Below are 141659 nucleotides of genomic sequence, written 5' to 3' on the forward strand. Positions count from 1 at the left end.
AGAAGCTCCACCAAAAAGATTAAGTTTGCCTGGTACTAGCACATGGACTTTTTCCAAGCCCCTATTGTTTTGAGCAGCAATCTAAGCTCTTATCATTGCTGTGAATTACCTCACATTTTTTTTCTTTTAATTTCTGTAATACTTTTTTCCCCACAGAACCAACCTCAGTGCTGAGCGTGCCATCCAGATGACAGAATGGCTGAAAAAACTTTTGGCCACAGACCAGGTTGTCCAATACATGCGGGAAACTGCAGTATATCGCGCAGGATGGATCCGCTCAAGTGGGACAATCCCAATGCAGCAGATTTTTGCAGAGTTCCCACGTTTGTTGGACACACCAGGAATGGTGAGGTTATACCTCATATTGAGATCAGTTAAATGTTAAACAATAAACTGCAATATCATGTGTAAATGTACAATTACAATCAAACTCAAAATGTCAAACTACCCAGAACATAAATTTGTAGCACCCATGAAAGGTTGAATGTAATAGTTCATTTCACTTTTACATTTGATTTGTATTTTTGTCTTTTCTGATTGTTAGATTTTGCAGGACTTTGCCGTTTTATATCCACAGTCTTGTGGAAAACTGACAGAGAACTGGAACACCTTGTTCTCATCAAAGGTCATTCGCATGGGGAAGAAGGAGGAGAGCGGTCTTCTGCCTGAGATTGAGTTGCTTCCACAAGGTATTGAAGCTCAAAAGGAACATTTTCTGAACTAATTTTTTCTCCTGTGGCTATTTTGATTGTGTAGCATTTTAATCTGAGTTTTTCGTTAACAGACAAACAAGGTGACGTGGCACTCCAGCTGCTGCCAAAACTCCTCCCTGCTGTTCCCTACAGAGTTGGGCGAAAGGTGGTCAGACCCAGCAACCTTGAAGTCCAGCAAGCCTTCATTGATGTCCAGCCAGTAAGTCTATCTTCATGTCAGAACGAATTCTTTGCTGTTTAAATGTAGTTGAAACCAGAAGTTTAAAACAAATATGCTTTTTTTCCCCTCACTGTTCTCCCTGTCATTAATCTTGAATTTACCATGTCCTAATTGACGTGAAATGAGAATTTTAATGTCATATAACACAAGACAGCGTTGACCAAAAATATGTCTTTTATATAGTATATATAAACTTCAAACGCAAGGGTCTTTTGATAATGTATCAAACAAAAATCATATAAGATTAGTCAAAAATTATTAGTTCCTCCTTACCTTTTAAATGACTAATGGCTTCCTTTCTGCTTTTTCCACACACCAGATTGGGACAAATATGGTGGAATATCTTGGAAGTACGGCAACAGAGCATCCACGTGTTCTCATGCTTGGGGACAGGTATTGTTGTTCCCAAGCATTTGTCGTCATAAATGGAACTCCTTTGGAATATCCATCTCTTTTGGGGGCTGTTGACGGCTGTTTCAAATCGTTCTTCGTTTTTGATATGAGTTATCCGAAGTCGTGTGTCCAGATTTGGGATTTTCTCCAAACTGTAATATATGAAATCCCAGGAAATGAGTCACCCCCGATAAAATTAATGAGGGCCCAGTTGGAGGCCATGGAAGAATAAAAGCAATTCTTCAATAACCCTTAAATAAGTTTTAAATGTTCTGATTGAAAACCTGCTGGATGTTTTGTTACTATGTTGCTATTTTTTTTTCACATTTCCTTCAAACTCTTTTGATGAAAATATTTCTTTGTGTACACCAATAAAGTTAAAAAAGGTTGCAGATTTAATCAATTGTTTATATGTAACTTTTACATGTCTGTATTAAAAATTTCATGTATGTTGGAATGTATAACATTTGCAAATAAAAGTTCTTTTGAGCTAATCTGAATGTTTTTAGTTCAATTTTTATAGTGAATTTTAAAATAGAAAAGGAAAAAAAAATTTAAAATAAAAATATGGTGGTAAAATGACCCTTTTAATGGGTAATAAATTTCAACCCAATATTGAGTCATTTTAACTTTGAGCAGTGGTCAATTTAACCCAAGCTTTAGGTTGCAGCTATGACCCAATGTGCTGGGTCAAACCCTCAACCCAACCCAGTTGAGTTAAAACAACCCAGCGTTGGGTCGGTCCATATATGACCCAGCGCTGGGTTACGTATTGGGTTATTTTTAACCCAGCAGTTTTTACTGTGTTTAAGAACAATTTTACAACAGGTGAAGAAGATCCGCATTAAATGGTTCTGATTTTCTTTCTACATGATTTCTTGTCATGTAATTGTTAATAATCTGCTATTTATTTATTATAATTGAAAACTAGCTTACTTTAGCTAGCTCAGGCTAACTTCAATTATGTTTATTATTGAGAGCTGTCCCTATAAATTACATTTGAAATATGAAACCGTTAGAACTGAATGAGTTCGTGTTCATAGTTCTTTAACGCAAAACAAAACAGTCCGAAGATCCAGACAACAATAATCTGAAGATAAAGATAAATAATCTGTTATTTCCACAACATTCAACAATCCGGACCTCAAGAACAGACCGGTCCAGATGGAGGTTCTGGTTCTGAGCCCAACCATAGCACACAGGACACAACCAGAACCAGAACCAGAACCAGTTCTCAAGCAGAAGCAATTGATGCTTTTACTCTGGGCCAGGCGAACTAAACGGACCAATCACAGCGAAGAACCCGGAACTCCGCCCATCATGCGGGATCCAGTCCAGCAGGGGGAGCCAGGGATCCGAACCTTAGAACCTGGCCGGTTCATGAAACCGTGATCCGGCGAGGAGCAGAACCGGAACCGAGGCGTTAGAGAGCCAGCAGGAGAGGAAGACCTTCATCAGCTTCATCTTCATCAGGATCAAAGATGCTCTCATGAACAGATGCATCACTCCTGGTGATGAAGAGGCGTGGCCTAAGCTTGACCTTTTCTGGGCTCTGATTGGTTCACCTCATCTAGAAACTGGAACTGACGTTTCTGCAGCAGCAGTTACCATGGTAACAAGCAGGAAGTGCATGGACCTCCGGCCGGATGTCGGTGAAATTCTCCAGACTGAGGCAGAACTTCATGAAAGGCTCAGACCCGGTTCAGCCCACAGCATGATGCAGCCGCTGCCATAGAGGGCGCCCTTCACAGCTCTGACCTTTAACCCTGGCTGCCTGGACCTGCAGCCTCTCTGGCTCTATAAGAGGAGACACCGGATCAGAACCGGATCAGGACCGGATCAGAACCGGATCAGAACCAGATCAGAACCGGATCAGAACCGGATCAGAACCGGATCAGAACCAGGACGAGAAAAAGGAACTAAAACCTCCTGAACGTTCTGACAGCAGAGGGAAAATCTAATCCGGCTTATCTTCCAGAAACTGGTGAGCAGAACCGATTGGACCTGTGAGCCGAGCGGCACCGAGAGGACCAATCAGAGTGAAGAAGAAACAGAAACACGTGAATGTGTGAATTATCTTCAGAAGGAGGAATAAACATTTGGCAGGCCGGCAGCGAGTCGGCGCCCCCTGCTGGGCGCCAGAGAACAGCCAGTCCGGCAGGGGGCGCTGTTGGGCCGGCCTGATCCAGAACCAAATGTTACACGAGGCTGGTTCTGATCGGGCAGAGGACTCGGAACCACATACAAAGCTTTGCTAGAGGGTTGTAAAAGAGCCAGAACCAGGTGGCACCGCCAGGTGGCGCCCTCCCCAAAGCCTGAGGCTCCATGAAGGGGAAGCTGCAGGATGGAGGCCAGGTGTTGACTTCCTGTGTTGATTCAGGTGTGGCTGATGGCGGTCAGGGGGGAAAGCGTTACCTGTGCGTGGTGCTCGACGCTGTAGGCATGTTTTATACTTTTGTTTCATTAAGATGAATTGCATGTTTTTATGTTTTGTTCTTATTTGAAGGGATCCACCGGATTCATGATGGTGATTTGTGCCATGCAGGTCGCCAGTGTTTTTAATGTGTTTAGATTAAAATGATTTAATAACCATTTAGTCATTTTGTGTTTTTAGTGGTCCTACTGACGCCTGCTGTCTTTTAGAGTTTGGTTTGGTTTTGTAGTTGTGAGGGCGGCCTAACAACTTTTCATTGTTTTTTGTTTAAGGCACTCCCATGACTTCCAACATTGCTGTGATCCCCACTGGGATCACAGCAAACCCTAACCCCTAACCCTAACCCCTAACCTCTAACCCCTAACCCCTAACCCTAAGGGACACAACCACAGGATAAAGCCAGTGGGGAATCCTGGCATGTGAATCAATAAATATTATTACTCATCATCATCCTGGTGAATGTTTATTGCCTTATAACACAGGTCAGAATTGGATCAGAACCTGGTCAAAATGTGGCCTGGAAAAACAGAACCTGGCATCCAGTTGGACCCCCACAAATCAGACATGGTGTGAAACGTTTGTGGAGCCAAATCTTCAGTTGGTGCTGCGTCGGCTTTGAAGATATTAATAAAAGTTTAATTGGGGCTGGCTGACCTTTTGACCTTACCTTTCATTAATGTCTCCAAAGTAAAGCAGCATAAGAAAAACTTTTTGCTGCACAAACGTTTGATACCAATTTTGTCTGATTTGAAGAAAGTGGGGAGCCAACTGCACTCAGCAAAGAACCTGTTCACAACCGAACGTTCATGAAAGCAGAGAAAGCTGATTGGACATTTAACTGGGTTTATTATAACGTTTTTCTGAACAATTAAAGCCACAAACTTTCACCAAAATGAGCCAAATTCCTTCCCAAACATCCTGGGGTGCTTCGTCTGATTGGGACGTTCTTGGCGATTTGTTCAGCTGAATTATTTGGGTCAATAAGTACTTTTGTCTTAACAGAACCATCATGTAAACTGGGTTTACTGTTTAGAACCTGTGAGACTGGGAAGCAGTTGGTGTTAGATCAGAAAATGAAATAAAACCCAGCAGATCTGATCCAGGCCTGCAGTTTGTTACTGAGAAACTAACAGCAACAATGTGGGTTATTTACCCTGTCAGAGCAAAAACACACAGTAAGTAACATTTCTATATTTATTAGTATCACAGTTATAAAGATACATATTTAATCTGACATAAATTTTGCTCCTAGCTAAATATTTAGCCAATATGCTAATTCACCTGCCAAAATAAACTTCTCTCCTAACCGATCCACGTTGCCTCTTCATGTCCAATAAAAGTTGAGTCGTTTAAAGGCAACAGCGACATTTCTATCTCACCAGTACTTTTATTTTGACAGTCCACTTCCGCCGATCGGCAAGGAAATTAGCATATTAGCTAAATATTCAGATCTGAACTAGAAGTTTGTAAACTAGATATTGAGCAGCGCTAAGCTAAAAAGACCAGATATTTACGCAGCTAACAATGCTAAATATTCAGAGCTAAATATAAAAATAGTAGATATTTAGCTCCAACTTCCATTTAGCTTGAAACAGTGACATCATAAATGAATGAATGATGATCAGAATGTTTATTTTTGTCTTGTCAGGCTAAATACCCAAATTATTGCTGTTAATTTCATGAATATTCAGAACATACCGTCTGATCATGTTTGATCAAACCGCTGCTGTTTCTGTTCTGTGACAACGAAACATCAAAAATAAAATGGAAATAATAAAACCTAGATGAGTAATATCCTCCAGTGACGCCAACTGTGAGCTGCAGGATCAGCCAATAATCCCTTCAGGCGGTGGCAGCATGATGCTGTGGGGCAGATTATACTGATGTGATGCGTCTGACAGCGTTTAAAGGAAAACACCACGACTCAATCGTTGTTCCGTCTTATTTTCAACAAGCATTCAGCTCTGTGCGCAACGGGAGGTCCGGCTGGAAGTTCTGGAGAAATGGAGTCATGAAGGAGATGGAAGGTTCTGGGTCCAACAGAGCGGTTCTGATGTATGGTTCCAGCAGGTCGGGTCCGGGTACCCGTCAGAATCAGACAGTATTTACAGAGCGTATGTACACGGCGCCGCGGACCGGGTCAGCCTCTCAGCCCTCCGTCCAGAGTCAGAGTCCCAAACCTGCAGCAGAAGCAGAACTCAAGTTAACCCGGCCCACACACGGACAGAAACGACCAGAACCTGAGCATAGGGTGGCATTTAGAGGTCAGGTCCTGAAACAGAAGCAGTAAGGCTGGTTCTGTTTGGGCCTGCTCCTGGAAGCGGACCTATCCAGGAAGTGGTTGTTCTCCGCCAGCTCCTTGATGACTCCCGCCATCTCCTCCTTCAGCTTCTTCATCCTGAGGAAGAGGAACGGCAGCAGGTTACCGGACCGCCCGGTTCTGGAGCGGCTCGGCGATCCCACTGGCTTACCCCAGCGTCATCTCCACCAGCGTGTTGGGGCTGAGGTACGGCTGGGCCTTCATCACGCTCGGAACCAGAACCTTCTGGGGAAGCTGTTCCTGCAGCTGCAAGCGACACAGGCTCAGCTTGTTACCATGGCAAACCAGAGGGGGAGGGGGAGGGGGGGTCTCGGCCTCCGGTTACCATGGCAACCAGAGGACGAGGGGGGGGGGGGCGGGGCGGTTCCGGGTCGGGCTTCACCTTGACGGCCCGGTCCAGCAGCACGGTCACCTCCTTCTCCACGCCGATCAGCTGACCGGACAAACTGAGCAGCTGCTTCCGAACATGGTGGACCTTCCTGCAGGCAGAGGCAGAACCGGGCCATCAGAACCGGGCCATCAGAACCGGGCCATCAGAACCGGGCCATCAGAACCGGGTCACCACCGGACCGGGACCAGGAGACGAGGACCGTACCTCATCCACTCCTCGCTCTTGGATATGAAGAGTCGGTACTTCATGGCGCATTCGTCGGTGAACAGAGAGCGAGCTTTGCCAGCATGGATCACCAACTTCTGCCTGTTGCAGCAACCGGGCCAGAACCAGAACCAGTCAGAACCAGAACCCGCTCATCAGATTAAATACAGCTCACATGAATATTTGATGCTCTGTCAGATTTCTCTGGTTGTTCTGTAGAACCGGGCCGATTGGGGCCCGGTCAGATCAGAACCAGAGACGTTTCCTGGTTCCTTCATGTTTCATTACTTACTTATCAAACTTGTGGATCTGCTCCTCATTGTATGGAAGACCTGAAAACACAGAGGAGGTGAGGGGTCAGCGGTGACCTCTGGGGTCAGCGGTGACCTCCAGGTCGTCCGTCCTGCTGTGCAGGGAAGCGGGTCTTACGTCGTTCTGCTTTGTCCTTCTTGAATTGCTGGTAGATGGCAGTGATGGCATCCAGCAGGACCTTGATCTTCTCTACGCTGCAGACAGAAACACGACGACGTCATTAAAGCCCCCTGCTGCCCCTCCTGCCCCTGCTGCCCCTCCTGCCCCTCCCGCCCGCCGGCCACGCCCCCTGCTGCCTTACTTCCTGTCCTCGGGGTGCGTCCCGACCTGCTGGGTCCAGCTGTCGGTCAGAACCCCACCAGGCAGGAACTTGCTCTTGATCTCCTGCGTCGTTCTCTCGATGGGATCCAGAGAACCCGAGATCTGCAGAGACATTCCCAATCAGAACCAGAACCAAAAACCCAGACAGCCTACGCAGAACCACCTGAATGGACCGGCAGCCGCAGCCCGACCAATCAGAACCCAGAACTACGTGTTCAGACAGACAGTTCAGAAAAAATGCCAAACTGTATTCTCTGAATTTCTGCATTTTTCCCCAATTGATTCACAACAGATGATGCATAAATATGAAATAAATGACTAGTTTACAAACCACTGTGACAGATTCTGACTTCAGTCCAGAACATTCAGAGCAAAACTAATTCACACATTAAAGGTCCAATGCATGGAAACGCGTCTCTTGCCTCACCAGGTTTCTTCCTGCATGTTTAGTTAAACAGTGAAATATGTAGTCTGGACTCACCCTGAGGGCCTTCTTGTGCATGTCTGCCATGTCTTCGTACTCCGAGGTCAGCACGTTGTTCTGCATCAGAGCCTCCAACCTGCAGCACAACATGCCTCCTGTTAGTCACACAGCTGCACCTGCCGGTTCTGGTTCTGGTTCCAGCGGGTCAGACTCACAGGAGCTCTGCCTTCTCCAGCTGCTGCGTGCAGATGCTGCACAGGTGGAAAACCTCAGACTTCTTGTGCAGAATTTCATTGTAGTCTTCCTTCATCAGCTCTCTGTGAGGATCAACATGTTACAGCACACTGAAGTTTGACAACAGGCTGCAGCGTGGGCCTTCCAGGCCGCCGTAGGAGTCGCACTCACATCAGCCCTCTGACACCTTTCCTCACCAGCTCCTGATAAACCAGCAGAGACTCGGAGGTTTTCCACAGGTGGCCCACATCTCCAGCAAAAGTCTGCAGGACAACAGCAGGAGTCAGAGAGGTCAAAGGTGAGTCAATGTGAGGGAACTATTTCCTTTTGGCTCACAGTGGCCATTTTGCTCCACATGAACATCTTCAATGTTCTCAAAGACCCAGTTGTCCAAGAATTTATTCTAGCTGTACGTTATTCTAGCGTACCTTAGCATAGCTAGCTGTACCTTAGCGTATCCAGCCGTACCTTAGCATAGCTAGCTTTACCTCAGTGTATCCAGCTGTACCTTAGCGTAGTTAGCTGTACCTTAGCATAGCTAGCTGTACCTTAGCGTATCCAGCCGTACCTCAGCGTAGTTAGCCGTACCTTAGCATAGCTAGCTGTACTTTACCGTAGCTAGCTGTACCTTAGCGTAGCTAGCTGTACCTCAGTGTATCCAGCCATACCTTAGCGTAGTTAGCTGTACCTTAGCATAGCTAGCTGTACCTTAGCGTATCCAGCCGTACCTCAGTGTAGTTAGCCGTACCTTAGCGTAGCTAGCTGTACCTTAGCGTAGCTAGCTGTACCTCAGTGTATCCAGCCATACCTTAGCGTAGTTAGCTGTACCTTAGCATAGCTAGCTGTACCTTAGCGTATCCAGCCGTACCTCAGCGTAGTTAGCCGTACCTTAGCGTAGCTAGCTGTACCTTAGCGTAGCTAGCTGTACCTCAGTGTATCCAGCCATACCTTAGCGTAGTTAGCTGTACCTTAGCATAGCTAGCTGTACCTTAGCGTATCCAGCCGTACCTTAGCATAGCTAGCTTTACCTCAGTGTATCCAGCTGTACCTTAGCGTAGTTAGCTGTACCTTAGCATAGCTAGCTGTACCTTAGCGTATCCAGCCGTACCTCAGCGTAGTTAGCCGTACCTTAGCGTATCCAGCCGTACCTTAGCATAGCTAGCTTTACCTCAGTGTATCCAGCTGTACCTTAGCGTAGTTAGCTGTACCTTAGCATAGCTAGCTGTACCTTAGCGTATCCAGCCGTACCTCAGCGTAGTTAGCCGTACCTTAGCATAGCTAGCTTTACCTCAGTGTATCCAGCCGTACCTTTGCGTAGCTGGCGTCCAGGTCCAGGTCGTAGCGCGGCTGGACCTTTGGGGGACTCGCTGTGTGGAGACAAAGTTGCTGATGAAACGTGAAGGTCAGCATGCAGGTCAGACAGAGGTCAGGAAAAGGTCTTACGGTCTTCGAAGATGAGGCCGACGGTGGCGACGACCTCACGGCTCACCACCATGATTGGGTTGTCCCTGGAGGTCTTGGGGAACGTCTTAGCCTGGCGGTTGGAATCCAGGATAAGGCGCCGGCCCTCGTACAGAAGCTCCTGGTTGTGCAGTGGGATGCTGGTCCTGCGGCACAGCAGGTCCTGGAACAGCGCCGCCCTGTGGAGGTGGGAGGAAGGGTCAGGGCCGCGGAGCGGGGGGTGGTATCCGGGTCCAGAACCGGAGCCGGACTCACGTGTTGTATTCGTGGATGTAGACGTGGTGCAGCGTGGCCTGCTGCAGGCTGAAGACGTAGACCACGGCGCGGTGCAGGATGTCGTTGGTCTCAGCGAAGAACTGGTCGAAACCCCAACACTTCTCCTGATCCGCCTCAAGGATGTTGGCCAGAACTGGGGTCAGCAGGCTCTGGAGGCCCCTGGAGGGAGACCAGGGTCAGCCTGACCTCTGGGGGGCAGCACCAACTAGCAGCTACATGTCATCCTAATCTTTACAACCTATGTCTGGATCAGCTGATCCTTGTTCTACAGACACAAAACTTTAACTAGACCACACAGACTTCTGCAGCTGTTCCAGCTGTGTTTGGTAATCTGATCCGGATTAATAATCTGATCTAGAGCAATAATCTCAGTGACCCATACTTAGACAGGCTGCAGGACACAGGCATCTCGGTGCTCCACTCAATCTTTCCGTTCTCGCTCTTCTGGTGGCCAGAGATGGTTCCTGACGGTTTCTCTGTGATGATCTTATACCTGAGAAGGAGAGGGCGGGATCAGCTGACCTGTGGGGAATGGTTGCTGTGGAAACCTGCTCTTACATCACTTCCTTGTTCCTGCGTGGTCCTTCGAACGGTCGGAACGGGAGGCTGCCGGTGGCAGCGTGGTAGAACGTCACGCCGATGCTCCACAGGTCCACCGTGGCGCCGTACTTCTTCTGGTGGTCCTTCCTCAGGACGGCGCGCTCGTACATGTCTGGGTGCTGCAGACACACAACCAATATGCAATACCATATCACTGGTCAATCTATCGACCAAATTGCTATAATTTCCTTTTGTGTTGTATTTATATTCTTTGTTTTGTATTTAATTTGTATTTTTTTGTATTTTGTGTATGCTTACTGTGTGCCACATTTTTGCCTGTGAGCTGCTGGTAACTATAATTTCCTGAGGGAGTCTTCCTAAGGGATCAATAAAGTCAAGTCTAAGTCTAAGTCTAAGGTTAGCTACAGATTAGCAACTCACTGCGACAGGTTAGGTACAGGTGAGATACATGCTGCGACACACAGTTCTCTCCCCAGGTGTGTGTCTCACCAGATACTCTTCGGTGCCGTACAGAGACTGGAACTGCTCGTCGTCTTCCAGCTCGCGGGCGGCACCGAAGTCCGTCAGCTTGTAAACGGAGCGCCCGTCCTCTCCGATCACCCTCATGATGTTTCCCGGCTTGATGTCGCGGTGAACGATGCCGTACTCCCTCAGGTGGTTCATGCCTGCCACTGGGGGACACAGCAGACCGGGTCAGGTGAGGTGGTACCCGGTGGTCCCGGTCCGGGGTCCTGGCCTTACCGACGTCATGGAGGACGATGAGGAACTCATCCTCGGGGAGGCCGTAGGCGTTGGTGGACTCCTCCAGGACGGTGTAGAGGCTGCCGCAGGGGCAGTACTCCATCACCAGGACCTTGTGCCGGGCGTTGGTCTGCCAGCAGAACCGGGTCAGAAACATTTCTACATCTGGACATCAGCCCTCATCAGAAACGGACCCACCTCTTCTTCCACGGCGAACAGCTTCACAATGTTCTTGTGGTTCAGCTTCTTCAGAACCTCAAACTCTCTCATCTGGACGTCGAGCGGCCGCAGGAAGCTCAGGTTGTTGAACACCTTGACGGCGTACAGGTCGCCTGTTTTCTGCACAGAGACTCAACTGTAACCGCCTGACTGGGTTCTGCTGCATCAGAACCGGCTCTGACCCGCGGCCCGCCGTACCTTGTGTCGTCCTCGGTAGACGTTGGCCGTGGCGCCCTGACCCAGGAGGTCGGAGATCAGCCACAGGTAGTTGGCGGTGCTCTGCATTCTGACGGCCGGTGGATCCTGGAGAGACGGATCAGAACAGGGCCGGTTTCGACCCAGATAGTCACACGCACAGAACCAGAAGAACTGGACACGTAAAACAAGACCGGACCGGGTCCACACCGCGGTATCAGTGCACACGTGGACTGAATGGGTCAGAACCGGTCAGAACCACTCACTGCTCTAGAGCCTGGTTCCGACCAGAACCAGTCCAGAAGTGGGTCAGAATATTATCCAGTTCTACCGGACAGTAATGAGCGCTCCATGAGGCGGTTCTGGTGGTGAGCCTGGTTCAGGGCCGGCCCAAGGCATAAGCAAACTAAGCACCAACGCTGCGGTGGAAGAAAGTTATCAAAACAACGTCGCAAGGAAGGACTTATCCTTCAGGGTCAGAGAAAGGAAACAGGAAGGACAGAAAAAAGACGAGATAAAGGTTTGATTTCTCTTGGTTACGTTTTTCAGTTTTGTGGAGCTGCTGATAGAAAATTAGCTTAATAGCGACTTTGAACAAAGCAGTTCAACTGCCAAACAGTTATTTATACGCAATAACTGATTATTTTTTTGACATTTACAAAAGATAGAGACAGGATGGACACTCACATCTGTGACCTGTATGTTTAACAGCTTACAAAAAAGAAATAATATATTGAAACTAAATTCAGGTTTGTGTAATAACCTTTAGCCCCATTAGCCCAAACGCTAAGACAACATAAGGATATTAAAGGGAACATAAATGTGCTTGTAATGCAGACGATATATTAATTTGCAGCCGACCGACTCTCTTCCAATCTTTCAATTATTCAAGCAATTTGGTCAATTATCAGGGTACAAAATTGATATTAACAGAACTCTGTGAACTCCACCACAGAAACACTGAGCAGCTCAAATATCTGGGCACCAAAACACTTCAAAACTATTTGAATGCAATTATGTTCCCAAACAAAACAAAATCAAAGAGGAAGGAATGTCACTAAGTTTTACCTCTAGAGGCGACTCAGTTAAAACCAACAAACTGCCGGCTTTGGAATCAACCCAAAGGTTTTCATGAATGGAACAAACTATTATCAAGAGATATTTGGCAGTGAAAGATTGGATAGCAGGATGTACAAGTGGAGGAGAAAACGGGAGGTTGGGGTTACCTTCCCTTAGAGAGGATTATTTAGCAGCAAGCGACCCAAAATTAATGCTCAATGGAAAAAACTGAGACAAAGGCGACACCTGATCCTATACAAGCAGCTCTGGCTGATGCAAATCCACAAAGTTTCTTAAATAACACAGATAACCGACAGACGAAAACAACACAGAGTGTGGAAAACCATTGTAAAAGAAAATATATTAGAAAACAACATTGGAGTCGCAAAATGGACCAGATGAGACTCAAAGTTCACTCCAAACACACTGGATGATCACTGATCTCTGCTCAGCAACAAACAGCTCAATCTGAAATGATTTTGAATCATTCAAGAGAAAATATTCCCTAGACCAACAGGACTTCTACCAATATTCACAAATAAGACATGTTAACTTAAAAATTAAGCCAATTGCTAACAAGAATATAAACCTAATGGAAATTTTTATCTATTTAAAACTTAAGAGGAAAGTTATTTCACTTACTTCTAAAAACCTAATAAATCTTAAAACAATTGGACCTTTAATGTTAAAGCAGGAGGAGGAGGAGGAGGAAAGGGCAACAACATGGAGGAACCTGGTAAAATTCACAGCTGCTCAGAAATGTCACTAAGTCGGAAATCCTGCAAGAAATCCTTGGAGAAAATGCAGAAATCAAAACGTCATCATGTTTTCTGAATTATAACAGATTACCGGAAAGAGATGAATAGTTCCTGACATTTCCAACAGGACATTCTTTAGAGATCAAACTCATGTATTCTGGCATAAGCCTAAGAAACAAATATCTGATGACTGTTTTATTAACAACATTACAGGAAAATGATTATCACAGGAGGAACCAACTGGATGGAAATAACATTTAACTCTCAGACAGTGGCAGTCGGGTGAAACTAAAAGATCTGATTTTATTTTCAAACAGCTGATTATTACTGAACAAGATGCTTCTGTTAGTTTGTTTTCTACATTTCGAACGATTCAGTTTTTCTTCTTTACGTTCTATTTTTACTCCCACGGTGAACATGTTCCTCAGGGAAGTGGAGCTGAATGATGCGGTCAACTTAATAAAGTTAAAAAAACTGATCCATAAAGGAAAAAAGATCAATAATAAAATGACTGCTTTTCTCCAGACCCCTTTATAGAGCCGGCGTCTAGTCAAATCACTGATGTTGCCTCCTCCTGTTAGACCTCAGCACCGGTCTGACCAGTCTGACAGATCTGAGATCAGGATGTATTCCGGGTGTCAAACAGGAAGTGACCTCTGTCTACTTCCTGTGTAGCCTTCCTCATGGCTCCTTCTTTAATCTGAACCAGAAGCCCAGACTGATCAATCAAATTCAGAAGTACTTTATTGATCCCAAAGGAAATGATCCGATTCCCTCACAGATTTAAATTCAGATTTTATGACCCTAACCTCTGATTTAGACTTTTGCCTCATTATGATCAGTTTAGTTCATCACATTCTGCACTAATTGTTTTGTTGTTGTATGAAAACCAGAGTCGACCTGTCACCTGCAGAAGAACCGGAACCACGAGCAGATGCTTTCAGAACCGGCGAGGATGTTCCATCTCAGGTTGAACCGAACCGAACCGAACCGGACCGGACCGGACCGGACCGGACTCCTCTAGGTCACAATAAGAACAGCGCTCAGCTTCAAGTCTCACAGCTGAAGCTCAATCAGCTCAACGTGAACCTGCAGCAGGTTACGTGATCTCCGCCTGTCGCCATGGTGACAAGGCAGGTTCAAAAGGTACCGGACAGCCCGGCGTGACGTCACGCTGCCTGGAAAGTCCCGTCCTGGGAGTTTAACGCAACGGGTCGTGACGTCATGACGGCTACGCGTGTTATTGTGATCAATCACTGATGGATTAAAGAACTGATTTGAGTTTAATTCTGGCTGACTGAGCCGGGAGCGCGCATGCGCCGGCCGCGACCTCGTCTATAGATGCGGGAACGCGCACTTCGGCCCTCGCGCAGAACCGAGCCGAGCAAAGCTCAGAAAACGGGTCAAAGCACTGGAACGGTTAGCTAACATCTTCCCACACGGAACCATATTCGGGTCAGAACCAGAATCGCCGGTTTTCCTGAAAATAAAGCGATATTTATTTTTGTTTACTTCCTTACCTCCTCTCTGCTGCTCTCGGCTCCTCTTCCGCTGCTCTTTTGTCAGCTGACCGCGACTGACCAATCAGCGAGCAGGCAGAGGCGGGGTGGGGCCAACAGGCTACCGTAATATAGAAAGGAGGGCGCCTTGTGTAATCTGAGTCCATCACATTACCTCGTGGATGAATTCATAGAAAATAAAGTTTAAAGAAAAAAAAAAAACGGGTCACAATCTACAAGCTTATACCTGGAGGATGTGAATTCAGAAGTAAAACACAGGGAGGACATCAACTGCAGAAGCGCACAGGGACTAGTTACTACGGTAAAGACAAAAACTAGAAACTAAAAGTGAAACTGATCAACCAGCCTAATAAAAATAAAAACATGGAGGGTCAACTAAGTAAAATATTCAAGTTAAACTGCAGCAGCTGCAGTTTCAAATAAAAAACATATATTTATATAAACACTTGTAGTAGAAGAAATAAAACCACTTGCAGAAAGAAACGGAGAGCGTTTACACATGAAGGAGTTTAGTTTAAACTAAACTAAAACTGATTTTGAAAAGGGTTAAATTAGTTGCTCTGATTGCTCACAGGCGACTCTTGCTGGTTAAAATAATTTAAATTGACAGAACTTTGTCCAGAAACCTCTGACAGCTTGATCTCCCACACTATGGGTTTCTGAGTCTTCTGAATAATAAAGTTCATTAATAAGAACAACATATATTCAGATCTCTGCTTAGTTAAAACAATTTCTAACAATTCAACTGAAAAACAAAACTGAAACGAGAAAAACTCTAAAAATCTTCAAAACCCAGTTAAATCAGTGTTGAAATCACAGAGATCCTGATTCGTCCTCATTTCTGTTCAGCTGTCCAAGTTATATTTTCATGACTTTTGCTCATTTTGGACCCTGAGCCTCAGAAACCTGGTGGAGGTTGCATCATGATCTGGGCTTAGTCTTTGTAAAGATTGATACTTTTATTATTACAGTGTTTATTGTGAAATAGTGTTAGTGCCAATACACAGTGGTGGTTGTTTTTTACAGTTGAATCGTACAGGATGAATATTTGGGAATTACGTGTTCTCTAATGTCAGAAAACATTTCTTCTTTGATTAATGTGTTAAACTCTAAATGTGAGGCTTTTTATTTCTTATCTGATTAAAACCTTGGATGTGAAAACAGCTTCATGATTCGTCTCTGACTGACAGAATAAATGCGATGCTTCGCTTACCTCAGGAGCCCTTCTGATTGGTTGATTGGGGCAGTGCGACGCCTCCTTCCCCAAAAGCATCAAGGCGTCACAGCCCGTTGAAATCCGAACCAACTGGGCCAAACCAGTTCTGTCCCTGCTGGTACCGGACCTCGGTTCTGAAAACAGAGACAACTCAGAAATGACTAAACTTATTCAAGTTTATTTATTTACCTCAGATTCTTTCCAAGATCTCCAGTTTCTGGTTTGTTTACCTGTAGTTTGCAGTTAGACATGTTGTGTTTAATTTCATCTTGTTTTGTGTTTTTATCCTTTTAAATAGTTATGCTGCCTCACGATGTGTAGCTGGTACAAAGCTAGACAGCTAGCTTACACTTAAAAGGTCTTTGAGTCGAAAATAATCCAGTCCTTGTTTTATTTTGCAACTCTGCTTTGTTTTATTTTTCCTTTCCTTTTTTCCTTTTTTCTTTTTTGTAAAACTGTAACAAAACACAAAAGTTCACATCAATCGCAGACAAGATACAGAAAACAACCAGACCACAACAAAAAAATGACTTCTAACAGCTCACAACACAGCGCCAACCACTAATGAAATATAACACAATATTATTATGACAAAAAATGAAATAAACTCACAGACAAATGGTGTCCAAGGGACAAACGTGTCTGAGCAGTCGGTAACACCGTGCGTATCACTGGACGAGCTCTGCTCAACTGACAAAACTAACTAAACAAACGATAGCCACTAGGTGTCAGTAATTACACTTACAATATAAAACTAAACAAAACATACTGATGGAGTCAGCACACTCCCCGCTTGGCAAAATAACATTTTGACAATATATTCACAGAAAACCGTCCATATTCAAATGCCTTCAGAAAGCAGAACAACAATTTCTGAAACGGGTCTGAGGAAAGTCTTGGCATGTCCCCCTTTCGTTGTCTTCACTTCTACCTTGCGTACAATCTTGTCGCTGCTCGGCAAGGTTTTCACAATGATTCCAATGGGCCAGTCGTTCCTGTGGACTTGACTGTCTTTAAGTAAAACAACATCTCCCACCTTTATGTTGTTTTTTTGCTGAGTCCATTTCCTGCGCACTTGTAGAGTGGACAAGTATTCCCGTTTCCATCTCTTCCAAAAGGTGTCTGCAAGACACTGGACATGTTTCCATTGTTTACCTTGGAGAACACCCATCTTGAATTCACCATGAAGAGCTGACACAGTGCTTGTCTTTTGGGTAAGCAGCATGGCTGGAGTGAGAATGGTTGGCATCTCAGGATCAGTAGATACAGGCACAAGAGGTCTGGCATTCATGATTGCCATGACTTCAGCCATGAGAGTGCTCAAAACCTCATGTGTGAGATGAGTATGTACTGTTTGGAGTAACATAGCATCTAGAATGCGTCTGGCTACACCAATGAGTTTCTCCCATGAACCACCCATGTGTGATGAATGTGGTGGGTTAAAAATCCATGTGCATCCTTTGCTTTGGAGATAAGATTCAACCACTGCCTCTTTGGAGTTGATGTTCAGTTCTCTGCATGCGCCCACAAAGTTGGTTCCCCTATCAGATCGGAGAAGCTTGGCAGGACCGCGGATAGCAAAAAATCTCCTCAGAGCGTTGATGAAGCTATCTGTTGACATAGATTCCACCAGCTCTATGTGCACAGCTCTGGTTGACATACAAGTGAAAAGGACTGCCCACCGCTTACTATTAGCACTTCCTCCTCTAGTGCGGCGTGTACTGATGGTCCATGGTCCAAAAACATCAAGACCCACATTCGTGAATGGAGGTTCCGGTGTAAGTCTATCTGCAGGTAGATCTGCCATTTTCTGATGTTGCAAACGTCCACGTAGCTTGCGGCAGATAACGCATTTATGGATTACAGAAGAGACTAGACGCTTGGATCCAATAATCCAATAGCCAGCAGCTCTTATAGCTCCTTCTGTTATGTGGCGACCTTGGTGAGCCACCTCTTTATGAAAAAATCTCACAAGTAATGTGGCAATGTGACATGTTCGGGGAATGATCAGTGGATGTTTCTCTTCATTTGACATCTCTGCAGATGAAATACGACCTCCAACTCTCAGCAAGTCCTTACTGTCTTTCACAGGGTTAAGTTTCTGAAGTGGGCTTTGTTTAGGAAGTGTCTCTCCTTTTTCAAGACACTTAAGTTCCTCTTTGAAAGCCTCTTGTTGGATGTCATGAATGATTAGAGTTTCAGCCTTTTTGAGCTCTTCCGTACTAAGTATTTTGGTAAAACGTTTCCCTGTTTTATGTTTTGCATTCTCGTGATTCTTCTTAAAAGAAACGACAACACTCATGAGTCTGGCAATAGTGCTACAGAGTCTTGTCCAGTCTGAGAAACGCTCAAATCGGTGTGAACCTAACTGACCTGATGAGGTGTGGGTAGTCAGAACTGTGACAATGGGTCGAATTTCAGCATCCGTTTCAGGTTCCACCAGACTGAAGTTGTTGGTTTCAGAGGGCTTTTCTGCAGAATCTGATGTCAAAAAACTGGGACCTGTAAACCAGCTGGTTTGTTGTAAGCACTCTGCTGCAGTAAACCGGGTGGCATGGTCTGCAGGATTCTGATTTGTGGAAACATAATGCCACTGGTTTGGACAAGAGGATTGCCTTATTCTTGCCACTCTATTGGACACGTACACATAAAATCTTCTAGAAGAATTATGGATGTAGCCCAGTACAATCTTGCTGTCTGTAAAAAATGTGACTGCATCCACACTGACATCCAATTCATCTTGGATCACTTCATACAACTGTACAGCCAACACAGCAGCACAAAGTTCAAGTCGTGGAATTGTGTGTGCAGGCTTAGGAGCCAGCTTGGACTTTCCCATAACAAAGCCAAGGTGGTATGTTCCATCAACATCAACTGCTCTGATGTAGGCTACAGCTCCTATTGCAAGCGTAGATGCATCTGAAAAAATGCATAACTCTTTCTTTTGCAGTAATGTGGGTGACATGGGAAAATAACTCCTCCTGATGTGTAGATCTGCCAGGGCTTTCAGAGAGTTTTTCCATGCGTTCCATTCTGCTTCTTTCTCAGAAGTTAGAGGAGAATCCCACTCATCTTGTTGTGATGAAAGTTCACGCATAAGAGCTTTTCCTTGCATTATTATTGGGGCCACAAATCCCAAGGGGTCAAACAGACTATTTACTGTTGACAGAACGCCTCTCTTAGTGAATGGCTTTGGTTCGCTTGAAACCTGGAATGTGAAACTATCAGTTTCTAAATTCCAAGAAAGTCCAAGGCTGCGCTGGAGAGGAAGGGGATCTGCACCAAGCTCCAACTCCTTTAAATCACTTGCTCGGTCTTCTTTAGATAAGGCTTCCATTACTTGGTTGCTGTTTGATGCCACCTTGTGCAGTCTTATATTGGATTCTGCAAGCATCTGTTTTGTTCTTTTCAGAAGGTCCACTGCTTCATCAGGTGTGGTCACCGAAATTAGTCCGTCGTCAACATAAAACTGTCTCTCTACAAACTGTCTTGCATCGGAACCATGTTCATTCTCACCCTTTTCAGCAGCTCGTCTCATGCAGTATATAGCAACTGCAGGTGATGGTGTGTTTCCAAACACATGGACCTTCATTCTGTACTCTACAATGTTCTTGTCAAGGTTATTATCTTCATACCAGAGGAAACGGAGATAATTTCTATGATCCTCTCTGACAAGAAAACAGTAGAACATTTGCTGTACATCTGCTGTGACAGCTATCAGTTCTCTTCGAAATCTCAGAAGAACTCCTATCAGAGTGTTGTTCAAATCTGGACCCTTCAGAAGTATATCATTTAAAGACACTCCTTCATATGCCGCACTTGAATCAAACACCACCCTGATCTGTCCTGGTTTTTTCGGGTGGTAGACACCAAATGTTGGAAGATACCAATGTTCTTCACCTTCTTCTAGAGGGGGTGCTAGTTCAGCTTGGTCTTTATCAAGCATTTTCTGGATGAATTCCTTAAACTGTTCTTTCATTTCTGGCTTTTTCTCCAGAGTTTTTCTGAGCGATCCAAGGCGCTTCATTGCATGTTCGCGGTTGCTTGGAAGAAGCTGTCTTGGAGAGTAAAATGGTAATGGGGCTACCCAGCTGTGATCCTTATTTTGATAGACTTCTTTATCCATAATGCTCAGAAAAGCTTTGTCATTTACAGATAATCCTGTTTTGTCATCATCCTTGGATCTTTCAAATACTGAATGCTCATGATTCTCTGAGGACATAGGTTGAATAATGTCTCTATGAACAAGGGGATGCATCTGATGTTGTGAAGTGCTATAGTTCTCCTTTATTTGGATACTGTTCGGACATGGACTGAGAAAGGATGTGCGCCCACTCTGCAACACGTTTGCCTTAAAGGCACTGACCTTTGTAGATCCATGAAAACTTCCCACACAAACATCACCCACTACAACCCAACCCAAGTCGAGTCGCTGTGCATATGGAGCATCATGAGGTCCATTTATTTGCTCTCTCACCTTATGCACTCGTAGGACATCTCTTCCTAGCAACAGCAGGATAGGAGCATCTGGGTCCACTGCTGGAATCTTATGGGCGATTTTCTTTAGATGAGAGTGATGCTGTGCTGCTTCAGGAGAAGGTATTTCCAGTCTGTCATCTGGCACCATGTCACATTCAATTAAGGTCGGAAGTGGTATCTGTACTTTTCCATCCATAGACTTGAGAACAAAGTTATCAGCTCTTCTGCCAGATGCCTCTGTAGTTCCAGAACATGTTTTCAATGTGTATGGAGCTGTGTTGGCTTTAACTCCAAACAAGTCAAAAAACTCTGTCTTTGCGAGCGATTTGTTGCTCTGTTCGTCAAGAACAGCATACATTTTAACAGCTTTGTCTTCTCTTCCTGCAGGGTATGCTTTAACTAAACAAATCTTGGCACATGAATGTGAACCGTCTAGGTTATTGCAAACCTCTGTACACTTTGATGTGATGGGTGTATCTTCACCTGGCTCCCCGCTTTCCTCTTTGTCAGATCCACAACTCTCAGTTGTAGTTGAAGGAGGATTTGGATGTAAAGCTGTTATGTGTGCCTCACTTTGACACTCAAAACATTTAATGGTTGCTTTACAATCCTTTGCCATATGCTGAGTTGATCCACAACATCTGTAGCAAATATAGTTATCTTTAAGATAAGCTTTGCGTTCTCCAATTGGTTTGTTCCTAAAGGTTCTGCACTTTTGGAGTGGATGTGGCTTTTTGTGAATTGGACATTCACGAGCTGGATCTATGACCTTTTTCTTAGATGAACCAGCAGTCCAGTCTGAAGACTTTGAAGGAATTTCTGTTTTGTGTGTTGACACTGAGAGACTGTTGTTGTACTTAGTCTTCTTATCTGACTTTGAGAACATGTAACTGCTTGAGGTGGTAAATGCAAAGCTGGGATCATTTCTCACTTTAGCCTGATTTCTGACAAACTGTGAGAAGAAAGAAAATGGAGGAAATGGCACTTCGTAGTCCTCTTTGTACTTGGACGCTTGAGTTATCCATTTTTCTTGTAAGCTATGAGGTAACTTTTCCACTATGGGATTCACGCCACGAGCTGTCTAGATACGTAAGGCCTGGCAAGTGTCCTTCTACTTTGGCACATTCTAGCTCAAGTAAAATGTCACTAAGTTCTCGTAGCTTGCCATTGTCTTTGTTCGTTAGCCTTGGAAAGTTTTCAATTTTCTTGAACAGTGCATTTTCTATAACTTCTGGCGCTCCATAGCATTCCTCTAAACGTTGCCACACCATGCTGAGGCCTGCTGTGGGGTTAAAAACATGCACAGACCGAATTCTCATTGCTTGTTGCGAGGAATCTACCCCCAGCCATTTAACCATCAAGTCCAGTTCCTCTCTGGGTGACAGGTTCAAATCCTGCGTGGCATCACGAAATGATGCTTTCCATGACCAATAGTGTTCAGGGCGGTCGTCAAATTTTAAAAGACCAGAATTGACAAACTCACGTCTCATCAAGTATTTTGCAAGATCGTGTGCTCCTTGCGGCTCTGCTCCAAATCCTCTATCAGATTGATGAGGCTGCTGAGTTCTGTCCAACTCTGCGTGAGGTTGATGCCACGTGCTTGGTTTTTCTCGTTTCAACTCCGATCCTTGGTGTGTGGTGGATTCTGTCTCATTTTTCAGAACGACTTCGCTGGAATCTGGGCCCCGTTCTGGTGGCGAAGTGTCACGAAATAGTCCTGCGTGCTGCTTGATATAGTTGCTAGTAAGCTCAATGGGACTGAGTGGTTTTTCTGGAGTGTGCAGTTCTTTTAGCCTTTCGCCGCTTTCAATCTCTTCCTCTTCATAAGCCGTAGCTTCAGCCTCAGCAGCGGCAGCAGCTCTCTGACTTTGAAGGATGTGGAGACTGGCTTCGAGGTCAGCTTTCTGTTTCATCACGCTAGCTTCCTTTTCCGCATACGCCAGTTGAGCCTGAGCAGCTTTAGCTTTGGCCCGTGCCTTAACCGCTGAAGAAGCAGTTGATACTGACGTCCTGCTGGACCGTGAAGAACGAGATGATTTTCTGGATGACTGCGATGCAACATCACTTACTTGCAAAGGTGTTTTTCTCTCAGCTAGCACACTGGCATCTGTTTCTTGCTCTGCTGATTTTGGTAGCTCCATAGTGTCCTCGACGTAGTCCTTCGTGTATCTCTTCCCAGAACGAAGACTCATGACGAGTTTGTACCCGCTGCGTAATTGTCTTTTTACTATGCTGCCCTCACGATGTGTAGCTGGTACAAAGCTAGACAGCTAGCTTACACTTAAAAGGTCTTTGAGTCGAAAATAATCCAGTCCTTGTTTTATTTTGCAACTCTGCTTTGTTTTATTTTTCCTTTCCTTTTTTCTTTTTTGTAAAACTGTAAAAAACACAAAAGTTCACATCAATCGCAGACAAGATACAGAAAACAACCAGACCACAACAAACAAATGACTTCTAACAGCTCACAACACAGCGCCAACCACTAATGAAATATAACACAATATTATTATGACAAAAAATGAAATAAACTCACAGACAAATGGTGTCCAAGGGACAAACGTGTCTGAGCAGTCGGTAACACCGTGCGTATCACTGGACGAGCTCTGCTCAACTGACAAAATAACTAAACAAACGATAGCCACTAGGTGTCAGTAATTACACTTACAATATAAAACTAAACAAAACATACTGATGGAGTCAGCACAATAGTAATTAACTGTAATAAACGTTATTAAATTATAAGGTTTGTCAGTTCGTGGATCATCTTCTAACAACAGTTTTTATTCAACTATTTTTGACTTATGCCAAATTTTGACAGATTACAGCTGCAGTAACAAAAACCTTCAGCCATGAAGCAAAACATGGTAACTAGAACCGGACCGTTGCTCCTCTTCCTCCTGATTGGCCGTCCGACTCCAGCTCCATCACATCCAGTGGAACAAACTGCAGAGCTCATCCTGAGCAGACATCCAGGTGGAGAACTGTTCTTCCTCAGCTTGACTCTTTCTGAATCAAACTGAACTGAAAACAAACACTCAGGTTTGTAGATTCAAATATTTTCACATTTCAAACATTCCTGCTCAGTTAAAAAGGAAACTTTTGGTTTAAATGTTTCTACTGTGTTGATGTGAAATCAGCACTTTGCAGGAAAAGCTCACTCAGTTTGTATTTAACAAAAACAGAATCAGCATCTAACGAGTAAACGAGCTGATAGCGGCAGGTGGAGCCGAACCCGTCCACCTGTCCTCCACCCATCCACCTGTCCTCCACCCATCCACCTGTCCTCCACCCATCCACCACCTGTCCTCCACCCATCCACCTGTCCTCCACTCGTCCACCACCTGTCCTCCACCCATCCACCACCTGTCCTCCACCCATCCACCACCTGTCCTCCACCCATCCACCTGTCCTCCCCCATCCACCACCTGTCCTCCACCCGTCCACCACCTGTCCTCCACCCATCCACCTGTCCACCACCTGTCCTCCACCCATCCACCACCTGTCCTCCACCCATCCACCACCTGTCCTCCACCCATCCACCACCTGTCCTCCACCCATCCACCACCTGTCCTCCACCCATCCACCACCTGTCCTCCACCCATCCACCTGTCCTCCACCCATCCACCACCTGTCCTCCACCCATCCACCTGTCCTCCACCCATCCACCTGTTCTCCACCCGTCCACCACCTGTCCTCCACCCATCCACCTGTCCTCCACCCGTCCACCACCTGTCCTCCACCCATCCACCTGTCCTCCACCCATCCACCACCCGTCCTCCACCCATCCACCACCTGTCCTCCACCCATCCACCTGTCCTCCACCCATCCACCACCTGTCCTCCACCCATCCACCACCTGTCCTCCACCCATCCACCACCTGTCCTCCACCCATCCACCTGTCCTCCACCCATCCACCACCTGTCCTCCACCCATCCACCTGTCCTCCACCCATCCACCTGTTCTCCACCCGTCCACCACCTGTCCTCCACCCATCCACCTGTCCTCCACCCGTCCACCACCTGTCCTCCACCCATCCACCTGTCCTCCACCCACACCACCCGTCCTCCACCCATCCACCTGTCCTCCACTCGTCCACCACCTGTCCTCCACCCATCCACCTGTCCTCCACCCATCCACCACCTGTCTCCACCCATCCACCTGTCCTCCTCCATCCACCACCTGTCCTCCACCCATCCACCACCTGTCCTCCACCCATCCACCTGTCCTCCACCCATCCACCTGTCCTCCACCCATCCACCACCTGTCCTCCACCCATCCACCTGTCCTCCACCCGTCCACCACCTGTCCTCCACCCGTCCACCACCTGTCCTCCACCCATCCACCTGTCCTCCACCATCCACCACCTGTCCTCCACCCATCCACCTGTCCTCCACCCATCCACCACCTGTCCTCCACCCATCCACCTGTCCTCCACCCGTCCACCACCTGTCCTCCACCCATCCACCTGTCCTCCACCCATCCACCTGTCCTCCACCCGTCCACCACCTGTCCTCCACCCATCCACCTGTCCTCCACCCATCCACCACCTGTCCTCCACCCGTCCACCTGTCCTCCACCCATCCACCTGTCCACCACCCATCCACCACCTGTCCTCCACCCGTCCACCTGTCCACCACCTGTCCTCCACCTGCAGGCCGGGAGACGCTCTGCAGGATCGATGAGCAAATCATCATCATTCATCTGTAATCTGACCGGAAACTCAGCAAACAGAAAACCCGACGGAGTCATTTGGTGGAAAACTGTGAAAAACATTTCACATAAAAACACAAACACCAGCATCAAATCAACAGTTCTCATTTATTTCACTGTAACTGAATTATTTCCCTCAGATGGTTCATTAGTGGCTTTTAAAATCAGATCACAGGTTTGATTCCAGTTCAGCTTAAAGAGGTTTTTAAAGATTTTTGTTCACATCTGATGTCCCAGATTTTAAAACCTGTCGGCGCAGAGCGGACTCTAGCATCGCCTCAGCTTCAGTCACTTGGTACCGAATAAAATCAGACAAGAAAACCGTCTAAAGTGCAGAAATGAGAACTTTTCCGCCAGAAGAGAGCACATGTAGAGGAGCAGGGTTGAAATACAGGCAACATCGTCTCAGGACACATGGAGGAACGGAGGCTCAGAGGGGCCAAAAACTGATTGTAGAGGAAGTACCATGAAACAGGAGGATCGAAAACTGAATGAAGAAAAAGTATGGAGACTCGGAATGGTTGAAAACCTGCAATTGGAGGCTGAACGAAGGCTCAGAAGAACTGCTACTGGAACATGGACGATGTATGGAGGCTCAGAAAGGCCAAGAATTAAATGCTAAGAAGGTAAGGAGACCAAGGATGGTCAAAAATTAAATGTGGAGGAAATATAAAGACTTGGGTGGTCGGACACTATGTGGTCATGCAGTACCAGAACTCAGGTCACAGAAACTCAGGCTGGTAAAAAAACGGAACGTCTGAGCTGTCTGGGAGCTTCCAAGTGACAAAAACTTGCTGATATGGCAACATGGAGACCAAGGACAGACAGAAACTATGTGTGACGTTCAGAGACTCTGCACTGCCAAGATCAGGCGACCCAAAAGGACGTATTTAAGGTATATGGAAGTCCTGCAATGCCAAGACGTTTTGTGGAGGCCTTCTGGACCGGCAGCAGACTGTGAATAAGTATCAATGCCGTATGGACACAGGAAAGAGCCAAACAGCGTAGAAAAACATGCTGGTCAGATTTTGGTCTTTTATCTTTAAAAACTCGTTAAGGTCTCCATGTAATCAACCAATCAGAGCTTTCTGTGAGGGGGCGGGGCTCCAACCCATCCAGCTGCCCTGGGTTCTTTGTGCTTTCTCAGGTCTGAGCCGGACCTCCTCGGTTCTGGTCAGACCTGCTCGAGATTGTCTGGACTGGTGCTGGTGCGGTTCTGACTGTGACCGGATTCAAGGGGTCATGAAGTGACCTCCGACCCCAGCGTCCTGATGCTGAGGACAGTAAAAACGAGGACAGGTTGTGAGATTGTCAGCGATTCTGTAGAAAAATAGAAGGAGGGAATAAAAAAGAGGAATGAAGAGCTGCAGGCGAGACATTTACATCGATTCTCTATATAGCTTATAAATACGTATCTACACAGTATGTGGTACAAAAATACTAGAGCTTTCAGAATACAAGCACATGTAGCTGTGGCACTGCTCAGGCACAGGTTGTGATGATGATGAGGAGCAGATCTTCCTCGTGGTGTGAGAACAGGCAGGGGCGGGGCCAGTGTGTGGTTGTATGGAGGCCCGACAGGGACAAAACTATGATGCACCGCCCCAGAACCTCAGAGTGGGCGGGGCCAGAGGCTGCTGCTTGTATTTGGCATCAGGAGTCCGACTGGCCGGCGCCCCGCGGCCCCGTGGGGGTCGGGGGGAAGACGCCGCCGGCGTGGCCCCGTGTGGAGTAAAGAGGGGGGGCACCGCGGACCCTTTTGACTTTAAGGCAACTTTTCTCTGTGGCGAGTTTAATAAAAGCTTCTGTTAAAAATGTACAAATTACAAACTCTATGGCATCATCATCATCAGTATAGAAAATATATAAATATGATTTCTCTGTTCTGTACAAATGTTCTGCAGCTCGCCGTCCTCCGCTTCCCTTTTAGTGCCGCCGCAGTTTCTTCCCGTTTTCTCTTTTCGCCTCTGATATCAACAATAGTTATGTACAGGGAGGGGGCGGGGCTTGGCTCACGAGGAGTCCGTGCACGGGGACGGCGGCGGCGGGTACAGGTGGTGGGAGTAGCTGCGCTCCGTGTACGGCGACGGCGGGCAGCTTTCGCAGTTCTCCTCCGCCGACAGGTACTGGCTGCGCGGTGTGGGCGGCGGTGGGAACGGCTCCGAGTCGTAGTTGAGGTCGCTGGTGTAGCCCTTGGCGGCGGCGGCGGCGGACTTGAGCGGCCGGCGGCCCGGCGTGTAGTCGCTGTCGCAGACGTCGGTGCTGCAGGGTGTGGTGGGCGGGGCAAAGTGGCGGTAGGTGTAGGGCCGGTAGCTGGAAAGAAAACATCTGTTTTAACTATGGCAAGCCAAACGTACGGCAAGCTAGTTTAACATAAAATCAGCCGACTTTCAAATTCTGAGCAGACAGAAAAACAGCTGAAGATTTATTCAGTTTGAATGGATCAAATGCTTTTCAAGGACCGAGTGGACATCCATCTGTGATTATAATTCACGGTGACGAGGCTTCAACCAGGACTCAGGGCGACACTTTAGGTTCTGAATTGAGAAATGTCCTGTAAAGGTCCCTGCTGCTGCCACTGAGCTGCCAGCAGAAGGAAAAAACGCATGGAAACGTTTAGCTGAAATTCAGTAAGATTTCAAAAACAAGTTAAGATGAGATCTGAGTCTTATTGAACCCAAAATGTGTTCAGTTTTCAGTCAGAAAGCTGTGAAGACACAGAGGGAGCCGATTTATGGGTCTTTAATGACTCAGGATCTGTCAGAGGATTGGATCTTTATATTGCAAGCAGAAACTTTATTGTTGTTTTGCATCTCATATAGACTTTTGTCCTGACGTGATTTCCAACGTCTGGCAGCAAAGTGCTTCCATAAAAACTGCTTCATAAATCTGAATATATTTAAGGAGCAAAAGCTGCTGTGGTACCAAACATTCTCCAACAGAAAATCTGGGCAGTATGACTAGAAATGATAATTACTCCAGATATTAGTGACGTCATTCTGACTCAAGATATCAGCATAGAAAACTAGTCTAGATTAAAATCATTCAGGAGCTCTTTAATTTATCGGGACTGATTTAAAAGGAATCGTGATGAGCCAGAACTAAAGTCCAGATGTTTCTGTTTGTTTCGCTGAGTCATTATTTGTGTTTATTAATCTGCTTCTAAAAACAAATTCCTGGCATCTCAAATTTACGATATATTTAATAATCTGACGTCATTTGGATCAAATATAACCAGAACTACGAATGAACATGTTTGGGTAAAACCGCCTGCCATAGCGACGCGGCCTGATCCGTCTGGTGGTTCCGACCCGGCCCGTCAGTACCTGTAGGAGCGGTGGGTGGAGGGACTGTTGGAGGGAGTATCCGAACTCCAGGGTGTACTGGGAGCGGACGGTGGCGGGCGACGGCGGCGGGTTCAGGATCTGAAAGACAGACAGCATGAGACCAGAACCAGAACCAGAACCGGACGGGTCGGGTCGGGTCTCACCGGGGGGAAGTAGGTCCCCTTGGTGCTGGAGGAGCTGCTGGACGACGCTCCGGTGACGGGGCGCGGTCGTACGGAGGGCCGCTGCTGCCGCCCATGATGCTCAGGGAGCCAATCACAGACTTCCCTCTGGACATACCTGCAGACAGAGCCGGGTCAGAACCGGGTCAGAGCCGGGTCAGAACCAGGTCAGAGCCGGATCAGAACCGGGTCAGAACCGGGTCAGAGCTCGCCTTACCTGGCAGCGAGCTGGACAGCGACCCGGGGTGCGGCACGTATCCGAGCGGCACCGAGGCCTGGCCGTGGACCACGAAGTCGTTGGCGACCGTCTCGCCGTCGTCCTTCATGTGGGGGCAGAGGACGCGCTGGCACACGAAGTAGATGGCGCCCACCACGAACAGCGCCATCACCACGGCAACGATGGAGCTGATGGTGCTGTTGGTCGGCGCCGGCAGCTCCGGCGGATCTGTAACTACAGGAGAGCGTCGGCACAAAGAGACCACCGGAACCGGGTCGGAGCCGGGTCGGGACGGGTCGGGACCGGACTCACAGCAGTCCGTCTCGTCCGAGTTGTCGCTGCAGTCCGTGTTGTGGTCGCACTTCTTGTGGATCCGATGCATTGGCTGTTGGCGCAGGAGAACTGGTCCGCTGGACACCGGACTGGGAGCAGAACCAGAACACATCAGAACCAGAACTGGGAGACATTCCCACATCTGGGATAAAGGTTCAGACATGTCAGTTTCTATTCAGGTGTTTTCCTGTTCTGGACTGGTTTCAGCCCAGTTTTAGACTGGATGGTTGCACAGTTGAGAACCGGTTTCACGGCTAAGAGATCATGTTAGCCTCTGGATCTGGATCACCTTCACACTTGTTCTCGTCGGACCCGTCCTGGCAGTTGACCTCCCCGTTGCAGCGCTCGCTCTGCCCAACGCACTGACGGCTGTCGCACTGGAACTCGGACTCGGAGCACACGGGACATTCCTTCTCGTCGCTGTGGTCGTCGCACTCGGGGAAGCCGTCGCACCTCCAGGTGCTGGGGATGCAGTCCACCTCTCCGGAGACGCAGGCGAACTGGTCGGGTGAGCAGGTGGGCGGTTCTGAGGACAGAGAGAGGACGGGTTAAACGGGTCTCCGCTGGGCGACGTGGCGGCGGGGCGGCCGGCTCACCTCCGCAGGTGAGCTCGTCGGACAGCAGCACCAGGTGGACGGGGCAGGAGCAGCGCGTGGTTCCGTCGCCCTTCACGATGCAGATGTGGGAACAGCCGCCGTTGTCCCGGGTGCACGGATGGTTTCCTGCAGGAGGAAGCAGGAAGTTAGAGCTGAACCCAGATAAACCAGAACTTCAGTTCATCTTGTTTGGTTCTGGACTCGCTTTAGCTTTGGTCCAGATTGGATTTAGATCATTTCAGCTAGAAAACTATTCAAAAACTCTTGTCATTCTGGTCTCAGGTTTGAAGGTCTTGAAGTTTCAACCATTTCCAGTTTAATTTCTGCTGTTTTGCTTCTGGTCTAAGATTGACTGGAAATGTTTCCAGTCTGAAACTGGTTTTTAAACTGATTCTGGACTGGTTCTGGCCTCAGTTTGGGACTGGACTCGTTTTCAGTTGGGAACTGGTTTTGGATTTGAGACATCTTTCCAGTTTAATTTAGACTCTGGTTTTGAGGATGTTTCATTCTGGGTTCGGGTTCTGAACAGTCCTAGACTAATTTTGGACACTTCGATAAGGTCAGCTGACGATAAGGTCGATAAGGTCAGCTGTCGGCGGGTCAGTCCGTCGGCAGCGGTGGACTCACGGTACTCGTGCATGTCGATCTCGTGCACGGCGTGGATGTCGCTCAGGTAGGCGACCCGCGCCTGCACCTTGGTGCGGCCCTCCCTCGTCGTCTTGTCGATGCGTTCGATCATCTGCTGCTGCTTGTCGATCCAGTACAGGTGGTTCTCAAACACCGTCAGGCCCACCGGCTGCAGGATGTTTGAGTCCGCGATCACAATCCGATTGGCTCCTGTCGTGCTCACCAAAATAAAAGCACCAGGGAGAAAAAAACAAGGGCGAGAACTTCAGGAACAAAGGCAACAAAACGGGAGAGGAGGCAGGAAGGAGAGGGGGGAACAGCATTAAACACACCTTTAACCTGAGCTCAGGACGATCAGAATGAGCTTCAGTCAACATTTCGCTCTGGACATCGACAGGAGTGTCGATGTCCAGACATCCTTCGTGTTTCTTATATGTTTCTGGGTTAAAGTGTGGTATTTTTTTCAGCTTTTGTTTGCTTTTTCAGCATCCTTTGACTTGTGTATGGAAAGGTTAGAAATGACAGAAGTAAGTATTTTATTGATCCAGTCATCCTCTCCACACATGGAGGAAAACCTCTCCAGCTTTAGAGAACATCAAGATTCATGTTTATCTGACAGAACTTGGAAATAAATTCAGGAGAAATTTCTCATTTCAACGAGATTAAAAAACTTGGGAGATTTATATCAAAATATCTTCTTTTCTTTTAGCTTGATGGGCACACCTCTGTTCCATTGGATGGCCTGCAGGGGGCACCAACTGAAACTAAAATATCAGATTTATCTCATTGAGACTTCCAGAGTTTCTACATCTAAGCTTTTTTCATCATCTGGGTGGGTCAAAGGTCATGGTTTCCAGCAGGATGAATGGTAACAGCAGCAGGTCAGACCAGGATGGCTTTCTGTCGGGTACTGTTCCTATCAGATTCTGCTTCCTGTCAGATTCTGCTTCTGGTGGGGTCTTTAACAGAACTCACCTGACAGGTCGCTGCTCTCAATACGGCGTAGATCTGAGTCAACCCAGAACAGCTTCCCCGCCTCGTTGTCCACAGCCAGCGCCACGGGTTTTCCCAGGTTGCTGAAGAACAGAACCTCGCGCTCTGTCCCGTCCAGCGCCGCCCGCTCAATCTTGGGTGAGCGGTCCTGGAGGTTGGTGAAGTACATGTACCTGCGGAACAGGTTCTATTAGCATGAGTGACCTGTTTGCTAGCACAGGTAAGCACAGCGACCCAGGGCCCGGCACTGGGAGAACCACTAGGACTCACCCTCTCTCTGGGTTTACCACGATGGCCCGCGGCTTGTCGTGTTCGCCCCGCAGAACCACGCCGACCCGGCTGCCATCCGTCCGGGTCACGTTGATGACGTTGGTCACCTCGCTGGTCCAGTAGATGAAGCGGCTGAAGATGTCGATGCTGAGATCAAAGGGTCCGAGAAGGGAGCTGGACACTACCGTCACACTCTAACAGAAGCAGAACCAGACAGAACACGGTCAACTGGATCAGGACCTTCCGATCTATTACTGTCAGCTTCCATACTGTTCATTTTCTTTCATCACCTATTCATTCTTAGCTGATAATCAGTTGTGAAAATTGCTGTGGTTAAGCTAATGCTGCTCTGTTTGACTGGCGTCATTAACTTCATTCTGCAAATATGAGTTGCCTGTCTCTGATTGGATCCTGGAAGATTACGGAGACGTCCAATTGTTGGCCTGCCGGGGGTGACGGATAAAAGCTGAAGACGCATACTTCCTGTCATCCATCATCAGCTCATCTCAACCAGCCACACTGTTTGTTAACAATATGTAAAGTTCTGGAGTTTGTATTACTGAGCTGCTGTTTATGTTTCCTTTGTTTCCTCCAGTTTTCTTAGGTAGGGAGTTTAGTTTTTGTCAAATGGTTTCTTTACTTTCTATTAGTTAAGTTGGTTAATATTCAGATAGTTTCCTTTTGTTTGTTGTTTTCGGCATTAGCTCACCCTGAAGCCATATGCTCCACTAGCTGTAACATCTCTATCCAAAAATACATCTTTTTAAAATAAATAACATTATGAAATGTTCAACTTTGTGTGTGTTGGCTGCTTGAGATCTGAAGAGGATGGATCCTTCGTGTTATTACTTGACCACCCCTAGACATGCTCTGATTACCCTTCCCGCTTCAGCAGGGGTGTTGGGTCTCCTAAGCTAACCATCAGAACCCAAAGGAGTCGGGTCAAAGTTGATTCGGTCGGGTCTGCTTCCCCACCTGGTTGCCGTCCTCTTGGGCGCGGCGAATGACGTTCTGCTTGGAGTCGATCCAGTACAGCTGCTTGTCCAGCGGGTCATAGTCAATGGCCCGGACATTCTTCAGGTTCTGAATGGGCAGGACGATATCGGGGCTCTGCTGCTCGTCGATCACCATGCGGTTGATGGCCGCCTTCTGGCTGAAGAGCAGGAACGCTGTGGGAGCTGCGGGTGACAAGCAGACAAATCAGAGACCTGAGCAAAATCCGTCCAGCTGGCGGCCTAGTCCGGGTGGCTCACCGCTGCACGTCTTGTTGTCGCGGTTGAGGGAGAAGTGGGCGGGGCATCCGCAGACGAAGCCGCTGGGTACGGCGAGGCACAGGTGGGAGCAGTGGCCGTTGGTGGAGGCACAGGCGTTCCAGCCAGCCTGCCGGGACGAATGGAACACCAGGATGTCCATCACGTAGTCCAGGTGTCCCTGGATCAGAGTCCGGTTCTGGCCGCTTGTCTTGTTGGCCCGCTCAATGCTGCGGTGGCTCCAGTCCGTCCAGTAGATGTAGTCCTGGTACTGGGTGAGGCCAAACGGGTGAGGCAGGTCGTCTGCAATCACCTCTCGCTCCTTGCCTGCAAGATGAGAAATCGGAAAAATCATGACGAAAGCAGAACCAGACCAAGACCGGGTTTGATTGGTATGAAGAAACCACCAGTTTCTGTTCACACAGAGCGTTACGAGTCCAAGACGAGGCAATGAAAACGGTTCATAAGACTTAAACCCCAAAACCAGTCCAGTACCCGTCCAAAACCAGTTCAGAATCAACAATGGGACCACGGGTACGTAATCATTCCAAAGCAGATCAAAACTAGTTGAATACTTTCTACATTCAAGACTAAAACCACCAGTCCAAAACCAGTCTGATACCAGTCTAAACACACCAAAACCCAGTCCTGTACCTTCGAGAATCAAACCACTGGCTATAATCCATCCAAAGCTCGTCTGAAACCAGTTCACAAAGAAAATGGGTCTGATGGTCCGTTTCATTCACACGGAATATTATGAGGCCAAGACTCGGCTAAATGGAAAAAGGTCCAAAACCAGTTCAGAACCAAACTGGGTTCATTCAGTTCTGTGAAATTCAGCCAGTTTCTACTCACACAGGCGAGTCCAAGAACCAGTTTAAAACCAGTCCAGTACCTTCCAGAATCTAGACTAATGGCATAAAATCTTCAAAAACAATCTCAAGTCAAACCTAAAACGACTGAAAGAACTGATCCGAAAGCAGCTGAATCTAACCAGAACCGTTCTGTCTCTGGTCCATTCAGGTTAGCCGGTTCTGTAGAACTTTCTGAGCAGCTTTTTAACAGACAACCCAAAAAACCCGACTTCAGCGGCAGAACCTGATACAATTTCAGGTTCTGCAGGTCCAACCCAGGTGAGCAAAGTAGACTTTACCAGAACTTTGACCGCACCCAATAGCGGCTAAGGTTCTGATGCTCCTCTGGGTTCCTCCCGGTTTGGACCCCGCGGTTCTGAAGGTTCTGTCGGGTTTTGCAGGTCCTTACCCAGCATGTTGGAGGACTCGATGAGAGTGGTGTCCAGGTCGGCCCAGTACAGGCGCCGCTCGGCGTAGTCGATGGTGAGTCCGTTGGCCCGGCCCACGTTTGACACCAACGTGATGCGGCCGGTTCCATCCATGGCGGCCCGGTCGATCTTGGGCTTCCCGCCCCACTCGGTCCAGTACATGTACCTGGAGGAATGGGAACGGGTCAAAACGGAACCGGATCGCAACAGCACCAGGCCCAAGAGAAGCGGAGCCTCACCCCTCGGCTGGGTCCAGCGCCAGGGCCCGCGGGCTGTCCAGGTCCTTCCAGACCAGAACCTGGCGGTGCTGCCCGTCCAGCTTGGCCACCTCGATGCGGTTGGTTCCGGTGTCGGCCCAGTACAGGTTCTTGCCCAGCCAGTCCACCGCCATGCCTTCTGGGTAATCCAGGCCAAATTGAACCACGTGCTCCAGCGCACTGCCGTTCATGAAGGCCCGGCTGATGGTCTGCAGAACCAGAGGGAGGACAGGTTAGAGTCTGGTTCCGGTGGTTCCGGTGGTTCGGTCTGGGCCCAGACCCACCTTGAGCGTGATGTCGGTCCAGTAGATGCGGTTGTCGGTGATGTCGAAGTCGAGGGCGGAGGCCTCCTTGACGCCGGTGAGCGGGATGGCCACGTTGTTGCTGTTGGTCTCCAGGGAGATGCGGCGGATGTCGGTGTGGCGCGAGAAGAGCAGGAAGGCCTCCGGGACGATGCAGCTCTGCAGGTCGCCCAGCAGCTCCAGGCCGTTCGGGCAGCCGCACCGCACGCCGTGAGGCGTGTGCAGGCACAGGTGGCTGCAGCCGCCATTACTGTCAGCGCAAGGGTTGGTCCCTGCACAGGCAGAACCACAGTCACAATCAGAACCAGAACAAAAACCACAAAACCAGAACCAGAACATACCCTTCCCCGTTTCTCTCTGCTACGCTGCACTTAGCATAGCCTGTCATGAATGCTAGGCTAGTTAGCATGGCAGTTTTCCATTCACAGTAAGCCGTTTCTGAACCCTTGTTATATTTAGCAGCGAGTACATGAGGTGATTTGCAGCAAGAAACCCCGCCTTTTAGTTCTGATTGACTGTTGTTGGTTCATTTCATAAGGCAGCAGCTCAGGAAGATCAATCTGACTCAAACATTTTGAACAAACATGTAAAAACTTTTTTTCAATAAATGTTACAAAGCTAGGATGAAAGTTCATCAACAAAAATAAAAAGTATAGCAAAAAAAATAACCCTGTGGGTCACAAAAGCCTGCTATAAGATTGCTTATTTCAGTTCTCTAGTGTCATAAAATATTCACTGTAACAGGAAGTCCCTAAGAAGGTTCAAAGGTCACAGTGCTGACACTGACCAATCATACGTTAAGATCCTGGTTAAAGGACAGAGGTGGTGGTGAAGTTAAACTTTATTTACCTTTTTTCTGGAAACTGAAAGAATTCACATCAAATTGAACATATTTGAACAGTATTGTCAGTTTTCTTTCCCCACCACTAGGTGGCGCTAATGCACACCTAATAGCTGTTTGCCAACAGCTCAAGAGGAAGAAGGGACGAACAGAAAGGAGACGCTTCCGCCCCTTTGTGACATCAGCGGACTCACCGGCAGCGCGGTGCAGGTGCGTGGCCTTCAGGCCCATGAGGTCGGGCAGCTGGTCGATGATGAACTCGCGCTCGGCGGTGCGTTTGTGGACGCGCTCGATGCTGCGGCGCTGCCAGTCCGTCCAGTAGACGAAGTCACCCAGCAGGCTGAAGCCGAAGATGTGGGGAAGTTTGTCCTCCACCAGCACCCGTCGGCCCGTCCCGTTCATGTTCATTACCTGCACACACACACACACGCACACACACACGCAGACACACACACCCCCACACACACACACACGCACATACACACACACACACGCACAAACACACACACACACGCACGCACACACACACACAAACACACACACACGCACACACACACAAACACGCACACACACACAAACACACACACACACACACGCACACAAACACACACACACAAACACACCCACACACAAACACACACACACACGCACGCACACACACACACAAACACACACACATGCACACACACACAAACACACACACACACACACACACACAAACACACACAAACACACAAACAAACACACAGCAGAATAAGAAAACAAAAGATTTAAATCAAGCCACAGATCCAAAACTTTTCCACATCTGCTACATTAAAAAACTGAGTTTTTAAATTCCTTTGGGATTAAGTGAAGACATTTATTCTTTTATAAAAACAGAATTTGTGTTACTTTCTTTCAGAACATTTAATGAAAGCTGACTTGAGTTCAGTGAAGTCGCTTTTTGGAAAAGTTTGTTGATAATAAATATTTTCTGTCAAACATTTTCCACTGATAGGAAATGATGAGGGTGACTAATTAAACAAATGGAACAGCTCTTCAACTGCAGCTGGACCACAGACGGCCCCTGAACCACACTTTGGACACCGCTGCTCTGAAGCAAACCTGCTTAATAAAAACGGAGCAGATTCAGGATGAACGCTCAGCTAAAGGAGGCACATAAAGATTAATATCAGAACTGATTTTAAGGAGGAAAGCCAGCCGTGTTCTGGCTCGGCGGTGGCAGCATCATGCTGAGGACACGACGACCATCTGAAACCAGCAGCTGGACGGTTCCAGGTCTGACTCAGTTGGACCGTCCAACAGAACCAGGTGACCTCTGTTCCTCATGAGGTCACCACCTCATCATAATCTGGAATAATCTGGAATAATCTGTCCCTCAGCCGAGCCAACCAGATCTCTTCTCATCAAGAAGATAAAACCTGGTTCTGATGAATGTGCGGGTTGGAGAGATGGAGCGCTGTGATTGGCTGCTGCTGGGTCGGCCCTCCTCTACCTCCTCCTCTTCCTAGTCTGACGTATAAGGAGTTTCCATCGGGAACGCCGGACCCAGCCGGCTGGGTCCGATACAGCCGGCTGGGTCCGATCCCAGCCGGCTGGGTCCGATCCAGCCAGCTGGGTCGGACCCAGCCGGCTGGGTCGGACCGCGGCGCGGTACAGAGCCGACCACAGCTGGAGAGCCGGGCCACAATCAGAACCAGATGTGGTTCTGAGCGGGGAGTGGAGGTGAACGGACCGGACCGGTTCTGATCGGATATATGATCCAGATAGGTCAGTGTTTTCAAAGCTTCCAGCCTGAATGCCTGGTTTCTCCCAGTCTCCAACTCTGGACCAGAACCAGAACCAAACAGGAAACTTTTACAGCTTTTTCATTTTGCCTGATTCGTCATGGATCCGAAGTTCCCAGATTTCTCCCAGAAGTCTTTCCAAATGGCTCTTTGTTTTCCAGGTCATCTATATTTCCTCTGGGTCCAGAACCGGTCCAGAACACCTGGTTCTGATTGGCCGGGAACTCCTCACTCTGATTGGTTTGTTATTTTACAGGATCTGATTGGCTGCAGAAACATCACCCAGCTCTGCATCACCCGGTTCTATACCACCCTGAGTTCCTTAAAACCCGACCCGCTTCTGTTGGACCAGAACCGAGTCTGGACTGACCTCGATCTTGTCCGTCTTGGCGTCTCCCCAGTAGATCTGCCGCTGCTCGTAGTCGAGCGCCAGGCCGTTGGGCCAGCCCAGTGACGTGTTCACCATCACCAGCCGCTCCAGCCCGTCCAGGTCGGCCCGCTCAATCTTTGGAACCTCGCCCCAGTCCGTCCAGTACATGTACCTGCGGGTCAAAGAGAACCGTCAAGGAGCTGTTCCGCGGCAGGGCTGCGGGGCCGGTGGCGGGACTCACCCGGCTACCGGGTCCAGGACGATGGCTCTGGGCTCGTCCAGGTCCTCGGAGATCAGGATCTTCCTCATAGTTCCGTCCAGCCGGGTCACCTCGATGCGGTCCGTCCCCGTGTCGGTCCAGTACAGGTTCCGGGCGATCCAGTCCACGGCGATGCCGTCTGGGTGGCTGACCTGTGAGGTGACCACAAACTGGGCGTCGCTGCCGTCCAGGCGCGCGCGGCGGATCGCCTTCACGTCGTCGTCCGTCAGTAGACGTAGCCGTCCACCGAGTCGTAGTCGATGGCGATGGCGTGCCGGATGTCGTCCACCTGCAGGATGATGTCGGTGAAGTCGGGCGTGTCCAGGGAGATCTGACGCAGGTCGGTCCGCCGGGCCAGCAGCAGCATCTGGGTCGCACCTGTTAGCATGTTAGCATCAACCAGATGTCATTATCACAGCAGCTAAAAAACAATAAAATAAATAATCAAAGATCGATCAGAACCAGGTCTGAATTGATTAATCAATGACTGAATTAATTCAGTAAGCAATCAGTCTGTAACAGTTTACTGACTAAACAACACAGAGCAGGAAGACAATCTAAAACATTTGTGGTTGAAAAGGCCTTTGACTGGTCCACAATCTGGAAACAAATTATTAATCACTTTTAGTAATCCAGTTATTAATTCATACTAAAATTAACCAATCTTTAAATGATCAGGTGTTTGCTAAAGGAAGGCTGTTTTGGTCAACACAATGTTTTTTCATATAAAAAAGAAATTAAATCATTTATTTGTATGGCAAAACAAAAGTGGTTAAATGAAAATGTACTTTTTCCTGATTAGTCGTCTAAATAATTCAGTACCAATATAACTGTTTGCTGCAGCCCTAATTAAAATACCGAACCATAAAATAAAATGACCTGAAAATAAATATCTACTTCCTGATAAAAGCTAAACCACAAAACTTCCCAGAAGTTTCTGAGTTTTCCCAGTGCAGAGCTGGGAGGACTTTCTGGTCCTGGAACGACGCCCTCCGCCACAATCCCACCGCAGAGCCGCAACAACGGCGGCTTTGTCCGGGAGACTCGCCCCCGTGTCCAGCGAAAAATGTAAACAGAGGAGCCGGAGGGAGACGGGTGGGGGACTGGCGGGTTGCCACGGTAGGCCGGCCCAGCACCAGCCCGCTTCCAGGTCAGAGGACAACAAAGTCGGGCTTAAACGTCTCGATCGACTCAATCTGGAAACGATTCGGATCAGAACCAACAAACCAGCAACCGGACCAAGTCCAAACAGACCAGACAGGGTCCAAACCCAACCGGCCAAGAACAAGCAGGCTGGAGCAGCTTCCAGTTCAAACTGATAATCATCACAATTATGAAGGTTATTATGGTGATGATGATGATGGTTATTATGGTAATGATGATGATGATGATGGTTATTATGTGATGATGATGGTTATTATGGTGATGATGATGGTTATTATGGTAATGATGATGATGATGGTTATTATGGTAATGATGATGGTTATTATGGTAATGATGATGATGGTTATTATGGTGATGATGATGGTTATTATGGTAATGATGATGATGATGATGAAGGTTATTATGGTGATGATGATGATGGTTATTATGGTAATGATGATGGTTATTATGGTGATGATGATGATGGTTATTATGGTGATGATGATGGTTATTATGGTAATGATGATGGTTATTATGGTGATGATGATGATGGTTATTATGGTGATGATGATGATGGTTATTATGATGATGATGATGATGGTTATTATGGTAATGATGATGGTTATTATGGTAATGATGATGATGATGATGAAGGTTATTATGGTGATGATGATGGTTATTATGGTAATGATGATGGTTATTATGGTGATGATGATGGTTATTATGGTGATGATGATGGTTATTATGGTAATGATGATGGTTATTATGGTGATGATGATGGTTATTATGGTGATGATGATGATGGTTATTATGGTGATGATGATGGTTATTATGGTAATGATGATGGTTATTATGGTGATGATGATGATGGTTATTATGGTGATGATGATGATGGTTATTATGGTGATGATGATGATGGTTATTATGGTGATGATGATGATGGTTATTATGGTGATGATGATGGTTATTATGGTAATGATGATGGTTATTATGGTGATGATGATGATGGTTATTATGGTGATGATGATGATGGTTATTATGATGATGATGATGATGGTTATTATGGTAATGATGATGGTTATTATGGTAATGATGATGATGATGATGAAGGTTATTATGGTGATGATGATGGTTATTATGGTAATGATGATGGTTATTATGGTGATGATGATGGTTATTATGGTGATGATGATGGTTATTATGGTAATGATGATGGTTATTATGGTGATGATGATGGTTATTATGGTGATGATGATGATGGTTATTATGGTGATGATGATGGTTATTATGGTGATGATGATGATGGTTATTATGGTGATGATGATGATGGTTATTATGTGATGATGATGATGGTTATTATGGTGATGATGATGGTTATTATGGTAATGATGATGGTTATTATGGTGATGATGATGGTTATTATGGTGATGATGATGATGGTTATTATGGTGATGATGATGATGGTTATTATGGTGATGATGATTATTATGGTAATGATGATGATGGTTATGGTGATGATGATGATGGTTATTATGGTGATGATGATGATGGTTATTATGGTGATGATGATGGTTATTATGGTAATGATGATGATGGTTATTATGGTGATGATGATGATGGTTATTATGGTGATGATGATTATTATGGTAATGATGATGATGATGGTTATTATGGTGATGATGATGGTTATTATGGTGATGATGATGATGGTTATTATGGTGATGATGATTATTATGGTAATGATGATGATGATGGTTATTATGGTGATGATGATGATGGTTATTATGGTGATGATGATGGTTATGATGATGATGATGATGATGATGGTTATTATGGTGATGATGATGGTTATTATGGTGATGATGATGATGATGGTTATTATGGTGATGATGATTATTATGGTGATGATGATGATGATGGTTATTATGGTGATGATGATGATGGTTATTATGGTGATGATGATGGTTATTATGGTAATGATGATGATGATGTTATTATGGTAATGATGATGATGGTTATTATGGTAATGATGATGATGATGATGGTTATTATGGTGATGATGATGGTTATTATGGTAATGATGATGATGATGTTATTATGGTAATGATGATGATGGTTATTATGGTAATGATGATGATGATGATGATGATGGTTATTATGGTAATGATGATGATGATGATGATGGTTATTATGGTAATGATGATGATGGTTATTATGGTGATGATGATGATGATGGTTATTATGGTGATGATGATGATGATGGTTATTATGGTGATGATGATGATGATGGTTATGGTGATGATGATGATGGTTATTATGGTAATGATGATGGTTATTATGGTGATGATGATGATGATGGTTATGGTAATGATGATGATGGTTATTATGGTAATGATGATGATGGTTATTATGGTAATGATGATGATGGTTATTATGGTGATGATGATGATGATGATGGTTATTATGGTGATGATGATGATGATGGTTATTATGGTGATGATGATGATGATGGTTATTATGGTAATGATGATGATGATGATGGTTATTGTGGTAATGATGATGATGATGATGGTTATTATGGTAATGATGATGATGGTTATGGTGATGATGATGATGATGGTTATGGTAATGATGATGATGATGATGGTTATTGTGGTAATGATGATGATGATGATGGTTATTATGGTAATGATGATGATGGTTATTATGGATGATGATGATGGTTATTATGGTAATGATGATGATGGTTATTATGGTAATGATGATGGTTATTATGGTGATGATATGATGATGATGGTTATTATGGTGATGATGATGGTTATTATGGTAATGATGATGGTTATTATGGTGATGATGATGGTTATTATGGTGATGATGATGGTTATTATGGTAATGATGATGGTTATTATGGTGATGATGATGGTTATTATGGTGATGATGATGATGGTTATTATGGTGATGATGATGATGATGATGGTTATTATGGTGATGATGATGATGGTTATTATGGTGATGATGATGATGGTTATTATGGTGATGATGATGATGGTTATTATTGATGATGATGGTTATTATGGTGATGATGATGGTTATTATGGTAATGATGATGGTTATTATGGTGATGATGATGATGATGATGATGATGATGGTTATTATGGTGATGATGATGATGGTTATTATGGTAATGATGATGGTTATTATGGTAATGATGATGATGATGATGGTTATTATGGTGATGATGATGGTTATTATGGTAATGATGATGGTTATTATGGTGATGATGATGGTTTATTATGGTGATGATGATGGTTATTATGGTAATGATGATGGTTATTATGGTGATGATGATGGTTATTATGGTGATGATGATGGTTATTATGGTGATGATGATGGTTATTATGGTAATGATGATGGTTATTATGGTGATGATGATGATGGTTATTATGGTGTGATGATGATGGTTATTATGGTGATGATGATGGTTATTATGGTGATGATGATGGTTATTATGGTAATGATGATGGTTATTATGGTGATGATGATGATGGTTATTATGGTGATGATGATGATGGTTATTATGGTGATGATGATGATGGTTATTATGGTGATGATGATTATTATGGTAATGATGATGATGGTTATTATGGTGATGATGATGATGGTTATTATGGTGATGATGATGATGGTTATTATGGTGATGATGATGGTTATTATGGTAATGATGATGTTATTATGGTGATGATGATGATGGTTATTATGGTGATGATGATGATGGTTATTATGGTGATGATGATGATGGTTATTATGGTGATGATGTTATTATGGTAATGATGATGATGATGGTTATTATGGTGATGATGATGGTTATGGTGGATGATGATGGTTATTATGGTGATGATGATTATTATGGTAATGATGATGATGATGGTTATTATGGTGATGATGATGGTTATTATGGTGATGATGATGATGGTTATTATGGTGATGATGATTATTATGGTAATGATGATGATGATGGTTATTATGGTGATGATGATGGTTATTATGGTGATGATGATGGTTATTATGGTGATGATGATGATGGTTATTATGGTGATGATGATGGTTATTGGTGATGATGATGATGGTTATTATGGTGATGATGATTATTATGGTAATGATGATGATGATGGTTATTATGGGTGATGATGATGGTTATTATGGTGATGATGATGATGGTTATTATGGTGATGATGATTATTATGGTAATGATGATGATGATGTTATTATGGTAATGATGATGATGGTTGTTATGGTAATGATGATGATGATGATGGTTATTATGGTGATGATGATGGTTATTATGGTAATGATGATGATGATGTTATTATGGTAAATGATGATGATGGTTTTATGGTAATGATGATGGTGATGATGATGATGGTTATTATGGGATGATGATGATGATGGTTATTATGGTAATGATGATGATGTTATTATGGTGATGATGATGATGGTTATTATGGGATGATGATTGTGGTTCTTATGGTGTGATGATGATGATGGTTATTATGGTGATGATGATGATTATGGTATGATGATGATGGTTATTATGGTAATGATGATGATGGTTATTATGGTGAGATGATATGATGGTTATTATGGTGATGATGATGATGATGGTTATTATGGTGATGATGATGATGATGGTATTGTGTGTAATATGGATGATGATGGTTATTATGGTAATGATGATGATGGTTATTATGGTGATGATGATGATGATGGTTATTATGGTAATGATGATGATGATGGTTATTGTGGTAATGATGATGATGATGATGGTTATTATGGTAATGATGATGATGGTTATTATGGTGATGATGATGATGGGTTTATGATGATTATGGTTTATTATGGTAATGATGACTGGTTATTGTATGGTAATGATGGTGATGATGATGATGGTTATTATGGTAATGATGATGGTTATTATGGTGATGATGATGATGATGGTTATTATGGTAATGATGATGATGATGATGGTTATTGTGGTAATGATGATGATGATGATGGTTATTATGGTAATGATGATGATGGTTATTATGTATGATGATGATGATGATGGTTATTATGGTAATGATGATGATGATGATGGTTATTATGGTAATGATGATGATGGTTATTATGGTAATGATGATGATGATGGTTATTATGGTATGATGATGATGATGATGGTTATTATGGTAATGATGATGATGATGGTTATTATGGTAATGATGATGATGATGATGGTTATTATGGTGATGATGATGTTATTATGGTAATGATGATGATGATGATGATGGTTATTATGGTAATGATGATGATGGTTATTATGTGATGATGATGATGATGATGGTTATTATGGGATGATGATGATGATGGTTATTATGGTGATGATGATGATGATGGTTATTATGGTGATGATGATGATGATGGTTATGGTAATGATGATGATGGTTATGGTAATGATGATGATGGTTATTATGGTGATGATGATGATGATGGTTATTATGGTTGATGATGATGATGATGGTTATTATGGTAATGATGATGATGGTTATTGTGGTAATGATGATGATGATGATGGTTATTATGGTAATGATGATGATGATGATGGTTATTATGGTAATGATGATGATGGTTATTATGGTGATGATGATGATGATGGTTATTATGGTAATGATGATGATGATGATGGTTATTGTGGTAATGATGATGATGATGGTTATTATGGTAATGATGATGATGGTTATTATGGTAATGATGATGATGATGATGGTTATTATGGTAATGATGATGGTTATTAGGTGATGATGATGATGGTTATTATGGTAATGATGATGATGATGATGATGGTATTATGGTAATGATGATGATGATGGTTATTATGGTAATGATGATGATGATGATGGTTATTATGGTAATGATGATGATGTTATTATGGTAATGATGATGATGATGATGGTATTTAATGATGATGATGATGGTTATTATGGTAATGATGATGATGATGGTTATTATGGTAATGATGATGATGATGGTCATTATGGTGATGGTGGGCTTCCTCACCGTCTCTGCAGGTCTGTCCGTCCTCCAGCATCTGGACTCCGGTGGGACAGGCGCAGCGGTAGAATGGCCGGGTCGGGGACAGCAGGCAGAGGTGGGAGCATCCCGCGTTGCCATGGGAGCAGGGGCTGCTCCGTGCTGCAACACATTGACATGGAGACGGGTCAGAACCGGCCAGGAGGAGAGTGCGGCAGGTTTGGACGGGTCCAGATATGCAACAGACAATACAAGACCCTGCAGGCGGCTGAGACTCACAGACGGGTTGCCTCTTGGGGCTGAAGACGTGGAGGTCCATCGGGGAGAAGATGTGGGAGTGGACGATGCGCTGCTCCCGGCCCGTCTGCTTCCTGCAGGAGTGGATGGAGTGGGTGTTCCAGTCGGTCCAGAACAGAGTATCCTCATACAGGGTGAGGGCGAAGGGGTGAGGCAGCTCCCCTTTAACCACCACCTCTCTGCAACACAGCACACACACATCAGACCAGGTCCAGGCCCAGCAGAACCGCCTAACACCCCACAGCTGGTACCTGGAAGAGCCGTCCAGGTTGCAGCGGTGGATGAAGTTGTGCTTGGCGTCGGCCCAGTAGAGCTTCTGCTGGCCGTAGTCGACCGTCAGCCCGTTGGGCCAGTGGATGTCCTGGTCCACCAGCAGGGACCGGTTGGTCCCATCCATCCCGGCCCGCTCGATCTTTGGGACCTCGCCCCAGTCCGTCCAGTACATGAACCTGAGGACGACACACAGCTGAGACCATGGGGAGAACCCAGAACCAGAACCACCGGGACCGTTTCCTTCACATCTGATGAATAGAAAAGTGGCCCTGATCCGACTCCTCTCCAGATACTTCCAACCCATCCAGCAGCAGCAGAACCATCTGGACTCACCCTCGCTCTGGATCCAGGGCGATGGCTCTGGGCTGGTCCAGCTCCTGCCAGAACAGAACCTTCCTCAGCGACCCGTCCAACTCGGCCACCTCGATCCGGTTGGTGTCCGAGTCGGTCCAGTACAGCTTGAGGCCCAGCCAGTCGCAGGCCAGGCCGTCCGGCGCGGCCAGGCCCGGCACCACGGTCTGGGAGGCGCCGGCGTCGGTCCGGTTGAAGGAGGTCCGTTTAATGGCCTCCTCGCTGACGTCGCTCCAGTAGATGAGGCCCTGGGCGTAGACGTAATCTACGGCGGCGGCGTCCTCCAGGCCGCCCACCACCACCGTGGCGTTGGCCTTGTCGCGCGCAGCGTCCACCAGACGCAGGTCCCGCCGGTTGGCGTACAGCAGCAGCGGCTCGCCTGGTGACACACAGGAAGTGTGAGCAGGGAGACAGGAAGTGGAAACAGAAACAGAACCCGGTTTCAGAACAAATGAAGAACGAATAATCACTGGAATAAACAAAAATATTGTTTGGAGACCATTTTAAGCAGCTGTGCGACATATTGTCATCAGTTTCAGTCCGATAAATCAAACTGAGCCGATATGAACAACAGATATTAATTATTCTCTTGTTTATTGTTTCTGGTCATTTTTTCCCCAAAAGTGTCAAAACGAAAGTGAGATATGCAGAATATTGATAAATACTGGTTATCGGCCATAGCAGCAATATTAATATTAATATCAGTGTTTTCCTAATTTTAAAGAAATATATTGATGAAAGTATAAAAATGCAAGTTATCCTAAGGTTTAATTTTGTAAAAAAAAAAGTTTTAGTAGAATATGTTTTACTACTATAATGATAAAAGTGGCAATAAAAATCATTTATGACTCAAACCACAAACATATTTCTGTGTCCTTTGGACTGCAGTTTAAACTGCTCATAATAACTGCATTTAGTCAGACTATATCCTAATTTATTGATATTCTCTTTAAACACACATCATAAAAAGTTCAATAATCCTGACAATACAGACAGATCTATGTTTTTATCTTTCACCTGAATTTACTGAGACAATAAGAAATTCAAATTCTTATTATAGTAAGAAATGTATCACAGTAGAAGACAAACAGTATGATGGATGTACAGGACTGTCAGTTCCTTTTGAGTGTTGTTCCTCTACAACACTCAAAAGGAACCGAATTCTTTCCATCAGTGGCTGTTTGATTGGTTTTAGTGCCTAGAATATGTTTTTTCCTTCTTTTGACTGTTTTAGTATTGAATTGTACAGTAAAGTCCTGACTGGCAAATGTCTGAATGAAGGGTCTTTTTTTAAAAACAACCTTTTTGTTTATTAAGTGTAATATTGTGTGTGACCTTACAGAGTTAGAGAGTTAAATAACATGTGCATTTCTTTAAAGGCGGCTTTAGTTTACTCCTATCCAAATATTTTGGATATAAATATACAATATATTTATTTTCATATTTATATCAAGCCAAGCAACCAAAAACAAGAACGAAAGCAGAGTGAGAGTAAGTTACCTGCCTGTCCAGTTCCTCCTCAGAAGGAAAACTGGATCTTTGGTACCAGTCGGAGATTTCAGCACCAATAAAATTATTCAATAAAATAAAAGAATATTTCAGCTTAGTGTTGGAGTCTAAAAAGAGCAGCTCACAACCTGAGAGATCAAGCAGAACCACCAGAACCGGCCTCTGAAACTGTTTAATTTTGGGAAAAAGCCCAAAATTCCCAACATGGCAGCACCTTGTGGCAGCAGGTGTTCCTTCCAGCATCACTGAAGCACGGCGGAGGTTCTGTCATGCAGTGAACCAGAACCAGCTACCTGGAAAGCCGTCTGCTCCTTTAAATCTAGACTCAAGCATTTCTGTTCCTGAGGTTTTCCAGGGAAATATTTTCTGGACTTCCAGTGATTCCGCTGTGCATTAAAGCTAATGGAGCTGATGATTCCCAGCTCAGGTTTTCCTGTTTTCTTCCAGGTTTTCCATTAATCTACAAGTTAAGGATGAATCTCCATACCTGGAAGGTTTCCAGTGAAGCATCCAGTCTGAGTTGCTCTGCTGCAAAACAGATTTTTCTCTGTAATAATATTTGTATCAGAACCAGAACCTACTCTAGTTAACCAGCTGAAAGGCAGCTAGCTAGTTGCTTAGTTGGTTAGCAGCTACAACCTGTTAGCTTTGATGCTAACTAGCTTCGATAGCTCCTGTTGTTGTTTCCCACATTCCCTTTCTGCTCCAAATAATCAACCCAATCTCCCGAATCCAACCAGAACCAGAACCAGACCCCACATCCCACCCAGAACCGGAACCTACAACTGGACTTATGAGCAGAATTCCTAGGTAAAAGCCTTTTCCAGAACAAGCTGGATGTTAGCTAAAAGCTAACGTTAGCAGGCCTGGAAATCTAAACACAAAACCCGAATCCAGCCGGAACCCCGCCACCCTCGGTCCAAACAGCCAGAACCTCCAGAACCAGTACCTTACCTGAGACGAGCCAGCAGGAACCCAACAGCAGCAGGATCCGAAGACACATTCCATCTTTCTCCCGATCCTGGCCCAGCCGCCGCGGATCCTCAGCGGAGGATTCCCAGCATTCCCATCATGGCTGCGGCCGCTTCCTCTCGACAAAAACGCTCCGCTCCGGTTCGGTTCGGTTCGGATCAGACTCGGATCCTTCCAGCTTCCATTACACGCTTCTGTTCGCTTAAGAGTCCGATCCAAAGTCTCATATCTTCCCACAGGACCGTTGGTGTCGCTCCGCTGCCAGAAGCCGCTGGTGCCGCTGGTGCTCCTCCTCCTCCTGCGCTTTCTATTGTTGTTCTGCCGCACACGGACTGCGCACTGCCGCAACAAAAACACCGCAAACCGCGCGCAACCGCAGAGACCTGCGCATCCGAACCACCAGGAGGGACTACTTTATCTCCCCCAACGAGCTCTGAAAACCGGCAGGAGAAACGCTGGGGGCCGCAACAGGTGGGGGAGGGGAGACAGCGGGGGGTCCAACCAGAACCTGAAGGAGGGAGAGACAGTGATGTTTTTGCCTGTTGTGTGAAACCGATCCACAGCATGATGCTGCCACCTCCATGCTTCACTGCAGGTCCGCGTCGAGCCTCCACTTCAGCTTCCGGCTTTTTTCTCCATGTAGCGAAGCTTCAGGTCTGTCGAGGATTTACAAACCGATCCAGATGTTTCTCTTCTCTGACTTGACTGAGCGGCCATGTTGGAGCTGGACTCGTCCAGAACCCGTCCGTCTCAATACCGCACCTTTCTTTGATTTTGCACTGATATTTTTTTATTTTACAAATAGAAAAAAAAATAAACTTCACAAAACAATCTGAAATTTTGAGGTGAAGCTAAAAAAAAAATACATGTAAAAGTCTGGAGAAACCCTACCATTTTAAATTCTTTTGAGAAAATGTCTGAGATTAATCAAAACATTTTGTACCTTATGGTCCATATTTAGCTCCATAGAATTTATTCTTTTTCTACCAACTGGCCCTGAACACCTGGACCCTCCGATCATTTAGTTCGTAGAGAAAACAAGAGATAAAAATTCAAAAATCACATTGTTTTAATCTTTACAACAAAACATTAAATTCAGTTATATGAAAGCATCACTTGACAAAACGGCACCAAACGTCACCATCCATGTCGATAATTAGAGTAAAACTGAAACGTGACCAGCCCGCTGCTGCCTCCTGCTGGAGAGGTGCCGCAGCAGCAGCCTGTCTAAAACATACACCCAGTAAAATGTGTTTATTATAAGAAAATAGTGGCGGCCATTTTCCTCTGAGCTATGAAAACCAACCAGGAATATGTACAGCAGCTGATTATCAAAAACACACAACACAGTAGTGCATCAGTTTATAAAGGATTGGATCCACGGCGGGAATCCTGGTGGAAATACAAAAACACACAGTGGATATGACATCTACAGTGAACCTGTGGGTTCAAAGGTCACCATAGGCCCAGAGGACATGCAGGAGCGTGCACAGCGAGTTCTGATCTGCATCTGGAGTCTCCGCTTCAGAGGCTTCCTGAGAGTCGCTGGGGGGAGGGCAGTATTGCTGTCAGGTTTTTGGGGAACCAGGAGAAACCAGGAGAAACCAGGAGGAACCTGGAGGAACCAGGAGGACCAGGAGGAACCAGGTGGGCCAGGAGGAACCAGGTGGGCCAGGAGGAACCTTCATAAATCAGACCGTTTCTGTGTTCACATCGGAGCGTTCCCTCTGGAGGCGGAACTGGTTTTAGCAGTATGTTTATCAGCAGTAAATTATTTCATCTTGGTTAGCTTAGGATTTCTTTAAATCACTGAAATGAACGTAGAGAGGCCTTCAAAGCTCTGATTTTGGAAAACTTTTCACAGTTTTGGTTCCTTATCAGAAATGAACAAATATTTTCCTATAAATTGTAAATGTATTCATAATTTAGGGTACATTATTCAGAAATTTAAATTTGTCCAATTTAACACTAATAACCCTAAGTGCAGTGACACGTGCGGACTAGTGAAGGAGAGGCTCATCTGTCATCATGGAAAAATAATAAATAATGATAAAACAATTTATATTGCTATTTTCACCCTGTGGTTTGTACTGTAAAGTATTTATTTGTCATGCAGCTTAACCAATTCTGATGATTTTTTTCTTCAAAATCGCTGAATTTTCCCATTTTCCCATTCAAATGCTCAGAAGGTGAGGCAGCAGGAAGCCGCGCCTCAGCTGGACTAATCAACGTCTCACTGGCTGCCAGTCTGTGGCAGCAGCTCCTCCTGTCTGAACGGCGCCAATAAAATGGTTAAAAAACATTTCATATATCAACTGATATTCCATCATTAAGCTCATCTATATAATGTTCAGTGTTTCTTGCCTCCAACTGTGTGTGTAACGTGTTTATGCTGAGCAGCGATCAGAAACCAGAGAACAGACTGGAGCTAGCCCTGGAGCTAACCATGGAGCTAACCGTGGAGCTAGCCCTGGAGCTAACCGTGGAGCTAACCGTGGAGCTAGCCCTGGAGCTAACCATGGAGCTAACCGTGGAGCTAGCCCTGGAGCTAACCGTGGAGCTAGCCCTGGAGCTAGCCGGGGAGCTAACCATGGAGCTAGCCCTGGAGCTAACCGTGGAGCTAGCCCTGGAGCTAACCGTGGAGCTTAGCCCTGGAGCTAGCCCTGGAGCTAACCGTGGAGCTAGCCCTGGAGCTAACCGTGGAGCTAGCCTTGGAGCAAACCCTGGAGCTAGCCGGGGAGCTAACCATGGAGCTAGCCCTGGAGCTAACCCTGGAGCTAGCCCTGGAGCTAACCATGGAGCTAACCGTGGAGCTAGCCCTGGAGCTAACCGTGGAGCTAACCGTGGAGCTAACCGTGGAGCTAGCCCTGGAGCTAACCGTGGAGCTAGCCCTGGAGCTAACCGTGGAGCTAGCCTTGGAGCTAACCCTGGAGCTAGCCGGGGAGCTAACCATGGAGCTAGCCCTGGAGCTAACCCTGGAGCTAGCCCTGGAGCTAGCCGGGGAGCTAGCCCTGGAGGTAGCCGGGGAGCTAGCCCTGGAGCTAACCGTGGAGCTAGCCCTGGAGCTAGCCGGGGAGCTAGTCCTGGAGCTAGCCGGGGAGCTAGTCCTGGAGGTAGCCGGGGAGCAAGCCCTGGAGCTAGCCGGGGAGCTAACCGTGGAGCTAGCCCTGGAGCTAGCCGGGGAGCTAGCCCTGGAGCTTAGCCCTGGAGCTAGCCCTGGAGCTTAGCCCTGGAGCTAACCCTGGAGCTAGCCCTGGAGCTAACCCTGGAGCTAGCCCTGAAGCTAACCGTGGAGCTAACCCTGGAGCTAGCCCTGGAGCTAGCCCTGGAGCTAGCCCTGGAGCTAGCCGTGGTTGTTGTAAAGTGCAGCGATATATTTATAGTTTTCTCCTCTTACTCCATCAATCACTTATTAATAATCACAAAATAAACATTAAGCCTAAAACCAAACTACTGCAACAGACTGAATGTTCTGATCTTTGTGTGGGAAACAAAAAAATATACATTTTTTGTTTTGTTGTCAGATGCTATGGCAACGAGTCTGCACGTAGCTGCGCTCGGACAGAGTGAGAAAGAAATGGTTTTGAGTTGGACTTTAACGGTTTGAATATGAAATGAATATGATGTACATGTCCAAGTCTGATTGAGGTAACAGAACATTCAGAGTTGTTATTGTTACCCTCCATATGTAAACAATAACATGCAGGGTCTGCATCTGTAGATATGATTATGATAAACCTCACCGCACGTCACTGCCGAAGGGACAGTCACTGAATTAACAGAAAAAAGGATGACATCTAGTGGTGGTTATTAGAACTACACAGGTTTAAAAACCTAATTAAACCACATCTGATTTAACTCATCTGTAAATTTCATTTGTAAAATCCTTAAAAATGACTGAACAGTTTCTCTGTCCACGCCTAGGGGCGGGGACTATCTGTGGGTAATGGAGAGTCCGACCAATCAGAGAGCAGGATTCTCTGACGTTCAGAGTTGTGCAGGTAATACTTAAACAACCTTATGCAGAAATGTTGGATTTTCCCGTTAAATCTCATAGTGCAAGTCGTTGAGCTCCAGTCTGGTGTAATGGCGCCGGTCGAAGGACTCCATGGCCTTCCGGCCGCCCACCGCCAGCGCCAGCGTCAGCACGGCCAGCGCCAGCACCATGAAGGCCAACACACCGCCCTTCAGCGCCCCCTGGGCCGCCACCACTTTCCCCCGGCTGGAGCTGGAGTTCAGGGTGGGGTGGCCCGGTTGGAGGTCCGGCTCTGTCTGGACCGGGTCTTTGGGAATGAAGATCAGACTTGGCGATTGAGCTGTCACTGTGGCGGTTGGCTCGGTGGTGGAGGTACGCTGGGCAGTGGTGGAGGTACGCTGGGCGGAGGTGGAGGTACGCTGGGCGGAGGTGGAGGTACGCTGGGCGGTGGTGGAGGTACGCTGGGCGGAGGTGGAGGTACGCTGGGCGGAGGTGGAGGTACGCTGGGCGGAGGTGGAGGTACGCTGGGCGGTGGAGAAGGTGGCTGTAGTCGTTGGGGTTGTACTGGTTGTACTGGTGGTTGGAGCCACAGTGGTGGTTGTAGCTGAAGTTGTAGTTTCTAGAACACTAGAATGTTTATCTTCCACCTCCTTCCTTCCTGTTTCACCAGGAAGTGATGTCATGGAGCTGGGAGCTGTTTGGGTGGTGGTGGTGAGGATTGGATGAGATTTTCCTTTCTTGGTGGTTTTGTTTTGCTTCTTGCTGGTTTTGTTGGGTTTTCTGGTGGGAGAGGATCCCATGGTGGTGGTTGTGGTGGTGTTGGTGGGTGGAGTCCCTGCAGGCTCTGTGGCAATGATGATGATGGGTGGGGAAGGCTCTGGGGTGGAGTGCAGTGCCTGGGCAGTGGTCGGTGTGCCGATTGTGCTGGTGGCTGGTGTAGTTGGTGCTGATGTGATAGAGGTGGAGGTGCTGGTAGGATGGAGTGTGGTTGTCATGGGAAGAGGTCTCAGTGTGGGTGGATGACTTAAACCTGAGCAGGAGAGAAGAAAGTTGAAGTGTTGTGACATTTTGGCCACAAGAGGGCATCAGAGATATAGAATTATCGCTGCTGATCTGTTTATGGAAGACCATAACTGCCATGAAAGACAAAAAAAAAAGTCCAAAAGCAAGCCATAATTCTGACATAAAGAATCATAATTTAAAAAATTAAGTCAATTTTGAGTTTTAAAGTCACAATTTTGAGGTGAAAAGTCTTCATTTTGAAAAAATAAAATCTTGATAAGAAGTTATTCTTTTAAATGTTAAAGTCATAATTCTGCATTTTAAAGTAAAAATTTTGAGACCGTCAATTTTGAAAAAAAAAACACAAGGTATAATTCTGCAAAAGAAATTCCAAATTTTAATTTAAAAGCCATCATTTGAGTTTTAAAGTCATAATAAAATAGTCAACTTTGTGACTATTTTATAATAATTTCACGCTTTAAAGTAAGTTATTAAATTTAAAGTCATAATTTCAGGAGCATGACTTTTTCTCAAAATTATGACTCTGAAAGTCAAAATTATGAAAATTATTCTGAAAATTATAATTTTTATTCTCATAATGAAGGTTTTAAAGTTGGTGATTCTGACTTTCTGTCAGGCTTTTATGTTTTCTTTCATGGCACAGATGGGCTTCCATACAGGTGAAAGAGAAAAGCAGCAGACCTTTGTAGATGTCGGAGGTGTTGCTGCCCTCGGTGGTTTTCATCAGAGGACAGTCTGACTCGGTGGGACAGTGGAACAGCAGGCAGTTGCCTTCGCCAGGGTGTTTGTTGGCTTTGAACATGGCCGTGTTGCACCGAGCGCCTTCAGAAAACAGAGCACAGGTGGCACTTCAGCTCACTGATCACTAGATGGCAGTAAATGTTGCATATTGAACCTTTAACTGACAGTAAACACAGTCAACCTGCTATGCTGCTGGTCCACCAGGCTCAGCCGGGTCACGGTACCAGAACACTTTCTGGTTCCGGTTGTTGAACTTGTGTCTTCACAGTGAGAACGATCCGAGTTAAATTCAGTTTATGGTTAAATGGTAAAATGAAAAATCTGTAGATTGGGAATTTTTGTATCCTTTTAACACAAGTGAACGGAATATTTTCTGTATTTGACTGGTTGTTTTTTTAAAACAACTGGAAAATTTAAAACCCATTGGTCACTTGACAGGTTATAATTTACACCCTCGGGGGTCAGGGGTCAGCGCGGCCCACGTTTGGAGGCCTCAGACCTCGACGCCGTGGGTTCGACTCCCGGTCCCTGCGACCTTTGCCGCATGTCTTCCCTTCTCCTCGCCCTCCTTCCTGTCTGCCTACTGTTGAAAACATGAGCCACTAGCGCCGCTAAAACTCTTCAGAGAAAAAAATGATAAAATAAAAAAATAATTTCCACCCTTGGCTGGAGCACATGGTCAGATGCTATAGACTTTATGGCAGAAGCAACTGAAATCAATCAATAAAAAAATCCTTTCTGAACATCATCTCATGTTTGGATTCAATGTGTCTTTCTGACACGGCGCTGACGGCGCTGGAGCGTCTGGCTGGGAAGAAATGAGGCGTTTAATTCCAGTGTCCAGTGAAAACTCAAGAGATACAACGTTGCATTAATCCATTTGCACAGAGGAGCAGGCAGTTTATCCAGAGGAAATAAATGAAGCTGCAGAAGTTAATTAGACTGTAACATACGCAGCGCTGCGAAGAGTTAAACTGAACTCATGCTGGGTTTTAACAGATGGAAGACGTGACATCAAAACCACCCAAAAAAAAAAAAAAAACTTGGAAAAGCACACAAACAAACAACGGCGCAGGGAAGAAAAAGTTGAGTTGATCTTTCTGGGTGTGGATCAGTCAGATCCACCGAGAGGAAACGGTGAGGCTCAGCTTCAGAGCAGCAGGTGAAGTCCTGCTAATTTCACTTCAGTTTCATTTCATAAATTATTGGGGCTTCTGTCAGTCACTGGGTTTTGTCACTAGAGAAAAAGTTCGATGCATTTATCTGGTTTATGTGATGGAATCTGGTTCTACTAGGCGAATATTAACTGAATTGCATGAAAATGTGGCTAAATATCCTGATGCTGATTCTAATTTGATTTATTTTTATCAGTCATGATAAAAATAAACATGACTGATTGTTTTTAATGCTGTTGGTCAAAATGATGGAGAACAAAAAGTCCAACTCTGCCTTTTAAACATCAGAATAACGGATCACTGCTGGCCTGGTTCTGATGAAACCTTCTGGTCCAATCAGAAGCTCTGGCCGCCATCTCTGCTCTGAACAGATTCCTTAAAGGGACGGTATCGTGTAAAATCAACAAATATTTTTCATTCATCAGGAACAAACCTGCAGTGTTGCTTTGATTCATTAATGCAAATCCTTTAATCTCCATTGCAACCATTCAGTTCCCCGAAACGCCTGGATGAACCTAGCCCCGCCTTCGAGGCTTCGCTCCTCCCCCACTCAGCTCCTTCAGACTAGCCAGCAGCAATTAGCAATCAGCTGCTGAGCTCCTTTTAGGAGCTGCTGCTCAAAGCAACGCAGGTAAAACCCATAAAGGGTTAATAGAGGAGCCATTTTGGGACAACTTCCTGGAGGCGGAGCTTCAGAAACAGAAGGAGCTTCTTAAAGAGACAAAGGCTCAATTTGAAGAGGTTAAATCAGGAAATAATTTTTTTTTACTCATATTTCATATATACAGAATTTTGCAACAGCTGAAGGTATCATAGTTACTGATGAAACTATAAAATGGCTGAAAACAGAGAACAGCGCCCCTTTAACTGGGACAGATTCCTGACCAGAACCAGTCCGGATCAGCGGTTCTCCTCCTCAGCGACTCAGGTTCGGTCCAGTTCCAGCATGAAAACACTGATGAAGCAGAGATGATAACCAGCGGTTCTGATCTGGTACCAGATGTTCTGATCTGGTACCAGATTCTGGTCGGGTCTCACCTGTTCCGACCTCTGTGGAGCAGCAGGCCTTGACGCAGTCCTGCTCTGACAGCTTCGACTGGGCCATCATGGCCGCCGCGTCCCGGCTCAGCGCCGCCCGGACGTTGACGGCGGCGCCCTGATGCTGCCGGTAGAAACACATCTCCGGTTCCAGAGCTGCAGCAGGAAATGACATCAGCAGCATCACGATGAGCAGCCAGGGCAAAGGTCGGAGGTCGGCCTGGGGAGTCATGGCTGCGGAGTTTCGGCTGGGATCACAAAGGCCTCAAAACGGATCCAGTGGAGGTTCTGGAGAGGAGCAACAGAACGCAGTGAGTTCCTCTGGAGGTTCTGGAACCGACAGAAAACATCCAGCAGCAGCTGCAGCTCCTTCCTCAGATGATGATGTTCAAACGCTCGCCGTCCCAGATCTGTCCCTCCTCTGCTCGGCGCCACAAAGAGCCGAATCGGACCCGGACAAAGGAGGAAAATAGAAATCTAAAAATGGATCTGCTCCTGAAGGAGGAGGATCCATTTTTAGATTCCTTCATTGAGGTCAGGAAACAAACCAGGCTGAGAGGAAGAATGGATCAGAACCGGGCCGGAGTCAGAGTTCTGCTGCAAAAAGACAAGTCGTGTTCTGGATCAGCCAGAACTCAGAGACCTGCCGGGTCCAAACAGAACCTGCACAGAACCTAACAGGACTGGAAAGAAACAGCCAGAAAAACCCAGTAGAACCAAAACTCACCAGAGTCTCAGCCTTATGGGTCCAGAGTCCGGTCAGCAGAACTTTGACCCGTTAGCAGCACGGTTCCTCTAATCAGAACTTCTCAGCAGCTGATAACATTTGGAGCAGAACCGCCCAATCCAGAACCTGTTGGGTTCTAAGATTAACCGGTTCTGATCCGATCACACTCTGGGCTTTATCAGTTCTAGCTTCATCAGAAGAGCAGGTGGTGGTTCCGGTTCCGGTTCTAGATTCTCAAACCATCAGCAGTTGAACCAGACCCCGGTGTTCTGGTTCTGATCCAGTTCCGTGAGACCAGAACTCTTCCACAGAACCCAGGTTTGGGTTCAGAACCACTTTCACTCATTCATTTAGAAATGTTCAACTTCCTGGTTCAACATTTAGTTGCAAGTTATTAAATCTGTAGCAAAATCAATAAATCAATAACTCGCTGACTGCCACAAATAGACTATCAAAATAAAAGCTTCTGGATCCAAATCACTTCCTGATTCAGAGTTGATCCCAGTTATTGATGAGCCGATTAGCATTTTAGATTCTGGGCTCCAAACTAAATATTTAGCTCAATAACTTATTAAATATTCAGTTTGAAACGGAAACATTTATAAATGATTAATGGACATATTAATACCTGTAGTAATAATAATAACCAGGACCTGCAGGCCCCTCATGGGGCCCATTTTATGTGGTACCACAAAGAGGTTAAAGGGTCAACAATATGTTAGTCGTTTCCAGAAGAGGCCCGGTTATTGTCATCAAATATATGGGGTCAGTATGGAAGCCAGCTGGTCCCACATGGGGCCCAATTCAGGAGGAATCAGTTTAGTTCACTAAGAAAATGTAAATATAACAGCTGGAAACAGAAAACCCCCCGATTGGACCCAAACCAGCGTTACTGTTTCCTAAAGTGCGACTGATTCCTAGCCACCCATATGGGCCCCACGTAGAACTTAGATATGGGTCCCAAACAGGCTCTGTGTACCTCTAGAAGGTTTTACCCCATTACTGATGGCTTTTCAAGCTTACATAGTAATGGGCCCAATAAGGAGGCTGTGGGTATCATGGGGCCCATTCTCCAGCTCAGACGGGTCCCACAGTGAACTGAACCGAGTCAATCTGGACTTTGGAAATAAAAACCCAGGATCTCTAGCAGTTCCAGACTCTCAGACCTTATGGGTCACATGGTGGCTGAACTGGTTTTACCGGTAAACCGGTGTGAAACCAGTTCAGTGTGAAACCAGTTCAGTGTGAGTGAATCGGTTCTGGATCGGTGCTGTTCATGTTCAGAAAAACTGGATGTTTCCGGATTGTGGAAATATAAAACACCCCGTTTTAAAACATCCCGATCACAGCGCGCTAACTGGTTCTACTGGTTCCACTGGTTCTACTGGTTCTACTGGTTCCACTGGTTCTACTGATTCTACTGATTCTACTGGTTCTACTGGTTCCACTGGTTCTACTGGTTCTACTGGTTCTACTGATTCTACTGGTTCTACTGGTTCCACTGATTCTACTGGTTCTACTGGTTCCACTGGTTCCACTGATTCTACTGGTTCTACTGGTTCCACTGGTTCTACTGGTTCTACTGGTTCCACTGGTTCTACTGATTCTACTGATTCTACTGGTTCCACTGGTTCTACTGGTTCCACTGGTTCTACTGGTTCTACTGATTCTACTGGTTCTACTGGTTCCACTGGTTCTACTGGTTCCACTGGTTCCACTGGTTCTACTGGTTCTACTGCTGCCGATAAGCGGCACAAAGCGGCGGGATACCTGAGCGGTCAGCGGGGCTCCGTTCAGCTCAGCCCGGCCTCCATCGTCCTCCGGCGGTCAGTGTGTGGCGGCGGGTCGGTGCTTCACTGCAGGCTGGAGGAATTCAGCGGGTCCAGTTCACCAGAACCAGTTCAGTCTCAGTTAGCGGCCTCAGCCATCCCAGGACGACATGTTGGGAACGAAAGAAAAGCGGAGCAGGAAGGAGGGAACCGGCAGCACGTCCCGCTCAGAGCGCCTGCAAGGCGGCCAGCAGCTGCTCTCTGCCTCCGGATGCTGGTGCGCAGGTTCCGCTGCTGCTCTCCTCAGTCTGACCCATTTTAGTCTTTGTCCTCTGGAAGGGGGAGGGAAGAACCTGCAGCTCCAGTCTGAGCAAAACAAGCCCCGAAAATAACAAACATCAATTATTGCTAGAAAGACGCTTTATGGGCCTCAGCTGCAGAGGACGGAACATGAAACCAGTTTATTAATCAATGATTAAAGATCTGATGGAGAAAACATCTGAAAGAGAAGATGGTCTCCATGGAGAAACCAGTATCTGCTGTATGGAAAGCTGTTAGAGCATTTAACACCCGCTGAACAGGGCCGGCCCCAGAATCTGATCTGGGCCCCTTCAGAGCATCTGGGGCCCAGAATTACAAATTATTATTCATCTTCATAATAATTTAGTGTTATGAACATCAAATGCAGGAAGGTTTTGTTAGCTGGAAGCTAATTGAACATCACTGTTCGTTACTAGTTTACCAACTAAATATTTAGTCTGAATGTTCAGTTAGCAAGCTCAGGCTCCAAAAGAAATGTTTATGGAACTTGCTGATGAGCGGAAGTGGATTATCAAAATAAAAGCTGGAGTTGATTCTGAATCCTTTGATGCCGATGAAGTCATTGTCTCGGAACATCAGTAATTTAAACTGAACTGTTTTAAACTGAACTGTTCAAGAGAAGAAACGAAACAGGACTTTTTAAAGAGGTTCAAAAAACACAGCTTTTATTTTTATAGTCCACTTCCTATTATCAGCAAGATAACAGGAAGTGTTATCTTGCAAAACTGAACATTAAATAAACTGTTTTAAAGTAAAACATTTAGAAATAAACAACATGGTGAAAATATGAACCCACATTTTTTTTCTTTTGCAAAATGACCCAAAAATAATAAATCTTTGTAACTTTATTAATCTTTTATTGTGAAAATGTTTATCTCTTCATGCTGGTTGGATATTGTATGGAATGACATTAATGACAGAAATGTTTTTTCGTTTTCAGACATGACAGACTGAGAAACTTGATTCAGAACAAACAGACCTCGGTCCACATGAAGACCGGATTCTGTCTCTGCTCCACCAGAACCTGAAACCCAAACAGCTGAGCCGTCTGACCTTCACTCTGACCTTCACTCTGACCTCTGCAGGGTTTTATTACAACAGAGAAACAGTAAAAATGTCCATTGGGATCCGATCAAGTTCTGCCCTCAAAAACAAAAATTAATCTGCAGCTTTGGTTCCTCAGCGGTTCCGATAAACCTGACCAGTTGAAGCACAGAGAAGGTTCTAGTCGCTGGTTCTGATCTTGCCAGATGGTTCTGAGTTCATGCAGAAGCTTCCTGACAAATCGGACCTCGACTCACTCCACATCCTCCATCTCCACATCTCCATGGCAATCAGGCCCCCTCTTCTTCCTCTTCTTTGGAGCAGCTGATGAGGAAGAGGACATCTTCTTCTTCTGTGGTTCTGGTTCCACTGAGAACAAAACATTTTAGACTGAAGTTAGACACACAGTCGGACCCGAGTTCTCCTGCTGGCAGCCAGACGGGTCAGAACCAGAAGCAGGTTTCACCAACTCAAATCTAAGATGTTTTTAAAGGCTGTTATGAATTAAATGTAAGACTTTTATCACCACAGAAATGTACAAAAGAAAATCTCACATTCACACGTATATGATATTTGAAACTACTGAGGAAACTAGCTAGTCGCTAGTCGTTAGCTTCATCGTCCAGCTAACCGGCAGTAAACCCAAATAAGCTAGCTGCTAGCGATGCTAATCTTCCAGCACCTAGAAATTCATTCAGAAATTATTTTTAATTCAGAAACTAATTTTTCTGTTCAAAATTTTATTTTTGTTTTGTGATCGAGAAAAGAAAAATAAAACGTTTATAAAGAAAAATCTATAAGGTTTCAAATTCCATCAGTTCATATTTAAAAAAAAAATAGGTCTGCGCATTAAATTATGTTACTTAAACTATCACTACTAGGTGAGCTTAGCCATCTGTTTTTTATTAAATTATATAAAAAAACAAACAAAATCAAAGTACTATTCAAAAATATAATTTTATAAAAAAAAACTCAAGCAGAACAACATTATTTTTCGTAAACCTTCGAATTAATTCAAAACTCCCAGGAATAGGAAATGCCATTCTCTATATAATCTTTTTATTTCTTGCACCTTTATTAGGTAACTAGCTAGCGTTAGCAGCTAGTTAGCGGTAGCCCCGACCGACTCAGTTCACAGTTCATAACGAAGATGTCTGCATGTGTCTGAAGCATTCCCCTCATAGAAAAATAACAATTATGAAATAGTTCTGCTGCGGCTCAATGGAGGCGGAGCGTCGTTTGGACCTTCAGGTGAGTCACAGGTTCTACCTTCCATGGACGATTTCTCTGTCTGCAGGTGCTGCAGCTGCTGCAGCAGCTTCCGCCTCTTCTTCCCAGAGAGCGTGATGTTGGCTCTGGGGCTGGACCTGAGGGACACGGAGAACAGGTGAGAGGAGGACAGGACACGGAGACAGGTGAGGAGGGGGAGGACTCCATCTGCAGCACTGACCTTCTCTTCTTCAGGTGATGGACGGTGATGATGTCTCGGTCTACTACGGCTCCGATTATCTGGTTCTGCTTCTTCTTCTGCCGGCCCAGAACCCGGCGCCGCTTGAAGAGCTTCTTCCCGAGCTCCTGAAGAAAACCAGGACAGGTCAAAGGTTAGGAGGCTTCAGGAGGAGTATCAAGCAAAGATGACCAACCAGAAGGAGGCGCTGTTTTGAAACATCTTTGTCAGAACAGAACTGAGGAGGACCATGTTGTGATAGTAACCAAACTAAAATCTGTTCCACATTTTTTTCATATTGGAGGAAAAAATTAAACATTTTAAAAATAACCGAAAACCGACAGGACTGACCGTCTGCCTCTTGTGACGTCATCACAACCAAGTGGACAGGGCAGCTAGATTACAGGAGGGCAGATATTCCTTTAATCAATAACTGAACCTTTAATTGATAAATAAACCTGACATCCGGTTCTGACCAAATGGACCTTGAAGGATTCTGACGGATGGTCCAGAAACTTCTGGCCGGTAGCTTTAATGTTCTGCCAGCTTCCGTTAGTTCAGCAAGTGGATCAGAACCGGAACCTTCTGGACCACTGACTCGCAGCTTTCAGTTCGGCTGACCCGAACCCAGAACCCGTCAGAACCGTTTGCTCCGTATTCTTACCGTCTTGGGTCTGTTTATCTTCCCCCCTGGAGGCGCCATGTCGCTCCTCTTCTCCACGAGGGCCAGAACCGCCCTTCTTCTGCTGCTGCTTCAGCGCCAGACAGCGCAACACCGCCCCCTGTGGCCAAACTCGAGATTACTCTGCAAACCCAAGCCGTCTCATGCAGAACCAGAACCAGAACCAGAACCTCTCTGTTCAGACGGCTCATAAGAAAAGCAGCAGAACCTCCCTTTAAACTGCAGCCCGAAAGTGTTTATATTTTAGTCAAATGCTCACCGTAATCTAATGTCATAAGATTTAGCTGAAGTTAAATACTGTTTAATATTCATAGAACACACACACACACACACACACATATATATATATATATATGTGTGTGTGTGTGTGTGTGTGTGTGTTTGAAGCTGAGATTTATAGATTTATTAATATTATGGTAAGAATATGATTTTTATCTCCTGACTGAAATTACTGCAGCAAAGCTTTGACTGTGTAACCTCACAAACGGCGCCCCATAGTGGCCAGACAGAGGCACTGCTGGTGTAGCATATTTAGATTAAAACCAGATTTTAATCTATTTAGTTAATAGAAATTCTGTTTGAAACAGGAAATTGAACCGCGAGATGTTTTGTTTTAAAAGGAAATCTGATGTTTGTAAATGTTGGCGTTTCAAACTTTTTCTGGCAAAAGAAAAAATAAACAATCTAAATGTTGAAACATAAAACCTTATGGGACTAATTTTTCAGAACTGAAGTTGAGGTTCTGATGGACCAGTCGGACTCGGACTCAGATATGACATGTTTAATCAGCTCAGAACAACAGGCTTCACCAACATGAACACATGAACTTTGACCTCCAGCAGAACCTTGATGGCAGTAGAGCGTGGAGAAAACCGACGGTCAGTGAAGGCATCATGAGGAAGCAAACAGCTCAACAAAACAACATGTTTAAACAAATAAAAAAATGACAAAAAAAGTCGAGTTTTCTGAACTTCAGTCAACAAAAACAAATTTATAGATTATAGTCAGATATCTAAAGTGCATTATGGTACAAAAATATAGAAGGTCAGCAGCACCTCGATACGTTTCAAAATAAATACACCAAAATAAATTACTGGAAATAATCAGACATTACTGGAATAAAAAGGATTCACAAAGATTAAAATCTCTGGCTGCACAGAGCAACCATAAGGTTTCATTTAAACATATTCTGCTTTTTAATCTCAGATATTTACACACAATAAATATTTTCTTTCTGCGGTCCAAATGCTCCGTGACGGGAGAACGAGTCGTGAACCTTTACGAGTCCGAGAGGCGAGGCCAAGATTTCTGTCTGCAAGACACAGAGAGACAGAAAACCTTCAGAGCAGAACCTCCAGCACTCAGATTATCACAGATTATCTCAGATTATCTCAACATCAGAAGTCAATTTATTCCAGCCACGTTTCTGATGGAAATTCTGAAAATCGAGAGGAATATTTTCAATAAGATTCAGCTGTTTGTATGAATTTAATCCAGATTATTAATTTAATAATCTGGATTAAATTCAGAGGGAAACGGATCAGATTGTGGATTTATGAAGGAATTTCAAACTTTTCTGACAGCAAAGAACAAACAAAATCAATCAATCAATCAATCAATCAATCAATCAATCAATCAATGAATCAATCAATCAATCAATCAATCAATCAATCAATCAATCCCTGCTGCTGGAATCTCTCCAGTATTTCCCATTGAAGACATTTCTCTCATTTTAATCTGGAATTCAGAACCAGCCAGTGGGATCGGACCAGGACAGCAGTCCTGATGTTCCAACCACAGCAGAACCAGAACCACGTGGTCCAAAGCCTCACTGACGGTACCGTCTGGTTCCGGAGGCCAAATCTGGTCTCTGGTCTCTGTGGAAACCCGATCAGCTCCAGACCGGACCAGAACTGTTTGTACCGGAGAGGTTCTGCAGGTCAAAACCAGAACCCAGCAGTTACAGCGGCCCGGCAGCCAGAACCCAAACAGATCCGGTCCCAGAACCTCTCAGTTACTGCTGTTGGCTTCAAATCTTTATTCTGACGTCCAGATGGACCCGGTTGGTTCCATCTGTCATTCTGGCGCCCGCAGTAGCAGCACCCAATCGGTTCTCCGCCTCACCGATCCGGTGACCGGGTTCCTTTAGCACCGGACCAATTCCGGACCGCTCGAGGAGCCGAACCACGGAGAAGACCGGCCGTTATCATGGCGACCCAACCCGACTCACCTCCGTCAGAGGCTGACGGCGTCTCACTGCAGCGCCCCCTGCAGGCCCAGCAGCGGCCTCCACTCCAGCTGGAGCCCGCTGCCCGCCTCTTCCCCTGGCCTTCGCCGGACGGCGCGAACCGTCCTCTTCCTCTTCTCCGCCTCCTTCCGGCGGCCCGACTTCCCCTTCCGCTTCCTCTTGCTGGGAAGCTTCTCCTTGTAGGACTTGTTGGTCTCCTGCGGCAGGTGGGTTCCCTCCTCCTCGTCCTCCTGGAGCATGACGGGGAGGTTCTTGGTTCCTCCGGGGGGCTTGGACTGCAGGGTGCTGCCCGTGGTGCTCGGGTTGACCCCCAGGCTCGGTCCGGGCGGCCCGGCGCCGGCGCCGCTGCTGCTCCCGGCGCTGCGGACCGGGAGGATCTCGGCCGTGTGGACCGCGTCCAGGATGCCTTGCAGGAACATGCGCCGCCGTAAATCTTGCAGCATCCGGCTTTTGTCGTGCATGAGCTGAGTGTGGGTCACAGAGCGCCTCCTGGTGGCAGAGAGAGAAACAGCTGAGCAGGGGCTGAGCCAGCAGGGGGCAGCACACACCAAGTAACAATAACAAGAATAAAAGTTTCATCTACGAGTAAGGAACCGGTTTTAGACGTGTTGATGAAAAACTAATGAATCAGCTTCTTTAGCAGCCGTTAGCCGACTTTCAGTCCCATTTTTTATAAATGTCTCTACAAACAGTTAGGACGCTAATTAATGTAATAATATCAGAATGTTAGCATAGTAACTCCACATAACAGATACAGATTGAATCTGTGACATTTTTAAACAAATGAAAAACAAAAATCTTTTTTTCCTCCTTTAAAACAAATAAATGATTTTAGAAATTAATTCCTGAAGCTGCAGGTTTGATGACAGAAAATTTAAACTTTACATTAAAAACTGAGTTAATAAAATGTTGGTTCTGAGCTGCTGGTCCACCAGAACCATCTTTCCAGAAGCCGAACCTCATCAGAACCGCTTTAATCTGCTTCCCGATCCAACAGAACCTCGTGCAGAACCAGCAGATGTTCTAAAAGTGACCACAGGAGGGCGCCGTGTCCTCAGAATCTGCCGTCCTGTCTGGGTCCACCTGAGGTTCTGAAAGTTTCGGAACCGGAGGGATGGATGCAACCGAACCGCTGAGGAAGAGCAGCTCCACTTCGTCAGGTTCGGGAACTTCCTGCTGAGTTCTGACGACTCTGCAGGTTCGGTTTTGATCCAAGTGCTGCAGCAACCGGGATGAAAGGCGGTTCCGATCCACCTTTCATCCCGCTGAGACCAAACTGATCAGAACTTTGCTGTGGTTCCGGTTCTGTGTGAGAGGAAACCGATCCCTGCAGGTTCTGATCTAATGAAGCGGTTCTGATCCAAATCCCTCCGGGTTCGGTTTAACCCAACAAATCAGAACTGCAAAGGTTTGGACCCTCTGACCCGAACTGCTCCAAAGCAACTGAAATGTTTGACCTGTCAGAACCAGAACCGAACTCTGGAACCTCAGCGGTTCTGCTTGTTCCCTGTCCTGATCCCGAGAAATGGACCTGACCCGGCTGGACCCGGATCACACCCAGAACCGACCGAGAGATAACGTGAAAAAGTTCTGCCAGACCGGCCCGGTTTGCTTTGGTTCCGAGCCGAATCGGCTCCTGCAGGCGGTCCAGTTGACCCCGCAGGTACCGAACCGGAGGAGAACTGGACTTACATTCTGCCGCTCAGGGTGTCGACGGGTCGGCCCGCGAACGGAACCGGGGAGCAGAGCAGGAAGACCGCGAAGAACCACCGCTGCAGGAGGCTGCTGGAGAACAACATGGTTCTGGAAGGGAAGAGCAGAACACAGGCCGGTCAGAACCCGACCCGACCGGACAGAACCGAGCCAGAACTCTGGCAAACTTTTAACCCAGTCAGAGGCAAACAGAACTGATTCAGACAGAACCAGAATCCTTTAAACTCTTCTTAGCAGAACCAGAGTCAGAAATCTGCAGAACTAATCAGAACCGGGTCAGAACTACACGGAGCAGAACCAGAGCTCATCAGCAAAACAGTCAGAACCCGGTCCGGTCCAAACTCTGCTGGGGAACAGAAAGCGGATCTCAGAGGAAAGCAGAAACCTAGAACTGGTTCTGGTTCCGACAGAACTCCATCAGAACCCGGTCAGAGCGGTTCCACTCACAGGTCCGTCCCCAGGGTCACCGGGTCGTCAGCAAGAGGTCCAGTGAGCTGCAGAACCGCTGGGCTGCTGCTGCAGGTCCATCTGAGAGCTGCGGCGCTGCTGCAGCAGGAGAGGAAGAGGAGGAGGAGGAGGAAGAGGAGGAGGAGGAGGAGGAGGAGGAGGAGGAGGAAGAGGAGGAGGAGGAGGAAGAGGAGGAGGAGAAGGAGGAGGAAGAGGAGGAGGAGGAAGAGGAGGAGGAGGAGGAAGAGGAGGAGGAGGAGGAGGAGGAGGAGGAAGAGGAGGAAGGAGGAGGAGGAGGAGGAGGAGGAGGAGGAGGAGGAGGAGGAGGAGGAGGAAGAGGAGGAAGGAGGAGGAGGAGGAGGAGGAGGAGGAGGAGGAGGAGGAGGAAGAGGAGGAGGAAGAGGAGGAGGAAGAGGAGGAGGAGGAGGAGGGAGGAGGAGGAAGAGGAGGAAGGAGGAGGAGGAGGAGGAGGAGGAGGAAGAGGAGGAAGGAGGAGGAGGAAGAGGAGGAGGAGGAGGAGGAGAGGAGGAAGGAGGAGGAGGAGGGGGAGGAGGAGGAGGAGGAAGAGGAGGAGAGGAAGAGGAGGAAGGAGGAGGAGAGGAGGAGGAGGAAGAGGAGGAGGAGGAAGAGGAGGAAGGAGGTGCTGCAGCTCAGAGGAGCTGAGATCAGGGATCAGCAGGGGTCAACCTCAGGATCCGGAACCAGGAAGGTTCTGCTGGAGGTTTAAACTGACCAGAACATCTGGTCGGGCCGGCGTGACCTCCAGGTTTGACCTCCAGGTTTGACCTCCAGGTTTGACCTTTGTTGCCATGGTTTCTCCATGCGTTCTGAAGCTACGCTATGAGTAGCATAGCTGCTAGCGTTAGCCTCAATTATAATTATAACAAAAGAAAAAATTACTTGAATTGAAATATTTTAACTATTTGAAGGTAAAATCAGATAAAAACCAAAGTAAATAAGTTTGATCTCTTATTTCCTCACAGCAGAAAAAAAATTCATTATTTCAGAAACTTCTATAAAAATAATCTAGAAATCATCTTCCCATGTATGTATATATCTCTATAGATAAATACGTAAGTCTGTATCTTATCATACCAGCTCTGTGCGCCCCCTGGTGGCCTGGAGGCACAAAACAGCCCCTTAATTCACACATGCCTTGGGCCGGCTCTGTCGCATTATCACTAAAAACAATAAGATTTATGAAGTCCGACTAAAGTGGAGGTTATCTCATAATGTGACATAAAATGAGGTTTTATCAACTTTAAAACTGTTTAAAAGAACATAAATCAGATGTTCAGATTTTGTTTTTTAAATCTAAAATCAACAAAAATATTTTTTTGTTGCAACACAACAACCAGGATGTTTATTTTAAACTTCTTCCTGTTTTAGTCCAACCAGACGATCATATTTCAGAAACTCATATTTTATTTATTTAACTAATTTTAAAACTTTCTCTTAATAAATTAAGAAAAAATTAATCCAGGCAGATGAGCCTCCTGATGTTTAACTCCAAACCGGAAGCCATATTTGATTTGAAGCTGTTAGCTTAGCGCTACGCTGCCCCCTAGGGGTGAGAGATGAAAACCGATCTGAAAACATTGCGGGTGTACGACTCGGTAGTTTGGAGACACGACGGCGTGTGGCGGACTGAGGTTTTGATAAAATGGCTGAACGCCGTGGCGTTCCTCAGGGCGTTCCTCAGGGCGCCGTGGCGTTCCTCAGGGCGCCGTGGCGTTCCTCAGGGCGCCGCTGCAGGTCAGGTCAGAGTGGAACTGTGGACCACTGAGTCAGATCACAACCTTCCTGAGATGTTTCTCCATCAGCTGAACAGAACCAGCAGAGGTTCTGGAAGGCCAGCTGAGTCAGACCCGATTATTGGACCGGACCGGACCGGACCGGACCGCTCTCTGAAACCCAAGTCCTCGGCGCAGCTCCTGGACCCGGTCCGGAGCAGACTCCTCCTGCCTGTGGATCAAACGGACCACCAACACAGCGCTGCTCTTACATAAGCTCCACACTGCTGCTGTTCTTCTGCCCGGCCCGGAGAACCGGCCAGAACCACTCCCAACATTAAACCCAGTCCACTCGGAACCGACTCTCTCCAGCTGCTTCATTAGAAGCAGGAAAACCCGATGACATCAGAACCGCCTTCAAGAATGTTAAACGCTAGTGATGCAGATGTGACGAACAGGGTCTGGAGTCCAAGTTCTGCCAAACGACCCGGTTCTTTTGAACCGTTAGAACATCAGAGATGGAGTCCAGAGAAGTTCTGAGCAGGATGGGAAGAACCGGATCTCCACGGTGCAGCACGGCGGTGGCTCCATCATGACCCAGAGAAACCTGAACAGAGCGGTTCTGTTTGAAGAGCGCACAGCGGCACCAAAGTGGGTCGGACGGAACCACAACAGCAGAACATCCAAAACACTTCACTGATCCCAACAGGAAGTCAAAGAATCTCCAGTAGCAGTCAGTCTTCCATGTGAAGAGGCCTCTGACTGAAGACTGCTGCTGCATGATGCTAACATGCTAACAGCAGCATGACCTGGATGACATCATCAGCTCTGCTGATCCGCCTCCTTTGCTTTTGCCGCTCGTTGAGACTTTGTCTTCCTCTCTCTGCTGTTTGGGGTCAAAGTTCAGCTAATAGTCGAGTTTTAAGATCAGCTGTTGCCAAGGTTACGCACCATAGCAACCGTCCAGCTGTAAAAAGTCCGAATGGATCCAGAACCAGAGAAATAACGGGAATAACGCAACAATAGTGAAACAGAAGAAAGTTTCTGCTGGAAGTTCAGCTGGATGGCGTTAAATCAGGCAAAGGAAGCAGAAAGTCAGCCTGCTGCTCCGCTGGTTCTGGTTCTGGTTCTGGTTCTGGAGGGAACAGATCCGAGTCTCAACATGTTGAAGCTCCAACGGGTTCCAGCGGCGGAGAAACGTCACGGCAGCTGAACTCTGACCTCTGGCTACAGATTGACCTTGAAACTGAGTATTTGTGAGAAACTGCAACATTTCCATAAAAGGACAAAACAGGATTTGGGAAAATGAGCCTCCCTCCGTGTTTCTCCTTCGCTAAGCTCAGGTCTGACCGGAGGGAACCCGGTTTGCCTCCGGACCTCCAGAACCTTTCGGACCGAGCTTCTGCATCTGCAGCCGGGTCGGGACGGAGTCTGGCCGGCAGCAGATCCCCTCAGTTTGCTTTGGGCCGGGTTTAATGACCGCTGATGGAGGTTCTGAATGTTTGGGGTTCTGCTCGGCCTCCCAGGGTTTCAGACCGGTCCGAATGTTTCTCAGAACCTCCCTGCAGCCGCTGGTCCAGTTCATTCAAACTGTCTTTAATTTAGCCTAATATGTCCAACATTCTGGCGGTTCTGATGCGTCCTTCATGACCCAGAACCAGCAGGAGCAAGAAAATCACACAAGGAGGACAGCAGAGCACCACTCTGGATCAGAACCCTTTCCGGGTTTGGATCCTCCGTTAATGGATCTGGTTGTGGTTCTGTTTACCTGAACAGCAGCAGAACCATTTGGGTCCGATCCAGCAGAGCTGTTCCACGTTGTCACTAATTTGCTGCAGTTCTGCGAAGCGGCTCATAAACGTTCACTTTCCATCTGAACGCCACACAGGCTGCCGACCCGCTTCCGACCCGGCCCACCTGGTTCTGATCCCAGGCCGAGACCCAGAGGTCTCCAGCTACACACAGACCTCAATTTAAACCGGGTCAGAATCGCCCTAACCGCACGGCAGGGGAGGTTGACCCACACAGGTTTTGAGCGGTTCTGTCATCATGTCAGGTGACATGATCTGGGTTCAACACGGTTCTGGTCAAACACGCCTGATAGCGCAAAACTGCAACATTTGTTCCATTTTCAGTTCCCCTCCTGGCCTGTGGAGGCGCTGCACCAAGAAACAGAAACCTCTGAAGACACTGAGAGCAACTTCCTTCTTCACCAGATGGAAACAAGATGGAGGCGTCAGAGTTCAGTGGCTGCTGCTAGCGCTAGGCTAACACGTTAGCTTTGGTTGCATTTACCCAGAATGCCCTGCGCTGTCTGTGGTCCGATTGCTGTTCACATTCAAACCAGAGTTCACTTCAACCGAACCCGGACAGAGGTCAGAGGTCAACTAATGTTCAAACCTCATCAGACTTTGATTAGGCAGCTGGATTAAATCAGGATAAATCCAGCTGGTGTGAATGAACACTTACAGTTAATCAGTCTGAACCTGAAGAGGCTCAGTAACTGGCGCTTGGTCTGGTTCTGGTCCAGTTCTGGTCTGGTTCTGGTCCAGTTCTGGTCTGGTTCTGGTTCGGCTCTACACCAGATCAAATGTGGAACAGGTGATCAATCTGATAATTGGTTCCATTAATAATCAATACAACAGAAAATTAAAAAAAATATTAAACTGAAATATATTTTTCTTTCATTGTCAAAACAATAATAATGTTATTTTAAACATAAGCTGGAGTTTAAAATGGTTTTAAACTAAAAAGGCAACAAAAACTTACAGAATGTTACATTTTAATACATTTTATTTATAAAATGCTGTAGAAGATTAAAAACATCAGTAACTACTAAAATAAGTGTTTTTGTTCATGACCAGAAAATTTAAAAATCAAATGCATTTTAAAATAAACACAAACGTAGTTTATTATTTTCAACTAGTGGTTTCTGATCAGAACCCAAACCTCGGAGCAGAACCGGGTTTTCTGAGCCCGGCCCATATAGAACATCAGAGCCGCAAACGGAACTCAGTTTAGTTTTATTTCATCATAAACGTTTCGGTAAAACCTCAGCGCTGGACACCGGCGACACTGCAGCACGACACCCTGGAGCAAGGGCCCAGCTCTACCGGATCAGAACCGGGGATGGCTAGTTTCTGGAGGGAACCGGACCGTGTGAAGTGTTCGCTGGATGAGCAATCGGAGGAAACCCCGGCAGTAAATCAGGGGCTCTCAGGGCGGGAAAGGCGGCTCAGCGATGGGAGGGGGACAGACCAGAAAACGTCTCCGGGGTGGCCGCAATTAACCTCTGGCTCACCTCCCGTTCTGCGGCCCGGTTCTGGATCGGTTCTGGAGGAATTCACGGACGAACAGTGGTTGTTTTGTTGAAAAACATCAGTCTTCCTGGTTTTATCCTGGTTATATGAAACAGTTTGGTCCCAACATCGACACCCGTAGTTTTAACCAAATGTAAAACCAGACTTGAACTTTAACCCAGTAAAACCCAGAGTCTGTGTTTTACTGGGAAAACTGGCTCTGTTACTGGAATATTACATTTAAAATTCTAAAGCATGATGTAGTTCGGTGCATTAGCCTCTTGTAGTTGGGTGCATTAGCCTCTTGTAGTTCGGTGCATTAGCCTCTTGTAGTTCTGTGCATTAGCCTCTTGTAGTTCGGTGCATTAGCCTCTTGTAGTTCGGTGCATTAGCCTCTTGTAGTTCGGTGCATTAGCCTCTTGTAGTTCTGTGCATTAGCCTCTTGTAGTTCGGTGCATTAGCCTCTTGTAGTTCTGTGCATTAGCCTCTTGTAGTTTGTTGCATTAGCCTCTTGTAGTTCTGTGCATTAGCCTCTTGTAGTTCTGTGCATTAGCCTCTTGTAGTTTGTTGCATTAGCCTCTTGTAGTTTGTTGCATTAGCGTCTTGTAGTTGGGTGCATTAGCCTCTTGTAGTTCGGTGCATTAGCCTCTTGTAGTTCTGTGCATTAGCCTCTTGTAGTTCTGTGCATTAGCCTCTTGTAGTTCTGTGCATTAGCCTCTTGTAGTTCTGTGCATTAGCCTCTTGAAGTTTGTTGCATTAGCCTCTTGTAGTTCTGTGCATTAGCCTCTTGTAGTTCTGTGCATTAGCCTCTTGTAGTTTGTTGCATTAGCGTCTTGTAGTTGGGTGCATTAGCCTCTTGTAGTTCTGTGCATTAGCCTCTTGTAGTTCTGTGCATTAGCCTCTTGTAGTTCGGTGCATTAGCCTCTTGTAGTTCGGTGCATTAGCCTCCTGTAGTTTGTTGCATTAGCCTCCTGTAGTTTGTTGCATTAGCCTCTTGTAGTTTGTTGCATTAGCCTCTTGTAGTTCGGTGCATTAGCCTCCTGTAGTTTGTTGCATTAGCCTCCTGTAGTTTGTTGCATTAGTGTCTTGTAGTTGGGTGCATTAGCCTCTTGTAGTTTGTTGCATTAGCCTCCTGTAGTTTGTTGCATTAGCCTCTTGTAGTTTGTTGCATTAGCGTCTTGTAGTTGGGTGCATTAGCCTCTTGTAGTTTGTTGCATTAGCCTCCTGTAGTTTGTTGCATTAGTGTCTTGTAGTTGGGTGCATTAGCCTGCTAAACCAGCTCCTTCCTGCTGTAGTTTATCAGCAGCATGGCCGCCTCCAGGCGCCTGCAGTCTGCCTGTCTCAGGCGTTCTGCGGGACTCAGATGTCACCAGATGGATCTCCGTAATGCGCTGCTGTGTCACGTTCCTACGCTCAATTAGGTCTGATTGTGGTGAGCGCTGCTCTGCCAGCAAACTGCATTAGAGCTTGGAGGGGACGCAAAGTGGTTTTGACTCTCTAAACAGTCTTTATGGGTTTAGGCGTGTGATTATTTTGACATTTAAACACATGAGGTGTTTAGATGATTCTGTAAAATAGTTCTTAGGGTAATAACAGCATCAAGCAGCATTCCTGTCTCGTATCTCAGACCACAGAACCATGTATTGTTCGTTTCTCTGAAATGTTATAATTTAGCACTTCAGGTTGATGCTGAAGGTTTTTAAACATAAGCTTTGTGTATAAAGTTTTTAGAGTGACTTTGATGTGTAAAAAGTGAAAAATTGGATCTGGATTTCATGAACTTCAGGAGTTCAGGAGGTGAAAACTGAAGTAGTGAAGTAAATATCAAGAACCAGTCTGATGCTCTACTGGTCAAACTGGAAGTGCAGAAAATGTTATTTCCACCAGGCATCATTAACATGTCAACATTATAACTAGTCAAGTTAACTGTAAGGTGATGTTATCTTAAACCATATTAACCAGCAGAAGCTACATGTGGCTAACTTACACAGCTAAAAGGTTAACATGAGCAGAATTTATGGTTTACTTTTTTGTTTATTTGATTTGGACAAATAAACAAAATTATCATCTCAAAAACAATCTGATGCCTGCATCAGTGTTTATAGCTGTGGCTAATGTGCCACATCCATCCTTACAGGAAACTATTTAAACAATCAATTTAAATAGAAAAGAAGATTAACAATAAATACAATGAAATGATCAGAAAGATATATGGCTATGGCTGACACACAGAGCAAAATACCGCAAACCTGACTAGCTAAAGAGCTAGCATGAGATACATGTGGCTAACAAAGAGTTAGCAGGCTAACGAAGAGTTACATTTTCATTGTAAAGCATCTGAGAAACCTTTCAGGGTTGAAAGTGCTAAAGAAGTTTGATGTGATTTTATTAGGTATGGCTAACAGCAAATAGGCTAACATGAGCAGCTAATGGCTAATAAATGGCAAATATAGAGCTTTTCCAGTCATTTTGGCCACTCAAAGCGCTTTACACTAGAGTCACAAACACACACATTTACACAGCGATACGCAGACTGGTAGGCAATTTGAGGTTAAGTGTCTTGCCCACAGGCACATCAACATGTGGCAGGAGGAAGCTGGAATCGAACCTACAACCTTCCAATTGCAAGACGACGACTCTGCCACACAAAGAGCTAATGAGCTCTTATGAGGATAGTATTGCAAAGTTAACCAGTTAATGAGCTAATCTGAGGAACATCCAGCTAACATGAGCAGCTATCGGCTAACATTAGCATCATTAAACTACATACTGGAGTTTAAAATGCAAGCAGAAATCCCAGAATGCATCTGCACTCCTGGTTCAGCCTGGATGGATCTGGAGCTCTGAAGGTTTTAGGAGTTTCTAAAAGGACAGAAAGTACTGGGCTGATTTTAAACCGGGTCAGAACCTGCAGAACTTTTTGTAGTGTTTCCAGATTCAGTTCAACCAACATCAAGTTTCTTTACTTAATGCAACAGTTTAGTCTTTCCTGTCAGACTTGTTGATATATTTCATCAAATAGCTGAATATCTAAAATAACATCAGAAGAACAGAAAACAGCTTCAGCTTCAGCCACACACTGGAGATTATTCACCAGTTTACAGAAATCGCATCTGTAAAAAAAAATCATTTACATAAAATGGCCAGAAACCAATAAAAACAACAACAACAAAAAAATGTTTTATTTTTATTTTTTATGAATGTTGGACATAAAAATAACTAAAACCTGCAGGAAGAAATTAAAGATTGAATTTTCTAACTTTGGACAGAGAAGCTAATAAAACAGCAGACAGTAAATATAGTTATTTAGTTAACCAATTAAACACAAGAACATGTTTCTTTGATTTTTAAATGACTAAACGTTGGATCAGAACAGAACCCAACAGATTTGGCTTCTGACCCGTTTACTGATTCAGAATCAATGAGAAGAATAAATAATGACAGAAATAAAGTTTTTAGTGAACTGAAAACGAGTTCTGTAATTCTGCTCTAGCAACCAACCCAACCAGAACCACAGTTCAGACCCGACCAGACCCAAAGTATCCGTCAGCTCTGCATGAAACGGTTCTGATCCACTCTCACTTCAGGAGCTCTGGACGTTCTGTGGTTCTGGTTCCGGCTCTGTGCTCTACAGGTGAGTTAGAGGTCCTTACCTGGAGGTTCTGTTGGGAATAAGAGTCGTCCTTTGGACCACAACCCGTCTGTTGTCCCGGGTCTCTGGCTCTGTGAGGATTGGTGTGGTCCCGGACCGGGAAGCTTTATAAACCGGGCCAACACCTCCTGATGACATCACACGGAGGTCATCAGCATCATGGCTGCTCCGCAGCAGGAGCCGCCATGCTGGATGGAGTTAGTCACTATCTGCTGGCTGCCTCCCACACGGCGCCCCCTCCAGGAGGAGCCGCGCCGCAGCGCTGGTTCTGGTTCCTGTGGTCGGCTTCCTGTCACTTTCTGCAGGTCTGAGCGTCAGTGAGCTGCAGCCGCGGAGCCGCCGTGCTGCCAGCGGCCTCACGCTGGTGTTCCTGCGCCGCTTAACCTTTATTTGGGCCGATTAGCGGCGCTGCTGTTTTTGTCGGTTTGAGTCGACTCTTAAATAACGGCCTCCTGCTGTCAGGCTGGGAGAAGAAAAGAGTAAATGTGGTTTTCTCCGTCACGCCTTCCCTCCTTGCGTAGCCGCTCTGCTCCTCTAAGTTTAGCTGGGAGTCGTGGTTTGAGGTTGGAGCATCAGGTCAAAGGATCCCAGCCGCTGCCTGGCTGCTTTTAGACACTCAGAGGTTCTGGACGGGTTCACTGGAAACCAGCAGATTTCATCTATAAAGAAACACTCGATAATCTCAGAATCCCAGCTGTCATCACATCACAAACTTTATGATGCTTATAATATGAAAAGTAAATCATTTAAACACAAATCACTGCAGACCTGGAAACAGAAGCTGAGAACCAGGTGATGTAGGACGGATTAAATCTGATTGGAGGAGAAGCTGCTCACCATTCCTGCGTCACGAATCCAAGCCTTAATCTGTCTTTACAAACTTTGTCGATATTACAATAATGTTGAAAAATTTCACAATGACGATGTTTCCTTTAAATAAGGTAAAAAAAATCATAAGTTTGTTAACACAATCAGTCTGTAAAACGCTGCATCCTCCTGCCACTTCCTGACGTTGTCTTCTTTGTTTCTGACAGTAGAAATGTATTTATTTCTACACAAAAAAATCCCAGCAGCAAGATTTTTGCCAAAAATCAAGAGCTTTCTTTTAAATTGCAGTGTTTCCATTAAGCAAATGTAGTTTTGAAATGTGAAACTGCGCAGCTTTGAGACAGGAGACGGTTTGAGTTGGGCTGCAGTGCTCAGGACTCCATGTCTCCATGTTGGACACGTCTCCATGTCTCACATGTCTCCACGTCGGACACCCAGTGGCGGATTTTCAAGGGCAAAGACACAAAATACAATCTGGACTTTGTGGAGGAAAATAAATATCAGGAATGATCCTGGTTTCAAACTGACTGAAAGGAAAACAATCAAAGAAAAAACACTGATTGGATGTTTTTGAGACGACCTCTTCAAAATAAAAGCTGCAGAATGAGAAACTGGGACCAGGAGAGTTCAACAGCAGCAGAAAACAGAGATGAAAAACAGAATAAAAAGGAGAGAATAAAACATGTAAACCAGAAGAGCTGAACTGCAGCAGCAGCAGAGTCTGAATGGAGTTGGGTTCTGAGGACGGATCGAGTCGAGGCTGAAACTTTCCGGTTCAGATCAAGTTCAGCTGCTGGAGGTAACAAACCGTCTCTGACCCAGGAAATCACACCAGCGACCTTTCAGTGACAAAAACTGTTTTCACTTCTGATTCTGGCCCGGCGCGGCCAGCGCGGCCGGGGTCCGGCCGGGGTCCGGCCGTGGCCGCGCTGGCCGGAGGCGTCGCTCTGCCGCACGGGAAGGAAGGACGCCTGTCAACATTTTAGAATAAAATCATTATTGAACTTCAAAAGCTCCAAACCAGAAATGTTGAGGACAACAAATGATCAAAAGTGATGAACGTTGATTTAAAGACATGGAATCAACGTTTGAAAGATTAAAACTATTTTTATGTTAGTTGGAATTATGAAAAGTAATATATAATTTGTTGAACTTGCACAAATTAAACACAAGCAGAATAGTGTGGAATAAACTCAAATCATTCATCACAAAAGCCTTAATTTAACTGTTTCTGGTAGAAATAATAGTAATTAATATCATCTGTCGTCATACAGATGAAGTTTGAACTCAAACGAGGACAAACTTCACCTGCAGCAATCATAACCTGTAAACAGTCACAGCATTAATATTAATTTAACTCCTGTTTAGTGTTGTGACCAAACACTTTCATCATTCACATTTATTAATGATGATGTGAAAGTTACAGCTGGCATGAAAGGACTTTTTACAAACGTACATATTTATGTAAAAATGATATTATTCATGACGATATTCTCGTTAAAAATTGTGCTTTGATGCTGAAATATTGTTGCAATACTAAGTGCTAACATATGATAACTGTCTAAACATGTTGAAATCCAACTGTGGAAAGTAGCTGAGTCAGTGTTTACTCCTCATCCCTTCAATGCAGGTTCAGCCAATCAGCAACAAGGGCAATAAATGCAGCTCCTGGATTGGCTGCCTTGCAGGCTCCCGCTGGCTTTGCGCTGAGGTCTTTGCTTTCCAAGCTGCTTTTGCTTTGTAATATTTTCAATTTGCTTTACAAATAAAATTGAAATAATCTGGAGTAAAATCCACAAAAAGCCCAGGAGTCTGTGAAGAGGGGAGGGGCCCTGCACTCACACAACCAAATGTTTCTATTTCATTGAAGAACGGGTCAAAGTGACTAACTTTACAGCAAAACAGTAATGAACCTAAAGGTCTGCAGTATGAAACGCAGTCATAAAATAATTAGGATATTTACTTTAGTGGTGGTGTTTAAAGCTTTATTTGGAGCCGTCACATATAAAACATGTTAGCAGCTGATATTGTGACACATGCTGATGTGCTCCAGAGGAGCCAAACGCAGCCGGATCCAGGGATCCGTTCCAGCAACATGTCACCACTGAGTGAAGCAGATGGAAACTCAGGATGGAGCGAAGAAGAGCCGTTCCCGTCTGAAGTCATGAAAGCGCCGCAGTAAAACGTTTCCGTTGTGTTTATTGTGAGGAGCAGATATTACCACCAGGCTCCTCTAATGAAACCGACGCAGGCGCCGGGATTATTTCATGTTTTAACAAGGTGTTTGAAGATAAATGAGAACCCGCAGTTTCATTGACGTTTCCACATCACAGCGACGCTGGAGGTGGGACAGAAAGGAAAACATGGCAGCCGTCTGACCCAAACAGGTAAAGTCATGAGGTCTGCAGCGTCAGAGGAAGTTCTCCTAAAGTTCTGACGGTTTTCTGCTCAGGTAGCAGCTACTCATGCTAGCAACAGGCATGCTACCGCTCAACAAAGATAACCGGCTGCAGTGAATCATCCACATCCAGAAACAGCCCAGAACTGGGTCAGCGCCATCGCCCTCCAAACAGACTCCATGTTTCCAGCAGGGGAGCTGCAGAGCAGCTGCGGTTCAACATGAAGGATTCGAGCAGCTTCATGATGGTGACATGTCGCCCCGACGCGAGGATCTTCTGCAGGCTGCGGTCAGCGGAAAACAGACTAGGATACTTTAATCAGCTCTTGGACCCGGGATGAGAATTCCTCCAGAAAACTTCCCCTCATTAGCCTGCGGCCGTCGCTGACGACGCGGCAGGATGGGACTTCCCGGGACGCCGTCCAGAATTCCCGGGCTGTAAATCCGAAGCGTACGATCCCAGGTGAAGGGAGCCGGTCGCGTTCTTGTGACAGACAGCAGAGCGATGAATCATGATGGGAAGATTATTCATTTCACATTTTTACTGATGAAAATCTGAAAAGTGTGGCATGCAATTGTTGTCGTGACACATGTCTGATAATCCGCTTAGCGAAAAGCTTTTACAAGGTTTTGGTTTTTCACTGTTAGGAAGTAGTAGACATTTCTGATTGTGCTCTTATTTTGAAGTCTGTTCTGTTCATAAACAAACTGCGTTTATGTGATGCAACCTGAATATCTATGCTAGGATATTGTAGTTTTTGCAAAGCCACCATTTTATTTCTACTTTTAGGTTTTGAAATAATAAAAAAACTTTGGCAAAAAAGACGATGGGAACATTTTCTTCTGAGATCTAAATATTTGGGGAAAATGTCATTTTTTAAAAGCTTCCATCTAAAAATAAAGTACAGGGACTTTTAGAGTCATTCCTTTGTGGAAATAAAGAATCTTTTTTGGACACACAACTTGTGTCGACCAGAATATTTGAGTTCCTTCTGTTTCAAAGGTGTTGGAGTTGTCCTGGTTTCTGTGACGCAGGTGACCTCTGACCTCGGTGTTTCTGAGCCGATAAGGCTGGATACCAGGGGATTCTTGGGACTTTAGCAGGAAACTGTTAAAGTTCTGATGGAACCGGTCCAGTTGGAGTTGAAACCATGAAAGCAGTTGAAGTTAAATGGTTTTTCTTTTGCTTCCAGGGATTTTCTTCACGTTTAAACTCCTGGGCGCTGAAAACAAGCCGATCCACAGCAGCGGCTCTGACTCGAAGTGAAGCATTAAAGAGCTGCTGATGTTCTTCTTGTTTTCTCTTCCCAGAATCCACTTCCCCTGGAGTCAGTGAAAACATATTAGCATGCTGATCCCCTCTGTCAGCTCTCTCGTGTTCCTCAATGTGCTTCCACTTTAACAATTCATGCACAATCAGCGCCGACTCCGGTTGGGCTCAAACGTCCTGCAGAATCAGAGGAAAGTTAAGGAGCGCCCTCCAGGTGCTGCTGGGTTTTTCACCTACAGTTGGAGTCGTGACCTCTGACACTCAAATCCCCTTAAACCCGACTGAGTCTGGTCTGAAAGCTGGACTAAAATCTGGAAGTATTTACGGCCGTTTCCAGAGCCGTCCTGGGAGATTCCCCTCAGGCCCACGCAGCTCCTCCGTGCCGCGGCAGCCAGCTCAGCTCTAGTTTTCCACTTCAGGCAGATGATTGTGAGATATATGTCCATGATGCTGCGGGATGCTGCGTAGGAGCCTGAACGGAGCTTCCTGCCTGCCGTTGTTTCAACTGCAGATAATCAGGATGCTATTTATAACTGCAGACGGAGTTTCCAGCATCAGAAAGATTCATTAAGCAGAAGACTTAACCGCCATCAGGCTTCTGACAGCGTCACCTCCGTCTGGCAGGAAGACGCTTCGGACATGAGGAGCCCAAGTAAACCGCCGTGATGAAAGACCAGTTGGTGAGCCCAGAAGAGGCCCGGTTTCCATTCACAAGCAATCAGAACCCCTGATATCATAACACCTCGGCCCGACCCATTTTATTTCACATCACAGAACCGCTCCATCACAGCCAGCAAGGAAACGGATGGATAGCAACCTAGAAGGTTTTGGTTAAAGATCTTATAGAACAGACCTCAGGGTGGCGCTCTTCTGTGCCTGCAAGCACCTGCTGGGGTTTGTAACGCTCCTCTTCAAGATTCTCTGCAAGTCCTGAATCCTCCAAGAACTGGACGTTGTTTTGGTGTCCATCGTCATTCCTCATGGTTCCCAACATTCCCGTTAATGTTCCTGAAGAACCGCCGCCATTCCTGACAGCTGCTGCTGATGTTCACCATGATTTTAGAACCACTGGTACTAAATGAAAAATGGCCCGAGCTTCACCAAGTCCAGAGGACTCCAAAGCTCTTCACATTACAGTCATTTACACTTTCAGGGTTTCCCCCAACGTATTATTAGCCTGGCGGGCCACCAGGCTTTACTTGTGCCAGCGCCAGGCTAAGCTTTGCTTCTCTATTTGTTTTTTTAAAAGCGTGCATTTTTTTAAAGACCTTATAATTTATAGTGTTCAGGTATTAATCTTCCAATCTTTCAATAGCTCATAATTATCCAGTGATATTTTCAAATTTCCTGTCAATTTTAAACATTTTTGAACTCAAACACGACGCGCTGCTGGATGAATGACTGCTCTAGCTCCCAGCCACCAACCTTGCACATTCATATGCTGACAGCGGCAAACTACTGCACAGTAACCACAGCTGCAGAGGATCCTCCAACCTCCACCAGCCGGCAAAGAGGAATCAGTGCCTTGCCCAAGGACACAACAGAGGCAGGTGGAGTGGGAGTCAAATCGGAAATCCAAAAATTGCAGGATGTTGCCACCATGTGATTTATAAATCAGACACTGAGAGTCGGGGTCCAGTCTGGTCCTTTTATGAAGGATTCTCCATAAAATCAAGATTATTAAGGAAACCCTGAACATCTGCTTCTTCATACAACATCTTCTGGAGCTGAGATGATTCCTTGGGTTAATCGTGGTGAGCAGATTGAGATAATTGTGTAGTAAATTGATTCATCATTAACTGGCGTATGCTGACTCTAAAAAGGCCGTTTGTTTTATCCAAACCATGTTCTGTTGCCTCTCCACGGTGACCTGCTCCCGGCAGGGCGCTGGTTAGATGGAGACATAATAACTCTGAGAGCCACGCTGCAGTAACATGGTGGGAAGCTCTGAGCCCGGCCAGCGCCGTGGTTTCATTCTTCACAGCTCGCTGCTGGCTGACGCAGGAATCCCTGCTGCTCCCTGGATCTCCTCCAACCCAACTCCCAACGTCAGGCCGCTCCAAACTTAGAACCAGGCTTCTATTCCTGGAGCGGCTCAGCGTGTCTGGAGGCTGGAAGCGCTCAGTCACCCGGGCTTTCAGGGTTCCCACAGAACCAGAGCAGCCAGCGGAGGCTGAACTCAGTCTGAATCACCGCATCACACAGGAGGAACCAGAATCGGGTCAACATGTCAAGATCTGCAGGTGAAGGTGGAGAGGAACACAAGAAACATCCTGGATGTCAAATCTGCCAACATGTTTCAAGTTTGGATCCGAATAGATCAGCCTCTGATCCCTGATTCTGTTGCAGGAAGATGCTTCACACTGATGGGCGTCTCCAAGTTCTTTCCGAATCAAATGAATGGGTCGGAACCAGGCCAATGCTAGGCCTAAAGAGGTCATGCAGGTCTCCAACCGGAAGAACTGGAACCCAGCAGATTGCAGAATAAATCATCCCACCGCAGCCATTAACAGAAACACCTGATCTGGATCAGAACGTCCTGATCAGAATGAAGTTTACCATGAGAGAAGACTGGAGCTTTCCACAAATCAGAGCTCAATTTTCCATCTGGTTCTGTTTTAAACATGTTGAACGTCCTCAGTTTGGTTCTCATTAAACAGATTTTATTCATCCTTGGAGTGCCATTCCGGACAATGAAGATTTAAAAATAAATCCTTGTGAAGAACAAAATCAATCCATCTTCATGTTCCCAAACTTTAATTCTGCCGCACTGCCTCGTTCCCACGCCTTCGTTCCCGGCATTCCTGATGTTCCTGATACCTGTGGCCCGCCTGCAGACGGAACCACCCGACGTTAATCCAGAGGGGGAATCGTGTGTTGTTGGGTTGGGGTCAGGGGTCGGTTTAGGGGTCGGGGTACACCAAAGGGAAGCCGGAATGATGTGGAAAACTCCTGCGTCCAAATTCTGATCAGAAATCCTTCAGATGTTCTTCTGTTGAACGTTGTAGCAGAAATTAGTTCAGAACTTCAATGTTCTGAACTAACAGAAATACTTTATCATCCAACTGGGAGCAGAATTTACGGAGAGCTAATATTCCAGATGTTCTGATGTTTTTGAGGCGCCTCCCGTCAGTTTCTGCTGGCGGTCCGGTTGATGTCCAGTAGAAGTACTGTCCTGGTTCTGGAACCTCCACAGGAATGCTGATGTTTGGACCTGAGGTGTGAGGAGGTCTTTTAAGTTGATGAAGCAACCAGTTGGTCCGGAACAGGAAAACAGGAAGTCTTCCTGTGACGAGAATCTCTGAGTTGGTTTATGGGTTCTGGACGGGTTCTGGAAATGTTCTCTGTGCTTCCAACATGTCTACAGTTTTGTTTGAGAGTCTAAATAAAGCCCAGGCCCGGTTGGATCCTGATCAACCCTCTGGTTCTGGAACAATGTCTGTCTGCGACAACCTCGTTTTATGTTGCTCCTAAAACAGAACCAGCAAGTTCTTCTATATCAGTTCCAGCAGAACCAGAAGGTTTGGACTCCAGTTTGTTGTTGTGGCGAATGTTTCTGTTTGTTCATAAACTCCGTCAGTCTTCATCAAGTTTTAGAAAAACAACCGGATCAGAACATAATGGAGAGAATCATAGGCTGACTGGATTTAAACAGGGTTTATTTTAGCTGGACCGGTTCTGACAGATTTATCGGATCTGTTGTAAGGATCTCTTTTCAACTTTTAATCAAAAACAAACATGTTTCTGCTGCTGGTTTTCAGCTCAATGCTTTGGTTCTGATTGGAGTCGGTGTGGATTGGACCTGCTAACTGGACCTGCTGTGGTTTCTGGACCTGCTGTGGTTCTGGACCTGCTGTGGTTCTGGACCTGCTGAGGTTCTGGACCTGCTAACTGGACCTGCTGTGGTTCTGGACCTGCTGTGGTTCTGGACCTGCTAACTGGACCTGCTGAGGTTCTGGACCTGCTGAGGTTCTGGACCTGCTAACTGGACCTGCTGAGGTTCTGGACCTGCTGAGGTTCTGGACCTGCTAACTGGACCTGCTGAGGTTCTGGACCTGCTGAGGTTCTGGACCTGCTAACTGGACCTGCTGTGGTTCTGGACCTGCTGTGGTTCTGGACCTGCTGTGGTTCTGGACCTGCTGTGGTTCTGGACCTGCTGAGGTTCTGGACCTGCTGAGGTTCTGGACCTGCTGTGGTTCTGGACCTGCTGAGGTTCTGGACCTGCTAACTGGACCTGCTGTTGTTCTGGACCTGCTAACTGGACCTGCTGAGGTTCTGGACCTGCTGAGGTTCTGGACCTGCTAACTGGACCTGCTGAGGTTCTGGACCTGCTGAGGTTCTGGACCTGCTGAGGTTCTGGACCTGCTGTGGTTCTGGACCTGCTGTGGTTCTGGACCTGCTAACTGGACCTGCTGAGGTTCTGGACCTGCTGAGGTTCTGGACCTGCTGAGGTTCTGGACCTGTTGTGGTTCTGGACCTGCTGAGGTTCTGGACCTGCTGTGGTTCTGGACCTGCTGAGGTTCTGGACCTGCTAACTGGACCTGCTGTGGTTCTGGACCTGCTAACTGGACCTGCTGAGGTTCTGGACCTGCTGAGGTTCTGGACCTGCTAACTGGACCTGCTGAGGTTCTGGACCTGCTAACTGGACCTGCTGTGGTTCTGGACCTGCTAACTGGACCTGCTGTGGTTCTGGACCTGCTAACTGGACCTGCTGTGGTTCTGGACCTGCTAACTGGACCTGCTGTGGTTCTGGACCTGCTAACTGGACCTGCTGTGGTTCTGGACCTGCTAACTGGACCTGCTGAGGTTCTGGACCTGCTGAGGTTCTGGGCCTGCTGAGGTTCTGGACCTGCTGAGGTTCTGGACCTGCTGACTGGACCTGCTGTGGTTCTGGACCTGCTAACTGGACCTGCTGAGGTTCTGGACCTGCTGAGGTTCTGGACCTGCTAACTGGACCTGCTGAGGTTCTGGACCTGCTAACTGGACCTGCTGTGGTTCTGGACCTGCTAACTGGACCTGCTGTGGTTCTGGACCTGCTAACTGGACCTGCTGTGGTTCTGGACCTGCTAACTGGACCTGCTGTGGTTCTGGACCTGCTAACTGGACCTGCTGTGGTTCTGGACCTGCTAACTGGACCTGCTGAGGTTCTGGACCTGCTGAGGTTCTGGACCTGCTGAGGTTCTGGACCTGCTGTGGTTCTGGACCTGCTGAGGTTCTGACTGTCGGAGGATCTCAACCGGATTCGGATCAGGACTGTACGTTCTGCTGTCACTGTTGGTGATGTCATCAAGCACTGCCTGGGCTCTGATTGGCTGCTGCAGGTCTCTCTTCGATCACATGAAGTCACAGTGATAAGGTCAGAGCACACATATAAAGTCCACTTCCCTTTTGGGCCAGTTGTCAGAACCGCCGGGTCCAGAAATACTCCTGATCTGCACCAACATGTGGGATATTTCCAGCTGCAGTCATGCTGCGGCTTCTCCAAACCCAGAGAGCTACGACTGTTTTGATTCCAAAGAAAGAAACCAACATGTTTGTGACTCGCGTCAGAGAGAGCCGACCTGAGCGCAGGCCGCCAGAACCTCTGCGGTTGGTCTGAGGCTGATCCCAGACCGGCTGACAGTGAAACCCACACTGTAAGCTCTGATCCCACAACCCCTCGGAGAGAAACCTGCCGAGTCCAGAACAACTCCCGGACCAGTTCAGAGAAACACAGAGAATCGGATTCAGAACCAAAGCACTGAGCTGGATGTGAATCGCTTTCTGCATCAGACATCACAGCAGTGACAGGAAACAGAAACCTGGTGGGACAGGAAGTAACCCTACACCAACGACAACACAAACAGAAAAAGGCTTGGGAGGAGAAGCAGAAACTAAAACTCAGAAGCAACATGAACAGAACCCAGAGTATTATCGGCTCATGGTTTCTGAAGGTCCAATCATCCAGAACCTGGAAGCTCCAACAGGTTTCTGGCTCCACCAGCTGAAGACACGTCTGAATTTCATTCCTTATGGTTTGGCTGCAAACACAAACTTCACAGCTAAGAACTCAGAGCAAGTTTTATCACAATGATTTATCCACCAGAAATGTAGAACTGGGGGTTCAGATTCTGGTTTATAGCTCCTCCCACCGCCAGCATCTGGACCCCCCAGATGGGACCAAAGGGGCTGCTGGGAAATCTGCCAGCTGGAGGCACCAGCAGTTTCTCAGGAGGTCTCCGAGTCAGCAGCTCAGCGGTGAGTACTGCAGACTCTTGACGGGCAAAAGCGACCCCGGTTCAAAGCGTCCCGCTCTGATTCCACCTCTCTGAACAACATTCAGAGGTCGAATTCAGAACCGACCCAAATTCTCCTCCCCATGCCCAGTGCTGATTCCATTCTGGCAGGGGATTCAGACAGAAATCAAAAAAATATTTACGTTTACATTACCACTGAACCACTGCATTATATACTGGGTTTGACCTTAAGAGAAGATAAAAAGGAACCCAGTTATTACAGATTCTGTTACTGGTAGCAAGGACAATGATAACTCTTTCCTGGCTAAAGCCCTTACCTCCCACCCTTCAACAATGGAAAGAAAGATTGAAGAATGTGTATATAATGGAAAAGATAAGAGCAAAACTTCATGTAAAAATGGACATGTTTCTGAGTATATGGACCCCAGCTATTCCCCACTGTGGATGGACAGATGGATAAAGATGTTAATGGGTTATAAAAATGTGTCAGCGCCCTTTGTATATTTCTCTTTCTTAATGGAATACACCGGATATGTACACCTCCCTGTCACGTGACGAGGCCTTTTGTAAGGAATGTAACTGTTTGCTGAGCACCCCCCATCCTTTTTTATTATTATTGTTATTTATTTTATTTTTTTATTTCTTTTTGTTTCTTTCTTTCTCGTGTGGTAATTTGTCAGCGCATGTATAAATGTGCACATGCATATATGTTGGATTTATAATATTGTTAAATAAAGAATGTTAAAAAAAAAAAATTTCTCCTCCCCAAACCACAAATGATCCAACTTCTGTCAGCAACACCAGAGGTGAGCCAACCTCAGATCCAAAACTGATCTGAAGTCTTGGACCAAGACGACAGCCAATCTGACTGGTAATGTTTTCAGAACTGGATTAAGATCTTAAGTTTTAAACTAAGGACTTAATTAGTAGTTAATCAACAGTTCATTAAATGAGCGTAGAAATGAGGTTCTGGACCTGCTGAGGTTCTGACTGTCGGAGGATCTCAACCGGATTCGGTTGAGATAGTTAGAGGGTGAGTGTTGGTAGACAGTCTCCATACAATGTCAAGACCTCAGCAATGACCTCAGAGCACGGTATCCTGAGCTGACCTGGGTTTGCATTGGTGCCGTCTAGTAAAAGTGAATGAAACCCGCTGCTCTGTCTTGTCGGTACCAGTGGTGACATCACTCAGTGCTTTGCTCTCCAGATTCAGGCTGTGCCCAGTGAAGATCCTGCTGGTGGTTGGGGGTCGGGTCGGTCTCCACCCACCTTCCACTCCTCGCTGAGGTGACGTCAGGTTTGACTTTCTGCCTCCTTGCTGCCGTTTGTTCTGATCCACTGCTCAGTTCTGGGAGGAAAGTCTCTGTTTGCCACAACAACCATCCTGGGAGTCTCCTTATTAGCTATTTCCATCCAGCGAGGTATAAAACCTGTGACATCACAATAATGAGTCTGAACAGAACTTCACCACTAATCACCTGAGTCACTGACTGGATGGTTTCACATCACCAACATCTCTGCCATCTGGTGAAAGGCAGACTAGTCCATTACCACATCATGTACTGGGCTGAGCAGAACCGCTGGGATTCTCCCAGACTGACATAAACCAGGCGGGTTGCCAGTCTCTCTCATTACCCTTGAAATTTTTGTAATTTCAAGTAAAGCAAGTTTCAAATTGGACTGAAAGTTCAGCTAAAAGTCTGGTTGTGAGTCCCGTTCTACCTTTTCATCAATCAATGGTAATCTCATTTTGTTAATCTAAGAATTAAACATGCTTGTTTTGAATTAATGTCCCTCCCCTGGATGGTTTTAAACATCCATCGATCGCCACAGAGGTGCAGAAACACCAGCTCTCTGCGGATCGCGTTCCTGTTCCAATTGGTGGGGGAAGGGAAAACTCAAAGGTCTGAGGGAACGCTGACATTTAAAAAGATTGTTTGCAGGTTTTAGTTTTCCTGAATTGTGAAGGGAGGTGGAGCTAAATCGCTCCCAACTGTCTGACAAACATCTAGGATTTATCAGGAGCCGCAGCTTCAGGAAGAGAAAAATCCCCCTCACAGCTCACCAACGTCTGCTGATTCTCCAGATCCAAACAGACCGCAGGTCCAATTAACCCCTTGCACACATCCCACACCTCCGATTCCCACACTGTCAGTTAAAGTCCAGTTAAAGTCCACACAGCAGCTGACTGGGAGACCTGTCTGGTGGAGGTTCTAAGGATCAGCTCCGGTTTAATGGGAACCAGTCGCCTGTAAATGTTCTGTGATGAAGCAGAAGCCCCCACTCCAAACACAGGCAGGCGATGTAAACTCTGCTGTGATCTTCTTCTCATGTTTCCCCAGAAACACAACAAGCTGTTGTTCTTCTTCTCTTTAACGAACAATGTGCGCGTCGTCACATTGGATTAGCAACCTTTTCATCTGGTGGGAACAATAATGCCTTCCAGAGCGGCGAGAGCGTCTGCAGGCCGCCGCTCTGCAAGGCTGCTGGCAGCTCTCCTCGCTCGCATTCCTGCAGAACGTTGCTGCAGACATGCTGTCTAATGTTTAAATGACTTATCTTTAAAAGAGAGCCACAGACCGCAGCTTTTCCTGCTTTCAGCGCGCCGTCAGGTCCAGCACGCTGCTCAGCTCCTTCACTGCACTGCTGCTCTGGTTGGGTCCATTTGGATCCACACAAGGATAAGAAAGTTGCAACACTACTACTGCATCAAACTGCTGCCTAGCAGCAAGAAGGGTGTGGGTTCAAATCCCTCATGCGTCTTCGCCGGACTCCTCTAGGGTAGCTGGAGTCAGTGATGGACTGGTGAGCTGTCCACGGTGTTCCTGCTTTAGCGAGTCTGCTGGAGGTAATCACCGACCCCTGACCCGATCCTGAGCCAACCGGTTCCAAGTTACAGCAAACTGTTCAGACACACCCGAGTATGGGCGCTAAAATCATACTGCAAAATTAACAGCAAGAACTTTGGTCAATGATCCTGTCAAAAGAAAAGAACTGGAGAACATTATATGTACCATTTTTTATAAATGCCAGCCAAATGTTCAGTTTGAGTCAAATTTTAGTTTGATAGCAATCTAGTTAGCTCAAAGTGGAGCGAAGTGGGTTGCTCACTAAACTGTTGGGAAACTAAATATTTAGCTTCAAACTAAATTTTCAGCTTGCTATCAAAATATTTAATTCAAAAGTAATTGGTAAACAAAATATTTAGTAACCTATATTTAGTTTGATAAATGAATGAATAACTTTGAGCCGACAGTTTTTCCCCTGATGACAGACTAAATAAGCAAATTATTGCTGTTCATGTTTTACAGTGCAACATAAACGGTCTCCCATGGAGGAGGACGGACTCCTGCTCGTTTCTGTCTCCTGAAGGTTATTCAGGATTTTTTTCTCCAGTCCTCTCAGATTGTTGATCTCCTGGTTCCTCAGTTCTTATCTGAAATCCGTGTTCAGACCCAATGTTCCTTCAGGAGGCCTGCTCTCAATCTGACCCACGTTGACCTCATCCAGAACAAGCACAATGTGAAATCCTGGACGCGGTTATCGCGCCTGCCGTTTCCATGGAATCGCAGCATAAACCGGACCAGGAAGCGGACCAGGAAGCGCTCCACCTGATTGCAGCCTGCAGGTTTTGGATCAGGATGATAAAACTCCGCCGAGTTCTTTGTGTGGACCGGGTAAAGATTTACCAGGTTGTTTGGCGGTGGGACAAAACACCTCCATCTTATCGCTGACGGAGGTCAGGTTTCTGTTCCGGCCCGTTTATCTGCCTGAGGTTCTAGAAGAACGCTACCGGGGCCCACTGCTGACCCATTAGTGGTTCTGTTTTCAGAATCATAAAGAGAAACATCTGGCCACTCAGCTGCTGCCGCTCAATGAGAACTTTTTCCTGTGACTGAGCAATCAGGACCAGACAAAGTGGACCCACTGCTTCAGTTTGTTTTCTGAAGTGGAAGGAACCAGAATCGGGTCACTCTGAGGTCCAGTCCATATTTCATAGTTTTCATCTCTGTGCTGCACCTGAGCTGCAGCTAACAGTCTAATTGGATCGGCTGCAGCGTGTAATTGAATCCTGTTAAGTCATTTCCTCCCTGCAGACGCCACCCTGAAAACATTCAGCAGAGCTCGGCTTCAAGGCCTCGCCGAAGATTGGACCGGAGGCTCAGTTCTGCAAACAAACTCTGTAATGGGACCGGATCAGTCAGAACACCGCGAAGCAAACAAGAAGAACCCAAAAGCTGCTCACGCTTTAAAGACAAGAGAGAACAGAAGATCAGGCAGAAATCCTGAGGTTCGACCCGTTCAATCAATACTCCTGTTGTTCTCAGAACCTTCCCGACCTCCAACGGTCCAAATGGCTGAATGACCTCCTCACCATGCCAGTGAGCTCTGCAGAGGCCTTTTAATGGGCCAATCATGTGATCCCCTGGGGGTTCTGGGCTCGGAACCAGACCGATTCTGACCCAGATTCAGCAGCTCCGCCGGCTGAACGCGGCCCACTTGCCTCCATGTTTGCGGAGGACGAGCTGTTTGCTTTGAGCCGCTGGGTGTTTATTTGAGCGGCAGGTGGATTCCCGACAGGGGAGGCCCGCTGCAGTTTGGGTCGACCCGGCTCAGACCACTGCTGGTTTGTCTGGGACGGGACCCCTTGGTTATCAGCGCTGACAGTTTAATGACAGGACTTGGTGAGGAGTCACGGTGAGGCCTCCTGTGGTAACTTGCTTTAATGGTGGAAAATATGATCGGTTCTGGTTCTGGATGGGTTCAGGATCCCTGTCATTCTCTGAATATGGTCAGAATGGAGCAGATTGTTGGAAGAAAACATAAAAATGTGACTTTATACATAGAAAAGCTGTGATTTAATCCCGAATATAAAATAACTGAACGTCCACCAGGTTGATCAGAGAAAGCGGGTCCAGGACCTGCTGAGGTTCTGGCCGTGTTTCCTGGGCTGGTGTGGGGTCTGAAGTGGCGGCTGGGTGGGTTCTGCTGCGTGCCCGCAGCTGTTTATTCATGTCTTGGGACAGAGATGTTGTGTGTGTGTTTTCTGGCTCAGGCCTGAACGGCCTCACTCAGACCCGTCACCAGGACTGATGGTCACTTTACAAATGGGCCGTTTCCCCTCGCGGCCTCCACAACCCAACAGGCCGGCCTGCTGCACCTGCAGCGAAGTCCTGATGTCCAGGTCGGAGCCGGACTGAGGTTCTGGAGATGAAGCAGAACCACCAGCAGCAGCTGGAACTTTGAAGGTCAAAGGTCAAAACAAAGCACCTCGAGATCTAAATCCAGATTTTAGACTAGGCCACACTTCTCCAGAGGTGGACTGATTGGTGAGCTGTGGATCGTCGTTCTGAGGAAACGGTGGTTCTGTCCAGGTCCTGAAGCTGCAAAGCAGCCCAGATCATCACTCATCTGAAATGCTGTGCTGGTTCTGGACCAGATATAATGGGTCCAACAGCTTCTAGAAAGGTCCACTTCTGTCTCTTCAGATCATAGAATATTTGGCCAGCAGTCTTGAGGATGTTTTCTGGAAACAGGACTTTGTGTCCTTTTCAGAGGGTTCTGGTCTGGAAGTCTCTCTGTGAACAGTGTTTCCTGGACAACTGTTCACTCCAACATTGACAAAACGGCCATAAAGATGGACTTTTGAGCAGACATGTCCGGCAGACATCTGCTTTGAGTTCGAGTAAACATGAACGTCTGGAGTGAAGCATGACTGTACTGTTTCAGACCAGAGGAGAAGCTGCTGCAGCATTGGTTGGGTCATTAGCTTAATGGCGTAGCAGCAAAATACATGAAAGACCTTCCAGACCAGTTAGGTGTCCTGCTTCTAGTCTGTGTCCTCAGAAAAACCAAACATGGAAAATCTATTGTTAGATATTTCCAGAAAAATCGCAAAACACTCGAAACACCGAGTTTCTTTAAATGAAGGCTGAACACCACCTGTTTAGAGCAGCCTTTGGTTCCTAATCCTGATTCCTAACTCTAAGCTGGAACATCATGACGTACCGTCTGTTTTTCCACCAGTCATTGTTTTCCTTCACTCTGCTGTGTTTTCAGCCCATTTGTTTATGTTCCTTCTGATTATGTGAGGCACTTTGAACTGTGCTGAAAACGAACCATACATTTAAAACAAGCATCACTCTGGATGTGAAGGTTTCTCACCTCAAATGTCTTTTCAAAGCTTTTAGTGAAACTTGCTTCCTGAGGCTGAATAAAAAAACCAACCATCCTCCAGCGCCAATTTTTATTAGAGGCTCTATGGCAGCGGCTCAGGGCGGCATTGTAGAGAGCACCAGTGAGACCAACTAGTCTCTCAGTTGTGCCCTTTACATGGTTGCTAATGCTTTTATGCATGTGCTCTAGACACATTTTCTCATTTGAAGTGGTTGGCAGGGGATGGAGGGGCAGAGCTGCTACTGTGATCTAACGTGTGTTAATCAGCTCTGTGTAAATGTGTTCATGTAGTGGTGAGGCTCTCTGCATTATTAAATGAGCATAATGTCAGCGGGCTGCAGGAGATTTGGTCAAACGAGGAACAACTTCACTTTAATTCTCAGCTTGGTAGTGATTTGTTCCTCTGGACAGATTTTATTGGTCGTTAGAGAAGCTGTCTGCACTGTAATCAGAGAATCTGAGAGTCGACTGTTTGTTTTAATCAGATTCTCATGTTGAGGGGACTCTGTTGGCAGCAGAGAGTGAGTCACGGTGTTGCTGCGGTGGTGCTGCGGTTGCAGACGCAGGGCGAAGCTGTCGCCTCCATGGGCGTGTTGGGTCTCTGTCAGGAAAGCGGCCAGCCTCAGAGTCGTTTAAAGGAGTGTGTAAAACACTAAATGAGCTCTGCTTTAACAAACCACTGCATGCTGCTGGGAGGAAGAGGAAGGCTGGCGGACTCTGCTGAACTCTTCATCGGATCGGTGTGGACGAACACAGACGGTGAAGAATCCTGAAATTTATCTGTTACTCTCAACTTGATACAGAAGCATGTTTGTTGGTAGTGAAAAATACAAAACATGATGCAGCAAAAATACGAGTAAGTGCAGAAAGGGTTAGCTCTCTGCTGCCCCCTGTAGGAACCTCTGGGAACAGTGGCTTCTTGTTAATGTCCGAGTCTCCTGTTAAACCAGAATCAGAGCTGTGCGGTCATGTTTGTGTCTGTCAACTCACAGTTTCACAGTTCCCCTCATTTTTCTCTCCTCTTCATTAAAAACTGGGCCACTCTGCAGAAAACCCACCGCAGACCAGGCGACTGTGGTTAGGCACCTTACAGAACACCATGATAAATGGCCTTTTAATTGCTTATAAAGGCGCAGCAGGGCCTGGCCGCTGGCCCCGGCCGCCGGCCCTCTGCAGACACCAGGCTTTACATCGGCTGCCATCACAGACGAGATGGCAGCCGAGATCTTCTGCTAACAGGATTTCACAACAGAGATCGCGTCAGAACCAGAATGCGGTCAGGTGGCCCGCGTTCATCCCCGAACAGAAGAGACACAGAGCAGTGGAGCTGAGTGACATTTTTCTGCAGCTTTAGTTTTTTTTGTTTCAGCATCTGGTTCTGGACTGAAACCCACAAACGTTTGATGCTCTTAGTTTGATTGGGTCATGAATGTCTCAGATCTGTTCGTGTCGCTGTTGCATGAGTCCAGTTTTCCGTTTCGTCTGCGTTCGTCGTTAAGCATTGATGCATGTTTGCAGTGTGATGCAACTCGGCTCCACTGATTATTATTCTGAATATTTAGCAGCTGTGCATCCCGTGCATGCAGCCGCAGCCGGCCCCCCAGCCTGGGCCCTCTGGAATGTAAACAGAGTTGGTGGGAATGATCCGGAGTTTCCAGACTCAATGAGGAGCGCCACCAGGAGCGTCTGGACTAATAAAGATGTCATTAAAGCTCAGGAGCAGGTAGACCTTGGCAGGTTGCTGTTTGTAGTCTCTGTTGGAGGCTGGGGGTGCAGCAGGGTCCGACCCTGACTCCAGGTGTCATTAAAGATGTTGGGTTTTCTCTGCAGCTTTTCCACGGCTGGGTGCTCGGGTGTCCCGCCTCGCAGGCTCAGTAATGATGGTAGCTTTGAATTTGGAGGGAAAAAGTGACCGACTGTTCCAGGATGTGGAGCAGAACTTTTTCCTGACAGGCGGGGCGGCCTTGATCTGGTGATTCAGCTCGTCTCCACTCACTCGGCCTGCCGATGAAGCGAGGGTTGAACCCTGGATCAGAACGCGGGCCGCGATGGGGCGGCTGATGTTCAGCCTGAACCAGGAGGTGTTGCTCCGATGGAACTTTAGGCTGAGCCTCTGCTGGGGTCAGGAGGTTCTGGAGTCAGAACCAGATTAGGATATGACAACCTGAGAGTTTATCAACTGCAGCAATGAGCCAAAAAAACAGAAACTTTAAACACAGAAGAGCCCATTGTAAGAGAAACCTGCAAAACGTCCTGAGACAGAAACCAGAACCAACATTCAGAAAATAACATTCAGAAATAGGATGGAACTGCTGATCCAATCAGAGAGTAAACATCCAGAAATCTCATGCACAGCAGTGATGGCCGATGAAGCTTCTTCTCTTGCCCCCATGGGGGTTAATTTCTGCTAAATCAAAAACGATTTGATGGGACGCTTTCTGGATTCAAGTAGATTTCACTAATTCCATGTAGACACAAACCAGCCTGTGACACCTGCAGCAAGGGGCTCCGCAATAATAATCAACTCAGTTCATTAATCTCTGCATGAGAAGCTTCTCTTGTCTGGAGTCACGAGGCTGGCAGCCTTTCAACTAATTAGAGACCCAGAACCAGGGCAGGTTCTAATGAACACACCTGCTATTCCAACTCTTCTGCACCTGTGATGTAATGGCAGAATAAAGTGATTCTGACCCGGCTGGGTTGTATTTTCTCAGCTGCAGCTTCCAGAAGTCATAAACAGTGTTTGCTAAGTGATGAAGGTTTAATTTTCTCTTTGAAGCAGCTGCAGAACCTGAAGGATGGAAAGCATGTCAGAGGAAAGCTGAAGTCCAACACGGCGGTACCAACCAGAACCCTGAGTCGACCTGCAGCTTCAACATTCATTCAGCCTCCAGCCATGTATGTCAGACTGTGGCACAAACCAACATGAGCTTCTGAGTTTAATCCTTTACCATCCAGACAAACTTTGATTTATTTTTTGACTGTTCCAACGGTTGGTTTTCTGAAGGAGCAAAGGTTACTGGGTTGTAGAGCAGGTTGCAGTTCAGAACTGCAAGTGGTGGAGATTAGTACTCCTTCAGCAGGATGTTGATGATCTGCCACCAGTTATTCTGGGAGCTTTGCCGACTGTAACGACGGCCATTTGTTTGAGTTTATTAGAACCAGAGCTCATAAATACTCCCATGTCCACACCTCCAGAACATAATGAGCAGCAGTGGAGCCACTTTTAATGAGGCCACCTCCTCTGTCTGTGGAGGCTTCAGCTGGTTTCAGGCAGACGGCTCCTGAAGGTGAGGAGGGATGTCGGACAGAGACAATTAGTGGACCTGAGACCTGCCTGTGGAAGGAGGAGGCGATCTCTGCTGCGTTTCAGAGCGAGGCTGCGCTACGGCGTCATTCTCTTCTTTTAATCCAACACTGGAGCATGAAGCCCAGTTTCACATGGAGTAACGGACACTGGTGATGCTCAAACTGGGAGGACGGAGCTGCTCAGTTATCAGTCAGACGCTTCCAGAATCAGTTCAGTTAATGAGCTAATGAATGAAAAAGATTCTTCTTGAGTGGAAGGTTTTTAACTTCAAACTGAGACACAGATTTCAGTCCAATCGGTTCATGCAGTAGCATTTTACTGATGCTTAGCTATGGCGGCCCATGGAGTCTGAAAAGATATTTCCTGTTCATATCGAGGCTGGTCTGTATGAAGTGGTCTAGGGCCAGTCCTTTGGACCACATCAGGGTTGGCTTCAGTGTGTTTGTACTAAAGATCCAGACTAACAGGAGAAACAAACTCTGGTCTGTTTAAAGAGACGTGTCAGGTGTGAATACAGCCTAAGAAGACCAGAGTTCGTCACTGGTTGCGATAAGATGCTGTTTGTTTCTCTCATGTCACGGTTTGATTAGCGTTATTTATCTCTGGGTGTTGTGATCTCACAAGGACTGAAGCCAACTGTCAACTGCACAAAGCAGGCAGCACTGTGTGAAGATCATGTTCTTTGATTTCTCCATTTAACACAATTCATCCTGATCTGCTTTGTTAGGAACTTCAGCAGACTCAGTCTCAACAATCGTCTGGACCTCCACAGTTTGAAGAACTGAGCCTAACCAGGTCGTCAGCAGCACAGGAGAACAGGGGACTGTACTCTCACCATCCTTTTCATTCCAACTTCTGTCATCTGCAGAAATACTCAGATGACTGGAGACGTCGGGTGGATCAGAGATGGACAAGAAGCTGAGCACAGACAGCTGGGGGAAGTGGAGGAGTATAAATACTCCGGTGTTCAGCTGGACAACACATTGAACCAAAGACTCAACAGTGAAGATGTCTTCAAGAAGGGACAGACTGGATTTCCTATTTATCTGCTGGGGCCTCATTCAGTCTCTGGTTAAAAACATCAAGAATCACTGAAGAAGGAGAGCTTCTAAATCACTTCTTATGTTGATGAAGTGTCACTGAACTGAACTCCTGGTCCTCATGTACAGAAGTAGCTGGTTTATAATAATGACATGTAGGGATGGGTTGGCAGCGTGTCTCTAACATCTGGATGTGGAGCAGCAGACGTTGTTTCTGCTCAGCTCTCATCTCTTCCCAGAGGTTTGGATCCAGTGTCTCCACCGCAGACACCAGAGGAGCTGAAACCCTCCAAGAGGCTCGGTCTCGGTGTGGGACGTCTGAGGAGCATCACGGGAGGAGCCACAACAAGACTGACAGAAGAACAGAGTCTCCACAGAGCGAGAGGCCCGGACGATGGCTCAGCATCTTCAGACCTCCATCGCTGAGCTCACAGGATCTTTACTTCAGCAAACTGAAAGTCTGCGGCTTTGGGCATGTGTCTGTCAGTCAGAGCTCAACATCTGGACCCAGGCTGCAGGAGCCGCTATCTGTGAACAGCAGAGGGTCTCTCCTTCATGTCAGCTGTGAAAAGTGAAGTTAAATGAATAAATAAAAACTCAGTAAAACCAGCAGATCCCCACAGCAGAATTCATTAGAAAAACCTGATCCTGGTTCAGATTTAAGACGCAGTGAAACTGAAATTCATGCCTCTGAAGTGGGCCAGTCCATAAACTTTCTACCATGTCAGTGAAAAGTGGAAATTAAACATCTGAGTAGCACCAATCTGCTGCTCCTACTTTATTGTCCCGCCTGTGAAACATCCGTCACTGTGGTGAAGAACGAAGAGGAAGAGGAGGCTTTCAGAGACGGGGCTTCATCAGACACCGGAAGAATCAACCTGCTTCCGGTCAGAAGGAACGGGATGAAGATGGTCTGGAAGAAGCTCCTCTGAAACATCCAGAAGGACGGACAACTTCAGCACTGCAGATTCTTCCCAGAGCCCAAAGCGATGAATCTTCCCTGGAATATTTAAAAACTGGGTGTTTTCCCTTCAAGATGTGAGGAATGAAACGTCCGCCTGCTGATGATGATGATGTTCCTGACTGTGACGGAGATGTTTACCCTCCTGCCTGTTGGTTCTGATTATGGTTTCGTCTTTATTTTCCTGTGGGAACCATCAGCTCAACGTTGTGTCAGTCGGCAGGAAAAGGCCTCTGCTGCTCAAGATTAACTCCCTCTGACATGTTTCAAGTATCACCCTAACCCCCATGTTCGACCCAATCCACTCAGCGGCACCAGAACATGCAGTTTGGCCTCCGCCGCTCCCGTCTTTTCCCCTGCTGTTTGGGCATTTCCATGGAAACACTTGTGTTGATGGGTTGTGTTGACAGGCGGCGTCCTCGTCCAAATACAGAGAAATCCCCACAACTGCTCATGAAGGCAGGAAAATCCTTTAAAAATGTCTGAAATAGGAGAATGTTGTTTTACTTCAGATTGAAAAAAGGCTTCAACAGAGGTTGTCCCTGCTCACATCCCCGCAGAAAAACTTTACAAACCTGCTGCAGAAAACTTTACAAACCTGCTGCAGAAAAACTTTACAAACCTGCTGCAGAAAACTTTACAAACCTGCTGCAGAAAAACTTTACAAACCTGCTGCAGAAAACTTTACAAACCTGCTGCAGAAAACTTTACAAACCTGCTGCAGAAAACTTTACAAACCTGCTGCAGAAAAACTTTACAAACCTGCTGCAGAAAACTTTACAAACCTGCTGCAGAAAAACTTTACAAACCTGCTGCAGAAAACTTTACAAACCTGCTGCAGAAAGACAAAACTTTATAATTTCATAAAACCTGAGTAACAAAAACTGTACAAATCCACTCCAGCAAGCTGACTTAACAAAAAACTGATGAAAAAAATCTGCTACACCTTTACAAACATTTAAGGTTCTAAATAAAAAGCTTTAATGAGGAACTGCCATTAATGAAATCCCTCATAAACACTGATTTATTGAAATGGCTCCCAATACAAGTTATGGCCTATTTAAATTAAAAAATTTTAAGTTGCTTTATTTTGAAAACCTTTTCTAGTTTTGCCATGTCCTGATGACGAAGAACAAATAAGTTGCTAGAAACTAATATCTGGGCAGAATAATAACTATAACATTTAAAGCACCAGGGTTTATATAGAAAAGTATTCAGATCTTATTTTGAGGTTTTAAAAGCTCTATGTTGAAAACAGTGAGACATAAAAACATAACTTTTAGTTTTCTCATGTCCACCTGCTCAGCTCCTCCCTCCAGTTTCAAACTCTCCTAGTTAACGAAAAGGTAAAGAGCTAAATATGAATAAGATAAGATGACAAAAAAGCTGAAGTCTTGAAAGCAGTTTTACTAATAAGTTTATTGTGATTCAGTCAAAGTAATAAAATAATAAACTGCAGTCTGATTTTTAATGTGAATGTGTTTCTTCAAACTGAGCAGTGAAACTAAATAAAATGTGTTTTATGTATTTACTTACTGGAGGACTTTGTGTTTGTGATGCAGAGCCACAGCTAACGGCTAGCAGCTAGTAGCTAGCAGCTAGTAGCTAACAGCTAGTAGCTAACAGCTAGTAGCTAACAGCTAGTAGCTAACAGCTAGTAGCTAGTAGCTAACAGCTAGTAGCTAACAGCTAGTAGCTAACAGATAGTAGCTAACAGCTTGTAGCTAACAGCTAGTAGCTAGCAGCTAACAGCTAGTAGCTAGCAGCTAGTAGATAACAGCTAGTAACTAGCAGCTAGTAGATAACAGCTAGTAACTAGCAGCTAGTAGATAACAGCTAGTAGCTAGCAGCTAGGTCCTCTCTCTAGCGGCTCTGACATTCAGCTGCTGTTGCTCCTCCTACACTTTGGACTGAACCATTCTTCTAATAATGGTCGGGGAAACCTAAAAATTCATTCTTATTCTTTTTCTCATTTGAATGGCAGATTTATTTCGTTCTTTGTTTCTTTTGCCTTTTCATATTGAAGTTATCTAAATGCAATTTTCCAATAATTTTTTTTCTAGACTTTTGCAATATTGGGAGGTCTGGCCCCCCTAAGTCCCCCTAGGATTTACGCCTATTCTGGTCAGGATCTAAAAATCAACCAATCGATCCCATCTTGAAAATACGTCTGAACCCAGGATATAAGAGCAACACTGGGTTCGATGGGATTCCTGCAGCTTTATTAAGGTCCTATTTAGTTTTTGATAACTGGAATGAACGTTTGCTCTGAGCCAACAGAAAGCAAAGACGTGTCGGGACAATCGACGTGTCCCAGATACAGAACAGATATTGGATTTTATGGGGATGAGATTTATGAAGCCGGACTCCAATCCAGAGGGACCGTATGGGTTCTCATTCAGGTGGATTCTGTGTCCATCATCACTGCCAGTTCATTTAAACTTCAGTACAAACCCGTCTGCCAGGTTCTGTTTAAATGGGCCGGGTTGAATGTCTCTCCTGATGATAAAACCACCCTGAGCAGAATAATTTCAAACTTCCTTGTTGTGACTCTACGGTTGTAAATATGCTCTCCAAACCTCTCTGGTTTATTAATGACAGGAGTTCACCCTAACCTTGTTTGGACTCCATCTAATCTGCAAAGTGAAACTTTTGAAAACAACTTCAACTAAAACTCCATGGATGAAAAACACAGATGAGTCTGTAAAATTACTCGGGTGAAGAGAAATCTACACCTACAGACACGACGACGAACCAAACCACAGGTACGCATCATCAGGAACAAAGGTTTTTATTTACTTTATCAACTTATTACCAAGGACATTTTTATTACTGAAGGGTCACATGGATTCAGTTACAGCCGTCATAAAGCAGGACATTTACCAGAACCTCAGAACAGCCCAACAACCATTAAAATAATGACCTTCCAGTCCATTACAGGAAAAGTGCTTATTAAGAACCAGAAAAGTCCACAAATTCTGGAGGGGCGTATTAATCGGACCAGAATCAGAGGTGCCGAATTGGGTCCAGTGAGTTTGGGTTTGAGCAACAAAATTGTAATAGTTTAAAACAACAAATGCTTTTGTCTGTCTCAGTGGCGTCATGAAAACGGTCCATGTTGGCTCCTAATGGATGTTCTGCTGTATCTGCCATGTTCTCTAGGTCAAAGGTCATCTGTGAGAGAACGAGTGAGTGTGGTGCTGATGAGTTTGGATCCATATGAATGAGTGGGACTGCGATAAGTGAAAAGTGATCAAACGCAGAGTGGCGGCCGTCCCTCTTCCTCAATCATGGAGAATTTTCTAGCTCCACTTTATGTAGCGTCTGAAACGACGCGACGGAAAGAAGGCGTGTGACTCCGGGCTTCGTAATGGCAAGGAAAGTACATCAGACACACCTACAGACTTTCAGAAAGGAGTTGACCGAAAACTGAGTCCTAGAGAAACTAGCAATAGACTGTAGAAGGAAAACTGTCTGCGATGGCCAGTTAAAAATCAGGATTCCTGAAAAAACAAACGTTTTCTACAAGATGTCGTTTCCCTCAAAGTTTGTGGTGGCTGACAGATAGATTTAGAAAAACCGTAACAAGGATGAATGTATCGTCATTCTTCTGAACAGAACAGATTTCTCTAGAAGCAGAACGACACGGCGAAGACCCAGAAGCAGCAGTTTGATGATGGTTTCATCGCCTCACTCCATTCACTCCAATGGGAGTGCAGTTTACAGCTAATCACATCGCAACGGTTACTCAAAAACACCAACATAAATAGCAAACATACTTCCAGGCTGAACATTTTCGTAAATACATTGTTCAGGACAACGGAAGAATAATAACTAGTACAGTTTGGAGGCGTTTTCATTCATTTCTACAGCTGGCTGAAATAATTCATAAACAGAAATTATTATGATTGCCTCTTCTTCTCTCATGATAAATCAGCAAACATTAGTGTGTTTGTTATTTATGATGCAACAAGCTAAATTAAGCTTTTCTAAATGGAAAACGGACTGGATGAGACCAGGAGGAAAACTAAAACAGGAAGTCAAAGCATAACTGTAAACAGGCTGAGAAAACTTCAGCTTACAGATGAAATGTTTAAAAATAGCTTCATACGATGACAGCCATTAAATGGATTCATTATTTAACTCTGCAAACCTAAAGATCAGTTTAAATGCTGCCACATGGCCATTATTAGCTTGAGCAAAAGAAACATTGCATACATTTTTACTGTGCAGCCTTTTCTCAGAGCAGATGTGAAACTCTGCATCTGTATTGATTACAGCCTCCATCTGTTGGGCATTTTCCCTCCAGTTTCTATTGTGAATTAGTCCCTTTGTTGTGTTATTTTCCCATCCATCCTCCCAGTGTTTCCATGAGTCACTGGAGGCGCTCTCTGCCGAGATGCAGGCCCAGAGTATTATTACAGACAGACTGCTTATTTATGGCTTTCTCATCAATAAATGGCTCATTGTCCTGGGGAGCCAGGAGATTCACTGTGGAATGAATTCATATTTTCAAACACAGTAATGCATAGATTATTTTGTTTCACTGGATGGCTGTGGTTCCCAGACTGATGAGGAAAATGGTCAGTTTTTTCTATCCTAAATCAAAACAGAAACTGTTTCACCTCTGGAAGTTTGAATTTACTAAATATCTAAAGTATAATTACTGGTTTTTGCACATAAAATGAAGCGTGAAGTTCCTCAGGGTTCTGTTCGGGGCCCTTATACATATTATTGAATGGAGAAGTAAGGATATTCTGTTTGTTACTTATTATGTTTTGCTTGTAATTAACGACCAGCTTAATTACTGCAGCTCAGTAGAAAGCAGGCGATAGCGCCACCTGCTGACCACACACTGGTTCTTCGAGTCCAAACACACCGATAGAAACCAGGCCATTTATTCTATGCAACATGTTTCTAAAGTGCTTCAGATTCACAGGAAACCTGGATGAAGCCATGACGGATGATACGGTTCTGGTCACGATTGTGTCCTGGGGTGTTTTTAAAAATGTCAGTGAAACCCAGAGGAGCTGCATTTAAAACAGGAATGCTCAGTGTTGAAACCTTGCAACGTTTTCCAAAGCTTGTTCTCTTGTGGAGGCTGAAACTCCAGACAATAGTCTGAACCAGTCTGACAGAACAAACAGCCCACTGGGGACACATCTTAGTGGAAAGTTTAGTGGAAAGCTGTCGGCTGTTTATCTTCTGGTGTCAGATGTTAACTGGAGGAATATGTCTCTTCACACACGCTGCGGTCAAATGCACATTCCCTCTGACCACATGTTGGTGCGTCGCGGCTCCCCGGACGGGACCGGAGTCTGGATGGGACCGAGGACGGGCTGGGTGGGTCTGAGCTCTGCTCTCCGTTTGTCATAACGATGTTGTGTCTGGGCCGGAGCGCTGGGAAGGTGGGTGGGCATCTGCAGATACCAAACTGGTACTAAACTGGGAGATTCAGCTCAGGGGATTTAACAGACGTAATTCCACTCCCTCCGAAGGATCTGCCAAAGCCACTTCTTCAGCAGAGACGTGCTAAAAATAAAAGTGGGCCGTTTTAAAGAGTGTGGCTTTTAATGGCAGCATGTAAAAGTGAGCTGTGTGTTAACAGCTTCACTGAGGCAAACCCAAACACACGCCTCAGTGGCCTCAGAACAAATTGAGATGGCAAAGAGGCTGCGTGGAGGCGTCGGCTTTGTTTTGCTGTTTGATTAGCAGGCGACGCCCGAAAATACGCCCACTCACACGTTCCCCAGATAAAGGATGAACTTCCAAAATACTACAAAAGATGCTGTCAATCTTTCGCCCTCATTGTTTCTTGTTTTCCATCGCCTCTACTGCAGAATAACTCTTCACCTTTCCCCGCTCCCAGTTGTTAGGAGCTTCAACGATTAAAAAGTTTGAACTTGGTGAGGCTTTCCTGGCCCTCCTTGCGGACAAGAGCAGAGGCTTCTCACCGCCTGCTAGCCGGCTCATCCTGCTATAGTTTCCAGGCTGGATAATCACTCCGAGCTGTTCCTCCGCTCCGGGTCGGCTCTGTTGTGGTCGGATCCTTTTCAAAGCCTGGCGGTGCTCTCAGCTCACAGGAATGCAGGTTGTCTCGGCACTGCTGGACTCCTGCAGAGCGTCTGCAGCCAGGTATTCCTGCAGCGCAGAGTTGTTGGGAACCATGATGACAGTTTCCTGTGATCCTCCAGATCTGCTCCTATTTTTAATGCTCCGCAGTAACAGAAGTCTGCTCAAAGTATGAATAAATTATGTCTGAACACAAAATGTTTTTTCCTGGTTGAGCCATGCATCCGGCTGGAACAGATCAGTGGCCAGAGCCAACACTTCCTGTGATGCAACAGGAAGACGCGTCTTCATGTCCAGCGGATGATGAAGATTCTAGGAAACGTTTTCAAGGCTATTAACCGGAGAAAAGTCGAGTCGTTCCGAAGTTTCAGCCTCTTCCAGAGGAACGTCGAGTCGTTCCGAAGTTTCAGCCTCTTCCAGAAGAAAGTTGAGTTGTTCCGAAGTTTCAGCCTCTTCCAGAGGAACGTCGAGTCATTCTTTCTAAAGTTTTTGTCTCTATGGAGTGATAGACGAGGAACTCGTCTCTTTCCTCCGGGTGGTTCCTTCTGGCTACAGCAGAGGAATTTCTCCAGCACATTAGTAAATCCAGCCGGCTGAGCAGCCAAGGGACATGTGTGGGCATCATTATTCAGCGTTGCCTAGAAAACTGTGAATCTGGCCAGTTTGGAGAGTTTTCTGGGCTCCAGATAAATCTCTTGGACTCATCAGGCAGTAAATCAGTTCGGCGGCTAAAGGCTCACTTCCTGTCCCCCCTGTGGGCCTCGGAGATGCGGAGCTGCAGGGAGGACAGGTATAGTACTGGACTCTGCAGTTCCCAGCAAAACAATTGGAAATGCAGAACCTTTAAAGTATTAATGTGCCTAATCAACTTGCAGGAGGCGCTGTCATTTACGAGCAGTGGAGCGATTTCATGCTAATGATCAGGTTGATGAAAGCAGCTTTTGTTTGGAGCCGACACACCTGAAACGACAGGCTCAGGTAATTACTGTTTATGCTAAGCAGCGTTAAAGCTGACGTTGGTCTGCAGGGAGATGAAGATGATGAGTCCATGGAGACTCAGAGGCTGAACCTGAACCAGAGGATGGACCCAACCATTCTGGGTTCCATCGGAACACTGACAGGAACAACATCCATGGATTTGGACCGGTCCAGAACCACTGGAGGAGCTTTAACTAGGCCAGTTTCATGACCCATACATGTTGGTTGTTAAAGCTTCTGCCAGCTGAGGTTAAAGTTCAGGGAAATGTCTGCAGCTTGGAGTATTCCCGCCATCTCCAGCATTCCCAGTCTCCCAGTAGTTGGTGATATTCCTGCTGCCTGGACTGGTGAGTTATGGAGGAAGACAGAGAGTGACCACAGGCGTTCTGCGGCTCACCATAATGACAGAGGTCATAAAACGTCTCCATGTCAGGAAGTGAAAGCTGCTTTCAAACACTTGTTCGCCTGGAAACACTGAACTCAAGAAAATCACTCAAACACTCTGTATTTTCAACTGAATATTCACAGAATATTTCAGATTTTCTGCCACAGATGAAAGTAGGTTATACACACTAAACAAACTTATGCCTGGCTCACACAAAGATTTTGGTCTGATTTCACCTTCAGACAATGCCTGGGACTCTCTGATTTTTGGGATGGATCTTTAGATAATCTTAGTAAATATTCCTGCTGTGTGTTTAGAGCAGCACTCACCTGTAAACATCAGGAAAACTGAGCGTGGCCCGGGTCAGAACGGGTCCACATGTGGTCCAGATGTAACTGCATGTTGACAGATGAGCAGCTGTTTGACTTTAAGGTGAGAACAGACAGAGACAACAGATGGGCAGCTGGAGATTTTATCACTCAGAACCAAGAATACAAGAGTACTAATGGAGAACTTTTGTTTCTTTGGGGCTTTTTATCTCCAGAAAAATAATCAAATGGAGTTAAAAGACAAACTCAGTCCTCCAAAACCTCAAAGTGAGAAATCCTAAAGATTCATTTATCCAGAAGAAAGCTGATCCAGGCTGATACTGGAGCTGAGCAGAGGCAGGAAGAACCATCCACGTTCCCTCAAACCAACACATTATTTAACCCAGACCTGGTAATGTGTCCGTCGCGCTGATGAATCCACGGCTGGAGATCACAGAGGCCAACATGAATGTTTGCAACATTTCTAAAACAAAGCTCTGACTTTGGATTCTGCTTATTCACAAGAGTTTCAGCAAACTGACAGAAATGTGCAGTTTAATTCCCTCCAGACAGAAAACCACTTTCCTGATTCTCAATGAACAGTTCTAAATAGACTGATTCTTTCTGTCCAATGTGAACAGCTCAACTCACTCTGTATGAGTCTGACTGAATGTTAATTTTCCAAACAAATCACAGTTTAGACCCAGAGGCTGCAGGTTCTGAGAAGCCAGGTTTCTTTCTGTTTCTTTTAACAGAAACTTGGATTCCTCTGCCTAGGAAACACATCTGCTCAGCCAATTGGGAACAAAGCTCCTAAAAATAGAAGGTGAGCAGTTTGAGGCGTGAAATGAGGCGAGGACGTTCCCATCAGTCAGGCATCAGAGCAAACTCTGCAGGAGACCAAACAGGAAAACCTCCAGGAGGGAGTCAGGGTGACCCAACGGACCATCATGTTGCTGGAATTGGTCTCTGGTTCTGTTTGGTACCAACTTTGGTCCAACCAGAACTGGGCAATCAGCCATGATCTGGTTCTGGTTCTGAAGGGAAGATCCAAGCAGATTCTGGGGCTAAGCTCAATCTGACATTGAAGGAGAGTCCTGCTGGTCCACTGAATCCAGGAACACATCGAGTTTGAGGAGTCGGGTTTGGGCTTGGATCTGGTTGGTGTGACCTTTAACCTTTGGTGAACCTCAGGGTTTCCCCAGAAAACGTTCCACACGTGGTGGTCAGGAAGTCGTCCAGCAGCCCACCGAGAATCTGAGTTAAAAATGTTTGAACGTTGGACTTCTGGGAGCATTTCCAAGATGGTGGGTTAAATCCGTAACTGGTCCTGATCAGCGACAAAGAAATCTTCGATAAAGAGATTCAGTTCTTCTTCAAAATAACATATGATGTGTGGAGTTCGATCGAGAAAGATCGCAGCCGGGCAGGGACTGATCCAACAAACGCTGACAACAAAGCTAGCATGATGCAAGCCTCGGACCCCAGGGAGGAGAGTGAGCTAACGGCTGCTAGGGCTATCCAGAACCTATGCAACAATATCAAACAAATGCAAAAGGACATCATCGCTATGAAAAATGACATCAAGCGAGACCTGAACAGCTTTAAGAGTGAAATGAACAAGAAACTGGAGGAGGTCAGTTTGGACACCCGAAACCAAGCTAAAGGCTAACGGAAGCAGAACAACGAGCTGGAGACGGTGAATATGGACCTGAGAGACTCTTTGTCTAACTGCCTCAAACAACAACGTTACTGATTTAGAAGGAAGATCCCGACGCAATAACATCCGCATTTACGGCATTAAGGAAGCCGAAGGTAACCCCATGCATACATTCATTGAAAACTTTCTGAAATAGCAGCTCTCCATCAGCCAAGATCTGCAGATTCAATGAGCGCATCGTTCCCTGGGGTCTAAACCTCGAGATGCAGCAATTTCAAGATCCATACTCGTCAACTTTCACAGATACAACATAAAAGAGAAAATCCTTAAAGTAGAGTGGGGACAGAAGGTATTATGATGGCAAATTGATCTACAGACCGAGATAAACAATAAGCTTAAAGAATACAAAAACATCAAAAAGATTCTCAAAGAGGAGAAAATACGTTTCCAAACACCTTACCCAGCTAAGATGAGGATTCACTGGGACGACGGACCACACCTGTACCCGAGGGCTTCAGAAGCTCCGGCCGACATGAGGAGGAGAAGATACCGGGTCGACACGCCACCATCTGCCGCCGCAAACCAAGAACCAGCAGCTATCCAGGAATAAAGGGGCACCTCGCTCTCCAAACGAGGATTTCAGCAAGAGCAAGTATAAAATAGCTTTCCTTATGTTTATCCTCAATTCTTATGTAAGTAATAATAGTAATTATTTCTCTTGTCCTAACACCTGAGCTTTCCCTTCCTTTCTTTCTTTCTTTTTGCCCCCCTCTCACATGTAATAAGATTATTCTGATCAGGAATAATGGGAAAATGACTCTGAAGCTCAAAGGTGAAGGAACGCTGTCTTTTCAGAGAAGGAGTCCCTGATTAGAGTCGGGCTGTTCCTCCTACAATGTAAGAGAAAAGGTTGTAGGATGTTGGGGCAAAGGGAAGAGGATGGAAGTCATCCTGTTTGTGTTATGTTCTTTAAATCTGTTTTTTGTGTTCAAACTGTCGACATGTACAAACTCGTATACAGGTCTGACTAATGGTGATATGTGGTCTCAACAGTCTGGTTAGGAAGAGCAGAATTCAGATCCTATTTCTTCAAGAAACTCATTTATCCCCAATAGAGCATGAGCAACTACAAAAATTTGGATTCAGGAATGTTTTTTACATTTCATCCAAGACAGCTCATAAAAGAGGAGTTGCGGTGCTAATACATAATTCTCTACATTTTGAACTTACAAAGCAAATACGAGATAATGAAGGCAGATATTTACTGGTTCAGGGTAAAATTTAAGGGAACTTGGTTCCCTACTCTCTCTCTATATGCCCCCAAATTACACCTTCATTTTTAGAAAAGAAAAATGAAGGTGTAATGAGAAGTCATCTCATTAGAGTCACAAGGTATTTTAATTTGTGCAGGTGACTTTAATACAATCCTGAATAAAAATGGCACGTCTAATAACAAAAGAATAGTTACACCACAAAGTAAATTACTAAAGAGGGGAATGGATGATATTGGTTTACTGGACACTTGGAAGGAGATGCTCTAACCCGAACCCTAAACCGAACCCACGCACTATTTTCAATAGACCTTTTCTTGGTTTTTAAGAATAATCAACAGGCTAAAAAGCTGTGATATCGGTGCTACAAACTTGTCAGACCATTTGCTAGTATACTGAACACTTAAACTGGATACCAGACCAAAAAAACATATGGAGACTAAATACAAGTTTGCTAAATGAAAAGAAATGTCATAAAAGAAATAAAAACAGAAATAAAAAACTTTCTAGAAGTGAATGACAACGGGGAAGTCAATTCTAATATTTCATGGGACACATTGAAGGCAGTTATAAATTTATATCACCAAGTACTGCTATTAAGAAAGAGAAGGAAAAATAACTAAACAAACTGGAGACTAAGTTAAAACAAGTGGAGAACATGCAAATCAAAAATCAACTTGATTATACCAACGCACAAATCCAGGAGACAAGGAGTAAAATTTTTTAATATACATAAAAGAGAGGAAGAAAAAATATATAAATAATCGTTTTATGAAGCTGGGCCAAAGGCAACAAACTACTGCAAGAAGAATTAGTAAAAAACTAATGATCCAGTCAATTTGTTCCATAATTGATCACAGACAGGAATAGTAGAAACAGTTTGGATGGTATTGACAAAGCTTTTCAAAAATATTATAAAGCTTTGTATGCACAACAAGAACAAAGCAAAATAGATGTTAAAAGATTTCTCAAGTCATTGGACTTGCCAACAATTGGAGAATGTCAGAACAAAAGTTTAACTGAGAACATCACTGAAAAGGAGCTGATAAAGATGATAAAAAAGAAATTAAAAAATAATAAAAACACCCGGTCCTGATGGTCTTCCAGGCAAATGGTATAAGATATTTAAAGAAGAACTATCCCCTGTATTATTAAATCATTAAATTGGACATTAGGAAAAATGACTGCCATCATGGTCTGAAGCAATTACAACGCTAATACAAAAAGAAAGGGGGAAAACAAAATATTATGCAGCTCATATAGACCGATTTCCATCCTTAATCAAGATTATAAACTATATGCATCTATCTTGTCCAATAGGTTGAAGGCGTCTGTCTCAGATCTGATTGACGGGGACCGAACCGGGTTTGTCTTTGGCCGACAAACTCAGGATAATACAAGACGCTCGCTTCACATAATTCAGAATATTCAGACAAAAAAATCATACAGCAGTAATGATGAGCTTGGATGCAGAAAAGGCTTTCGATTGTGTCAGTTGGGAGTTCTTATCTCTAGTTTTGGAACGATTTGGTTTTTCACATACCACAATCAACCTGATAAAAACATGATACGCGTCACCCACAGCTTGGATCCAGATAAATGGCTGCTTGACAGACACAATAAAGCTGGAAAGAGAGATCCACTGGACAAGGCTGCCCCAACACTTCATATAGAGCCTCTCGCCAGCCAATCAGGGAGAACAATGATATTCACAGTGTAGTAATGAATTATCTGTCATTGGAAGGCATAATTAATATCTAAATGCATGTGCACCCTAAAGTATAATAAATGAACAAAGTTTAGCCTGAGGGGGGCGCCAGTGAGGCCTGGTGGCTGATAATCCAGAGGGGGAATCCCTGATAACTCAGCACATCTCCAGATAATCCAGCCAATAATCTGTGGGATGGTTTCTGATCTCATTTGAAGCTCTGGATTAATCTGAACAGATTTGAGTCAGAACCAGTTAAATCCAACTCAGGTAAAGTTCTGGTTCTGCAGGTCCAGCTTCATTCATGTTGCCTTCAGGAACATCCCGGTTGGAGGAATGTCTGTGGGCCGTGTTGTAAACATGGACGCCGTCCCCAGGCTGTTTTTGGACCTCGCTCTGACCCAAACCTCCGCCCACGGCTCTGTCTGGACCCGGACAGCCAGGTAGCCCACAGACCTGCGCGGCCTTTGTTTGGACTCTCTCTTCCTGGTGACACTACTTCAAATAAACGGATCTCCTGGAAAACAACGGGAAAATTCCTCCTTCACTGTTGACCGTTTTCCTGAGCAGATGTGGAAGCAGAGGGTCGCTCTGTGCGTCCGGCTGTTTATGAGGAAAATTCAGTCATCTGCCAGGAAGTGACACCAAGTCTAAACAAGTGGATGTGTTCAGGTCTTCAGAACCGACCACAGAACCGCTGCAGGCTTCAAACCGACTTGGCCTGCAGGAACAAACAGCTTCAGATTCATTGAGGCGGAAATGAATACAAAGCGTCTTCGGGTCCAGAGTTTCTGTCAGGACCTGAAGATGAGAACTGTTTTTACTGCCAACATGTCTGAAACATCGGCGGCGTTGATTAAATCCTCCTGGTAATTCATGGAAACGTCCCAACTGTCCAGTTTCTTGCTGCATCATTCCCAACATCCCACAGCTGTTTGGTTTCTTTAACACTTTGTGGTTGGTGCCAAAAGGGTCTGCTTTCTGAAACGGACCCCCTTGTTCTGTCTTTACCGAACAAGCCGCACATTATTCTTGGATACAATGGAAGGACCAAATTTAAAATAGCCTGACAGAAAGCATCACCACTGACATGAAGTTAAAGTAAAGCTGCTGCATCGAAGCAAAGAGAAGCACAGCTTACCGTTCTTTACACGACTTTAAACGCTGGACGAAGCTGGAAGTTGTTCATCTCAGTCTGATTCTCTTCTTGAATGTTTTCAATGTTGCACCAGTTTTTTATCTGGATAATTTGATTGGCAGTTCTGCAGCTCTCACGCATTTATAGATGATGGAGAAACAGACTCAGACACTTTGATATAATATTGGTTTTAAACTTCAGATTTTTATTTAAAAAACAAAGTCCAAGTCATTTCTTAAAGTCATCATATAAACGATTGAAGTGAACACTTCAGCTATTTTATCTTTCAGGATGGGATTTTCTGAAAAACTTTAAAATAAAAGTGTTTAGTGAAACACAAACTTTCTACATTTATTTTAATTCTAAATGCTTCCGAATAGAAACACGTTTTGTTCTTGTTGTAGAGCAAAGAAGTTCTACACCTCCCAAAAAAACAAGCAATCCAAATAAATTAGTAAATTTAAATCCTGTCCTGTGAAGACACAAACGCAGAGCCTCAATAATCCACACGTCGCTTTTCTACTTGTTTTAAGAAAATTTGGCATGTTTAGTTTCTTATTGACCAGATTAAAACACAAGACAAAAAATGCTTAAAATTTTTATTATTAAATAATTTTTTGTGAGCTCAAAGAAATTTTAGCTTGATGGTAAAAGTTTGGATACCCTGAGCTTGAAGGCATCCGTAGGGTCAGAGGTCATGGCATCCTGCCATGTCTGCTGCACTTTGGTGTTCCCAGGTCGGCCGTGACTCCATGAGCTGCAGGTCCCGTCTCAGATGATATCTAACTCCAGCAGGTGAACGCCCTGAGCGTAAACAGCGGGCCCCCGGGGGCCCCGCGCTCCGTCCGGGCCGGCTGTGGTGCTTGGCGGCGCCGGCGGGAACCTGAGCCCGGCGTTTGTTGCCGCAGCGACTCGTGTTGTTGCAAGGCTCAGAGATGAAGAGCGAGTCGGGATTAAAGCCATGAGAAGACAAACAGACGCCGCTGGTTCCTCCTCTTCAAAGGCTGTGGCCCAGATCCTAGCTGGACCAGAACCAGGACCCGACCCGACCCGTTGTTTGTCCAGAACAAGGACGGAGGACCCGCTCGCCTTCATGCGGCTGAAAGACTCAGAAAACCAGACGAAAGAATCTGTTCCTCAGATTGCTGCTGAGACCCGGTTCTGTTCTGACCCGACCCGGTTACTGCTCATGACCCCTGACCCTATGGGGCTCCAATCATCATGACCTCTAACCTGACAGTCTTACTTCAGGGTCCCAACTAACTTAGTAATGTCAACAGATTTAGAGAATATAATTTGCTTTAGGAACAGAAAGTTTGTATAAAGATTCTGCATTTAAAACTGTGAATCTGTTGAACCAGAACTGATTTCAGATTCTGTAAAAATCACATCAATTATTAATCCTGTGGTTTATGGGATTAATCCCATAAATTATTAATCCATAAATCACAAGAGCCAAAGTCCTGGAGGTTTTAATGAGCCACAGGGAAAAAAACACTGGAAAGAAACGGCTGCAACCTCCTTGTGTAGATCAGTTCTCCAGAACCAGGACCGGACCCGGACCGGGACCCGGACCGGGATAGTCGGTTAGGGGCCCAGTAGCAGGTTGGGGCCCAGTAGCAGGTTGGGGGCCCAGTAGCAGGTTGGGGGCCCAGTAGCAGGTTGGGGCCCAGTAGCAGGTTGGGGGCCCAGTAGCAGATTAGGGGCCCAGTAGCAGGTTGGGGGCCCAGTAGCAGATTAGGGGCCCAGTAGCAGGTTGGGGCCCAGTAGCAGGTTGGGGGTTCAGTAGCAGGTTGGGGGTCCAGTAGCAGGTTGGGGGTTCAGTAGCAGGTTGGGGGCCCAGTAGCAGGTTGGGGGCCCAGTAGCAGGTTGGGGGCCCAGTAGCAGATTAGGGGCCCAGTAGCAGGTTGGGGGCCCAGTAGCAGATTAGGGGCCCAGTAGCAGGTTGGGGGCCCAGTAGCAGGTTGGGGGCCCAGTAGCAGGTTGGGGGCCCAGTAGCAGGTTGGGGGCCCAGTAGCAGGTTGGGGGCCCAGTAGCAGGTTGGGGCCCAGTAGCAGGTTGGGGGCCCAGTAGCAGGTTGGGGGCCCAGTAGCAGGTTGGGGGCCCAGTAGCAGATTTGGGGCCCAGTAGCAGGTTGGGGCCCAGTAGCAGGTTGGGGGCCCAGTAGCAGATTAGGGGCCCAGTAGCAGGTTGGGGCCCAGTAGCAGGTTGGGGGTTCAGTAGCAGGTTGGGGGCCCAGTAGCAGGTTGGGGGCCCAGTAGCAGGTTGGGGGCCCAGTAGCAGGTTGGGGGCCCAGTAGCAGATTTGGGGCCCAGTAGCAGATTTGGGGCCCAGTAGCAGGTTGGGGCCCAGTAGCAGGTTGGGGCCCAGTAGCAGGTTGGGGCCCAGTAGCAGGTTGGGGGCCCAGTAGCAGGTTGGGGCCCAGTAGCAGGTTGGGGGCCCAGTAGCAGGTTGGGGCCCAGTAGCAGGTTGGGGCCCAGTAGCAGGTTGGGGGCCAGTAGCAGGTTGGGGCCCAGTAGCAGGTTGGGGGCCCAGTAGCAGGTTGGGGCCCAGTAGCAGGTTGGGGCCCAGTAGCAGGTTGGGGGCCAGTAGCAGGTTGGGGGCCCAGTAGCAGGTTGGGGGCCAGTAGCAGGTTGGGGGCCCAGTAGCAGGTTGGGGGCCAGTAGCAGGTTGGGGGCCCAGTAGCAGGTTGGGGGCCAGTAGCAGGTGGGGGCCCAGTAGCAGGTTGGGGGGGTGGGGGCCCGGGGGCCCAGTAGCAGGTTGGGGGTTCAGTAGCAGGTTGGGGGCCAGTAGCAGGTTGGGGGCCCAGTAGCAGGTTGGGGCCCAGTAGCAGGTTGGGGGCCAGTAGCAGGTTGGGGCCAGTAAGGTTGGGGCCCAGTAGCAGGTTGGGGGCCCAGTAGCAGGTTGGGGGCCAGTAGCAAGTTGGGGCCCAGTAGCAGGTTGGGGGCCCAGTAGCAGGTTGGGGGCCAGTAGCAAGTTGGGGCCCAGTAGCAGGTTGGGGGCCCAGTAGCAGGTTGGGGCCCAGTAGCAGGTTAGGGGCCCAGTAGCAGGTTGGGGGCCCAGTAGCAGGTTGGGGCCCAGTAGCAGGTTGGAGCCCAGTAGCAGGTTAGGGGCCCAGTAGCAGGTTGGGGGCCCAGTAGCAGGTTGGGGGCCCAGTAGCAGGTTGGGGCCCAGTAGCAGGTTGGGGCCCAGTAGCAGGTTGGGGCCCAGTAGCAGGTTGGGGGCCAGTAGCAAGTTGGGGCCCAGTAGCAGGTTGGGGGCCCAGTAGCAGGTTGGGGGCCAGTAGCAAGTTGGGGCCCAGTAGCAGGTTGGGGGCCCAGTAGCAGGTTGGGGCCCAGTAGCAGGTTGGGGCCCAGTAGCAGGTTAGGGGCCCAGTAGCAGGTTGGGGGCCCAGTAGCAGGTTGGGGGCCCAGTAGCAGGTTGGGGCCCAGTAGCAGGTTAGGGGCCCAGTAGCAGGTTGGGGGCCCAGTAGCAGGTTGGGGGCCCAGTAGCAGGTTGGGGCCCAGTAGCAGGTTGGGGCCCAGTAGCAGGTTGGGGCCCAGTAGCAGGTTGGGGGCCCAGTAGCAAGTTGGGGGCCCAGTTGCAGGTTGGGGGCCCAGTAGCAGGTTGGGGGCCCAGTAGCAGGTTGGGGGTTCAGTAGCAGGTTGGGGGCCCAGTAGCAGGTTGGGGCCAGTAGCAGGTTGGGGGCCCGGTAGCAGGTTGGGGTCCAGTAGCAGGTTGGGGTCCAGTAGCAGGTTGGGGGCCCAGTAGCAGGTTGGGGGCCCAGTAGCAAGTTGGGGGCCCAGTAGCAGGTTGGGGCCCAGTAGCAGGTTGGGGGCCCAGTAGCAGGTTGGGGCCCAGTAGCAGGTTGGGGGCCCAGTAGCAGGTTGGGGTTCAGTAGCATGTTGGGGGCCCAGTAGCAAGTTGGGGGCCCAGTAGCAGGTTGGGGCCCAGTAGCAGGTTGGGGCCCAGTAGCAGGTTGGGGCCCAGTAGCAGGTTGGGGTTCAGTAGCAGGTTGGGGGCCCAGTAGCAGGTTGGGGGCCCAGTAGCAGGTTGGGGGCCCAGTAGCAGGTTGGGGGTTCAGTAGCAGGTTGGGGGCCCAGTAGCAGGTTGGGGGCCCAGTAGCAGGTTGGGGCCCAGTAGCAGGTTGGGGGCCCAGTAGCAGGTTGGGGCCCAGTAGCAGGTTGGGGGCCAGTAGCAGGTTGGGGGCCCGGTAGCAGGTTGGGGCCCAGTAGCAGATTAGGGGCCCAGTAGCAGGTTGGGGGCCCAGTAGCAGGTTGGGGTCCAGTAGCAGGTTGGGGGCCCAGTAGCAGGTTGGGGGCCCAGTAGCAGGTTGGGGGTTCAGTAGCAGGTTGGGGGCCAGTAGCAGGTTGGGGCCCAGTAGCAGGTTGGGGTTCAGTAGCAGGTTGGGGGCCCAGTAGCAGGTTGGGGGCCCAGTAGCAGGTTGGGGGTTCAGTAGCAGGTTGGGGGCCCAGTAGCAGGTTGGGGGCCCAGTAGCAGGTTGGGGCCCAGTAGCAGGTTGGGGGCCCAGTAGCAGGTTGGGGGCCCAGTAGCAGGTTGGGGGCCCGGTAGCAGGTTGGGGCCAGTAGCAGATTAGGGGCCCAGTAGCAGGTTGGGGGCCCAGTAGCAGGTTGGGGTCCAGTAGCAGGTTGGGGGCCCAGTAGCAGGTTGGGGGCCCAGTAGCAGATTGGGGGCCCAGTAGCAGGTTGGGGCCCGGTAGCAGGTTGGGGGTCAGTAGCAGGTTAGGGGCCCAGTAGCAGGTTAGGGGCCCAGTAGCAGGTTGGGGGTTCAGTAGCAGGTTAGGGGCCCAGTAGCAGGTTAGGGGCCCAGTAGCAGGTTAGGGTCCAGTAGCAGGTTGGGGGTTCAGTAGCAGGTTGGGGGCCAGTAGCAGGTTGGGGGCCAGTAGCAGGTTGGGGGCCCAGTAGCAGGTTGGGGGCCCAGTAGCAGGTTGGGGGCCCAGTAGCAGGTTGGGGGCCCAGTAGCAGGTTGGGGCCCAGTAGCAGGTCGGGGGTTCAGTAGCAGGTTGGGGGCCAGTAGCAGGTTGGGGCCAGTAGCAGGTTGGGGGCCCAGTAGCAGGTTGGGGCCCAGTAGCAGGTCGGGGGTTCAGTAGCAGGTTGGGGGCCCAGTAGCAGGTTGGGGGCCAGTAGCAGGTTGGGGGCCCAGTAGCAGGTTGGGGGCCCAGTAGCAGGTTGGGGGCCCAGTAGCAGGTTGGGGGTTCAGTAGCAGGTTGGGGCCCAGTAGCAGGTTAGGGGCCCAGTAGCAGGTTGGGGGTTCAGTAGCAGGTTAGGGGCCCAGTAGCAGGTTGGGGGTTCAGTAGCAGGTTAGGGGCCCAGTAGCAGGTTAGGGGCCCAGTAGCAGGTTGGGGCCCAAGTAGCAGGTTGGGGGTTCAGTAGCTGGTTGGGGCCCAGTAGCAGGTTGGGGGCCCAGTAGCAGGTTGGGGCCCAGTAGCAGGTTGGGGCCCAGTAGCAGGTTGGGGGCCCAGTAGCAGGTTGGGGGCCAGTAGCAGGTTGGGGGCCCAGTAGCAGGTTGGGGCCCAGTAGCAGGTTGGGGCCCAGTAGCAGGTTGGGGGCCCAGTAGCAGGTTGGGGCCAGTAGCAGGTTGGGGGCCCAGTAGCAGGTTGGGGGCCCAGTAGCAGGTTGGGGGCCCAGTAGCAGGTTAGGGGTCCAGTAGCAGGTTGGGGGCCCAGTAGCAGGTTGGGGGCCCAGTAGCAGGTTGGGGTCCAGTAGCAGGTTGGGGGCCAGTAGCAGGTTGGGGGCCAGTAGCAGGTTGGGGGCCCCAGTAGCAGGTTAGGGGCCCCAGTAGCAGGTTGGGCCCCAGTAGCAGGTTGGGGGCCCTGTAGCAGGTTGGGGGCCCAGTAGCAGGTTGGGGCCCAGTAGCAGGTTGGGGGCCCAGTAGCAGGTTGGGGGCCCAGTAGCAGGTTGGGGGCCCAGTAGCAGGTTCATCACTGATTCTTTATGACGGGATTATTTACCATTTACAAGCTGAAAAGTGTGGAGTACATCTCCAAGTAGCCTCCAGCTGCAGATCTGAACAGGTGAAACATTTCCACAGAATATCCAGCCACAGATTCATGGATTCAGGTCTGGACTTTGACTAGGCCATTCTAATATTCATGGTCCTGCTAGAAACTGAACCGCCAGCTCAGTCTCAGGTCTGATGGAAATGATGATCAGGAAGTGATGTCATTATCCTGGATCCTCTAAAGGCTTCCAGTCCAGCTGTGAACGACTCCGTCTGAATGAGAGCAGCGCTCTGATTGGCTGGAGCTGATGATGTGGGAGCTCTGCAGAGCGGACCGAGCGGAAAAACGGCGTCAGGTTCTGGAGGCCAGCGAGGAATGAATGCAGCGCTTCAGCTTTCATAATGGCTGCAGTGATTCAGAGCCGAGCGCTGCAGCTTGAGGGCGGGGCTTCAAACATCCAGCCCATGATGTCATCGAGCTGGCGACTCCACGGTGGCCTCGCCGCTGCAGCCCGACGTGGCGAGCAGGACCGACTCTGATGCAGCCGGTGGGTCCAGTCAGGGTTCTGATGGGTTTCTCGGTGCGAGATGGTGATTGGACCGGAACCAGAGGAATGCCAGGATGAGGAACAGATGAAGAGCAGATGGGGAGGCGACCAGTGGGACCAGTTTGGGTTTAACTGGTGATCCTTCAGCTGTTCTGGTTAGATTCAGATTTATTTCATCTAAAAAACTAAATGGCTGCAAATAAGTTCTGATGAGCATCCATTTGTCCATCCTGTGAATATTTTAATATCTAATTTAAATATTTTAATAACTGATTTTCTCGTTTATTTCTCTGGATGTACGAGGGAAGGGGATTGTGGGAGTTTTGCTTGCGGCCAGGGTCAGGCTGCAGCTGGTTCTTGACTTTTTGACTGTCGTAACTTTTGAACATGAAGCAGATTAGAGCCGCGACCAGAACCACCTCCTGGCTGCAGCCTACTGGGCTTTAACTGGGATTAAACTGGAAAAATAGTTTAATCCCTGTGGTTCCAGCAGTAGATCACTGATGGGTCCAGCTGAACGGGACCAGGAGGCCGTCTCGTTCCTCTTCCTCTCCAACTGGTTCTACTGGTCCAAGTCCTGGGAACCATTACAGAAACACAGAGAGCCGAGTGAGAACAAGTCGGGACTCCAGCTCCTCTCTGTGTAACAAGCCGGTCTGGGTTTGAGTCTGAGCGGCAGAACCAAGTCACTCTCTGCTGTTTGCTCAGCAGTTCTGGGTCCGGTTCGGCTGCGGGTGGTCGGGTTCTGACGCTCCGGCTGGAAGTGGCTCTTTGAAGCCTCCTTTCCTTCCACGGAGGAGCGTTTGTGCGTATCCGGCTCGGACTGAGGGGCGATTCCTGCTCGTGTCGGAGGAGGAGGCCAAGGCAAACATCTCCTTTATTGGGGAACGGTATCTGCTGATGTTTGCTCTCTATAAAGAGCTTCTGTCTGAAGAAAAGACGGATCGCTGCTGGACCTGGAGGAGCTCAGCCTTTTGTGCTGCTGGTTATTAATCATCTAAATGCTGAAAAATGGACAGCAGCCAAACAGGGAGAGTTTACAGCTTGGAGGAAGAATGCAGGTTGTGTTCACATCCAAAGCTCCACTTTGAGAACGGATGGAAACACTTTGTTAACAATCTGGCCTTAGGTTGGGGCTCCTTTCTACTTCCTGGCTTTACAGCTTCAACTTAACGACAATAAACCAATTTATTTTATACAGCCTGTAAGAGCCAACAGCTTAGAGGATAATCAGTGCTTTATAATAACAGTCAGGATGCCAGGAACCGTAAACATGAATGACTGCCGAGCATAAAAGATCATTTTAGCTTCACCTTGAAGTGAAACTTCCTCTGAATGAAGGTTTGTTCTCCGGCTGACAGCGGCTAAAAACAACTCAGAGAAATCAGAGGTTCTGCATTAAACCTGCCGCTGGTGTCTCAGTCAGGATGTGGATGAATCGCACAACTTTCTGTCTCCTTCATCCGGAGCCAAGAACGGTTATCCAGACAGCAACATTTCAATCCTGGATTCAACTAAAAAGCTTTTATATTGACCTCCATCTTGTTCTCACCAGGCCTTTCAGCACCATTATAGATTCATATGAATACTTATTGGTTCTGGTTTTACAGCCGTAGTTTAAATCTCCACGAAGTTTACTGGTTCATTTCAGTTCATCTGGATTTCTAATGTTCAGCCACACCTGGTGGAGTTAAACACACCTGGTGGAGTTAAACACACCTGGTGGAGTTAAACACACCTGGTAGAGTTAAACACACCTGGTGGAGTTAAACACACCTGGTAGAGTTAAACACAGCTGGTGGAGTTAAACACACCTGGTGGAGTTAAACACACCTGGTGGAGTTAAACACACCTGGTAGAGTTAAACACAGCTGGTGGAGTTAAACACACCTGGTGGAGTTAAACACACCTGATAGAGTTAAACACACCTGGTGGAGTTAAACACACCTGGTCTGGGTTCACACTGAGTCTGGTCAACAGCATTCAGTCTGTTTGCTTTTGGTCCAAAATAACAACCTGGTTTAGTTCTGCAGAGCATCATCAGTTCTCAGTCTACCCGGCTGAAGTCTGGTTCGGTTCGGTCCAGTTTGACTTGGTCTCGCTATGCAGGGAACCAGAACCTCAAGGTTCTGATGGACTCAACTAAACCCAGATTTCTAAATTTGTCTTTTAGACCTTCATTGCTTTCCCAATGAAAAACAATTCAAATGTACAAATTGATCAATGCTGTGGGGATTTTTTTTTTAAACAAATGCAAATTTTTGGGTTTAGGCAAAAGATGTGAACCAATGGCCATGAACTTTACTGAAAAGGAAAAGAATGAAGTCGTGCTGCTGGCAGGTGCTACATTACGGTCATTCTGCTCCACATTAAGCATTTCTGTGTCGGCAGACGCCATGTCGGCAGACGCCATGTCGGCGCAGTGGGGAAGGTCCAACCTTTGCTCAAGCAGTGAGGTAATCACTGGGCAATCGAAGGACACAGTCTGCTGTGAATCAAATCTCTTTGGCACAATACACGGCTTGTTCCGGCTTGTCCAACCTCTGAAATGAAAAACCTTCTGGTGATAAGGAGTTAAAAACAGAATCGGTCAGAGAAAATGACTATCTTTGGTGTTGGATTTTTTTCAATGCCTACTTTCTCTCATCAAGTCACATTTCCTCCAAGAATCCAGCAGATTGTACAGAGTAACTGGGAGATGATAAAGTGAAGGTTTGCGGTTTTAGTTCAGCCTGGATGTCCAGTCAGTAAGTGATGATTCAGATCAGGTAATTCCCCTCATCTCACAGTAATGATGGCGGGTTTGACTTTCCCAGCTGTAGTCCACGGCTCCGTCTTCCCCTCCAGGACTTTAGTCAAACAAATGTAAAGGAGCCTCCAGAAATCCTTCCCACCTGAATGGTTATCCGACTCTCAGCTGGGTCATCACTTTCTAAAGCTCCTCTGCTTTCTCCTTCTCCAAGCTCAGCTCAGTTTCAGCTTCCAGCTTCCAAGCACCTGGAACTGCTTCAAGGACTGCAGGGTGGTTCTGCAGAACCAACAAACACAGCGGCTCTGTCCAAGTGTTCATCAGTCTGATCGGTTAAGGACATGGTCCACACCCAGATCTTCTCTGCTGCGTTTCCTCCGGTCCGCCAGATCCCGGGCTTCATTTAAACACCCTGATATCGCTCTGATTAACACCTGCTGCAGGTTTAAATAAACGCTGCAGAACAAAGAGTCAGTGTGGATTTCTGCCGGCTGGACTTTCTGCTGCTCTGCACTTTCAGTTTGAAGCTACAGATCACATTTAGGAGGATAAACACCAGAAAACTGAATCACTTTTAATACTCTTCTATAAAAATCATCTGCAGGTTGTTGAGGAAAATGACAATAAAGATTTTAACTCACAACTTCAAGATCAGGTCACATCAAGGAAAACCCAACTGACCTGGTCAGGATGTTCAGGAAGTGGGGCTCAAACAATTAATCAATTACTGAAATAAACTAATCTATGATCGGTATAATCTGTAGAGTATGCACACTAAAACTTGATGTTTAATTTTGGAAGGTTTATCTTTTCACATGTTGATGTTAGAAGGATGTTTTAGCTGCAGATGCATCATTTTCTACAAATGATTCACTGAACTAATACTGCAATAGGCATTTCAGGCAATACAGTTTTCAATTTTTTTTATGTAAAAAAGGGAACTGAATTATTTGTTGATTTGATTCTTTATGTTGTAGAGGGAGTGTAAAAACCTACATACAGTAAGTTGTTCCTAAATGTGCTGTTTCCATCTCCATGCTGTCTCAGAAAGCAGCGTGCGTGGGGCTGCAGCAGCGTGCGTGGGGCTGCAGCAGCCTGCGTGGGGCTGCAGCAGCGTGCGTGGGGCTGCTGCAGCCTGCGTGGGGCTGCTGCAGCGTGCGTGGGGCTGCAGCAGCGTGCGAGGGGCTGCAGCAGCGTGCGTGGGGCTGCAGCAGCCTGCGTGGGGCTGCAGCAGCCTGCGTGGGGCTGCAGCAGCGTGCGTGGGGCTGCAGCAGCGTGCGTGGGGCTGCAGCAGCCTGCGTGGGGCTGCAGCAGCGCGTGGGCTGCAGCAGCGTGCGTGGGGCTGCAGCAGCGTGCGTGGGGCTGCAGCAGCGTGCGAGGGGCTGCAGCAGCGTGCGTGGGGCTGCAGCAGCGTGCGTGGGGCTGCAGCAGCCTGCGTGGGGCTGCAGCAGCCTGCGTGGGGCTGCAGCAGCCTGCGTGGGGCTGCAGCAGCCTGCGTGGGGCTGCAGCAGCCTGCGTGGGGCTGCAGCAGCGTGCGTGGGGCTGCAGCAGCCTGCGTGGGGCTGCAGCAGCCTGCGTGGGGCTGCAGCAGCCTGCGTGGGTATGCAGCAGCGTGCGTGGGGCTGCAGCAGCCTGCGTGGGGCTGCAGCAGCCTGCGTGGGGCTGCAGCAGCCTGCGTGGAGCTGCAGCAGCCTGCGTGGGGCTGCAGCAGCCTGCGTGGGTATGCAGCAGCGTGCGTGGGGCTGCAGCAGCCTGCGTGGGCTGCAGCAGCCTGCGTGGGGCTGCAGCAGCCTGCGTGGGGCTGCAGCAGCCTGCGTGGGGCTGCAGCAGCCTGCGTGGGGCTGCTGCAGCAGCCTGTGTGGGGATGCAGCAGCCTGCGTGGGGCTGCTGCAGCCTGCGTGGGGCTGCTGCAGCCTGCGTGGGGCTGCTGCAGCCTGCGTGGGGATGCAGCAGCCTGCGTGGGGCTGCTGCAGCCTGCGTGGGGCTGCTGCAGCCTGCGTGGGGCTGCTGCAGCCTGCGTGGGGCTGCTGCAGCCTGCGTGGGGCTGCTGCAGCCTGCGTGGGGCTGCTGCAGCCTGCGTGGGGCTGCTGCAGCAGCCGTCCACTGGGACGCCTCATGGTCACATGACATGCGGTGGTGACAGCATCATTTGTTTGACTAGAACAAGGTTCTGTTTTCCTGCAGGACGACGATCCCAACAGATCCAGACTGGTTCTGGATTGTATAAAGCGGGCTGGGCCTGACCCGTTTCAGGTCTTCAGAGCGCGCAGTCCAACATCAGCTGGAAGCGTTTGGATCTCTGAGAACCTGGTTCTGACCCGGGTTCCAGGTGTGAGGTGGAGGAATTGGACCCAGGACTCCAGAACCTGGACCCAGTGAAGTGTTAAAGTCACTCCTGATTAATCTTCATGAACTCAGACGTGTGAAGCTTCCAGCCGCTAATTCAATGCGCCGTCAGCAGAACTGTTGGGCCGTGACCTCAGCGCCTCCCACACACTCACTAGAACCTCTTCCAGGAAGAGACCTGACTCACGCCGCCTGCAGACACAGGAAGTCTGACTGTTGCTTCATCACCTTTACCCCCAGCGCCACAGATGCTAATGATGCTGCTGTCCTAAGAAGCAGAGCCCAGACTGGAGCAGCACCGTTCCACTCAGGAATACTCAGGATGGTTCCGATGGGAGTCGCCGAATCCAGGCCTCTAACTGAGGGGACACAATTTGCAGTCCCTCCAGGACTTAATTGTGTTTTTGTTTTTTTATGAAAATCCAAAGTTTTGAGATGAGGGAACATTTCTCCAGTTGACTAGACGTTCAGTGGTTCTTACCAAGCTCCGCTCACAACCGACCGAGACAATCCCAGGTGGCTGCAAGTCTCTCAAACAAAGCCTCGCGGCACTTTGTTTCTATGGAAACATGGCGTCTTGGACTGATGGAGCATTTCTGAGTCCATTATTGCATCATTTCTGCTGGATTTTCACCAAATATCAGCTACAACAACGGACAGAGGAACTAACAAGTTCATGTCATCTTTTTTGGATGACATCAAAGTGTTTGAGCAGCGATGCCTCCAGCATTATGCACAGCAAAACGCTTTCTGCAGTGATATACCTCAGCACATATATAGCTGTGGACAAGATCACTGATGCTTATCATCTTGCAAGGCTGCGTAAGTCAGGCTTCATGGTTTTCTAGGTTACTTTTGAAATCAGTGGCTGATTCCTGTGGTTTGTTGGCAAATGTTTGAGTGATACACTGTAGTGCATGTCAGATACACATTGCATGTTGATCTGTTGAGCTAAGACTGTGTAGCAGAAGGGCATCAAGGTGTAGGATTAGTGTCAGTCCTGCTGTTATGCTGCACTGAGCTAACAGGCATTTGTTCGTGATGGATGTTTATTATTGATTTTCTTTAATTCAGTCAGAAAGAAATCAAATCAATAACTCACACCAGCACAAACTCATTTGCTCTTGATCCTATGAAGGTTGAGGGTTTTGCACAAGCTTTGATCCAAGCAAGGCATTTTGTTTCTGATTTGGAAATCTGTAAATTTTACCTGACATCACCAGGTCAGGTGTCCTGGTGATGTCAGGTGTCCTGGTGATGTCAGGTGTCCTGGTGATGTCAGGTGTCCTGGTGATGTCAGGTGTCCTGGTGATGTCAGGTGTCCTGATGATGTCAGGTATCCTGGTGATGTCAGGTATCCTGGTGATGTCAGGTGTCCTGGTGATGTCAGGTGTCCTGATGATGTCAGGTATCCTGGTGATGTCAGGTATCCTGGTGATGTCAGGTGTCCTGGTGATGTCAGGTGTCCTGGTGATGTCAGGTATCCTGGTGATGTCAGGTGTCCTGTGATGTCAGGTGTCCTGATGATGTCAGGTATCCTGGTGATGTCAGGTATCCTGGTGATGTCAGGTGTCCTGGTGATGTCAGGTATCCTGGTGATGTCAGGTATCCTGGTGATGTCAGGTATCCTGGTGATGTCAGGTATCCTGGTGATGTCAGGTGTCCTGGTGATGTCAGGTATCCTGGTGATGTCAGGTGTCCTGGTGATGTCAGGTGTCCTGATGATGTCAGGTGTCCTGGTGATGTCAGGTATCCTGGTGATGTCAGGTATCCTGGTGATGTCAGGTATCCTGGTGATGTCAGGTATCCTGGTGATGTCAGGTATCCTGGTGATGTCAGGTGTCCTGGTGATGTCAGGTATCCTGGTGATGTCAGGTATCCTGGTGATGTCAGGTGTCCTGGTGATGTCAGGTATCCTGGTGATGTCAGGTATCCTGGTGATGTCAGGTATCCTGGTGATGTCAGGTATCCTGGTGATGTCAGGTGTCCTGGTGATGTCAGGTATCCTGGTGATGTCAGGTGTCCTGGTGATGTCAGGTATCCTGGTGATGTCAGGTATCCTGGTGATGTCAGGTGTCCTGATGATGTCAGGTGTCCTGATGATGTCAGGTATCCTGGTGATGTCAGGTGTCCTGATGATGTCAGGTGTCCTGGTGATGTCAGGTATCCTGGTGATGTCAGGTATCCTGGTGATGTCAGGTGTCCTGGTGATGTCAGGTGTCCTGGTGATGTCAGGTGTCCTGGTGATGTCAGGTGTCCTGATGATGTCAGGTATCCTGGTGATGTCAGGTGTCCTGGTGATGTCAGGTATCCTGGTGATGTCAGGTGTCCTGGTGATGTCAGGTATCCTGGTGATGTCAGGTATCCTGGTGATGTCAGGTATCCTGGTGATGTCAGGTATCCTGGTGATGTCAGGTGTCCTGGTGATGTCAGGTATCCTGGTGATGTCAGGTGTCCTGGTGATGTCAGGTGTCCTGATGATGTCAGGTATCCTGGTGATGTCAGGTATCCTGGTGATGTCAGGTGTCCTGGTGATGTCAGGTGTCCTGATGATGTCAGGTATCCTGGTGATGTCAGGTATCCTGGTGATGTCAGGTGTCCTGGTGATGTCAGGTGTCCTGGTGATGTCAGGTGTCCTGGTGATGTCAGGTGTCCTGGTGATGTCAGGTATCCTGGTGATGTCAGGTATCCTGGTGATGTCAGGTGTCCTGGTGATGTCAGGTGTCCTGGTGATGTCAGGTGTCCTGGTGATGTCAGGTGTCCTGGTGATGTCAGGTATCCTGGTGATGTCAGGTGTCCTGGTGATGTCAGGTATCCTGGTGATGTCAGGTGTCCTGGTGATGTCAGGTGTCCTGATGATGTCAGGTATCCTGGTGATGTCAGGTATCCTGGTGATGTCAGGTATCCTGGTGATGTCAGGTGTCCTGGTGATGTCAGGTATCCTGGTGATGTCAGGTGTCCTGGTGATGTCAGGTGTCCTGATGATGTCAGGTATCCTGGTGATGTCAGGTGTCCTGGTGATGTCAGGTGTCCTGGTGATGTCAGGTATCCTGGTGATGTCAGGTGTCCTGATGATGTCAGGTATCCTGGTGATGTCAGGTATCCTGGTGATGTCAGGTGTCCTGGTGATGTCAGGTATCCTGGTGATGTCAGGTATCCTGGTGATGTCAGGTATCCTGGTGATGTCAGGTATCCTGGTGATGTCAGGTGTCCTGGTGATGTCAGGTGTCCTGGTGATGTCAGGTATCCTGGTGATGTCACGTATCCTGGTGATGTCAGGTGTCCTGGTGATGTCAGGTGTCCTGGTGATGTCAGGTATCCTGGTGATGTCAGGTATCCTGGTGATGTCAGGTATCCTGGTGATGTCAGGTGTCCTGGTGATGTCAGGTATCCTGGTGATGTCAGGTGTCCTGGTGATGTCAGGTGTCCTGGTGATGTCAGGTATCCTGGTGATGTCAGGTATCCTGGTGATGTCAGGTATCCTGGTGATGTCAGGTGTCCTGGTGATGTCAGGTATCCTGGTGATGTCAGGTATCCTGGTGATGTCAGGTGTCCTGGTGATGTCAGGTGTCCTGGTGATGTCAGGTGTCCTGGTGATGTCAGGTATCCTGGTGATGTCAGGTGTCCTGGTGATGTCAGGTGTCCTGGTGATGTCAGGTATCCTGGTGATGTCAGGTATCCTGGTGATGTCAGGTGTCCTGGTGATGTCAGGTGTCCTGGTGATGTCAGGTGTCCTGGTGATGTCAGGTATCCTGGTGATGTCAGGTGTCCTGGTGATGTCAGGTGTCCTGGTGATGTCAGGTGTCCTGGTGATGTCAGGTATCCTGGTGATGTCAGGTGTCCTGGTGATGTCAGGTGTTCTCCTGTCTGTACTATATTGTACATACAGGAGAACCATTCTGTTCCCACTGTTGATGGAAAACCTTCTGCCAGTCTGTAATATAGCCTGGCGCTACATTAGCATGTGTTTACTAACGCGTGTACATTAGCATGTGTTTGTGAGACGGCCACGCAAGTGGTAGATGCAGTACTGCATAGAATGGGCATCAGCCAATGAAACGCAGCCCCTGTGGTACGGTGCATGAGGGCTGGCTGGAGGAAATCCAGCATTTGCATGTTTCCTTTTGCATCAATGCGCTCCAGTTCATAACTCTCTGTCCTCACCAGATTCATGGCTCTCTTCTCCCACAGAAACTGCTTATGGGACAATCAGGGTTCGATTTCTGTTCTCCCCAACTCACGTCAGTCTGGTTCTGGTTCTACTGACAGTCTCAACTTAAAGCCAAGTTGTTCTTTCCGCTGTGTTTGGTGAGGATGAGATATTTCTGCACAGTCTTCTCCAGACTCCAGCAGTCGGAGGAACATCTGGGAAGAGATCAGAGCTTTCTGATCCTCAAACATCTCTCTCTTCTTCAGATTTATCATTATCTGGTGATCAAACTGGCCTGGTTTCAGCTTTTGTGCAGCGAGCTGAAACAACATCATGAACATCAATGCTGAAAGCTTTATTTTCCATCTCAAGCTGGATGAAACAAGTCCAGCTTCGATCCCGCCCAGCACCATTCCCAGGACTTTATGCAGGATGTCCCACATCAACAGGTTGGGATTGAAGGTAAATCCGGCCACCTCTGATATGCTGACATCTGGATCAGACAAGGGAGAGCCGACTCGGAACCAGCTCGCCTTTCTCACACCAGTAAGAAGTCTCTACTGGCTGATTTGTTTTGAACAGAGTAAAACTCATGCACATATACCTGAACTCTGCAGGTGAGCTTTAAATGTCACCAGTAGCAGCTCATCAGACGACTCACCACATCTCTTCACACCTCATCTTGATCAACGCTGCAAACAGACCAGAGGGCCACATTAGCTCCCAGTGGGGCTGAACAGGTAAATAAATGCTTCATGGCAGCAACTCCTCACAGCTGTCAGTTTGCTCTCAACAATTCCTGAAGAAAACTGTTAGTCCAGGGTTCAGGTCACACCAACCTTCCCTAAGAACTGTTCTCACTCCGGTTCCAGAATGCCACATGCAGATTCCAGAGCCAGGGGGCTGAAGGAACGCTCCAGACCCTGGAGGCTGAAGGAAAGCTCCGGATCCTGGAGGCTGAAGGAAAGCTCCGGATCCTGGAGGCTGAAGGAACGCTCCGGATCCTGGAGGCTGAAGGAACGCTCCGGATCCTGGAGGCTGAAGGAACGCTCCAGACCCTGGAGGCTGAAGGAACGCTCCGGATCCTGGAGGCTGAAGGAACGCTCCGGATCCTGGAGGCTGAAGGAACGCTCCAGACCCTGGAGGCTGAAGGAACGCTCCGGATCCTGGAGGCTGAAGGAACGCTCCGGATCCTGGAGGCTGAAGGAACGCTCTGGATGATGGAGGCTGAAGGAACGCTCCGGATGATGGAGGCTGAAGGAACGCTCCGGATCCTGGAGGCTGAAGGAACGCTCCAGACCCTGGAGGCTGAAGGAACGCTCCGGATCCTGGAGGCTGAAGGAACGCTCCGGATCCTGGAGGCTGAAGGAACGCTCCGGATGATGGAGGCTGAAGGAACGCTCCGGATTCTGGAGGCTGAAGGAACGCTCCGGACGATGGAGGCTGAAGGAACGCTCTGGACGATGGAGGCTGAAGGAACGCTCCGGACCCTGGAGGCTGAAGGAACGCTCCGGACGATGGAGGCTGAAGGAACGCTCCGGATGATGGAGGCTGAAGGAACAATTCGAATCCAAGAGGGTACGGAGATGTTCCAGTTCCAGGTATTGCTTCAAGGTTCGGCCTCAGCACGTTGCTGATCCGCTTCAGTTTCAGGTTGGTCGCAATGAGCAGCTACCTGCTGTGACGTTAATGCCACTTTAATTTATGGCCTGATCGTCTCCTGCTGGTTGATCAACAGGTTGTGACCTTCTGAGCGGCTGATGGCCTTAATGTGAGCAGACAAGTAGTCAAAGTTCACCAGCTGAGCATCTCATTATTCAGCCTGAATGTCATTTATGAACCATCAACCTTAATGCTCATCAAGCAGAAACGAGTCCAACTGAACCCATCAGGGAGAAACTCTTGAAGCAGGAATTAGAGAATAATTCCAGGAAGTTGTTGATGATCAATAAGAGTCCAGGAGGGATTTGACAAGAACTGAGAGGAACGAGATCTTAATCATCATGTTTCTATCAAACACGATGAAACACTAGACATTTTAAAGGACCAGCGTTTGTGGCTGACTGCCATCTAGTGGCCAAGGTGGGGAATCCCCAGACGTGAAACTGGACTAGTTACATGTAAACAACAATAATGTGAACGGATCCAAAACAGAGAAAATAAAAATGCACACAGACTTATGTCAGAAAACCTAAAAACAGTCTGAATTCTAATGAAGCTCCACCATTTCGGGCAGAATGGGCTTTCTCCGCAGGGGGTCTGGGCTCTGCATTAGAGATCGGGTGAGAAGCTCGGTCATCCAGACGGATGGACCACAGAGCTGGAGGGGAGAGTCAACTTCCTGCTTACAAACCTGCAGACTGAACGAGACCCAATGGTCAGTCTGACTCTCTTCTCCAGTTCAATAAACTCATGAGGCTTTTATCAAAAAACTGGAATAAATGTGATTTTAAAATGCAGACAGGAAACGAGTTCACTGTTCATTTCTTTACAAAAACTCCTGACCTCTAACCCCTGATGTTCATGGAAGAGTTATTTCTGCAGTTTGAACATTTATTGCTTCATCAGTGGAATTGAAACCATGACTGTTTATATATTACAGGCTGCTAGACGTGAACTAACACTGCAACCTTCAGCACCAGGCAAACATCTACAATTCAGATATTACAATATTATAGATACTCAAATAATTGAGATTCAATATGTGATCAATATTTCGATTTAAGCTCTTAAACCTTCGGCCATCAAACACTCGGAGCCAACAGAAACTGGGTCTGAATGATGCCACCATCAGTCACAGTGAGGGAAATATTCACTCCAACATGGATTATGACCACAACACAGTAAAGTTCAAACTGAATTTATCATTTTTGCTTCAGGAGATTTTTCCTGCAGCCTCAGTCAGTTTTGCATTTAGAAAAATGATGTTGATACCATTTTAAAGAGCGATATTTGGATTGGTAGATTTACATTATGTGAGAAACTATCTGATGTGGAAATGACAAACTATTAAATACTCAGGGATCTCAAGAAAAAGATAAGAAAATAAATAAATCACATTGCAATAGTTATGTAAAAATACAGCTTGAATTGAACTTCTGAAGGGAAACAGGACACTTCAAAAAATGTATGACAAATGAAAATAAGATATTATTGGGATATGTTGAAACCAAAAATATGAAAAACACAACAAATGTGTAAGGATCCATTAGAGGGCCAGGGTTTCCTGGGGCACAGGTGTGACGTCACTTCCTCCTACTAAGTCAAGCTGAGAATTGGTGGAAAGTCTTGTCTGCGGTTCTGGTTCTGGTCAGGTTCAGTCCAACTCTTCATCATGAAACCAGTCATCATGGAGCAACCTATAACCAGTGACCATGGTTACAGCTTTAAATCAGCTGCATGATGCTGATAAATCAAATGTTTTTAAAAATAATTTAAACCTACATATCGATTCTACCAAATAATTATGAGTTGTAGATTAAAAATGTAAAACACTTTACCTATTAGCAGTTTAATAAATTTACAGTTAGTTATTTACAAATATTAAACACATAATCATCATCTCGAACTGATTCGAGTTACCGGAACCGGTTCGAGTTACCGGAACCAGAATTAGCCAGAAGCTAACGGCCCAGCTAGCAGCGGATACATCCATGACTCACCGGGGCTTCTGAAGGCGCTAACCAGACCGGAAGCGCTCCGTGTTCGACCCGGAGTGGAGCTTTACGGAGAGTCGGCATGGCTAAAACGAACCAGAACATTTATTCAGACTTTAAGGGAAATTTATGGAAACTTTTTAATAGCTACATCCGCGGTTCGGTCCAGCATCAAGGCGCCTATGAAGAGGAAGTGATCTTTGACCTTTTAGTGTTCGCGACCTTCTGGCGAAGCCAGAATTCCAGCGTGTGCGCCCCCCACTGGCTGAGTCAGAATTACAGCTTTATTTACATAAAGTGATTTTAGATCAGGGTTTCAAACTTTTTCAAACGTTTTCAGGCTGAAGATCACTTAACCCATTTAGTCTTAAACCACCGAGCACATCTGAATATATAATGCAAATTAAAATATTAGTCTCTTAATTCACGTATTATTGTTTTCTTTTTTTAATTAAAGAAAAATAGATTTTAATTGCTTTAACGAAAACAAAAAATAATTTTCTGCACCTTTAGATATAAAAAATAATAAACCCATACACTATATCTATCATAGTTAATCTTTTTAATTAAATAAAAATTACAACAGCATCATTCATTACCAAGCAAAGTCATAAAAACAAAGAGCAGTTCTGATTCCTCCTGCATGGAGCCGTTCAAAGGAATCCATTCGCTGGTGAACGACAGCAGCTTCAGCTTCCTCTGGTTAGATAATATTCCTGGAGTTTTTCCTTCCACCTGTATCTGCAGCTTTTCTTTTGAGTGACTCTGTTTTAATCCAGTTTTTCATCATTATTTTTAACACAATAATTTGCTAAGCTAGCTGTAGCGACGCACTTTGAGCTGATGTCAATCAGTCGTTTCCATGCAGCACCTGGCGGACCACCAGGGGCCCGGGGACCACAGTTTGAAAAAGTCTCGTTTAGATTAACACTTTTACATGTTTAGGGCGACAGAAAAAGTCAAAATTCTGCCATTAAATTGGCTGCTAATCCGAATATTTTCATGCTCATTTTCCACCTGACAATGTTCTGACAAACTTCTGCTTCTTAAATCAAAGAGCAAAGTTGAAAAAGGAGAATTAACTACAATGATATTTTATTTTGTAATTTGTAAATAAATTACTATTGTTTGTAAAATTGAAAGAGGTGGAAAATGGAGAACAGAAGAGACTGAAGTCATTTTGGTTGTTTAAGAAAAATCATAGGTTCATTCTCCAGTGATCTGTGAATGAAAACCAAACGGTCTCCTCTCCACCTTCCTGTTTGCCTCTAACTCTTCTGAACTCTACAGCCAAGACGTTTCCAGAACCACTGGAGCAACGGAATGTCTCCATCTTCTGGGCTGACCCAGCAATTCCTTTTAACAGCTGATAAAAGCATTTGGGATCAATCCTGGGTCCCCAGAGGATCGTCTGAGTCCAGGCACCGGCTGGCCGACTGCTGGGAAAGTGTGGGCAGACTGGGCAGACTGGGCGGACTGGCCGAACTGCACGGACTGGGCCGCGGGCAGATGAGCCGGATCAAAGCGCTGCTGGAAAAGCCATTGGGACGGATTCATGATCCGCTTTATGGCTCCGAACTATTAGAATCAGGAGCTCAGCTTTCATGACAGCACGACACGCTCGACTTGTTCTCCCGCCTGGATCCGATTCCAGTCGGCATCGGCCCAAAAAGCTGACGGCAGGTTTGATTCTGGAGGTTCTGAAGTTCTGCGAAAGGTTTTCTTTCCATGGCAGCTGTCATCGTTTAGTCTGAGACGTCAGTAAATGTCCATCACAGGTTCCTGCAGCCAAACTCCTCAAAGCCTCCAACGGAGCCCAAACATTCCTGAAAGTCCAACATTTTCCCTCCACTGGCTCCGATTTTCCCAGTTCCAGTCAGAGGAGATGGGATGTCCATCCAGGACGATTCTTCTCTTCCAGGTCATGGATCCGTCAGTCTCCCTGAGGTTTCAGGCATATTTTACAGAATTAAAGAGCTTTATAATCTGTAGATGTCAGGCAGGCCCAACCGGGTCCAAATCAGTTTTATGAAGTTTGGAGCAACAGAACCGTGACTCTAACTTCACCAAACATCTGTTTGGTGAAGTTAGAGTCAAAATTACCAGCAATGATTTGAGTTGTTTAACCTTTCATATTATTACCATGTTATTCAATCTTTTATAAATGTCAGAGTCATAAACTACATTTTTAGTTAGCTTTTCAAATATTTAACTTGAACCTAAATATTTAAAAATTACCTAAATATAGAACTAAAATATTTAGGTAATATGCAGCTAAATATGTAGCTTCAAGCTAACTAGCTACATTCCAAGATCAATATCTAGTTCTGATCTTGCCAAATATTTAGTTTGCCCAACATTATTATATAAATATTGAGAGCTAAATATTTATTTGACTGGCACTGGATCTTGATGCCGGGTCGATAAGTCCCAGCTGAAGGTCCTGGACTCTGACCCGTTTGGGCCAGAGTCCAGGACCTTCAGCGGCGTGGAACAGGAATGATCCTTGCAGGATTTATTGTTTCTCTTCAGAGAACAGTCCAGTAAATCCTCTTTAAGCTCTCTGCTGCTCACGCTGTGGTTCTGATCCAAACGAGGATCTGGGCTGAGGTCGAATCATTGATCCTTTAATCGGGACGCAGAACCGAGTTCTGAAATGTCTTCTGCTTTTTCTGGACCGTTCTGGGTTTTGGTTCTGGTTTGGTTTCTTCCTCTTCCTCACATCCAGTATTGAACCGATGTATGAGATCATAATGTTAGCACGCGGAGAAATAAATTGAAACGTGTGGAATTCTTTAACAGTGCGTGGTTAGCAGTTAGCGTGGCTAACTGCTAACTCCTCCAACCTTCCACTGCACCATCACAGTGTGTGTGTGTGTGTGTGTGTGTGTGTGCCAATCAGCTGCCAGCTGATTGGCTGTCTCTGTGCTCATTCAGGAAGCAGGAAGTGGAGGTGCATGTGGTTCTGATTTGGGCAGTTTTCATTGGCCGGCTGCCTCTGACAGATACTCGTTTGTTCTCCGTCCTCTTCGGCTGCTAATTGGACCCAGTCCTCATTAAGTCAAGGCTAATGGTCCTGGTTCTGTTCCTGCCGGACCGGTTGCTGCTCGCGAGGCTTTCTGCAGCAGAGGGAACCTCTGTTTGAGCTCTGCGGGGGTTCCGCTCATTCTGGGTCGTAAAACCTGAAGACAGAACATCCAGAACCCAGAAATAAACTGGCTGGGCTTTAACTGCCATCACACCTGCAGCGCCAACCAAACCGGGTCGAGATGCTTTGACAAGATCCACAACATGACTTCTGCTTCATTTAAGACTATCAGAGGAAAGAGGAGTATGAATGCACTCCACACTTTTCAGATCTAAGCTGTGACCTATGACCTGTCTCTGCTCTCAGCTCCAGCTCATGTGTTCATGTGTTCATTCAGGGTTAAGTTTAGACTGAAGAGTCAGAGGTCAGCACCTGAAGCAGCAGTGCGGCCCGGAGTGGGCGGAGCTTAAAGGTAAAGATCTTCTGGTTCCTCAGAGTAATGAGGTTCTGCAGGTCACGTGACCCGACCCAGTCTGCTAATAAACCAATGAATAAACCAAACGTTTGGACCTGCGAACATCCACTGTTAACACAACGGTACCAAATGCAATTCTAAAGGTAAACCCAGTCCAAATCAGGCAAAGCATCAGACTCCTGTTGCTTTAACTAGGCCAGTCTGGGACCATCTGAATGAAAAGAACAGTGGATCGTTTCTCTTCTCCTTCCCATCTTCATCCTGAGCCACTGAGAACTCATCAAAGCTTCAAGAGGCCGTGCGGCTTCAAACCACTTCCTGTCAGCGCCCGGCCACTTCCTGTCAGTGCCCAGGCGCTTCCTGCAGACGCCGCTCAGGGCACCAAAACCCAGCAGGCTCTGAATCACTACTACTTCATGCAGGATGTTTACAGTCCAAACAACATTATTAGTGATGACATCATGGGGATCAGAGAATCTGATTGGCTGATAAATGTATCCCTTCATCGTCTCGTCTGATGAGGTTTCCTGAACTGATAGAGGAACAGAGGAGGGCCGGGCGCTCTTCATCATCATCATCTGTTCTTGTCCCACATTGGCTCCTCCCTCAGTCTGACCTTCAGCTGACCTTTGATTTGTCACATCAGACCAGAACCCACCGGGTCCGACCAGTCCGATCCAGCTCATCAATGCAGAACCTTTCAGAATTTATTCAGCAACTAATTATGAAAAAACACTACATTTAGTCAAATATCATCAAATATATAAATATATTCATCGATGGGTTATTAACCAAAGGCTCTATATCTATGTTGCTACATCTGTATCTATAGATCTACATCGTTCCTCTTTAATAACTCCAGTTTTGGCTGCAGAAAGTTTTGGCGCCCTCTGATTGGTCTGTTCTAATTCTCTGCTTGCTGATTGGACAAGAGGTGACTTAATGATCCGAATCCCAGCAGAACTTTCTGCTTTAAATGTTCACTGATAGATAATTCACAGCTGTTGGTTCTGTCTTCACTGACCTGGGTTGTGGTTCTGGTTCTGTGAGGCCTTGTGTCAGAGGGTTCTGGGTGTGGGTGGACCCGGTCCGGTTCCTCTGTCAGGGCGTGGAGCTCGGCGCTGAAAGCTCCTCTTCCTTGTTTTGATTGTGAGCAGAGAAAGTTCAACTCTGCCTGGATCTGAAGCACGTCTGCAGGAAACGCCCAGACACAAGGTGGCACCGCAGCGCAGAGCTCAGCAGAACCACCGGTTCTGACCGGGTCTCACTGGTCAGAACAGCAAACTAATCCCAGATCGTGATCTGCAGCCAACAATCTGGGGCCAACTATCTCTGCAAAATGCTCGAAATGAATGATTTGGTCCAATGAGGAAAGAAACAGGAGTTAACGAGCTTCACGACCTTCATGACCTTCATGACCTTAATGACCCTAATGAGCTTCACGACCCTAATGACCTTCATGACCTTAAAGACCTTTATGACCTTAACAACCTTCATGACTTTAACAGCCCTAACGAGCTTCACGACCTTAACAACCTTCATGACCAGTATGACCTTAACGACCTTCATCACCTTAAAGACCTTTGTGACCTTAACAATCTTCATGACCTTAACGACCCTAACGAGCTTCATGACCTTAACGATACTAACGAGCTTCATGACCCTAACGAGCTTCATGACCTTAATGATACTAACGAGCGGCTCTTCAGGTTCTGTTGACACCAATGGGTTTGAAGCACCATCTTCTCTCTGATTGCTCAGCAGAATCAACTTGGCAGAAAACCCTCCACTGGACTGGACCCGGCGATTAAACGGAACCAGAACCAGCCCAGACCAACAAGATCTTCCTCCTTCCGGATGTGGAGACGCTCCTCTTCCTCCTCTCCTTGGAGAACAGAGCCTCCTCTGTTGAGGCTCTGCTGCCTCATTGGCGGCTGCTGACAGCCGTTTTCATCAGAATCGGATTTGTGGGGCCAGTTATCACCGGGTCATGCTGGCTGGTTCTGGGAGCGGCCTGGCTTCAAACGGACCGGTTCCATAGAACACTGCTGTGACTGATGGCAGCCTTTATGAAACTCAACCAACATCAGATCGCCATGCTGTCAGGGAGCGCTCGGCTGCAGTACCGCACTGCGGCCACCAGGGGCCACTGCCTCCCCTCGAGGCTTCTGTTTAACATTGAACATTAAAGGTGATGCGTTTCTGTGAAAACCGGAAAAATGTTGGTTCAGATTCTCCAGGGAATGTTTAGGTTCTGCCTCTAGGGGGCGCTGGGTAGTTTGAGCAATTTGATGCAACTGAAGCAGCGCCCTCTGCTGGCAACACTTAACATCTTGTAAATTACTTTCAGATAGGTTTTTGTCTCTTCAGAAAATTATGAATCTATTCACACAATGTCCATTAACGTTGAGGCTATGGTGCCTCATCGCTGCCAAAACTCGTGACATAGCCGAGTCGGAGAGCAAGTGTGAAGTTGGCTAATCAGTTAGCGAGCTAAAGCTTGCAAACTACACATTCATCTTGAAGCTAAATATTTATTTAGCAAACCAAATATTTTGCTTCTAACTGAATATTTTGATTGGAGCTAAATATATATATATTGCTCCAAAATATCTGGAGCTAAACTTTCTAACTAAATATTTAGTTCGCAAGTTAAGGCTTGTTACGTCACAAACGATTCCCCACTGATCTGCGACTGACTTGAAGTTCCCATAAAACGTCTGATCCTCACTGTCAGCAACGGAATAGTCCAATCATCTGCTCTGACTGAAGCAGGTTGGACTAACGGGAGACACAGCAGCTGTTACTTTCAGGGTTTTGCAGCTCTCGGGTCAACATGTTGCTGGTTCCGTCTGGATCCGATTCTGTTCATACTGAAACACTCCTGATCCAAATCAGTCCACCAAACCACAGAACCGGACCGGACCATCAGTCTGACCGAGCCTGATGCAGAAACTCCATTTCACCTGATTCTGTTGGTTAAAAACTCCTGTTGATATTGTAATTATGCTCAGTAAAACATTTTTATATTAATATACATTTGATGTTCCATTTTGAAAAAGCTTTGATAAGCATTTTTACTTGAGTGAAACATGTTGATGTAGTTTTAATCTTTAATTTTTGGTTTTCTGTGCGGCTGAGGCTGTTTGCTGCTCCACTATCATGCCTTACAGACCAGCGCCTCCGTGTGGACGGATGAAGGAACTGCCGCAGCCTGATTTCCACCGGGGTCAGAGGTCACCTTTTGACGCTTGTCAGTTATTTGCTAAAACAGAAGCAGCAGAAACAGGTAGTCATAAATATTCACCATAACAGAACTGATTATCATCAATAATATAGAACATTTCTACACCCTCAATAATAAATGATAAAAAATTATTGGTGATGGAGAGAAAAGATTAAATACATTTTAAAACGTAATAATTGAATTTTTGAGCCATAATGACTGTAGTTATTTATTAACTCTTTACTGAGTCATAATTTGACAGTATCCATGGAAACAATGATTGGAAAAACCCAATAAATGAAACTTTACAGATTCATCAGATCAGCTGCTGCGGCTTAGAAATATTAGATAAAATAAGCAGTTTATTTACTGCACTGTAAAACATTTGAAGAAGCTAAAAGTTGATTTATGGCAGATTTGATCCTTTATTTCTGGTTTGTTTGGACCCAAACAGGACAGTTCCGACCAGAACCGGAAAACCGCTTCATGTGAAGAACGATGGTTTCAGATTTGATCTTTATGGGGCAGTTAATGATTAATATTCTGAATTATTAGATGAATTAATCAGAATGAATCTATTGAAATAAGCTAACTTAGAAAAAGGACGTTTGCTGAAATAGCAGAAATGAAAAGAAATGTGTAAAAAAGATCAACTCATTTAAATCTACCAGAAGTTTTCAGCAGATGCAGACTGGAGTAAATCTTTTACAGGCCATTTCAAGTTTCTGATGAATTTAAGTGCAGAATATTAATTCAGTGAAAAAAATCAGCAGAACGAACATCATTTACGTGATTAATAGTCAGAATAATTGATTATTAAAATAAGCAATAGCAGATTTGGACCACAATATTGATCATGATATTTGGTGGAATTATTGTGATAAAAGTGACGATATTTATTTTATTTTAGGTGACTGTGTTTCAGTCTTAACGTCAAACTGCTCTTGATAAAAACTATTAATAATCTTTAGAAACCACGACTAAAATACATTTAATCATATTTTCTAATTTATCGAATAAATTAGGCTTGTTTTGGAGAAATGAAGAAAATAAACCAGGATATTTTTAACCAAGTGGAAGTTATCGTAATAAATCAAAACTCTTCTGAAATCGATCACACTGAATGTAATAAATGTCCTGGATGCATTAATGTTGAGGATTTGATCCGCCGGATCCCTCCGGATTCCTCCGCTGCAATAAAAACAGAGGCGTGTTTTCGTCCAGATTCTTTTATTCTCTGTATTTCTGCGTCTCCTCAGTAGAAGGTGTTTGGTCTCTTGGTGGTGAAACGCGGCTTGTGCTGCCGGCGCAGAACCCGGTGGGGCAGCGGGAACCGGATCTTAGAGTCCTGGAACCAGAACCGTTTGGTTAGAGCACACCAAGAACCAGAAGGCCTCAGTAGCCGGTTTCAGAACCGCCCAGGTCGGGTCGGTTTGGGTCGGGTCACTCACGTGGAACTGCTTGATGGCGGGCCGGCGGCACTTGTTGGCAGCGATGACCTGGACCTTCATGATCTGGATGGAGTGAGCGCGCGCACGGTGGCGGGCTCCCATGTCCCGGTCTGCAAACAAGAGGAAACGGGTCAGAACCGCCGGGTCCAGTCGGGTCAGAATCATGTCAATCATAGGAGCCTTCTGATTTAATATTTATAAGCTCCCACTGGCTCAGGTTATAACAGGAAATAAAATCAGCTACAACAGATGATAGCAACTCTACATTATGTCATCAGGTGACCTTTGACCCATCCAAAAACTGAACAGATGAGGAACGATCTGGAGTTACAGATCTAGAGTTATAGATCAGGTCTTCCATCTGGAAACTAGAAATCAGGCTGACCTCTGACCTCACACTTGGGTTCCACAGTGGGCCTTCATGCAGCTGCAGAACATTTCCAGAACCAGATCAGAGAAACTTTGATTCCCGCAGGTCCAGAACCAGCAGCTGGTCCAGAACCTGCAGCTGGTCCAGAACCTGCAGCTGGTCCAGAACCTGCAGCTGGTCCAGAACCTGCTGCTGGAGTTGTGACTAGAACCAGGAAGGTAGAGACACTGCCCGGTTCTACCTCCACAACCAGTAGTTTATAAATCACTGAACAGATTATAGATCTGCTGCTGGATCAACCTGGTGGTTCTGGTTCTGCTCTGCATCAGAATCAGAACCAACATAGAGGAGCAGCATTCAGCTTCTATGACCATAGATCTAGAACAAATTTCCAGAAAACTGAAAAACAGTCAAAGAACTGAGTTCCTTTCAATCAATCTGGTCTCAGTGTGTCTCAGTGTGTGTGTGTCTCAGTGTGTGTGTGTGTGTGTGTCTCAGTGTGTGTGTGTCTCAGTGTGTGTGTGTGTGTCTCAGTGTGTCTCAGTGTGTGTCTCAGTGTGTGTGTGTGTGTCTCAGTGTGTGTGTGTGGTCTCAGTGTGTCTCAGTGTGACTCAGTGTGTGTCTCAGTGTGTGTGTGTGTGTCTCAGTGTGTGTGTGTCTAAGTGTGTCTCAGTGTGTGTGTGTGTCTCAGTGTGTCTCAGTGTGTGTGTGTCTCAGTGTGTGTGTCTGTGTGTCTCAGTGTGTGTGTGTCTCAGTGTGTGTGTGTCTCAGTGTGTGTGTGTGTCTCAGTGTGTGTGTGTGTCTCAGTGTGTGTGTGTGTCTCAGTGTGTGTGTGTGTCTCAGTGTGTGTGTGTGTGTCTCAGTGTGTGTGTGTGTCTCAGTGTGTGTGTGTGTCTCAGTGTGTGTGTGTGTCTCAGTGTGTGTGTGTGTGTCTCAGTGTGTGTGTGTGTGTCTCAGTGTGTGTGTGTCTCAGTGTGTGTGTGTGTCTCAGTGTGTGTGTGTGTGTCTCAGTGTGTGTGTGTGTCTCAGTGTGTGTGTGTCTCAGTGTGTGTGTGTGTGTCTCAGTGTGTGTGTGTGTCTCAGTGTGTGTGTGTGTGTCTCAGTGTGTGTGTGTGTCTCAGTGTGTGTGTGTCTCAGTGTGTGTGTGTGTCTCAGTGTGTGTGTCTCAGTCTCAGTGTGTGTGTCTCAGTGTGTGTGTGTCTCAGTGTGTGTGTGTGTCTCAGTGTGTCTCAGTGTGTGTGTGTCTCAGTGTGTGTGTGTCTCAGTGTGTGTGTCTCACAGCACTGGGTGACGGCTCCAGACGTGCTCAGGTCTCGGTACTCTCTGTACATGTTGTGCGTTCCGCTGCGGGAGTCGTAGCGCAGCCAGATCCCAAAGTTCTTCACCTTCAGAGGAGTCTTCTCATGAACCTGTACATACGGGTCAGAACCATCAGAACCAGAGCTGCTGCTTTCAGAACCAAGCCAGTGAGCCCACAGGCCTAAACCAGACCGGGTCCTGTTTATCTGTGCTACCCATCAACCCGTCCTACCTGGTGGTGATGTCACATTCTGCTGACTCAGCAGATTTCTTATAAATACGTTCTTCTTGTGAAAGTTTTGTTTCATGAGTTTTATTACGATAAGCTTTATTTATTTTATATCAGGCTTCATTATCTGCTGTATTACTTCATGTTTTACTTTACATGACAGGCAGATTATAAATATATTCATAAATGGCTTCAGTTTTCCGACTGCAGAGTCGATACTGTCAACTTCTAGATACATTGTTTTTGTCCCTATATTTTAACATTTTTTAGTTTAATTACACTTTTTTTATGATTAAAATTTTCTAAATAGATGTGGGATTGAAGCTGCAACAGCCTGTAATATTAGTGCATATTAATCATATCCCATCATTGCAGTGACACGTTGTGGCTGCTGCTGATAACAGACATATAAAGTATTAATGCACATAAAGTGATCTGCTGTCTGGGTTTGATTTGATTCCAATAAAACCTGTTTTCCTGTCTGATATTGTTTCATTCTTACAAAAGCCTCTATTTAAATATTAACAGGAAGATATTCCAGTAAGCATAAACTGCTAAGCTTCCACTTCAGTCACTCAATAACGTTATCAATATATTGATCATTAACAAGCCGCTGTAGCTTGTTTGTAAACATGATGGGAGCAGTTTCAGACGGGTAGCACCGACTGATAGACCTCGCTATCTATCCGTGCTGCGGTAGGAAAATCTGACGGGGTAGCTCAGATAGTCAGAACATTGGGTCTGAGCTGTGGC

At 46.6% G+C, this 141659-nt stretch overlaps 7 protein-coding genes across 10 annotated transcripts in view; 1 reads left to right on the top strand and 6 right to left on the bottom strand.

Annotated features, from left to right (window-relative positions):
• LOC129351887 (uncharacterized) overlaps positions 1–1690 on the top strand; it is a 3409-nt gene extending 1719 nt beyond the window's left edge. The window contains exons 5-8 of the mRNA XM_055020718.1: positions 157–346; positions 545–689; positions 785–912; positions 1253–1690. Coding sequence (XP_054876693.1) covers positions 157–346; positions 545–689; positions 785–912; positions 1253–1558 — 769 coding nt within the window. The 3' untranslated portion in view covers positions 1559–1690. The remainder of the gene's footprint in view (positions 1–156; positions 347–544; positions 690–784; positions 913–1252) is intronic.
• A 2896-nt stretch (positions 1691–4586) lies between these two features.
• On the bottom strand, positions 4587–14859 carry tbk1 (TANK-binding kinase 1). 2 transcript variants are annotated; one of them, XM_055020736.1, is made up of 21 exons: positions 14757–14859; positions 11423–11527; positions 11204–11344; positions 11006–11135; positions 10754–10935; positions 10262–10422; positions 10086–10196; positions 9683–9862; positions 9410–9606; positions 9275–9333; positions 8138–8229; positions 7948–8049; positions 7790–7868; positions 7289–7410; positions 7105–7181; positions 6968–7007; positions 6676–6777; positions 6463–6559; positions 6232–6326; positions 6087–6158; positions 4587–5940 (listed from the first exon to the last, which is right to left on the bottom strand). In XM_055020736.1, the coding sequence occupies exons 2-21, from the start codon at positions 11507–11509 to the stop codon at positions 5901–5903; spliced, it is 2166 nt and encodes a 721-aa protein (XP_054876711.1). In that variant the 5' UTR covers positions 11510–11527; positions 14757–14859; the 3' UTR covers positions 4587–5900. The 2 variants fall into 2 exon arrangements, with proteins under 2 accessions (XP_054876711.1, XP_054876712.1); XM_055020737.1 differs by lacking the exon at positions 14757–14859 and adding an exon at positions 14144–14372.
• A 10391-nt stretch (positions 14860–25250) lies between these two features.
• Positions 25251–49128, bottom strand: lrp6 (low density lipoprotein receptor-related protein 6). Its single transcript, XM_055020709.1, is given in 27 exon segments — positions 25251–27474; positions 28488–28519; positions 28521–28586; positions 28652–28710; positions 28713–28787; positions 28887–29120; positions 29199–29258; positions 29261–29308; positions 29509–29745; positions 29816–29941; positions 30443–30652; positions 31418–31608; positions 31706–31899; positions 32681–32883; positions 32959–33282; positions 34219–34403; positions 34477–34703; positions 34779–35068; positions 35832–36048; positions 37795–37966; positions 38036–38282; positions 38285–38431; positions 45290–45424; positions 45542–45738; positions 45811–46008; positions 46166–46562; positions 48647–49128. Coding segments are annotated over 27 exon segments (4821 nt in total). The 5' UTR covers positions 48696–49128; the 3' UTR covers positions 25251–27173.
• Positions 49129–49715: 587 nt separating this feature from the next.
• mansc1 (MANSC domain containing 1) lies at positions 49716–60156 on the bottom strand. 2 transcript variants are annotated; one of them, XM_055020743.1, is made up of 4 exons: positions 59115–60156; positions 56618–56905; positions 54345–54485; positions 49716–53670 (listed from the first exon to the last, which is right to left on the bottom strand). In XM_055020743.1, the coding sequence occupies exons 2-4, from the start codon at positions 56847–56849 to the stop codon at positions 52709–52711; spliced, it is 1335 nt and encodes a 444-aa protein (XP_054876718.1). In that variant the 5' UTR covers positions 56850–56905; positions 59115–60156; the 3' UTR covers positions 49716–52708. The 2 variants fall into 2 exon arrangements, with proteins under 2 accessions (XP_054876718.1, XP_054876719.1); XM_055020744.1 differs by lacking the exon at positions 59115–60156 and adding an exon at positions 57345–57400.
• A 108-nt stretch (positions 60157–60264) lies between these two features.
• On the bottom strand, positions 60265–62711 carry cunh11orf98 (chromosome unknown C11orf98 homolog). Its single transcript, XM_055020745.1, has 4 exons — positions 62590–62711; positions 61929–62053; positions 61748–61845; positions 60265–60847 (listed from the first exon to the last, which is right to left on the bottom strand). Exons 1-4 carry the CDS (start codon positions 62626–62628, stop codon positions 60732–60734), a joined length of 378 nt encoding a protein of 125 aa, XP_054876720.1. The 5' UTR covers positions 62629–62711; the 3' UTR covers positions 60265–60731.
• Positions 62712–63373: 662 nt separating this feature from the next.
• pthlha (parathyroid hormone-like hormone a) lies at positions 63374–75866 on the bottom strand. Of its 2 annotated transcripts, none has more exons than XM_055020682.1 (4): positions 75701–75866; positions 66548–66658; positions 64838–65344; positions 63374–63919 (listed from the first exon to the last, which is right to left on the bottom strand). In XM_055020682.1, the coding sequence occupies exons 1-3, from the start codon at positions 75835–75837 to the stop codon at positions 64861–64863; spliced, it is 732 nt and encodes a 243-aa protein (XP_054876657.1). In that variant the 5' UTR covers positions 75838–75866; the 3' UTR covers positions 63374–63919; positions 64838–64860. The 2 variants fall into 2 exon arrangements, with proteins under 2 accessions (XP_054876657.1, XP_054876658.1); XM_055020683.1 differs by lacking the exon at positions 75701–75866 and adding an exon at positions 67016–67157.
• Positions 75867–138770: 62904 nt separating this feature from the next.
• The window catches only part of rpl18a (ribosomal protein L18a), a 5306-nt gene continuing 2417 nt past the window's right edge, over positions 138771–141659 (bottom strand). The window contains exons 3-5 of the mRNA XM_055020725.1: positions 140658–140787; positions 139009–139118; positions 138771–138905 (exon numbers count right to left, since the gene is read on the bottom strand). Of these exons, the coding sequence (XP_054876700.1) occupies positions 138813–138905; positions 139009–139118; positions 140658–140787 (333 nt within the window). The 3' untranslated portion in view covers positions 138771–138812. The remainder of the gene's footprint in view (positions 138906–139008; positions 139119–140657; positions 140788–141659) is intronic.

Source organism: Poeciliopsis prolifica, unplaced genomic scaffold, assembly GCF_027474105.1.
Source record: "Poeciliopsis prolifica strain line A6 unplaced genomic scaffold, Auburn_PproV2 SCAFFOLD070, whole genome shotgun sequence".
Classification (NCBI taxonomy): Eukaryota; Metazoa; Chordata; class Actinopteri; order Cyprinodontiformes; family Poeciliidae; genus Poeciliopsis; species Poeciliopsis prolifica.

Excerpts from the sequence above, each read along its gene's own strand:
- tbk1 (XM_055020736.1), bottom strand. The coding sequence starts at position 11,509 with ATGCAGAGCACCGCCAACTACCTGTGGCTGATCTCCGACCTCCTGGGT. Across the intron at positions 11,345-11,422 it reads TCTACCGAGGACGACACAAG|AAAACAGGCGACCTGTACGC; the intron begins GTACGGCGGGCC and ends GTCTCTGTGCAG. Across the intron at positions 6,327-6,462 it reads TGCTGGACCGGGCCGTCAAG|CTGCAGGAACAGCTTCCCCA; the intron begins GTGAAGCCCGAC and ends TGTCGCTTGCAG.
- mansc1 (XM_055020743.1), bottom strand. The coding sequence starts at position 56,849 with ATGACTCCCCAGGCCGACCTCCGACCTTTGCCCTGGCTGCTCATCGTG. Across the intron at positions 54,486-56,617 it reads CTCCACAGAGGTCGGAACAG|GCGCTCGGTGCAACACGGCC; the intron begins GTGAGACCCGAC and ends TGTTTTCTGAAG. Across the intron at positions 53,671-54,344 it reads CACCTCCGACATCTACAAAG|GTTTAAGTCATCCACCCACA; the intron begins GTCTGCTGCTTT and ends TCTCCTGCTCAG.
- cunh11orf98 (XM_055020745.1), bottom strand. The coding sequence starts at position 62,628 with ATGGCGCCTCCAGGGGGGAAGATAAACAGACCCAAGACG. Across the intron at positions 62,054-62,589 it reads AGATAAACAGACCCAAGACG|GAGCTCGGGAAGAAGCTCTT; the intron begins GTAAGAATACGG and ends GGTTTTCTTCAG. Across the intron at positions 60,848-61,747 it reads AGAGAAATCGTCCATGGAAG|TGGAACCAGAACCACAGAAG; the intron begins GTAGAACCTGTG and ends TTTTGTTCTCAG.
- pthlha (XM_055020682.1), bottom strand. The coding sequence starts at position 75,837 with ATGTCATCAGGAGGTGTTGGCCCGGTTTATAAAGCTTCCCGGTCCGGG. Across the intron at positions 66,659-75,700 it reads ATTCCCAACAGAACCTCCAG|AACCATGTTGTTCTCCAGCA; the intron begins GTAAGGACCTCT and ends CTTCCCTTCCAG. Across the intron at positions 65,345-66,547 it reads GACACCCTGAGCGGCAGAAT|GAGGCGCTCTGTGACCCACA; the intron begins GTAAGTCCAGTT and ends CTCTGCCACCAG.